The following is a 144,179-nucleotide window of genomic DNA, read 5'->3' as shown; positions in this document are numbered from 1 at the left end:
GAAGATAATACAGTCGTGAAGATTTGTTTTCTCCTCCAAATCACTCGGGAATAAACCTATTTCGTCGGAAGCGGGTTTTTTTCCCCAAAGCCCTCTCAGTGTTGAACGACTTCTCAGTGTTCTCATTTCAGTACTGGATCAATGGGAGAAGAAGGGTGTAGCCTGAGAAATGCGTGGGGACTGTACTACGTCCCTTGGACTCCACCCGTTCGTGAAGCATTAAAGGACGAAGAAGCTAAAACTACCACATGGGCCTACCGGGGCATTCATTCCAGTCTGAGAATACAGCAGTGAAGACTTTGCGCTCCCCTGCATCATTCAGGAATTGTATGAAGTCGTGCCAAAAGTGTTTTCCACAAAAGCCACCCACACTATTTGACGTGTTATCGATGTTCTCATTTCAGTAGGAGAGGAAAGCAGTGGTGTCTCACATAGTGCGTACTCTTGTCAGCATCCTGTCGAAGTACCTTGCTGCAATAGAGGATCTCTGGCTCGTGTCATAGCCCAAGAGCTACTGAAATGATTTCTCGTCAGCAAAGGAGGGAATGCTAGCATAGCACTTTGTGATCCTTGAAGGGGAATGAGCTTCTACAGTAGAGTTTTCTCCTAGGTACTTTTTCCATCAGAAAAGCGTAGTCCCAGGAAGAAGAGAAGCAACAGCCTACTACCTCACTTGGACCCTACAGTGTTTTCAACGTAGCAATGCCTGTGCAGCTAGCAGTCCCCTTACTCTATTCGAGTGAATTTCTCTGACACAGCACAGGAGTGAACGGTGTGAAAGCTGCCAAGTACACGGGAATGAACATGTTCCTGAGAAGTGGCTTTAAGCATGAACGCAGCACCACATCACTATGTTCGTATCAGTTGAATTGGAAATGAGTGACTTGCTCCATATCACATAACCTCTTCAGAACTTATGATCAGCTTTTTGCTCTCTTCTCATTTACCTTGCTGTGGTTTGAGTGCAACGATCTACAGAATGACTTTCTCGTCATGAACGGACTCAATGAAGGTACAGCACAATGAGAGCTATGAATTGCACTATCGTCTACGACACAGTTTCCTCGACATGCGGCCATCATCTACCTTTAGCCCTAGCCCTAAACCTACATGTAACATTAACCCAAACCACAATCCTAACCCTAACCCTAACCCTAACCCTCACCCTATCCCTATCCCTGAACCTAACCCTAACCCTAACTCTAACCCTAACCCTAATAATAAAACTACTCCTAACCGTAACCCTAGTGCTAGCCCTAACCCTAACTCTATCTTTAAAGAGAAGTCGTCTCAAATGTGAGAGCTGTGGGTTGTGTCCTAACCAAAATGCTTCTGAAATCATTTTCCATCCGTACTGAATGAACTGGAGCATAGCAGTAGCTGAACTTTGCAGGACAATGAGCTGCGAGTGTGGGCTTTTCGCCCCTCTATTTTTTCCTTCAACCAATCGGAGTCCGAAGATTTCCTGCAGGTACTGACTACTATGTCCTGTGGACACAAGTGTTTCTCGAACGTAGATATGCACATGGAGCTCACAGTCCACTGACTCTATTCGACTGAATTTCCTTCTGAGAGAACAGCAAGGAATTCATGGAAAGCTTCCAAACAACTAGGCAATCAGGATGTTTCACACAAGTGCCTTATTAGCAACTTTCATCTCCAGCGGGTAACACTAGGTCAATGGACTCGTTTCAGTAGAGTGCGAAATGTATGGGGTGCCGATGTAACCGACCGATTTAGAACGTCATTTCAATTGGTTTTCTGTATGATCACCTAGGCGGTAACTTTGCTAGCCAAAGAGTTCCGTAATCACGTTCCCCCAAACAAATGAGAGAACCCTAGTTGGCACAGGACTATGCCAAGTGTGAACGAGAGGAAGCTGGGCTACCACTGTTTTCGCCAAATTCTGCGTTCCGGGAGGAAAGCGTGTCCGGACGTTGCAAGGCCGCTAGGCCATGCTACGTGACTTGGACTCCAAGTCTCTGAAGATCTACGGGAATGTGAATCTCAGAGTAGCCTGAGGGGCTCCCAGTGGAAGATAATACAGTCGTGAAGATTTGTTTTCTCCTCCAAATCACTCGGGAATAAACCTATTTCGTCGGAAGCGGGTTTTTTTCCCCAAAGCCCTCTCAGTGTTGAACGACTTCTCAGTGTTCTCATTTCAGTACTGGACCAATGGGAGAAGAAGGGTGTAGCCTGAGAAATGCGTGGGGACTGTACTACGTCCCTTGGACTCCACCCGTTCGTGAAGCATTAAAGGACGAAGAAGCTAAAACTACCACATGGGCCTACCGGGGCATTCATTCCAGTCTGAGAATACAGCAGTGAAGACTTTGCGCTCCCCTGCATCATTCAGGAATTGTATGAAGTCGTGCCAAAAGTGTTTTCCACAAAAGCCACCCACACTATTTGACGTGTTATCGATGTTCTCATTTCAGTAGGAGAGGAAAGCAGTGGTGTCTCACATAGTGCGTACTCTTGTCAGCATCCTGTCGAAGTACCTTGCTGCAATAGAGGATCTCTGGCTCGTGTCATAGCCCAAGAGCTACTGAAATGATTTCTCGTCAGCAAAGGAGGGAATGCTAGCATAGCACTTTGTGATCCTTGAAGGGGAATGAGCTTCTACAGTAGAGTTTTCTCCTAGGTACTTTTTCCATCAGAAAAGCGTAGTCCCAGGAAGAAGAGAAGCAACAGCCTACTACCTCACTTGGACCCTACAGTGTTTTCAACGTAGCAATGCCTGTGCAGCTAGCAGTCCCCTTACTCTATTCGAGTGAATTTCTCTGACACAGCACAGGAGTGAACGGTGTGAAAGCTGCCAAGTACACGGGAATGAACATGTTCCTGAGAAGTGGCTTTAAGCATGAACGCAGCACCACATCACTATGTTCGTATCAGTTGAATTGGAAATGAGTGACTTGCTCCATATCACATAACCTCTTCAGAACTTATGATCAGCTTTTTGCTCTGTTCTCATTTACCTTGCTGTGTTTGAGTGCAACGATCTACAGAATGACTTTCTCGTCATGAACGGACTCAATGAAGGTACAGCACAATGAGAGCTATGAATTGCACTATCGTCTACGACACAGTTTCCTCGACATGCGGCCATCATCTACCTTTAGCCCTAGCCCTAAACCTACATGTAACATTAACCCAAACCACAATCCTAACCCTAACCCTAACCCTAACCCTCACCCTATCCCTATCCCTGAACCTCACCCTAACCCTAACTCTAACCCTAACCCTAATAATAAAACTACTCCTAACCGTAACCCTAGTGCTAGCCCTAACCCTAACTCTATCTTTAAAGAGAAGTCGTCTCAAATGTGAGAGCTGTGGGTTGTGTCCTAACCAAAATGCTTCTGAAATCATTTTCCATCCGTACTGAATGAACTGGAGCATAGCAGTAGCTGAACTTTGCAGGACAATGAGCTGCGAGTGTGGGCTTTTCGCCCCTCTATTTTTTCCTTCAACCAATCGGAGTCCGAAGATTTCCTGCAGGTACTGACTACTATGTCCTGTGGACACAAGTGTTTCTCGAACGTAGATATGCACATGGAGCTCACAGTCCACTGACTCTATTCGACTGAATTTCCTTCTGAGAGAACAGCAAGGAATTCATGGAAAGCTTCCAAACAACTAGGCAATCAGGATGTTTCACACAAGTGCCTTATTAGCAACTTTCATCTCCAGCGGGTAACACTAGGTCAATGGACTCGTTTCAGTAGAGTGCGAAATGTATGGGGTGCCGATGTAACCGACCGATTTAGAACGTCATTTCAATTGGTTTTCTGTATGATCACCTAGGCGGTAACTTTGCTAGCCAAAGAGTTCCGTAATCACGTTCCCCCAAACAAATGAGAGAACCCTAGTTGGCACAGGACTATGCCAAGTGTGAACGAGAGGAAGCTGGGCTACCACTGTTTTCGCCAAATTCTGCGTTCCGGGAGGAAAGCGTGTCCGGACGTTGCAAGGCCGCTAGGCCATGCTACGTGACTTGGACTCCAAGTCTCTGAAGATCTACGGGAATGTGAATCTCAGAGTAGCCTGTGGGGCTCCCAGTGGAAGATAATACAGTCGTGAAGATTTGTTTTCTCCTCCAAATCACTCGGGAATAAACCTATTTCGTCGGAAGCGGGTTTTTTTCCCCAAAGCCCTCTCAGTGTTGAACGACTTCTCAGTGTTCTCATTTCAGTACTGGATCAATGGGAGAAGAAGGGTGTAGCCTGAGAAATGCGTGGGGACTGTACTACGTCCCTTGGACTCCACCCGTTCGTGAAGCATTAAAGGACGAAGAAGCTAAAACTACCACATGGGCCTACCGGGGCATTCATTCCAGTCTGAGAATACAGCAGTGAAGACTTTGCGCTCCCCTGCATCATTCAGGAATTGTATGAAGTCGTGCCAAAAGTGTTTTCCACAAAAGCCACCCACACTATTTGACGTGTTATCGATGTTCTCATTTCAGTAGGAGAGGAAAGCAGTGGTGTCTCACATAGTGCGTACTCTTGTCAGCATCCTGTCGAAGTACCTTGCTGCAATAGAGGATCTCTGGCTCGTGTCATAGCCCAAGAGCTACTGAAATGATTTCTCGTCAGCAAAGGAGGGAATGCTAGCATAGCACTTTGTGATCCTTGAAGGGGAATGAGCTTCTACAGTAGAGTTTTCTCCTAGGTACTTTTTCCATCAGAAAAGCGTAGTCCCAGGAAGAAGAGAAGCAACAGCCTACTACCTCACTTGGACCCTACAGTGTTTTCAACGTAGCAATGCCTGTGCAGCTAGCAGTCCCCTTACTCTATTCGAGTGAATTTCTCTGACACAGCACAGGAGTGAACGGTGTGAAAGCTGCCAAGTACACGGGAATGAACATGTTCCTGAGAAGTGGCTTTAAGCATGAACGCAGCACCACATCACTATGTTCGTATCAGTTGAATTGGAAATGAGTGACTTGCTCCATATCACATAACCTCTTCAGAACTTATGATCAGCTTTTTGCTCTCTTCTCATTTACCTTGCTGTGTTTGAGTGCAACGATCTACAGAATGACTTTCTCGTCATGAACGGACTCAATGAAGGTACAGCACAATGAGAGCTATGAATTGCACTATCGTCTACGACACAGTTTCCTCGACATGCGGCCATCATCTACCTTTAGCCCTAGCCCTAAACCTACATGTAACATTAACCCAAACCACAATCCTAACCCTAACCCTAACCCTAACCCTCACCCTATCCCTATCCCTGAACCTAACCCTAACCCTAACTCTAACCCTAACCCTAATAATAAAACTACTCCTAACCGTAACCCTAGTGCTAGCCCTAACCCTAACTCTATCTTTAAAGAGAAGTCGTCTCAAATGTGAGAGCTGTGGGTTGTGTCCTAACCAAAATGCTTCTGAAATCATTTTCCATCCGTACTGAATGAACTGGAGCATAGCAGTAGCTGAACTTTGCAGGACAATGAGCTGCGAGTGTGGGCTTTTCGCCCCTCTATTTTTTCCTTCAACCAATCGGAGTCCGAAGATTTCCTGCAGGTACTGACTACTATGTCCTGTGGACACAAGTGTTTCTCGAACGTAGATATGCACATGGAGCTCACAGTCCACTGACTCTATTCGACTGAATTTCCTTCTGAGAGAACAGCAAGGAATTCATGGAAAGCTTCCAAACAACTAGGCAATCAGGATGTTTCACACAAGTGCCTTATTAGCAACTTTCATCTCCAGCGGGTAACACTAGGTCAATGGACTCGTTTCAGTAGAGTGCGAAATGTATGGGGTGCCGATGTAACCGACCGATTTAGAACGTCATTTCAATTGGTTTTCTGTATGATCACCTAGGCGGTAACTTTGCTAGCCAAAGAGTTCCGTAATCACGTTCCCCCAAACAAATGAGAGAACCCTAGTTGGCACAGGACTATGCCAAGTGTGAACGAGAGGAAGCTGGGCTACCACTGTTTTCGCCAAATTCTGCGTTCCGGGAGGAAAGCGTGTCCGGACGTTGCAAGGCCGCTAGGCCATGCTACGTGACTTGGACTCCAAGTCTCTGAAGATCTACGGGAATGTGAATCTCAGAGTAGCCTGTGGGGCTCCCAGTGGAAGATAATACAGTCGTGAAGATTTGTTTTCTCCTCCAAATCACTCGGGAATAAACCTATTTCGTCGGAAGCGGGTTTTTTTCCCCAAAGCCCTCTCAGTGTTGAACGACTTCTCAGTGTTCTCATTTCAGTACTGGACCAATGGGAGAAGAAGGGTGTAGCCTGAGAAATGCGTGGGGACTGTACTACGTCCCTTGGACTCCACCCGTTCGTGAAGCATTAAAGGACGAAGAAGCTAAAACTACCACATGGGCCTACCGGGGCATTCATTCCAGTCTGAGAATACAGCAGTGAAGACTTTGCGCTCCCCTGCATCATTCAGGAATTGTATGAAGTCGTGCCAAAAGTGTTTTCCACAAAAGCCACCCACACTATTTGACGTGTTATCGATGTTCTCATTTCAGTAGGAGAGGAAAGCAGTGGTGTCTCACATAGTGCGTACTCTTGTCAGCATCCTGTCGAAGTACCTTGCTGCAATAGAGGATCTCTGGCTCGTGTCATAGCCCAAGAGCTACTGAAATGATTTCTCGTCAGCAAAGGAGGGAATGCTAGCATAGCACTTTGTGATCCTTGAAGGGGAATGAGCTTCTACAGTAGAGTTTTCTCCTAGGTACTTTTTCCATCAGAAAAGCGTAGTCCCAGGAAGAAGAGAAGCAACAGCCTACTACCTCACTTGGACCCTACAGTGTTTTCAACGTAGCAATGCCTGTGCAGCTAGCAGTCCCCTTACTCTATTCGAGTGAATTTCTCTGACACAGCACAGGAGTGAACGGTGTGAAAGCTGCCAAGTACACGGGAATGAACATGTTCCTGAGAAGTGGCTTTAAGCATGAACGCAGCACCACATCACTATGTTCGTATCAGTTGAATTGGAAATGAGTGACTTGCTCCATATCACATAACCTCTTCAGAACTTATGATCAGCTTTTTGCTCTCTTCTCATTTACCTTGCTGTGTTTGAGTGCAACGATCTACAGAATGACTTTCTCGTCATGAACGGACTCAATGAAGGTACAGCACAATGAGAGCTATGAATTGCACTATCGTCTACGACACAGTTTCCTCGACATGCGGCCATCATCTACCTTTAGCCCTAGCCCTAAACCTACATGTAACATTAACCCAAACCACAATCCTAACCCTAACCCTAACCCTAACCCTCACCCTATCCCTATCCCTGAACCTAACCCTAACCCTAACTCTAACCCTAACCCTAATAATAAAACTACTCCTAACCGTAACCCTAGTGCTAGCCCTAACCCTAACTCTATCTTTAAAGAGAAGTCGTCTCAAATGTGAGAGCTGTGGGTTGTGTCCTAACCAAAATGCTTCTGAAATCATTTTCCATCCGTACTGAATGAACTGGAGCATAGCAGTAGCTGAACTTTGCAGGACAATGAGCTGCGAGTGTGGGCTTTTCGCCCCTCTATTTTTTCCTTCAACCAATCGGAGTCCGAAGATTTCCTGCAGGTACTGACTACTATGTCTTGTGGACACAAGTGTTTCTCGAACGTAGATATGCACATGGAGCTCACAGTCCACTGACTCTATTCGACTGAATTTCCTTCTGAGAGAACAGCAAGGAATTCATGGAAAGCTTCCAAACAACTAGGCAATCAGGATGTTTCACACAAGTGCCTTATTAGCAACTTTCATCTCCAGCGGGTAACACTAGGTCAATGGACTCGTTTCAGTAGAGTGCGAAATGTATGGGGTGCCGATATAACCGACCGATTTAGAACGTCATTTCAATTGGTTTTCTGTATGATCACCTAGGCGGTAACTTTGCTAGCCAAAGAGTTCCGTAATCACGTTCCCCCAAACAAATGAGAGAACCCTAGTTGGCACAGGACTATGCCAAGTGTGAACGAGAGGCAGCTGGGCTACCACTGTTTTCGCCAAATTCTGCATTCCGGGAGGAAAGCGTGTCCGGACGTTGCAAGGCCGCTAGGCCATGCTACGTGACTTGGACTCCAAGTCTCTGAAGATCTACGGGAATGTGAATCTCAGAGTAGCCTGAGGGGCTCCCAGTGGAAGATAATACAGTCGTGAAGATTTGTTTTCTCCTCCAAATCACTCGGGAATAAACCTATTTCGTCGGAAGCGGGTTTTTTTCCCCAAAGCCCTCTCAGTGTTGAACGACTTCTCAGTGTTCTCATTTCAGTACTGGACCAATGGGAGAAGAAGGGTGTAGCCTGAGAAATGCGTGGGGACTGTACTACGTCCCTTGGACTCCACCCGTTCCTGAAGCATTAAAGGACGAAGAAGCTAAAACTACCACATGGGCCTACCGGGGCATTCATTCCAGTCTGAGAATACAGCAGTGAAGACTTTGCGCTCCCCTGCATCATTCAGGAATTGTATGAAGTCGTGCCAAAAGTGTTTTCCACAAAAGCCACCCACACTATTTGACGTGTTATCGATGTTCTCATTTCAGTAGGAGAGGAAAGCAGTGGTGTCTCACATAGTGCGTACTCTTGTCAGCATCCTGTCGAAGTACCTTGCTGCAATAGAGGATCTCTGGCTCGTGTCATAGCCCAAGAGCTACTGAAATGATTTCTCGTCAGCAAAGGAGGGAATGCTAGCATAGCACTTTGTGATCCTTGAAGGGGAATGAGCTTCTACAGTAGAGTTTTCTCCTAGGTACTTTTTCCATCAGAAAAGCGTAGTCCCAGGAAGAAGAGAAGCAACAGCCTACTACCTCACTTGGACCCTACAGTGTTTTCAACGTAGCAATGCCTGTGCAGCTAGCAGTCCCCTTACTCTATTCGAGTGAATTTCTCTGACACAGCACAGGAGTGAACGGTGTGAAAGCTGCCAAGTACACGGGAATGAACATGTTCCTGAGAAGTGGCTTTAAGCATGAACGCAGCACCACATCACTATGTTCGTATCAGTTGAATTGGAAATGAGTGACTTGCTCCATATCACATAACCTCTTCAGAACTTATGATCAGCTTTTTGCTCTCTTCTCATTTACCTTGCTGTGTTTGAGTGCAACGATCTACAGAATGACTTTCTCGTCATGAACGGACTCAATGAAGGTACAGCACAATGAGAGCTATGAATTGCACTATCGTCTACGACACAGTTTCCTCGACATGCGGCCATCATCTACCTTTAGCCCTAGCCCTAAACCTACATGTAACATTAACCCAAACCACAATCCTAACCCTAACCCTAACCCTAACCCTCACCCTATCCCTATCCCTGAACCTAACCCTAACCCTAACTCTAACCCTAACCCTAATAATAAAACTACTCCTAACCGTAACCCTAGTGCTAGCCCTAACCCTAACTCTATCTTTAAAGAGAAGTCGTCTCAAATGTGAGAGCTGTGGGTTGTGTCCTAACCAAAATGCTTCTGAAATCATTTTCCATCCGTACTGAATGAACTGGAGCATAGCAGTAGCTGAACTTTGCAGGACAATGAGCTGCGAGTGTGGGCTTTTCGCCCCTCTATTTTTTCCTTCAACCAATCGGAGTCCGAAGATTTCCTGCAGGTACTGACTACTATGTCTTGTGGACACAAGTGTTTCTCGAACGTAGATATGCACATGGAGCTCACAGTCCACTGACTCTATTCGACTGAATTTCCTTCTGAGAGAACAGCAAGGAATTCATGGAAAGCTTCCAAACAACTAGGCAATCAGGATGTTTCACACAAGTGCCTTATTAGCAACTTTCATCTCCAGCGGGTAACACTAGGTCAATGGACTCGTTTCAGTAGAGTGCGAAATGTATGGGGTGCCGATATAACCGACCGATTTAGAACGTCATTTCAATTGGTTTTCTGTATGATCACCTAGGCGGTAACTTTGCTAGCCAAAGAGTTCCGTAATCACGTTCCCCCAAACAAATGAGAGAACCCTAGTTGGCACAGGACTATGCCAAGTGTGAACGAGAGGAAGCTGGGCTACCACTGTTTTCGCCAAATTCTGCGTTCCGGGAGGAAAGCGTGTCCGGACGTTGCAAGGCCGCTAGGCCATGCTACGTGACTTGGACTCCAAGTCTCTGAAGATCTACGGGAATGTGAATCTCAGAGTAGCCTGTGGGGCTCCCAGTGGAAGATAATACAGTCGTGAAGATTTGTTTTCTGCTCCAAATCACTCGGGAATAAACCAATTTCGTCGGAAGCGGGTTTTTTTCCCCAAAGCCCTCTCAGTGTTGAACGACTTCTCAGTGTTCTCATTTCAGTACTGGACCAATGGGAGAAGAAGGGTGTAGCCTGAGAAATGCGTGGGGACTGTACTACGTCCCTTGGACTCCACCCGTTCCTGAAGCATTAAAGGACGAAGAAGCTAAAACTACCACATGGGCCTACCGGGGCATTCATTCCAGTCTGAGAATACAGCAGTGAAGACTTTGCGCTCCCCTGCATCATTCAGGAATTGTATGAAGTCGTGCCAAAAGTGTTTTCCACAAAAGCCACCCACACTATTTGACGTGTTATCGATGTTCTCATTTCAGTAGGAGAGGAAAGCAGTGGTGTCTCACATAGTGCGTACTCTTGTCAGCATCCTGTCGAAGTACCTTGCTGCAATAGAGGATCTCTGGCTCGTGTCATAGCCCAAGAGCTACTGAAATGATTTCTCGTCAGCAAAGGAGGGAATGCTAGCATAGCACTTTGTGATCCTTGAAGGGGAATGAGCTTCTACAGTAGAGTTTTCTCCTAGGTACTTTTTCCATCAGAAAAGCGTAGTCCCAGGAAGAAGAGAAGCAACAGCCTACTACCTCACTTGGACCCTACAGTGTTTTCAACGTAGCAATGCCTGTGCAGCTAGCAGTCCCCTTACTCTATTCGAGTGAATTTCTCTGACACAGCACAGGAGTGAACGGTGTGAAAGCTGCCAAGTACACGGGAATGAACATGTTCCTGAGAAGTGGCTTTAAGCATGAACGCAGCACCACATCACTATGTTCGTATCAGTTGAATTGGAAATGAGTGACTTGCTCCATATCACATAACCTCTTCAGAACTTATGATCAGCTTTTTGCTCTCTTCTCATTTACCTTGCTGTGTTTGAGTGCAACGATCTACAGAATGACTTTCTCGTCATGAACGGACTCAATGAAGGTACAGCACAATGAGAGCTATGAATTGCACTATCGTCTACGACACAGTTTCCTCGACATGCGGCCATCATCTACCTTTAGCCCTAGCCCTAAACCTACATGTAACATTAACCCAAACCACAATCCTAACCCTAACCCTAACCCTAACCCTCACCCTATCCCTATCCCTGAACCTAACCCTAACCCTAACTCTAACCCTAACCCTAATAATAAAACTACTCCTAACCGTAACCCTAGTGCTAGCCCTAACCCTAACTCTATCTTTAAAGAGAAGTCGTCTCAAATGTGAGAGCTGTGGGTTGTGTCCTAACCAAAATGCTTCTGAAATCATTTTCCATCCGTACTGAATGAACTGGAGCATAGCAGTAGCTGAACTTTGCAGGACAATGAGCTGCGAGTGTGGGCTTTTCGCCCCTCTATTTTTTCCTTCAACCAATCGGAGTCCGAAGATTTCCTGCAGGTACTGACTACTATGTCTTGTGGACACAAGTGTTTCTCGAACGTAGATATGCACATGGAGCTCACAGTCCACTGACTCTATTCGACTGAATTTCCTTCTGAGAGAACAGCAAGGAATTCATGGAAAGCTTCCAAACAACTAGGCAATCAGGATGTTTCACACAAGTGCCTTATTAGCAACTTTCATCTCCAGCGGGTAACACTAGGTCAATGGACTCGTTTCAGTAGAGTGCGAAATGTATGGGGTGCCGATGTAACCGACCGATTTAGAACGTCATTTCAATTGGTTTTCTGTATGATCACCTAGGCGGTAACTTTGCTAGCCAAAGAGTTCCGTAATCACGTTCCCCCAAACAAATGAGAGAACCCTAGTTGGCACAGGACTATGCCAAGTGTGAACGAGAGGCAGCTGGGCTACCACTGTTTTCGCCAAATTCTGCATTCCGGGAGGAAAGCGTGTCCGGACGTTGCAAGGCCGCTAGGCCATGCTACGTGACTTGGACTCCAAGTCTCTGAAGATCTACGGGAATGTGAATCTCAGAGTAGCCTGAGGGGCTCCCAGTGGAAGATAATACAGTCGTGAAGATTTGTTTTCTCCTCCAAATCACTCGGGAATAAACCTATTTCGTCGGAAGCGGGTTTTTTTCCCCAAAGCCCTCTCAGTGTTGAACGACTTCTCAGTGTTCTCATTTCAGTACTGGACCAATGGGAGAAGAAGGGTGTAGCCTGAGAAATGCGTGGGGACTGTACTACGTCCCTTGGACTCCACCCGTTCCTGAAGCATTAAAGGACGAAGAAGCTAAAACTACCACATGGGCCTACCGGGGCATTCATTCCAGTCTGAGAATACAGCAGTGAAGACTTTGCGCTCCCCTGCATCATTCAGGAATTGTATGAAGTCGTGCCAAAAGTGTTTTCCACAAAAGCCACCCACACTATTTGACGTGTTATCGATGTTCTCATTTCAGTAGGAGAGGAAAGCAGTGGTGTCTCACATAGTGCGTACTCTTGTCAGCATCCTGTCGAAGTACCTTGCTGCAATAGAGGATCTCTGGCTCGTGTCATAGCCCAAGAGCTACTGAAATGATTTCTCGTCAGCAAAGGAGGGAATGCTAGCATAGCACTTTGTGATCCTTGAAGGGGAATGAGCTTCTACAGTAGAGTTTTCTCCTAGGTACTTTTTCCATCAGAAAAGCGTAGTCCCAGGAAGAAGAGAAGCAACAGCCTACTACCTCACTTGGACCCTACAGTGTTTTCAACGTAGCAATGCCTGTGCAGCTAGCAGTCCCCTTACTCTATTCGAGTGAATTTCTCTGACACAGCACAGGAGTGAACGGTGTGAAAGCTGCCAAGTACACGGGAATGAACATGTTCCTGAGAAGTGGCTTTAAGCATGAACGCAGCACCACATCACTATGTTCGTATCAGTTGAATTGGAAATGAGTGACTTGCTCCATATCACATAACCTCTTCAGAACTTATGATCAGCTTTTTGCTCTCTTCTCATTTACCTTGCTGTGTTTGAGTGCAACGATCTACAGAATGACTTTCTCGTCATGAACGGACTCAATGAAGGTACAGCACAATGAGAGCTATGAATTGCACTATCGTCTACGACACAGTTTCCTCGACATGCGGCCATCATCTACCTTTAGCCCTAGCCCTAAACCTACATGTAACATTAACCCAAACCACAATCCTAACCCTAACCCTAACCCTAACCCTCACCCTATCCCTATCCCTGAACCTAACCCTAACCCTAACTCTAACCCTAACCCTAATAATAAAACTACTCCTAACCGTAACCCTAGTGCTAGCCCTAACCCTAACTCTATCTTTAAAGAGAAGTCGTCTCAAATGTGAGAGCTGTGGGTTGTGTCCTAACCAAAATGCTTCTGAAATCATTTTCCATCCGTACTGAATGAACTGGAGCATAGCAGTAGCTGAACTTTGCAGGACAATGAGCTGCGAGTGTGGGCTTTTCGCCCCTCTATTTTTTCCTTCAACCAATCGGAGTCCGAAGATTTCCTGCAGGTACTGACTACTATGTCCTGTGGACACAAGTGTTTCTCGAACGTAGATATGCACATGGAGCTCACAGTCCACTGACTCTATTCGACTGAATTTCCTTCTGAGAGAACAGCAAGGAATTCATGGAAAGCTTCCAAACAACTAGGCAATCAGGATGTTTCACACAAGTGCCTTATTAGCAACTTTCATCTCCAGCGGGTAACACTAGGTCAATGGACTCGTTTCAGTAGAGTGCGAAATGTATGGGGTGCCGATGTAACCGACCGATTTAGAACGTCATTTCAATTGGTTTTCTGTATGATCACCTAGGCGGTAACTTTGCTAGCCAAAGAGTTCCGTAATCACGTTCCCCCAAACAAATGAGAGAACCCTAGTTGGCACAGGACTATGCCAAGTGTGAACGAGAGGAAGCTGGGCTACCACTGTTTTCGCCAAATTCTGCGTTCCGGGAGGAAAGCGTGTCCGGACGTTGCAAGGCCGCTAGGCCATGCTACGTGACTTGGACTCCAAGTCTCTGAAGATCTACGGGAATGTGAATCTCAGAGTAGCCTGTGGGGCTCCCAGTGGAAGATAATACAGTCGTGAAGATTTGTTTTCTCCTCCAAATCACTCGGGAATAAACCTATTTCGTCGGAAGCGGGTTTTTTTCCCCAAAGCCCTCTCAGTGTTGAACGACTTCTCAGTGTTCTCATTTCAGTACTGGACCAATGGGAGAAGAAGGGTGTAGCCTGAGAAATGCGTGGGGACTGTACTACGTCCCTTGGACTCCACCCGTTCGTGAAGCATTAAAGGACGAAGAAGCTAAAACTACCACATGGGCCTACCGGGGCATTCATTCCAGTCTGAGAATACAGCAGTGAAGACTTTGCGCTCCCCTGCATCATTCAGGAATTGTATGAAGTCGTGCCAAAAGTGTTTTCCACAAAAGCCACCCACACTATTTGACGTGTTATCGATGTTCTCATTTCAGTAGGAGAGGAAAGCAGTGGTGTCTCACATAGTGCGTACTCTTGTCAGCATCCTGTCGAAGTACCTTGCTGCAATAGAGGATCTCTGGCTCGTGTCATAGCCCAAGAGCTACTGAAATGATTTCTCGTCAGCAAAGGAGGGAATGCTAGCATAGCACTTTGTGATCCTTGAAGGGGAATGAGCTTCTACAGTAGAGTTTTCTCCTAGGTACTTTTTCCATCAGAAAAGCGTAGTCCCAGGAAGAAGAGAAGCAACAGCCTACTACCTCACTTGGACCCTACAGTGTTTTCAACGTAGCAATGCCTGTGCAGCTAGCAGTCCCCTTACTCTATTCGAGTGAATTTCTCTGACACAGCACAGGAGTGAACGGTGTGAAAGCTGCCAAGTACACGGGAATGAACATGTTCCTGAGAAGTGGCTTTAAGCATGAACGCAGCACCACATCACTATGTTCGTATCAGTTGAATTGGAAATGAGTGACTTGCTCCATATCACATAACCTCTTCAGAACTTATGATCAGCTTTTTGCTCTCTTCTCATTTACCTTGCTGTGTTTGAGTGCAACGATCTACAGAATGACTTTCTCGTCATGAACGGACTCAATGAAGGTACAGCACAATGAGAGCTATGAATTGCACTATCGTCTACGACACAGTTTCCTCGACATGCGGCCATCATCTACCTTTAGCCCTAGCCCTAAACCTACATGTAACATTAACCCAAACCACAATCCTAACCCTAACCCTAACCCTAACCCTCACCCTATCCCTATCCCTGAACCTAACCCTAACCCTAACTCTAACCCTAACCCTAATAATAAAACTACTCCTAACCGTAACCCTAGTGCTAGCCCTAACCCTAACTCTATCTTTAAAGAGAAGTCGTCTCAAATGTGAGAGCTGTGGGTTGTGTCCTAACCAAAATGCTTCTGAAATCATTTTCCATCCGTACTGAATGAACTGGAGCATAGCAGTAGCTGAACTTTGCAGGACAATGAGCTGCGAGTGTGGGCTTTTCGCCCCTCTATTTTTTCCTTCAACCAATCGGAGTCCGAAGATTTCCTGCAGGTACTGACTACTATGTCTTGTGGACACAAGTGTTTCTCGAACGTAGATATGCACATGGAGCTCACAGTCCACTGACTCTATTCGACTGAATTTCCTTCTGAGAGAACAGCAAGGAATTCATGGAAAGCTTCCAAACAACTAGGCAATCAGGATGTTTCACACAAGTGCCTTATTAGCAACTTTCATCTCCAGCGGGTAACACTAGGTCAATGGACTCGTTTCAGTAGAGTGCGAAATGTATGGGGTGCCGATGTAACCGACCGATTTAGAACGTCATTTCAATTGGTTTTCTGTATGATCACCTAGGCGGTAACTTTGCTAGCCAAAGAGTTCCGTAATCACGTTCCCCCAAACAAATGAGAGAACCCTAGTTGGCACAGGACTATGCCAAGTGTGAACGAGAGGCAGCTGGGCTACCACTGTTTTCGCCAAATTCTGCATTCCGGGAGGAAAGCGTGTCCGGACGTTGCAAGGCCGCTAGGCCATGCTACGTGACTTGGACTCCAAGTCTCTGAAGATCTACGGGAATGTGAATCTCAGAGTAGCCTGAGGGGCTCCCAGTGGAAGATAATACAGTCGTGAAGATTTGTTTTCTCCTCCAAATCACTCGGGAATAAACCTATTTCGTCGGAAGCGGGTTTTTTTCCCCAAAGCCCTCTCAGTGTTGAACGACTTCTCAGTGTTCTCATTTCAGTACTGGACCAATGGGAGAAGAAGGGTGTAGCCTGAGAAATGCGTGGGGACTGTACTACGTCCCTTGGACTCCACCCGTTCGTGAAGCATTAAAGGACGAAGAAGCTAAAACTACCACATGGGCCTACCGGGGCATTCATTCCAGTCTGAGAATACAGCAGTGAAGACTTTGCGCTCCCCTGCATCATTCAGGAATTGTATGAAGTCGTGCCAAAAGTGTTTTCCACAAAAGCCACCCACACTATTTGACGTGTTATCGATGTTCTCATTTCAGTAGGAGAGGAAAGCAGTGGTGTCTCACATAGTGCGTACTCTTGTCAGCATCCTGTCGAAGTACCTTGCTGCAATAGAGGATCTCTGGCTCGTGTCATAGCCCAAGAGCTACTGAAATGATTTCTCGTCAGCAAAGGAGGGAATGCTAGCATAGCACTTTGTGATCCTTGAAGGGGAATGAGCTTCTACAGTAGAGTTTTCTCCTAGGTACTTTTTCCATCAGAAAAGCGTAGTCCCAGGAAGAAGAGAAGCAACAGCCTACTACCTCACTTGGACCCTACAGTGTTTTCAACGTAGCAATGCCTGTGCAGCTAGCAGTCCCCTTACTCTATTCGAGTGAATTTCTCTGACACAGCACAGGAGTGAACGGTGTGAAAGCTGCCAAGTACACGGGAATGAACATGTTCCTGAGAAGTGGCTTTAAGCATGAACGCAGCACCACATCACTATGTTCGTATCAGTTGAATTGGAAATGAGTGACTTGCTCCATATCACATAACCTCTTCAGAACTTATGATCAGCTTTTTGCTCTGTTCTCATTTACCTTGCTGTGTTTGAGTGCAACGATCTACAGAATGACTTTCTCGTCATGAACGGACTCAATGAAGGTACAGCACAATGAGAGCTATGAATTGCACTATCGTCTACGACACAGTTTCCTCGACATGCGGCCATCATCTACCTTTAGCCCTAGCCCTAAACCTACATGTAACATTAACCCAAACCACAATCCTAACCCTAACCCTAACCCTAACCCTCACCCTATCCCTATCCCTGAACCTCACCCTAACCCTAACTCTAACCCTAACCCTAATAATAAAACTACTCCTAACCGTAACCCTAGTGCTAGCCCTAACCCTAACTCTATCTTTAAAGAGAAGTCGTCTCAAATGTGAGAGCTGTGGGTTGTGTCCTAACCAAAATGCTTCTGAAATCATTTTCCATCCGTACTGAATGAACTGGAGCATAGCAGTAGCTGAACTTTGCAGGACAATGAGCTGCGAGTGTGGGCTTTTCGCCCCTCTATTTTTTCCTTCAACCAATCGGAGTCCGAAGATTTCCTGCAGGTACTGACTACTATGTCCTGTGGACACAAGTGTTTCTCGAACGTAGATATGCACATGGAGCTCACAGTCCACTGACTCTATTCGACTGAATTTCCTTCTGAGAGAACAGCAAGGAATTCATGGAAAGCTTCCAAACAACTAGGCAATCAGGATGTTTCACACAAGTGCCTTATTAGCAACTTTCATCTCCAGCGGGTAACACTAGGTCAATGGACTCGTTTCAGTAGAGTGCGAAATGTATGGGGTGCCGATGTAACCGACCGATTTAGAACGTCATTTCAATTGGTTTTCTGTATGATCACCTAGGCGGTAACTTTGCTAGCCAAAGAGTTCCGTAATCACGTTCCCCCAAACAAATGAGAGAACCCTAGTTGGCACAGGACTATGCCAAGTGTGAACGAGAGGAAGCTGGGCTACCACTGTTTTCGCCAAATTCTGCGTTCCGGGAGGAAAGCGTGTCCGGACGTTGCAAGGCCGCTAGGCCATGCTACGTGACTTGGACTCCAAGTCTCTGAAGATCTACGGGAATGTGAATCTCAGAGTAGCCTGTGGGGCTCCCAGTGGAAGATAATACAGTCGTGAAGATTTGTTTTCTCCTCCAAATCACTCGGGAATAAACCTATTTCGTCGGAAGCGGGTTTTTTTCCCCAAAGCCCTCTCAGTGTTGAACGACTTCTCAGTGTTCTCATTTCAGTACTGGATCAATGGGAGAAGAAGGGTGTAGCCTGAGAAATGCGTGGGGACTGTACTACGTCCCTTGGACTCCACCCGTTCCTGAAGCATTAAAGGACGAAGAAGCTAAAACTACCACATGGGCCTACCGGGGCATTCATTCCAGTCTGAGAATACAGCAGTGAAGACTTTGCGCTCCCCTGCATCATTCAGGAATTGTATGAAGTCGTGCCAAAAGTGTTTTCCACAAAAGCCACCCACACTATTTGACGTGTTATCGATGTTCTCATTTCAGTAGGAGAGGAAAGCAGTGGTGTCTCACATAGTGCGTACTCTTGTCAGCATCCTGTCGAAGTACCTTGCTGCAATAGAGGATCTCTGGCTCGTGTCATAGCCCAAGAGCTACTGAAATGATTTCTCGTCAGCAAAGGAGGGAATGCTAGCATAGCACTTTGTGATCCTTGAAGGGGAATGAGCTTCTACAGTAGAGTTTTCTCCTAGGTACTTTTTCCATCAGAAAAGCGTAGTCCCAGGAAGAAGAGAAGCAACAGCCTACTACCTCACTTGGACCCTACAGTGTTTTCAACGTAGCAATGCCTGTGCAGCTAGCAGTCCCCTTACTCTATTCGAGTGAATTTCTCTGACACAGCACAGGAGTGAACGGTGTGAAAGCTGCCAAGTACACGGGAATGAACATGTTCCTGAGAAGTGGCTTTAAGCATGAACGCAGCACCACATCACTATGTTCGTATCAGTTGAATTGGAAATGAGTGACTTGCTCCATATCACATAACCTCTTCAGAACTTATGATCAGCTTTTTGCTCTCTTCTCATTTACCTTGCTGTGTTTGAGTGCAACGATCTACAGAATGACTTTCTCGTCATGAACGGACTCAATGAAGGTACAGCACAATGAGAGCTATGAATTGCACTATCGTCTACGACACAGTTTCCTCGACATGCGGCCATCATCTACCTTTAGCCCTAGCCCTAAACCTACATGTAACATTAACCCAAACCACAATCCTAACCCTAACCCTAACCCTAACCCTCACCCTATCCCTATCCCTGAACCTAACCCTAACCCTAACTCTAACCCTAACCCTAATAATAAAACTACTCCTAACCGTAACCCTAGTGCTAGCCCTAACCCTAACTCTATCTTTAAAGAGAAGTCGTCTCAAATGTGAGAGCTGTGGGTTGTGTCCTAACCAAAATGCTTCTGAAATCATTTTCCATCCGTACTGAATGAACTGGAGCATAGCAGTAGCTGAACTTTGCAGGACAATGAGCTGCGAGTGTGGGCTTTTCGCCCCTCTATTTTTTCCTTCAACCAATCGGAGTCCGAAGATTTCCTGCAGGTACTGACTACTATGTCCTGTGGACACAAGTGTTTCTCGAACGTAGATATGCACATGGAGCTCACAGTCCACTGACTCTATTCGACTGAATTTCCTTCTGAGAGAACAGCAAGGAATTCATGGAAAGCTTCCAAACAACTAGGCAATCAGGATGTTTCACACAAGTGCCTTATTAGCAACTTTCATCTCCAGCGGGTAACACTAGGTCAATGGACTCGTTTCAGTAGAGTGCGAAATGTATGGGGTGCCGATGTAACCGACCGATTTAGAACGTCATTTCAATTGGTTTTCTGTATGATCACCTAGGCGGTAACTTTGCTAGCCAAAGAGTTCCGTAATCACGTTCCCCCAAACAAATGAGAGAACCCTAGTTGGCACAGGACTATGCCAAGTGTGAACGAGAGGCAGCTGGGCTACCACTGTTTTCGCCAAATTCTGCATTCCGGGAGGAAAGCGTGTCCGGACGTTGCAAGGCCGCTAGGCCATGCTACGTGACTTGGACTCCAAGTCTCTGAAGATCTACGGGAATGTGAATCTCAGAGTAGCCTGAGGGGCTCCCAGTGGAAGATAATACAGTCGTGAAGATTTGTTTTCTCCTCCAAATCACTCGGGAATAAACCTATTTCGTCGGAAGCGGGTTTTTTTCCCCAAAGCCCTCTCAGTGTTGAACGACTTCTCAGTGTTCTCATTTCAGTACTGGACCAATGGGAGAAGAAGGGTGTAGCCTGAGAAATGCGTGGGGACTGTACTACGTCCCTTGGACTCCACCCGTTCGTGAAGCATTAAAGGACGAAGAAGCTAAAACTACCACATGGGCCTACCGGGGCATTCATTCCAGTCTGAGAATACAGCAGTGAAGACTTTGCGCTCCCCTGCATCATTCAGGAATTGTATGAAGTCGTGCCAAAAGTGTTTTCCACAAAAGCCACCCACACTATTTGACGTGTTATCGATGTTCTCATTTCAGTAGGAGAGGAAAGCAGTGGTGTCTCACATAGTGCGTACTCTTGTCAGCATCCTGTCGAAGTACCTTGCTGCAATAGAGGATCTCTGGCTCGTGTCATAGCCCAAGAGCTACTGAAATGATTTCTCGTCAGCAAAGGAGGGAATGCTAGCATAGCACTTTGTGATCCTTGAAGGGGAATGAGCTTCTACAGTAGAGTTTTCTCCTAGGTACTTTTTCCATCAGAAAAGCGTAGTCCCAGGAAGAAGAGAAGCAACAGCCTACTACCTCACTTGGACCCTACAGTGTTTTCAACGTAGCAATGCCTGTGCAGCTAGCAGTCCCCTTACTCTATTCGAGTGAATTTCTCTGACACAGCACAGGAGTGAACGGTGTGAAAGCTGCCAAGTACACGGGAATGAACATGTTCCTGAGAAGTGGCTTTAAGCATGAACGCAGCACCACATCACTATGTTCGTATCAGTTGAATTGGAAATGAGTGACTTGCTCCATATCACATAACCTCTTCAGAACTTATGATCAGCTTTTTGCTCTGTTCTCATTTACCTTGCTGTGTTTGAGTGCAACGATCTACAGAATGACTTTCTCGTCATGAACGGACTCAATGAAGGTACAGCACAATGAGAGCTATGAATTGCACTATCGTCTACGACACAGTTTCCTCGACATGCGGCCATCATCTACCTTTAGCCCTAGCCCTAAACCTACATGTAACATTAACCCAAACCACAATTCTAACCCTAACCCTAACCCTAACCCTCACCCTATCCCTATCCCTGAACCTCACCCTAACCCTAACTCTAACCCTAACCCTAATAATAAAACTACTCCTAACCGTAACCCTAGTGCTAGCCCTAACCCTAACTCTATCTTTAAAGAGAAGTCGTCTCAAATGTGAGAGCTGTGGGTTGTGTCCTAACCAAAATGCTTCTGAAATCATTTTCCATCCGTACTGAATGAACTGGAGCATAGCAGTAGCTGAACTTTGCAGGACAATGAGCTGCGAGTGTGGGCTTTTCGCCCCTCTATTTTTTCCTTCAACCAATCGGAGTCCGAAGATTTCCTGCAGGTACTGACTACTATGTCCTGTGGACACAAGTGTTTCTCGAACGTAGATATGCACATGGAGCTCACAGTCCACTGACTCTATTCGACTGAATTTCCTTCTGAGAGAACAGCAAGGAATTCATGGAAAGCTTCCAAACAACTAGGCAATCAGGATGTTTCACACAAGTGCCTTATTAGCAACTTTCATCTCCAGCGGGTAACACTAGGTCAATGGACTCGTTTCAGTAGAGTGCGAAATGTATGGGGTGCCGATGTAACCGACCGATTTAGAACGTCATTTCAATTGGTTTTCTGTATGATCACCTAGGCGGTAACTTTGCTAGCCAAAGAGTTCCGTAATCACGTTCCCCCAAACAAATGAGAGAACCCTAGTTGGCACAGGACTATGCCAAGTGTGAACGAGAGGAAGCTGGGCTACCACTGTTTTCGCCAAATTCTGCGTTCCGGGAGGAAAGCGTGTCCGGACGTTGCAAGGCCGCTAGGCCATGCTACGTGACTTGGACTCCAAGTCTCTGAAGATCTACGGGAATGTGAATCTCAGAGTAGCCTGTGGGGCTCCCAGTGGAAGATAATACAGTCGTGAAGATTTGTTTTCTCCTCCAAATCACTCGGGAATAAACCTATTTCGTCGGAAGCGGGTTTTTTTCCCCAAAGCCCTCTCAGTGTTGAACGACTTCTCAGTGTTCTCATTTCAGTACTGGATCAATGGGAGAAGAAGGGTGTAGCCTGAGAAATGCGTGGGGACTGTACTACGTCCCTTGGACTCCACCCGTTCCTGAAGCATTAAAGGACGAAGAAGCTAAAACTACCACATGGGCCTACCGGGGCATTCATTCCAGTCTGAGAATACAGCAGTGAAGACTTTGCGCTCCCCTGCATCATTCAGGAATTGTATGAAGTCGTGCCAAAAGTGTTTTCCACAAAAGCCACCCACACTATTTGACGTGTTATCGATGTTCTCATTTCAGTAGGAGAGGAAAGCAGTGGTGTCTCACATAGTGCGTACTCTTGTCAGCATCCTGTCGAAGTACCTTGCTGCAATAGAGGATCTCTGGCTCGTGTCATAGCCCAAGAGCTACTGAAATGATTTCTCGTCAGCAAAGGAGGGAATGCTAGCATAGCACTTTGTGATCCTTGAAGGGGAATGAGCTTCTACAGTAGAGTTTTCTCCTAGGTACTTTTTCCATCAGAAAAGCGTAGTCCCAGGAAGAAGAGAAGCAACAGCCTACTACCTCACTTGGACCCTACAGTGTTTTCAACGTAGCAATGCCTGTGCAGCTAGCAGTCCCCTTACTCTATTCGAGTGAATTTCTCTGACACAGCACAGGAGTGAACGGTGTGAAAGCTGCCAAGTACACGGGAATGAACATGTTCCTGAGAAGTGGCTTTAAGCATGAACGCAGCACCACATCACTATGTTCGTATCAGTTGAATTGGAAATGAGTGACTTGCTCCATATCACATAACCTCTTCAGAACTTATGATCAGCTTTTTGCTCTCTTCTCATTTACCTTGCTGTGTTTGAGTGCAACGATCTACAGAATGACTTTCTCGTCATGAACGGACTCAATGAAGGTACAGCACAATGAGAGCTATGAATTGCACTATCGTCTACGACACAGTTTCCTCGACATGCGGCCATCATCTACCTTTAGCCCTAGCCCTAAACCTACATGTAACATTAACCCAAACCACAATCCTAACCCTAACCCTAACCCTAACCCTCACCCTATCCCTATCCCTGAACCTAACCCTAACCCTAACTCTAACCCTAACCCTAATAATAAAACTACTCCTAACCGTAACCCTAGTGCTAGCCCTAACCCTAACTCTATCTTTAAAGAGAAGTCGTCTCAAATGTGAGAGCTGTGGGTTGTGTCCTAACCAAAATGCTTCTGAAATCATTTTCCATCCGTACTGAATGAACTGGAGCATAGCAGTAGCTGAACTTTGCAGGACAATGAGCTGCGAGTGTGGGCTTTTCGCCCCTCTATTTTTTCCTTCAACCAATCGGAGTCCGAAGATTTCCTGCAGGTACTGACTACTATGTCCTGTGGACACAAGTGTTTCTCGAACGTAGATATGCACATGGAGCTCACAGTCCACTGACTCTATTCGACTGAATTTCCTTCTGAGAGAACAGCAAGGAATTCATGGAAAGCTTCCAAACAACTAGGCAATCAGGATGTTTCACACAAGTGCCTTATTAGCAACTTTCATCTCCAGCGGGTAACACTAGGTCAATGGACTCGTTTCAGTAGAGTGCGAAATGTATGGGGTGCCGATGTAACCGACCGATTTAGAACGTCATTTCAATTGGTTTTCTGTATGATCACCTAGGCGGTAACTTTGCTAGCCAAAGAGTTCCGTAATCACGTTCCCCCAAACAAATGAGAGAACCCTAGTTGGCACAGGACTATGCCAAGTGTGAACGAGAGGAAGCTGGGCTACCACTGTTTTCGCCAAATTCTGCGTTCCGGGAGGAAAGCGTGTCCGGACGTTGCAAGGCCGCTAGGCCATGCTACGTGACTTGGACTCCAAGTCTCTGAAGATCTACGGGAATGTGAATCTCAGAGTAGCCTGTGGGGCTCCCAGTGGAAGATAATACAGTCGTGAAGATTTGTTTTCTCCTCCAAATCACTCGGGAATAAACCTATTTCGTCGGAAGCGGGTTTGTTTCCCCAAAGCCGTCTCAGTGTTGAACGATTTCTCAGTGTTCTCATTTCAGTACTGGATCAATGGGAGAGGAAGGGTGTAGCCTGAGAAATGCGTGGAGACTGTACTACGTCCCTTGGACTCCACCCGTTCGTGAAGCGTTAAAGGACGAAGAAGCTAAAACTACCACATGGGCCTACCGGGGCATTCATTCCACTCTGAGAATACAGCAGTGAAGACTTTGCGCTCCCCTGCATCATTCAGGAATTGTATGAAGTCGTGCCAAAAGTGTTTTCCACAAAAGCCACCCACACTATTTGACGTGTTATCGATGTTCTCATTTCAGTAGGAGAGGAAAGCAGTGGTGTCTCACATAGTGCGTACTCTTGTCAGCATCCTGTCGAAGTACCTTGCTGCAATAGAGGATCTCTGGCTCGTGTCATAGCCCAAGAGCTACTGAAATGATTTCTCGTCAGCAAAGGAGGGAATGCTAGCATAGCACTTTGTGATCCTTGAAGGGGAATGAGCTTCTACAGTAGAGTTTTCTCCTAGGTACTTTTTCCATCAGAAAAGCGTAGTCCCAGGAAGAAGAGAAGCAACAGCCTACTACCTCACTTGGACCCTACAGTGTTTTCAACGTAGCAGTGCCTGTGCAGCTAGCAGTCCCCTTACTCTATTCGAGTGAATTTCTCTGACACAGCACAGGAGTGAACGGTGTGAAAGCTGCCAAGTACACGGGAATGAACATGTTCCTGAGAAGTGGCTTTAAGCATGAACGCAGCACCACATCACTATGTTCGTATCAGTTGAATTGGAAATGAGTGACTTGCTCCATATCACATAACCTCTTCAGAACTTATGATCAGCTTTTTGCTCTCTTCTCATTTACCTTGCTGTGTTTGAGTGCAACGATCTACAGAATGACTTTCTCGTCATGAACGGACTCAATGAAGGTACAGCACAATGAGAGCTATGAATTGCACTATCGTCTACGACACAGTTTCCTCGACATGCGGCCATCATCTACCTTTAGCCCTAGCCCTAAACCTACATGTAACATTAACCCAAACCACAATCCTAACCCTAACCCTAACCCTAACCCTCACCCTATCCCTATCCCTGAACCTAACCCTAACCCTAACTCTAACCCTAACACTAATAATAAAACTACTCCTAACCGTAACCCTAGTGCTAGCCCTAACCCTAACTCTATCTTTAAAGAGAAGTCGCCTAAAATGTGAGAGCTGTGGGTTGTGTCCTAACCAAAATGCTTCTGAAATAATTTTCCATCCGTACTGAATGAACTGGAGCATAGCAGTAGCTGTACATTGCATGACAATGAGCTGCGAGTGTGGTCTTTTCGCCCCTCTAGTTTTTCCTTCTACCAATCGGAGTCCAAAGATTTCCTGCAGGTACTGACTACTATGTCCTGTGGACACAAGTGTTTCTCGAACGTAGATATGCACATGGAGCTCACAGTCCACTGACTCTATTCGACTGAATTTCCTTCTGAGAGAACAGCAAGGAATTCATGGAAAGCTTCCAAACAACTAGGCAATCAGGATGTTTCACACAAGTGCCTTATTAGCAACTTTCATCTCCAGCGGGTAACACTAGGTCAATGGACTCGTTTCAGTAGAGTGCGAAATGTATGGGGTGCCGATGTAACCGACCGATTTAGAACGTCATTTCAATTGGTTTTCTGTATGATCACCTAGGCGGTAACTTTGCTAGCCAAAGAGTTCCGTAATCACGTTCCCCCAAACAAATGAGAGAACCCTAGTTGGCACAGGACTATGCCAAGTGTGAACGAGAGGAAGCTGGGCTACCACTGTTTTCGCCAAATTCTGCGTTCCGGGAGGAAAGCGTGTCCGGACGTTGCAAGGCCGCTAGGCCATGCTACGTGACTTGGACTCCAAGTCTCTGAAGATCTACGGGAATGTGAATCTCAGAGTAGCCTGTGGGGCTCCCAGTGGAAGATAATACAGTCGTGAAGATTTGTTTTCTCCTCCAAATCACTCGGGAATAAACCTATTTCGTCGGAAGCGGGTTTTTTTCCCCAAAGCCCTCTCAGTGTTGAACGACTTCTCAGTGTTCTCATTTCAGTACTGGACCAATGGGAGAAGAAGGGTGTAGCCTGAGAAATGCGTGGGGACTGTACTACGTCCCTTGGACTCCACCCGTTCGTGAAGCATTAAAGGACGAAGAAGCTAAAACTACCACATGGGCCTACCGGGGCATTCATTCCAGTCTGAGAATACAGCAGTGAAGACTTTGCGCTCCCCTGCATCATTCAGGAATTGTATGAAGTCGTGCCAAAAGTGTTTTCCACAAAAGCCACCCACACTATTTGACGTGTTATCGATGTTCTCATTTCAGTAGGAGAGGAAAGCAGTGGTGTCTCACATAGTGCGTACTCTTGTCAGCATCCTGTCGAAGTACCTTGCTGCAATAGAGGATCTCTGGCTCGTGTCATAGCCCAAGAGCTACTGAAATGATTTCTCGTCAGCAAAGGAGGGAATGCTAGCATAGCACTTTGTGATCCTTGAAGGGGAATGAGCTTCTACAGTAGAGTTTTCTCCTAGGTACTTTTTCCATCAGAAAAGCGTAGTCCCAGGAAGAAGAGAAGCAACAGCCTACTACCTCACTTGGACCCTACAGTGTTTTCAACGTAGCAGTGCCTGTGCAGCTAGCAGTCCCCTTACTCTATTCGAGTGAATTTCTCTGACACAGCACAGGAGTGAACGGTGTGAAAGCTGCCAAGTACACGGGAATGAACATGTTCCTGAGAAGTGGCTTTAAGCATGAACGCAGCACCACATCACTATGTTCGTATCAGTTGAATTGGAAATGAGTGACTTGCTCCATATCACATAACCTCTTCAGAACTTATGATCAGCTTTTTGCTCTCTTCTCATTTACCTTGCTGTGTTTGAGTGCAACGATCTACAGAATGACTTTCTCGTCATGAACGGACTCAATGAAGGTACAGCACAATGAGAGCTATGAATTGCACTATCGTCTACGACACAGTTTCCTCGACATGCGGCCATCATCTACCTTTAGCCCTAGCCCTAAACCTACATGTAACATTAACCCAAACCACAATCCTAACCCTAACCCTAACCCTAACCCTCACCCTATCCCTATCCCTGAACCTAACCCTAACCCTAACTCTAACCCTAACACTAATAATAAAACTACTCCTAACCGTAACCCTAGTGCTAGCCCTAACCCTAACTCTATCTTTAAAGAGAAGTCGCCTAAAATGTGAGAGCTGTGGGTTGTGTCCTAACCAAAATGCTTCTGAAATCATTTTCCATCCGTACTGAATGAACTGGAGCATAGCAGTAGCTGTACTTTGCATGACAATGAGCTGCGAGTGTGGTCTTTTCGCCCCTCTAGTTTTTCCTTCTACCAATCGGAGTCCAAAGATTTCCTGCAGGTACTGACTACTATGTCCTGTGGACACAAGTGTTTCTCGAACGTAGATATGCACATGGAGCTCACAGTCCACTGACTCTATTCGACTGAATTTCCTTCTGAGAGAACAGCAAGGAATTCATGGAAAGCTTCCAAACAACTAGGCAATCAGGATGTTTCACACAAGTGCCTTATTAGCAACTTTCATCTCCAGCGGGTAACACTAGGTCAATGGACTCGTTTCAGTAGAGTGCGAAATGTATGGGGTGCCGATGTAACCGACCGATTTAGAACGTCATTTCAATTGGTTTTCTGTATGATCACCTAGGCGGTAACTTTGCTAGCCAAAGAGTTCCGTAATCACGTTCCCCCAAACAAATGAGAGAACCCTAGTTGGCACAGGACTATGCCAAGTGTGAACGAGAGGAAGCTGGGCTACCACTGTTTTCGCCAAATTCTGCGTTCCGGGAGGAAAGCGTGTCCGGACGTTGCAAGGCCGCTAGGCCATGCTACGTGACTTGGACTCCAAGTCTCTGAAGATCTACGGGAATGTGAATCTCAGAGTAGCCTGTGGGGCTCCCAGTGGAAGATAATACAGTCGTGAAGATTTGTTTTCTCCTCCAAATCACTCGGGAATAAACCTATTTCGTCGGAAGCGGGTTTTTTTCCCCAAAGCCCTCTCAGTGTTGAACGACTTCTCAGTGTTCTCATTTCAGTACTGGACCAATGGGAGAAGAAGGGTGTAGCCTGAGAAATGCGTGGGGACTGTACTACGTCCCTTGGACTCCACCCGTTCGTGAAGCATTAAAGGACGAAGAAGCTAAAACTACCACATGGGCCTACCGGGGCATTCATTCCAGTCTGAGAATACAGCAGTGAAGACTTTGCGCTCCCCTGCATCATTCAGGAATTGTATGAAGTCGTGCCAAAAGTGTTTTCCACAAAAGCCACCCACACTATTTGACGTGTTATCGATGTTCTCATTTCAGTAGGAGAGGAAAGCAGTGGTGTCTCACATAGTGCGTACTCTTGTCAGCATCCTGTCGAAGTACCTTGCTGCAATAGAGGATCTCTGGCTCGTGTCATAGCCCAAGAGCTACTGAAATGATTTCTCGTCAGCAAAGGAGGGAATGCTAGCATAGCACTTTGTGATCCTTGAAGGGGAATGAGCTTCTACAGTAGAGTTTTCTCCTAGGTACTTTTTCCATCAGAAAAGCGTAGTCCCAGGAAGAAGAGAAGCAACAGCCTACTACCTCACTTGGACCCTACAGTGTTTTCAACGTAGCAATGCCTGTGCAGCTAGCAGTCCCCTTACTCTATTCGAGTGAATTTCTCTGACACAGCACAGGAGTGAACGGTGTGAAAGCTGCCAAGTACACGGGAATGAACATGTTCCTGAGAAGTGGCTTTAAGCATGAACGCAGCACCACATCACTATGTTCGTATCAGTTGAATTGGAAATGAGTGACTTGCTCCATATCACATAACCTCTTCAGAACTTATGATCAGCTTTTTGCTCTGTTCTCATTTACCTTGCTGTGTTTGAGTGCAACGATCTACAGAATGACTTTCTCGTCATGAACGGACTCAATGAAGGTACAGCACAATGAGAGCTATGAATTGCACTATCGTCTACGACACAGTTTCCTCGACATGCGGCCATCATCTACCTTTAGCCCTAGCCCTAAACCTACATGTAACATTAACCCAAACCACAATCCTAACCCTAACCCTAACCCTAACCCTCACCCTATCCCTATCCCTGAACCTAACCCTAACCCTAACTCTAACCCTAACCCTAATAATAAAACTACTCCTAACCGTAACCCTAGTGCTAGCCCTAACCCTAACTCTATCTTTAAAGAGAAGTCGTCTCAAATGTGAGAGCTGTGGGTTGTGTCCTAACCAAAATGCTTCTGAAATCATTTTCCATCCGTACTGAATGAACTGGAGCATAGCAGTAGCTGAACTTTGCAGGACAATGAGCTGCGAGTGTGGGCTTTTCGCCCCTCTATTTTTTCCTTCAACCAATCGGAGTCCGAAGATTTCCTGCAGGTACTGACTACTATGTCCTGTGGACACAAGTGTTTCTCGAACGTAGATATGCACATGGAGCTCACAGTCCACTGACTCTATTCGACTGAATTTCCTTCTGAGAGAACAGCAAGGAATTCATGGAAAGCTTCCAAACAACTAGGCAATCAGGATGTTTCACACAAGTGCCTTATTAGCAACTTTCATCTCCAGCGGGTAACACTAGGTCAATGGACTCGTTTCAGTAGAGTGCGAAATGTATGGGGTGCCGATGTAACCGACCGATTTAGAACGTCATTTCAATTGGTTTTCTGTATGATCACCTAGGCGGTAACTTTGCTAGCCAAAGAGTTCCGTAATCACGTTCCCCCAAACAAATGAGAGAACCCTAGTTGGCACAGGACTATGCCAAGTGTGAACGAGAGGAAGCTGGGCTACCACTGTTTTCGCCAAATTCTGCGTTCCGGGAGGAAAGCGTGTCCGGACGTTGCAAGGCCGCTAGGCCATGCTACGTGACTTGGACTCCAAGTCTCTGAAGATCTACGGGAATGTGAATCTCAGAGTAGCCTGTGGGGCTCCCAGTGGAAGATAATACAGTCGTGAAGATTTGTTTTCTCCTCCAAATCACTCGGGAATAAACCTATTTCGTCGGAAGCGGGTTTTTTTCCCCAAAGCCGTCTCAGTGTTGAACGACTTCTCAGTGTTCTCATTTCAGTACTGGACCAATGGGAGAGGAAGGGTGTAGCCTGCGAAATGCGTGGAGACTCTACTACGTCCCTTGGACTCCACCCGTTCGTGAAGCGTTAAAGGACGAAGAAGCTAAAACTACCACATGGGCCTACCGGGGCATTCATTCCACTCTGAGAATACAGCAGTGAAGACTTTGCGCTCCCCTGCATCATTCAGGAATTGTATGAAGTCGTGCCAAAAGTGTTTTCCACAAAAGCCACCCACACTATTTGACGTGTTATCGATGTTCTCATTTCAGTAGGAGAGGAAAGCAGTGGTGTCTCACATAGTGCGTACTCTTGTCAGCATCCTGTCGAAGTACCTTGCTGCAATAGAGGATCTCTGGCTCGTGTCATAGCCCAAGAGCTACTGAAATGATTTCTCGTCAGCAAAGGAGGGAATGCTAGCATAGCACTTTGTGATCCTTGAAGGGGAATGAGCTTCTACAGTAGAGTTTTCTCCTAGGTACTTTTGCCATCAGAAAAGCGTAGTCCCAGGAAGAAGAGAAGCAACAGCCTACTACCTCACTTGGACCCTACAGTGTTTTCAACGTAGCAGTGCCTGTTCAGCTAGCAGTCCCCTTACTCTATTCGAGTGAATTTCTCTGACACAGCACAGGAGTGAACGGTGTGAAAGCTGCCAAGTACACGGGAATGAACATGTTCCTGAGAAGTGGCTTTAAGCATGAACGCAGCACCACATCACTATGCTCGTATCAGTTGAATTGGAAATGAGTGACTTGCTCCATATCACATAACCTCTTCAGAACTTATGATCAGCTTTTTGCTCTCTTCTCATTTACCTTGCTGTGTTTGAGTGCAACGATCTACAGAATGACTTTCTCGTCATGAACGGACTCAATGAAGGTACAGCACAATGAGAGCTATGAATTGCACTATCGTCTACGACACAGTTTCCTCGACATGCGGCCATCATCTACCTTTAGCCCTAGCCCTAAACCTACATGTAACATTAACCCAAACCACAATCCTAACCCTAACCCTATCCCTAACCCTAACCCTAACCCTATCCCTAACCCTATCCGTAACCCTAACTCTAACCCTAACCCTAATAATAAAACTACTCCTAAACGTAACCCTAGTGCTAGCCCTAACCCTAACTCTATCTTTAAAGAGAAGTCGTCTCAAATGTGAGAGCTGTGGGTTGTGTCCTAACCAAAATGCTTCTGAAATCATTTTCCATCCGTACTGAATGAACTGGAGCATAGCAGTAGCTGAACTTTGCAGGACAATGAGCTGCGAGTGTGGGCTTTTCGCCCCTCTATTTTTTCCTTCAACCAATCGGACTCCGAAGATTTCCTGCAGGTACCGACTACTATGTCTTGTGGACAAAAGTGTTTCTCGAACGTAGATATGCACATGGAGCTCACAGTCCACTGACTCTATTCGACTGAATTTCCTTCTGAGAGAACAGCAAGGAATTCATGGAAAGCTTCCAAACAACTAGGCAATCAGGATGTTTCACACAAGTGCCTTATTAGCAACTTTCATCTCCAGCGGGTAACACTAGGTCAATGGACTCGTTTCAGTAGAGTGCGAAATGTATGGGGTGCCGATGTAACCGACCGATTTAGAACGTCATTTCAATTGGTTTTCTGTATGATCACCTAGGCGGTAACTTTGCTAGTCAAAGAGTTGCGTAATCACGTTCCCCCAAACAAATGAGAGAACCCTAGTTGGCACAGGACTATGCCAAGTGTGAACGAGAGGAAGCTGGGCTACCACTGTTTTCGCCAAATTCTGCGTTCCGGGAGGAAAGCGTGTCCGGACGTTGCAAGGCCGCTAGGCCATGCTACGTGACTTGGACTCCAAGTCTCTGAAGATCTACGGGAATGTGAATCTCAGAGTAGCCTGTGGGGCTCCCAGTGGAAGATAATACAGTCGTGAAGATTTGTTTTCTCCTCCAAATCACTCGGGAATAAACCTATTTCGTCGGAAGCGTGTTTTTTCCCCAAAGCCGTCTCAGTGTTGAACGACTTCTCAGTGTTCTCATTTCAGTACTGGACCAATGGGAGAGGAAGGGTGTAGCCTGAGAAATGCGTGGGGACTGTACTACGTCCCTTGGACTCCACTCGTTCGTGAAGCATTAAAGGACGAAGAAGCTTAAACTACCACATGGGCCTACCGGGGCATTCATTCCACTCTGAGAATACAGCAGTGAAGACTTTGCGCTCCCCTGCATCATTGAGGAACTATATGAAGTCGTGCCAAAAGTGTTTTCCACAAAAGCCACCCACACTATTTGACGTGTTATCGATGTTCTCATTTCAGTAGGAGAGGAAAGCAGTGGTGTCTCACATAGTGCGTACTCTTGTCAGCATCCTGTCGAAGTACCTTGCTGCAATAGAGCATCTCTGGCTCGTGTCATAGCCCAAGAGCTACTGAAATGATTTCTCGTCAGCAAAGGAGGGAATGCTAGCATAGCACTTTGTGATCCTTGAAGGGGAATGAGCTTCTACAGTAGAGTTTTCTCCTAGGTACTTTTTCCATCAGAAAAGCGTAGTCCCAGGAAGAAGAGAAGCAACAGCCTACTACCTCACTTGGACCCTACAGTGTTTTCAACGTAGCAATGCCTGTGCAGCTAGCAGTCCCCTTACTCTATTCGAGTGAATTTCTCTGACACAGCACAGGAGTGAACGGTGTGAAAGCTGCCAAGTACACGGGAATGAACATGTTCCTGAGCAGTGGCTTTAAGCATGAACGCAGCACCACATCACTATGCTCGTATCAGTTGAATTGGAAATGAGTGACTTGCTCCATATCACATAACCTCTTCAGGACTTATGATCAGCTTTTTGCTCTCTTCTCATTTACCTTGCTGTGTTTGAGTGCAACGATCTACAGAATGACTTTCTCGTCATGAACGGACTCAATGAAGGTACAGCACAATGAGAGCTATGAATTGCACTATCGTCTACGACACAGTTTCCTTGACATGCGGCCATCATCTACCTTTAGCCCTAGCCCTAAACCTACATGTAACATTAACCCAAACCACAATCCTAACCCTAACCCTATCCCTAACCCTAACCCTAACCCTATCCCTAACCCTATCCGTAACCCTAACTCTAACCCTAACCCTAATAATAAAACTACTCCTAACCGTAACCCTAGTGCTAGCCCTAACCCTAACTCTATCTTTAAAGAGAAGTCGTCTCAAATGTGAGAGCTGTGGGTTGTGTCCTAACCAAAATGCTTCTGAAATCATTTTCCATCCGTACTGAATGAACTGGAGCATAGCAGTAGCTGAACTTTGCAGGACAATGAGCTGCGAGTGTGGGCTTTTCGCCCCTCTATTTTTTCCTTCAACCAATCGGAGTCCGAAGATTTCCTGCAGGTACTGACTACTATGTCTTGTGGACAAAAGTGTTTCTCGAACGTAGATATGCACATGGAGCTCACAGTCCACTGACTCTATTCGACTGAATTTCCTTCTGAGAGAACAGCAAGGAATTCATGGAAAGCTTCCAAACAACGAGGCAATCAGGATGTTTCACACAAGTGGCTTATTAGCAACTTTCATCTCCAGCGGGTAACACTAGGTCAATGGACTCGTTTCAGTAGAGTGCGAAATGTATGGGGTGCCGATATAACCGACCGATTTAGAACGTCATTTCAATTGGTTTTCTGTACGATCACCTAGGCGGTAACTTTGCTAGCCAAAGAGTTCCGTAATCACGTTCCCCCAAACAAATGAGAGAACCCTAGTTGGCACAGGACTATGCCAAGTGTGAACGAGAGGAAGCTTGGCTACCACTGTTTTCGCCAAATTCTGCGTTCCGGGAGGAAAGCGTATCCGGACGTTGGAAGGCCGCTAGGCCATGCTACCTGACTTGGACTCCAAGTCTCTGAAGATCTACGGGAATGTGAATCTCAGAGTAGCCTGTGGGCCTCCCAGTGGAAGATAATACAGTCGTGAAGATTTGTTTTCTCCTCCAAATCACTCGGGAATAAACCTATTTCGTCGGAAGCGGGTTTTTTTCCCCAAAGCCGTCTCAGTGTTGAACGACTTCTCAGTGTTCTCATTTCAGTACTGGATCAATGGGAGAGGAAGGGTATAGCCTGAGAAATGCGTGGGGACTGTACTATGTCCCTTGGACTCCACCCGTTCGTGAAGCATTAAAGGACGAAGAAGCTAAAACTACCACATGGGCCTACCGGGGCATTCATTCCACTCTGAGAATACAGCAGTGAAGACTTTGCGCTCCCCTGCATCATTCAGGAATTATATGAAGTCGTGCCAAAAGTGTTTTCCACAAAAGCCACCCACACTATTTGATGTGTTATCGATGTTCTCATTTCAGTAGGAGATGAAAGCAGTGGTGTCTCACATAGTGCGTACTCTTGTCAGCATCCTGTCGAAGTACCTTGCTGCAATAGAGGATCTCTGGCTCGTGTCATAGCCCAAGAGCTACTGAAATGTTTTCTCGTCAGCAAAGGAGGGAATGCTAGCATAGCACTTTGTGATCCTTGAAGGGGAATGAGGTTCTACAGTAGAGTTTTCTCCTAGGTACTTTTTCCATCAGAAAAGCGTAGTCCCAGGAAGAAGAGAAGCAACAGCCTACTACCTCACTTTGACCCTACAGTGTTTTCAACGTAGCAATGCGTGTGCTGCTAGCAGTCCCCTCACTCTATTCGAGTGAATTTCTCTGACACAGCACAGGAGTGAACGGTTTGAAAGCTGCCAAGTACATGGGAATGAACATGTTCCTCAGAAGTGGCTTTAAGCATGAACGCAGCACTAGATCAATGTGCTCATATCAGTTGAATTGGAAATTAGTTCCTTGTACCATATCACATACTTTCTTCAGAATTTATGATCAGCTATTTTGGTATGTTATCATTTGCCTTGCTGTGTTGGAGTTCAGCGATGTACAGAATCAGTTTCTTGTCATGAAAGGACTCAATTAACGCACCGGACTGTGACAGCTGCGAAAGGCACTATCTTCTATGACCCACTTTCCTCTAACTGCAGCCATCATCAAGCTTTAGCCCTAGCCCTAAACCTCATGTAACATTAACCCTAACCCTAACCCTAACCCTATCCCTATCCATAATCCTAACCCTACCACTAACAATAGCCCTAACCCTAAATCTAAACTTAGCCCTATCCCTCTTACTAACCCTAAAATAGCCCTATCCTAACCCTATCGACCTAATTGTAACTCTAGGACTAACTCTAATCCTATCACTTACCCTAACACTAACCCTAGCGTTAAACCTAACCATAACTGTAATCCTAGCCTTTACCCCTTACATAGCCCTTATCCTAACACTAACCTTCTCCCTAACCCTAACCCTAGCCCTAAAACTCCCCCTAACCCTAATCATAATCCCAGCCATAAACCTAACTTTGGCCCTACCACTAACCCTATCACTAACCCTAACCTTAACCCTAGCCCTATTCCTAACCCCAACTTTAACCCAAGACCTAACCCTTACCTTAGCCCTACCCATATCCATAACACTAACCCTAAGCCTAACCCTAACCCTTATCCTAAAACTGTCCTTATCCCTAAAAAAAAACCTAGCCTTACCCTAACCCAAGCACTAAACCTAACCCTATCCCTAAACAGAACCCTAGCCCTAGCCGAATTCCTAACCCTAAACCTAACCCTAAACCTATCCCTAACCCGAGCCATAACCCTACCCCTATCACTAACCCTAACCCTAAGCCTAAAACTAACCCTACCCTGAACCCTAACCCTTATCCTAGACCTGACCTTATCCCTAACCCTAACCCTAGACCTAACCGTAAACCTAACCAAAACCCCAGTCCTAAATCTAACACTAGCCCTAAAACTAACCCTATCCCTAACCCTAACCATAGCCCTATAGCTAACCCTAAACCTAGCCCTAACCGAATTCCTAGCCCTAACCCTAACCCTACACCTATCCCTAAGCCTAACTCTAGGCGTAAACTTAACGCTAACCCTAACCCTAACCCTATTCCTAACCCTAACCATAACCCTAACTCTACCCCTAACCCTAACACTAACCCTATTCCTAACCCTAACCCTAACCCTAACCATCACCCTAACCCTAGCCCTAACCCTAACCAAGCCCTAACCTTAACCCTAACCCTAACTAGCCCTAAACCTAACCCTAACCCTAACCCTATCCCTTATCCTAACCCTAACATTAACCTTAACCCTACACCTAGCCCTAACCCTAGGCTTAACCGTAACACAAGCACTAAACCAAACCCTACCCCTAACCATACCTTATCTCTAACGCTAACCCTAACCTTAGCCCTTATCCTAACTCTAATTTATCCCTAACCCTAACCCTAGCCCTAATCCTACTCCTACCCCTAACTTGATTCCCAACCCTAACACTAGGCCTAACCTAACACTAACCCTATACGTTACCCTAAAACTAAACTTATCCCTAAACCTAATCCTACCCCTAACCCTAACCCTATGCCTAACCCTAACACTAAACCTTGTCCTAAACCTCATCACACCCCAATCCCTAAACTTAACCCTACACCAAAGCCTAAACCTAACCCTATCCCTAACTATAACCCTAGGCCTAAACTGAACCCTAACCCTAACCCTAGGCCTTACCCTAAACCTAAATTTATCCCTAAATGTAACCCTAGCCCTAACCCAATCCCTAGCTCAAAACCGAACCCTATTTCTAACCCTAACCCTAAACTTAGCCTAAACCTAAACCTAAACCAAACACTAACCCTAAACCTAACACTAGCCCTAAACCTAACCCTATCCCTTACTCTACACTATCCCTAATCCTGGCACTAATCCGAACCATAGGCCAAACCCTAACCCTATTCCGAAACCTGACACTAATCCTAACCCTAACCCTAACCCTACCCCAACACTAAAACTAGCCCTAACTGTAACCCTATCCCTAAACCGAAACCTAGCCCTAACCCTAACCCTAACACTAGCCCTAACCGTAACCCTATACTTAACCCTAATCCCATCACTAACCCTAAACCTAACCGTAGCACTAAACCTAACCCTAACCCTAGACATTACCCTAAAACTAAATTTATACCTAACCCTAAACACACCCCTAACACTAACCCTAGGCCTAACACAAACCCTAACACTAGCCCTCACCCTAACTTTTTCTGTAACTCTGACCCTAACATCTGCACTTATCCTAACCCTAATTTATCCCTAAACCTAACCCTAGCCCTATCCCTGCCCCTAGCCCTAACCCTAGCCCTCGCCCTAACACCAGCCTTAACAGTAACACTATCTCTAACCCTATCCTTAACCGTAGACATATTCCTAACCCTAACCCTAACCCTAACCGTAACCCTAACCCTAGACCTAAACTTAAACCTAACGCTCACTCTAAACCTATCCCTTAAACTAAAAATAAATTTATCCCTAACACTAACCCTAATCCTAATCCTAACCCTAACCCTAATCCTAGGCCTAACCCTAACCCTATACCTAACCCTAACCCTAACCCTTCCCCTAACGCTAAACCTAGCTCTAAGCCTAATTTTGCTCTAACCCTAACCCTAAACCTAGCCATAACCTTAACCCTAGCCCCAAAACCAAAACCTATCCTTAACCCTAACTCTAACCTTAGCCCTAACCCTAACCCTAACCCTAACCCTAACACTAGCCCTAACCATAACACTAGCCCTAAACCTAAAGGTATCCCTAACGCTAGCACTACCCATAACCATAGGCCTAAACCTAACCCTATCTCTAACACTAACCCTAACCCTAACCCTAACCCTAACCCTAATCCTAGCCCTAACCCTAACTTTTGCCCTAACCCTAACCCTAACCCTGGCACTAATCCTCACCCTAAATACATCCCTAACCCTACCCCCAGCGCTACCGCTACCCTTACCCCTAGCCCTACCCGTAGCCCTAGGCCTAACCCTAGCCCTAACAGGAGCACTATCCCTAACCCTAACCTAAAACTAGACATATTCCTAACCTTAACCCTAACCGTAACCCTAAACCTGACCGTAACACTAACCCCAGACCTTAACCTAAAACTAAACTTATCCCTAACCTTAACCCGACCCAGAAACCTAACTCTAGGCCTAACCCTAACCATATCCCTACACCTAACCCTAACACTATCCCTAACCCTAACCGTAGGCCTAAACCTAACCCTACCCAACCCTAAACTTAACCCTTGCCCAAACTCTAACCCTATCCCTAACGGTAGCCCTAACACTAACTCCAACACTAACATCTCCTTAAACCAACCCCTAACCCTAATCCTAACCCTATCTCTAAACCTAACCCTAAACGGATCCCTAACACTTACAGTAGTCCTAACTCTAACCCTAACCTTAACTCTAGCCCTACACCTAATCCTGTTCCTAACCCTACCTGAACACTACACCTAACCCTAGCCATAACCCTATCCCTAACTCTAACCCTAGGCCAAATATTAACCCTAAACCTAACCTTATTCCTAACCCTAACCCAGCCCTAACCCCACTCCATGCCTAACCCTAACCCTAATATTAGCCGGAACCATAAAACTAGTGCTAACCCTAACCCTATCCCTAACACTGACCCTAACACTAGCCATATTTTTAATCCTAAACCTAACCCTAAGCCTAGCCTTAAACCTAAACCTAGCCATAACCCTAAACCTAACCCTAACCCTAGCCCTTAACCTAAACCTGACCTTATCCCTAAACCCAACCCTAGCTTTAATCCTAACTCTAGCCCTAACCCTACCCCTAAATCTAACCCTAACCCTAACCCTAGCCCTAGGCCTAAACTTAAACCTAACACTAACTCTAACCCTAGCCCTTACCCGTAAAACAAACTTATCCCTAACCCTAACCCGAGTCCTAACCCTAAACCTAACCCTAACCCTAACTCTAACCTAGGCCTAACCCTAACCCTATCCTTAACCCTAACCCTAACCGTTCCCCAAACACTAACCCTAGCTCTAAGCCTAATTTTAATTGAACCCTAAACCTAAACCTAACCTTATCCTAAACCCTAAACCCAGCCCTAACCCTAACCCTAGCCCTAAACCAAAGCCAATCCCTAACCGTAACTCTAATCTTAGCCCTAACCCTAACCCTAACCCTAACACTAGACCTAACCGTAACACTAGCCCTAAACCTAACCCTATCCCTAACCCTAGCACTACCCATAACCACAGGCTTAAACCTAACCATATCTCTAACACTCACCCTAACCCTAACCATAATCCTAGCCCTAACCCTAACTTTTGCCCTAACCCTAACCCTAACCCTAAACATAGCCCTAACCTTAGCCCTAACAGTAACACTATCCCTAAACCTAACCTTAAACCTAGACGTATTCCTAACCCAAACCCTAACCTTAACCCTAAACCTGACCCTATTCCCAACCCTAACCTTAGGCCTAACCTAACCCTAATCATAACCCTAACCCTAGACCTTACCCTAAAACTAAACTTATCCCTAACCCTAACCCTACACCGAACCCTACGCCTAGGCTAACCCTTACCATATCTAAACCTAACCCTAACACTTACCCTAACCCTAACTGTAGGCCTAAGTCTAACCCTACCCTAAAGTTAACTCTTGCCCAAACTCTAACCCTACCCCTAACGGTAGCCCTAACACTAACTCCAACACCATCCCTAACCTTAAACCCACACCTAACGCTAAACCTAACCCTATCTCTAAACCTAACCCTAAACGTATCCCTAATACTTACACTAGTCCTAAACCTAACCCTAACCTTAACCCTAGCCCTACACCTAATCCTAGTTCTAACCCTACCCTAACACTACCCCTAACCCTACCCCTAACCCTATCCCTAACTCTAACACTAGGCCTAAAATTAACCCTAAACCTAACCCTTGACCTTACCCTAAACCTAACCTTATTCCTAACCCTAACCCAGCCCTAACCCCAAACCGATCCCTAGCCCTAACCCTAATCCTAGCACAAACCATAAAACTAGCCGTAACCATAACCCTATCCCTAACACTAACCCAATCACTCGCCCTATTGTTAATCCTAAACCTAACCCTAAAACTAAACCTAGCCATAACCCTAACCCTATCCCTAACACTAACCATAAGCCTAACCCTAACCCTAATCCTAGCCCTTAACTAAACCTGATCTTATCCCTAAACCTAACCCTAACCCTAACCCTAACCCTAGCCCTTAACCTAATCCTAACACTTAGTTTCTCGCTAACCCTAACTCTAGCCCTAACCCCACCTCTAATTGAAACCCTAACCCTAACCGTAACACTAAACTAGCCCTACACTGACCCTGTCCCTACCCCTAATATTAACTCTAGATGTATTCCTTACCCTAACTCTAACCCTAACCCTAACCCGATTCCAAACAATAAACCTAGGCCGAAACTTAAACCTAACGCTAACAATAACCCTAGCCCTTACCCTAAAACAAAACTTAACCCTAACCCTAACCCTATCCCTAACCCTACCCCTATCCCTGTCCCTAACCCAAACCTAGCTCTAAGCCTAACTTTTGCCCTATCCCTAACCCTAACCCTAGCCCTTATCCTAATCTTAAAATTATCCCTAACCCTAACCCTAGCCCTAAACCTACCCCTAAACCTAACCCTAGCCCTAACAATAAACCTAACCTAACACTAACCCTGTCCCTAACTCTAACCTTAACCCTAGACGTATTCCTATCCCTAAGCCTAAGACTAACCCTAACCCTATTCCCAACCCTAACCCTAGGCCTAAACCTAACCCCAATCCTAGACCTCACCATAAAACTAAACTTATACCGAATGCTAACCCTACCTCTACCACTACCCCTACGGCTAAACCTAACCCTAACCCTAACGCTTACCCTAAAAATAAACTTATACGTAACCCTAACCCTAACCCTAACCCTAACCCTAGTGTAACCCTAACACTAAACCTTGCACTAAATACCATCGCAGCCCAATCCCTAACCTTAACCCTAACCTTAACCCTAACCCTAACCCTAATCATAGCCCTTATGATAAACCGAACCTTCCCCCTAAAACTTACCGCAGCCCAACCCTACCCCGACCCTTAGCCCTAATCCTATCCCTATCCCTAACCCTAACCCTAACGCTAACCCTAACCTTAGCCACAGACTTATTCCTAACCCTAACCCTAACCCTCACCCTAACACTATTCCAAACCTAAACCTGGGCCTAAACCTAACACTAAACCTAACCCTAACCCTAGCCCTTAACCTAAACCTAACCTTATCCCTAACACTAACCCTAGCCCTAACGCTAATCCTATCCCTAAACCTAACCCTAACCCTAGATGTAACACTAACCCTATTCCTAACACTAACCCTAACATTGGCCCTAAACCTCACCTTATCCCTAACCCTAACCCTAACCCTAAGCCTAGCCTCAAATCTAAACTAGCCATAACCTAAACCTAGCCCTAACCCTAGCCCTAACCCTAACACTAGGCCTAACCCTAACAAGAGCCCTAAACCTAACCCTATCCCTAACACTAACCCTAACTCTAACCCTAGCACTATACCTAACACTAACACTAGCCCTAACCGAAACCTTAGCCCTAACCCTAACCCTAACCATAAACATAACAATAGCCGTAAATCTAACCATATCCCTATCCCTACGCCTAACCCTAATCCTAACCATAGCCTTAACCCTCACCCTACCCCTAACCCTAACCCTATTCCTAACCTTAACACTAGGCCTAAACCTAACCCTAACCCTAGGCCTAACCCTAACCCAATGCCTAACCCTAACACTAGCCCTAAACCTAACACTAGGACTAACCCTAACACTAACACTACCCCTAAACCTAACCCTAACCGTAAATCTAACCCTATCCCTAATCCTAATTCTAGTCCTAACCTGAACCCTAATCCTAGTTGTAACCCTAAACCTACCCCTAACCTTCTCTCTTAATCTAACCCTAACCCTATATGTAACCTTAACCCTATCCCTTACAGTAAACCTAACCCTAACACTACCCCTAACCCTAATCCTAGCCCTAAACCGACCCTATACCTAACCCTAAACTCAATCCTAGCCCTATTCCTAACCCTAACACTAACACTAATCCTAACCATAGCCCTAACCTGAATCCTAGGCCTAACCCTAACCCTATCCCTAACCCTAACACTAAGCCTAACTGTGACCCTAGACCTATCCCTAATCCTATCACTATCCCTACTCCTAACCCTTGCCCTCACCCTAACACTAACCCTAATCCTAGCCCTAACCCTAAACCTAACCCTAATCCTAGCCCTAAACATCACACTATCCCTAAACCTAACTTAACCCTGAACCTAAACCTAACCCTAACCCTAACCCTAACACTAGCCCTATTCCTAACCCTAACTCTAACCCAAACCCTAACTCTAACCCTAAACCCTAACCCTAACTCTAATGATATTACCAACCGTAACCCTAGGCCTAAACCTCAACCTAACCTTCAACCTAGCCCTAGCCCTTACGCTAAACCTAACATTATCCCTAATCCTAACCTTAGTCCTAAACCTAAACTTTGGCCTAACCCTAAATCTATTCCTAAGGCTAACCCTAACCCTATCGCTAACCCTAATGCTAGGCCTAAACCTAACCCTAAACCTGAACTTAACCCTAGCCCTTACCCTAAAACTAATCTTCTCCCTAACCCCAACCTTAGCCCTATCCCTAACCCTAGCCCTAACCCTAACTCTAATACTATCCCTCATCCTAAACCTAGCCCTAACCCTAACACTAACGCTAATTTCAAACCTAAACCCATCCCTATCTCTACACCTATCCCTACACCTATCCCTACCACTAACACTAGCCCTAGCCCTAACCCTAAACCTAACCCTAGCCCTGAACCTAATCCTAGCCAATGCCCTAACCCTAACCCTATCCCTAACTCTAATCCTAAGCCCAAACCTAAACCTAACCCTAACCCTAACACTATCCTGAACCCTAACCCTATACCTAACCCTAACCCTAGGCCTAAACTTAACCCTAACCCTATTTCTAAAACTAAACCTAACCATAGCCCTAACCCTAAACCTAACCCTAAATGTAGCCCTAACCATCACACTAGCCCTAAACCTAAACTTATCCCTGAACCTAACCCTAACCCTAACCCTAAACCTAACCCTAGCCCTAACCGTAACCCTAGCCCTACCCTAACCCTATCCCTAACCCTAACCCTAACACTAGCCCTATTCCTAACCCTAACCCTAACTCTAACCCTAACTCTAATGATATTCCCAACCGTAACCCTAGGCCTAAACCTTACCCTAACCCTAAACCTAGCCCTAGACCTTACTCTATACCTAACCTTATTCCTAACCTTAACCTTAGCCCGAAATCTAAACTTAGGCCTAACCCTAAATCTATCCCTAACCCTAACCCTATTGCTAACCCTGACGCTGGGCCTAAACCTAACCCAACCATAAACTTAACCCTTGCCCTAAATCTAAGCCTATCCCTCACCATAACCCCAAACCTAACTCTAACAATACCACTAAATCTAAACCTAGCCCTACCCTAAAACTAACGCTAATTCTAAATCTAACCATAACCCTATCCCTATGTCTAAACCTATCTCTAAACCTATCCCTAACACTAACACTAGCCCTAACCCTAACCCTAACCCTAATACTAGCCCTAAACCTAACTCTAGACCTAGCCCTAACCCGAACCCTATCCTTAACCCTAACCCTAGGCCTAAACTTAAATTGAAATCTAACCCTAGCCCTTACTCTAAACCTGACCTTATCTCTAAACCTAACCATAGCCTTAACGCTAATCATAGCTCTAAACCTAACCCTATCCCAAACCCTAACCCTACCACTAGCCCTAACCCAAATCTAGCCCTAACCGTAACACTAGCCGAAAACCTAACCCAATCCCTAACCTTAATGCTAGCACTATACCTATCCCTAACCCTAACCCTTACCCTAAACCTAACCGTATCCCTGATCCTAACCCTAACCCTACCCGTAACCAAAACGCTAGGTGTAACTCTAACCCTATCCCTAACCTTAACCGAACCCTAGCCCTAAACCTAACGCTAGCCCTAACCCTAACCATATCCCTACCCATAACCCTAACACTAGCTCTATTCCTAACCCTACCCCTAATACTATCCCTAACCCTAACACTACCTCTAACCCTAACCCTGACCATAGTAGTAAAGCTAAACCTAACCATATCCCTAATCTGAGCCCTAATCATAACCCTAATGCTAGCCATAACCCTAAACCTAACCCTATGCCCAGCCTTATCTCTAAATCTAACCCTAACCCTTACCTTAGCCCAAACCCTAACACCAAACCTCTCCTAACCCTAACCCTAACCTTAACCCTAGCCTAGTCCTTTCCCTAAACCTAACCTTATTCGTAATCCTAACACTAGCCCTACCCCTACCCGTAGCCCTAAATCTAACCCTATCCCTAACCCTAACTTTAGCCCTAACCCTAATCTTAGCCCTAACCCTAACCCTATTCCGAACCCTAACCGTAGGCCTAAACCTAACCCTAACCCTATCCTTAACCCCAGCCCTAACTCTAATCCTATCCCTAACCCTAGCCCTAACCATAAACCTAACCCTAGCCCTAACCCTAACCCTATCCCTAACCCTAGCCCTAACCCTAATTCTAAATGTAACCCTAACCCTAACCCTATCTCTAAACCTAACCCTAACCCTAAACCTATTCCTAAGCCTAGCCCTAGCCCTAACCCTAAGCATAAGCCTAACCCTAACCCTAATCATAATAGTAAACCTAATCCTAACCCTAACTCAAATCCTAGCCCCAACCATAACCCTAAAGCTAGCCCTAACCCTAATTCTATCTTTAAATATAAATCGTCTCATATACAAGCTGTGGGTTGTGTCCTAACCAAAATGCTTCTGAAATCATTTTCCATCAATAGTGAATGAACAGGAGCATAAGACTATCTCAACTTTGCAGGACAATGAGCTTCGAGTGTGGGGTTTCTGCTGCTCTATTTTTGCCAGCATAAAAGCGTAGTCCGAAGATCTCCTGCAGCTACTGACTACTATGTCTTGTGGACAAAACTGTTTCTCGAACGTAGATATGCACATGAAGCTCACAGTCCACTGACTCTATTCGACTGAATTTCCTTCTGCTAGAACAGCAAGGAATTCTTTGAAACCTTCCAACCAACTAGGGAATCAGGATGTTTCAAACAAGCGCATTATGAGCATTTTTCATCTCCAGTGTGTTGCACTAGGTCAATGGACTCGTTTCAGGAGAGTGAGAAATGAATGGGATGCCGATATAACTGACCGATTTAGAACGTCATTTCAATTGGTTTACTGTATTATCACCTTGGCAGTAACTTTGCTAGCCAAATAGTTCCTGAATCACGTTCCCCAATACAAATGAGTGAACGGAAGCACAGGCCTATACCAACTATGAAATAGAGTAAGCTTGTCTACCACTGTTTTTGCAAAATTATGCTTTCTGGGAGAGAAGCATATCCAGACATTGAAAGGCCACTAGGCCATACTATGTGACTTGGACTCCAAGTCTGTGAAGATCTAAGGGAATGTGAATCTCAGAGTAGCCTGTGGGGCTCCCAGTGGAAGATAATACATTAGTGAAGATTTTGTTCTGAAAATCACTCAAGAGCAAACCCATTTCATAGGAAGTGGATTTTTATCCAAAGCCATTTAGTGTGGAACGTCTTCTCAATGTTCTCATTTCAGTAGTAGATGTAATGGGAGGATAAGAGTGTAGTCTAAGAAATGAATGTAGAGTGTACTACGTCCCTTGGACTCCACACGTTAGGGAAGGGTTAAAGGAGGAAGAAGGTAAAGGTACCACATGGGGCTACAAGTGCATTCATTCCACTGTTATAATACAGCAGTGAAGAGTTTGCGCTCCCCTACATCACCCAGGAATTAAATTAAGTCGTGTGAAAAGTGTTTTTAACATAAGCCATCCAGACTATTTGACGTGATATCAATGTACTCATTTCAGTAGAAGATGAAAGGAGTGGTAACTCACATAGTACATACTCTAGTCAGCATTCTGTCAAAGTACCTTCCTGAAATATAGGATCCCTGGCTCGTGTCACAGCCAAAGAACTACTGAAATTATTTCCCATCAGCAAATGAGTGAATACTAGCATGGCACTTTGTGATCCTTGAAGGTCAGTGAGCTTCCACACTAAAGTTTTGTCCTAAGTACTTTTTCAATCAGAAATGTGTAGCCCCAGTAAGATGAGTAACCACAGCCTACTACCTCACTTTGACCATACAGTGTTTTCAATGTAGAAATGCATGTGCAACTAGCAGTCCCCTTACTCTATTCCAGTGAATTTATCCCTGACAGCACAGTAATGATCTGTTTGAAAGCTGCCAAATCACTCAGGAATGAACATGTTCCTTAGAAGTGGCTTTAACACCACTGAATCTGCATTAACACAGCACTAGATCAATGTGCTATATCAGTTGAATTTGAAATATCATATACTCTCATATCATATGTACCATATCATATACTCTCTCCACAACTTATGATCAACAATTGTTCTCTGTTACATTTTCGTTGTTAAATTTGAGTGCAACGAGCTACAGAATTACTTTCCATCATCAACGGACTCAACAAAAACACAGGAGTATGTCCACTATAAAATGAAATATTCTTCTATGAAATACTTTCCTCTACCACTAGCCATATCCTACTCTAGCCCTACCCTATCCCTTCCCCTAACATTAATCTTATCCCTAACCCTAACTCTATCACTAAGGCTAACCCTACCGATACCCCTAATCCTTAATGTTAACGCTAACCCTAACCCGAACCGGAACCCCATCACTAACTCTAACCTTAATCTTAACCCTAACCCTAACCCTAAACCTATCCCTATCTCTCACCCTAACCCTAGCCCTAACTCTAACCCTAATTCTAGCCATAACCCTAACCCTAACCCTCGCCCTGGCCCTAAACCTAACCCTAAATCTCACCTTAATGCTATCCATAACACTAACCCTAACCTTAACCCTAACCCTAACCCTAGCCCTAACCCTAACCCTAATTCTAAAACTAACCGTAGCCCTAACACTAACCTTAAATCTAGCCTTAACTCTAACCGTAACCCTAGCCCTGGCCCTAAACCTAACCATAACCATAACCCTAACCCTATATCTAATGCTAACCCTAACCTTAACCATAACCCTAAACCTAAACCTATCCTTATCCCTAACCCTAGCCCTATTCTTACCCTAACCCTAATTCTAAATGTAACCTTAGCCTTAACCCTAACCCTAATTCTAGCCTTAACCCTAACCCTAACCCTGGCCCTAACCTTAACTCTAACCCTAACCCTAACCCTAACCCTATCCCTAACTCTAAACCTAACCCTACGCCTACACGTAACGTAAACCCTAACCCTAGCCCTTACCCTATCCCTACGCTAATCTTAACCTTAACCATAAACCCTAAACCTAAACCTATACCTATCTCTAACCCTAACCCTAACCTTAGCCCTAATTCTAAACCTAACCCTAGCCTAACCCTGGATCCGTGTATCTTTTTTTTTTTTTTAAGTTTGAGTGCAACGAGCTACAGAATCACTTTCCATCATCAACAGACTCAACAAAAGCACAGGAGTATGTCCACTATGAAATTCACTATTCTTCTATGAAACACTGTCCTTTCCCACTAGCCATATCCTAGCTCTAGCCCTGGCCATACCTCTACCCCTTACATTAATCCTAGCCCTAAACCTAACTCTATCCCTAATGTTACCCTAACCTTAACCCTAACCATAATCCTACACTTATCCCTATCCCTAACCCTAACCCTAGCCCTAATCCTAACCCTAATTCTAGCCTTAACCCTAACCCTAGGCCTAGCCCTAACCCTATCTGTAACCCTAACCCCAGCCCTGCCTTAACCCTAACCCTAACCCTAACCCTAATTCTAAGTTAACCCTAGCCCCAACCCTAACCCTAACCCTAAGCCTAATCCAGCCCTAACCCTAAACCTAATGCTTACCCTAACCCTAACTCTATCCTTAAATGTAAATCATCTCAAATATTGGAGCTGTTCATTGTGTCCTAGCCTAAAGGCTACTAAAATTATATTCCATCAATAATGAGTGAACGGTAATCAGATTACGGCATAGCAGTAATCTGAACTTTGCAGGACAATGAGCTTCGAGAGTGGAGTTTTCTCCTCTCTATTTTTTCCAGCAAAAAAGCGTAGTCCGAAGATGACGTGAAGGTACTGACTACTACCTCTTGTGGACAGAACAGTTTTCCAAACGTAGATATGCACATGAAGCTCACTGTCCACTTACTCTATACGTCTGAATTTCTCTGTGATAGAACAGCAATGAATTGTTTGAAAGCTTCCAAACCACTAGGGAATCAGGATGTTGCATACATGCACGTTTTCAGCAAATTCCATCTACAGCATGTAGCACTAGGTCAATGGACTTATTTCAGTAGAGTGAGAAATGAATGGGGTGTCTGATATAACCAACTGATTTAGAAAGTCATTTCCACTGGTTTTCTGTATGATCACCTTGGTGGTAACTTTGCTAGCCAGAGTTCCTGAATCACGTTCCCCGAAACAAATGAGTGAATGAAAGCACAGGAGTATGCCATCTATGAAATAGAGTAAGCTTCTCTACCACAGTTTTCACCAAATTATGCTTTCTGGGAGAAAAGCATATCCAGACGTTGAAAGGTGGCTAGACCGTATTACGTGACTTGGACTCCAAGTTTCTGAAGATCTAAGGGAATATGAATCTCAGAGTACCATGTGGGGCTCCCAGTGTACGATAATACATTAGTGAAGATTTTGCTCTCGAAATCTTTCGGGAGCAATCCTATTTCGTAGGAAGTGGATTTTTATCCAAAGCCGTCTTAGTGTGGAACGTCTTCTCAATGTTCTTATTTCAGTAGTAGATATAATGGGAGGATAAGAGTGTAGCCTAAGAAATGCATATAGAGTGTACTACGTCCCTTGGACTCCACAAGTTCGTGAACGATTAAAGGAGGAACAAGCTAAAGGTACCATATGGGGCTACAACTGCATTCCACTCTGAGAATACAGCAGTGGAGAGTTTGTCTCCTCTACATCACTCAGGAAATAAATTATGTCGTGGGAAAAGTGTCTTCAACAAAAGCCATCTACACTGATACATTATCAATGTACCTGTTTCAGTAGAAGATGAAAGGAGTGGTGTCTCACATAGGATGTACTCTTTTCAGCATTCTGTTGAAGTACCTTCATGAAAGATCAACATCGCAGTGTGTGTGGTAGTGAAAGAGCTACTCAATGCATTTTCTGACAGCCAATGGGTGAACGCATGCATGGGACTCTGTCATCTACGAAGTAGAGTGAGCTCCTTCAACACAGTTTTCTGCAAAGTATTATTTCTAGGAGAAAAGTGTAGCCTAAATTCGGAATGTCTGTAGTGTGAGCTACATGACTTGGACACCAGACATTTGTGAAGGCCTCAGGACATATGAAGCTAAAATGACCCTTTGGGTCTCCAAGTGCTTTCCACTTCGATAACTGAGTGGTGAAGAGCTTGGGCTCCTCCAAAACACTGACAAATGAAACTAGTTCATAGGAACCGGCTTTTCAACTAAAGCTGTCAACAGGGTTGAACATCTTAACAAAGTTCCCATTAGAGTCGACGACGTAATGAATGGTGTCTCAGATACTGAGTACTGTTTCCAGCCATATGTGGCAGTACCTTCCTGAAGTATAGGATCCCTGGTTTGTGTCATAGCCAAAGAGCTACTGAGGTTATTTCCTGTCAGCAAATGAGTGAATGCTAGAATAGCACTATGGCATCCCTGAAGGGGAATGAGTTCCACTGTAGAGTATTCTCCTATATACTTTTTCCGTCCGAAAAGCATAGCCCCAGTAAGAAGTGCAGCAACAGCCTACTACCTCACATTGACAATACAGTGTTTTCAACATAGAAACGCATGTGAAGCTAGCAGTCCCTTTCTCTCTTCGAGTGCATTTCCTTCTGATAGCACAGTAATGAATTGTTAGAAAGCTTCCAAATCACTCGGGAATGAACATGTTCCTTAGAAGTGGACTTAAGCACACTGAATCTGCATGTACCCAGCACTAGATCAAAATGCTAAAATCAGTTGCATTTGTAATGAGTGCCGTGCACTATATCACATACTCTCTTTACTATGTATGGTCAACTATTCCTCTGTGTTATCATTTTCGGTGTAAGTTTGAATGTAACGAGCTACAAAATCACTTTCCTGTCATCAAAGGACTGAAGGAAAGCACAAGAGAATGTCAACTATGAAATGCACTATTCTTCTATGAAACACTTTCTTCTACCCCAGCCATATCCTATCCATAACCCTAGCCCGAGACGTAACACTAACCCTAATCTTAACCCTAGCCATAACCCTAAACCAAACCTAACCCTATTCCTAACCCTAACCACAGCCCTAACCCTAGACACAACCCTAACCCTAACGCTTTTTCTGAACCTGGCCCTAAACCTAACCATAACCCTAGCCCTATCCCTAGACCCAGACCTAACCCTAACCCTAAACCTAATGCTAACCCTAGCCCTATCTCTAACCCTAATCCTAACCATAGCCCTAACCCTAACCCTAACCCTAGGCCTAACCCTAACTCTAACCCTAACTCTAGTCCTAGCCCTAACCCTAACACTAACCGTAGCACTAACCATAAGTGTAGGGCTAACCATAAACCTAACTGAAGCCCAAACCCTAGACCTAACCCTAACCATAACCCACTCCATAATACTAACCCTAACCCTAATCCTAACCCTACCCCTACCCCTAACCCTAACTCCTAATCCTAGCCCTAACCCTAGACCTAACCATAACCCTAACTTTCTCCCTAATCCTAGCCCTAACCCTAGACCTAACCATAACCCTAACTTTCTCCCTAATCCTAGACCTAACCCTAACCCTAGCCCTAACCCTAGCCCTAACCTTAACCATAGTCCCAACCCTAATGCTAACCCTACCATAACAGTAGACCTAGCCCTAACCCTAACCTTACCCCTAACCCTAACGTTAGACCTAGCCCTAACCCTAACGTTAGACCTAGCCCTAACCCTAACCCTAACCCTTAACCCTAATGCTAACCCTAACCCTATCTCTATCCTTAAAAGGAAAATGTCTCAAATATCAGATCTGTGGGTTGTGTCCTAGCCAAAAGGCTACTAAAATTATGTTCCATCGATAATGCGTGAACAGTAGCATAGCATTAATTGACCTTTGCAGGACAATGAGTGGCGAGAATGGAGTTTTCTCCTATTTTTTCAGACCCAAAAGCATAGACCAAGGATGAAGTACAGGTACAGACTACAACCTCGTGTGGACAAAACATTTTTTTGAACGTCGATATGCACATGAAGCTCACAGTCCACTTACTCTATGCGACTGAGTTTCTCTCAGATACACCAGCAATGAATTCTTTGAAGGCTTCCAAATCACTCGGGAATGAATATGATTCTTAGAAGTGGATTTAAGTACACTGAGTCTGCCTGAACTCAGCACTAGATCAATGTGCTAATATCAGTTTCCTTTAAATAAGTGTCGAGTACCATATCACATGCTCTCTTTACGACTTCTGGTCAAGTAGTCCTCTGTGTTATCATTTTGTTGTAAGTTTGAGTGCAATGAGCTACAAAATCACTTTCCTGTCATCAAAGGACTGAAGGAAATCACAGGAGAATGTCAAATATGAAATGCACGATTCTTCTATGAAACACTTTCCTCTAATGCCAGCCATATCCTATCCATAACCCTAGCCCGAGACGTAACCCTAACCCTAACCTTAACCCAAGCCCTAACCACAAACCTAGCCCTAACCCAAGAACAAGTCCTAACCCTAACCATAGACCTAACCCTAACCCTAGCCCTAATCCTAACCCTAACCATTGCCCTAATGCTAGACCTATCCCAAACCCTAAATTTCTCCCTACCCCTACCCCTAACCCTAACCGTAGACCTAACCCTATTCTTAACCTTAACCGTAGTCCTAACCCTAACCCTAATCCTATCCTAACACTAGACCCAGCCCTAATCCTAACCCTGACCCTAATCATAGACCTAACACTAACCTTAATCCTTACCCTACCCCTAAAGTTAGACCCAGCCTTAACCCTAATCATATCCCTAAACCCTAATGCTAACCCTAACCCTAACTTTATCCTTAAAAGTCAAATCTCTCAAATATCAGATATGTGGGTTGTGTCCTTCCAAAAGGCTACTAACATTATTTTCCATTGATAATGAGTGAACAGTCATAGCAGTATGTGACCTTTGCAGGACAATTGGCTACAAGAGTGGAGTTTTCAACCCTCTATTTTGTCCAGCCCAAAAGCGAAGCCCGAGGATGACGTGCAGGGATAGACTACCACCTCATGTGCACAAAACAGTTTTTGAAAAGTAGATATGCACAGGAAGCTCACAGTCCACTTACTCTATGTGACTGAAAGTCTCTCGGACTTATGTCCGAGCAATGAATTGTTTGAAACCTGCCAAATTACACGGGAATGAACATGTTCCTTAGAAGTGGATTTAACTACACTGAATCTGCATGAACTCAGCACTATATCAATTTGCTCATAACAGTAGCATTTGTAATGAGTACCGTGTACTATATCACATACTCTCTTTACGACGTATGGTTAACTCTTCCTCTGTGTTATCATTTTCGGTGTAAGTTGCAATGCAACGAGCTACAAAATCACTTTCCTGTCATCAAAGGACTGAAGGAAAGCACAGGAGAATGTCAACTATGAAATGCAGTATTCTTCTATGAAACACTTTCCTCTAATCCCAGCCTTATCCTAGCCATAACCCTAGCTCAAGACGTAACACTAACCCTAACCCTATTCCTAACCCTAACTGTAGGCCTACCCCTTACCGTAACCATAGCCCTAACCCTAGACCTAACCCTAACCCTAACGCCCTCCCTAAACCCGGCTCTAAACCTAACCGTAACCCTGGCCCTAACCATAGACCTAGTCCTAACCCTAACCCTATCCCTATCCCTAACCCTAACCCTAACCCTAACCCTAACCCTATCCCTAACCCTAATCCTAAGCCTAGCCGTAGCAATAACCCTAACGCTCACCCTAGCCATACTGCTAACCCCAACTCTAACCTTAAGTCTAACCCTAGCCCTAACCTTAACCCTAACCCTAAGCCGAGCCATAACCCAACCTCTAGCCATAACACTAACGAAAACCCTAGCCCTAAACCTAACCCATAAAACTAACCCTAACCCTAGCTCTAACCTGAGGCGGATGTGCCAGATGACACAGATCCCAGCCCGCAGGATCTGCTGTTGTGGCCATAATATACAAATACACACGGACTACAGAAATCATGTGGAGGAAAAGGGACAGCATGGCCACTCTCTCAAGAGGAGAGTGCCTCTGAGCACCTCAGCCACTCCCTCAAGAAGAGAGCATCCCGACCCTTGCCTTGACAGGCTTTTATTGTTTTTTTAGGCCCCTTACATCAAAGATGGTCCTCTTTTACTATGCATAGGTTTGTTTTGGGTGGTTATGTTTTGCAGACAAAGGAGAGGATGTCACTGAATACATCAAAGAAGGATATTTGCAATGTAAAATGAGAAATGGTCAAAATGGCTATGTTCCATAACAGGAAGGTCTAGCTCAGATTTTGGGAAGATAAAGATAGTAAAAATTTGCTGCCTCAGGGTGAGGGAGTTTTAGCAAGAGCAAGTCTCATAGTAGTCTAGGTACAATGCAGGCCTGATTTCCCACTGGAGAACCTATCCATGGACGTGGGTCCTGCCCGCCAACCTCTCTCCCCACTGGCTTTTCCGAGTGGGGGCTGAGCCACATTTCCTGTGCATGGAACACTTCCCTACATCTCCCCCCTTGTTTTTAGTTAGGACCGCTATAGATCCCACAAAGCTTGCTACTTGCTGGTCTCTCACACGACCCTGGAAAAATAATTTGCAAATGCAGCGAAATACACAGAGCATTAATATAATAAGTAAGCAACCAGAGGTTCCAAAGACCCACATTCTGGATTAAGTTCATCAAACAAGTTTTTTGGGTTTAGCCAGCCGAGATTATCATGAGGGTTTGAAAAACCTGTTGCATAATCAAGCATTGAATGTCCTGCAGCTGCTAATGCAATTCTAGCTGCAATTTAAATTGATAGAAAAAGTCCACCTAGGTGATGTTGAATATCACTCCAGCAGTACTGGATGGAATTGCACTTCAGGGTGGGTGATGTACAGCTTGGAGAATCCTGGATCGGAAGAGTCCAATGGAGTGGAGGTGGGTCGCTGCCAGGGAAGCCTTTTCTCATATGGCTTCACCCTCTTTGATGCAGCTCCAAAGGTCCTTCTGGAAAGAAAAAACAAGCATACCCTCTTCCCCAAGTTAATAGTGCAACTGGGCCTTCCCATTTTCCTTCCCCTAATGGGTCTTTGTATAAGACCAAGGGGTGTGGGACTGCCGGCAGTTTTGCCAAAAGTGTTTGTCTATGGGTGATTTTAAATTATCATCACAATTCAAAAAATTGTACGTATTTATTGACAGCATGGTTAAAATCCTGGGGGGTAGTGAGTAACTTCTGTTTGACAAATTATTTGAGGTTGCAAACCTCTGGGGTTAGCACAGAGAGCGGGGTGATGTGCATTCCCGAGTGAGGAGGTCCCTGCCCCAGGAATTAAGTGGGGTGGGGAGGAAGTAAGGCTGAATTCGTCCAACTTGCCCATTTGGACCAAAACATTTAAGAGACTACACACCTTTCCAGGGTTGAGAAAGTCCCCATTCTAGTTATATAAATGTAAAACGTTATAGAAATCCCTTTTTCAAAAACTAAGCACATTGGGGTCTCCCCTTGGAGACGTGCAGTCTGCGCCAGTTTTAAGTTTGCTGCTAGGCTCCCACGGAGGCTGGGTGCTGTGGGGAACTGCAGCCCCCTGGCGCCCGGCAAGTCAGGATCATGCTGGTGCTGGGTGCAGGGAAAGGAGGCAAGGGGACCAATGTCTCCTCCACCCCCACCCGTCCTTGGTAGAAAAACCTGGCCCAGATGCACTGGGAGCGTGCACGCACTGGCGCCACGGCTGTGTTGTGAGCGTGCGCGCACACCCGAGCCCCGGCTGAGCTCACCCAGCAGGGCGGTGTTGCTTGCTGCAGCTGGAGCGAACTGCGGAAAGGGCTTAGCTGGCGCGCATCGGCCCCTTCCTCTTCTTGTCCAAGATTTTCCCGACTATGAGGGCTGCTGCGCCCTGCTTTTCCCCATATTCCAAATGTAAAGATCCCTTATCTGGGAGATATTCAGTAGCCTTAAAAAGCTACTGAATGAGCTGAAAACATCGCTCCTGTTCCTTAGAGAGCCTGTTCCCCATGGTAGAGGACTCATAGAAACTTTTAAAGAAAAACTTCCAGTAAATAAAAGAACCTTTTCTGAAATTCCTCCCGCCGAAAGCACGGCGATTGTAAAACCAGTTTCAGTCTTGCTTTTGATTCTTCCTGCTCCTTTAAATACTACTTCTTGCTAGTGAGGAGAGTGTAGTGGGTTGAAATGTGCTGTTGGTGAAAGACCGTCAGGGAGAGGGGCACCTGACTTTCCTAGTACCCTAACCCTGCTTATGGGTCTTGGGTCCTCACCAGGCCTTTAGAAACCCGAGGATGGGGCTGGAAGCGCTAGGCGACCAGCCTTTATATCACGCTTCCCCGGATGAGCCAGAAGTTAGATTAGGTGATGTTGGAAGTCCCTGTAAGGCCCCTGCACGTCTTGGGAATTGATCCCAGACACCCTGGCAAGGTTCCCACTCGTGTAGGAAAACCTGATTTCTCTGGCCAAGGGGAGGAAGTGCCTTTTGTCTTCGGAGCTTGGGGAATGCCAAAAGCTCTCATACAAAACCTGTGACTAACACTAAATTCTTCTGGAAAGTGATCTTCGGAGTCCGGTCAAGGGGGAAGGTAGAGATGGGGGAGGGAGGTGGGACTGGCTGGCGTGGGGTGGAGGGAAGGGGAGAAAATGCAGGCAATTGTAACTGAATAAAAATAAATTAATTAATTCAAAAAATAAAAACAAAACAAAAAAACCCCAAAACACTCATTTACTATCTGCTTTTCCTGCAGGCAGACAGAGGGAAAAGTCAAAATCGAAAGGACTGCAAAAGGTAGCTTCAAATAATTTACTGAGATGCTTGTAAAATAGCCTTGTAACTTGCAGTTTTAAAGCTGATTAAAGGGAAAATCTTTGCTCTTACTCCCAAGCCTAGACCTATTTGGGGGTTGTGCCGTGGGGATGGGCTTGTGAGTGTTTTTACAGTGTGCCTCTCATTGCATGGACTTTTGCTTGTGGCTGTCAGGAAACCTAGTGTTCTGGCCTGGTCCACATCCAGCTAATACTCTCACAGGAGTCTTTATTGCGGCAAGCGCCCTTGTGGCTCTTAACTGCTTGACCTGTGCCTGCAAGATTGTGGCATATACTTGGGAGAGAGAGCAAGGCTCCTGCTTACAGTTGCAAAGGGGTCACAAGAGAGGTCAACCTAGGAAGAAAACCCTTTTCCTCTGAAATCCAACACACCCTACGACCTAACGGAAAAGCACTTGGTGTCATCGGCCCTTACTTGGGCTTATGCGCGTATTCCAACCAAGTTGGTGTTGTCCACAACGATGGCTCGAAGCCCTGGGTCTCTGTTCGGGCACCAGCTGATGCGGGTACTGGCCTGCAGTGTCTCCAGTGTTATGGCCGAGAATAAGTCTACCAAGACATGATCTGCTTGGGGAGGAAAGGTGGCCTCTCAAACTCTCAAAGGAGAAGGGCCAGGAACCTGCTCCTCAATGGACTTTTATTGGGCTTATCTGCATAGGAATACAGGGCATATACATACAGCTCATCAATCATTGTTAGGCAGTAATGATCAAACAATAGATAACATTCAGAGGACTATGAGGGCTTATTTAGAGTCAGGGTCAGATAGCTAAAGAGCCATAAAACTTTGGGGAGACAAACTCATTTCATGCTTGGACCCTTAAATTGAGGGTATTAGCAAAACAGGTTTCACAGGATTTTATGCATTCTTCCTCAGGCCTGATTGCCCCAGGGAACCCGCCCTTTCCAGCACAGGGCTGCACCCACCTCTGGCATTGTTTCAGGTTTAAGTCAGGTAGGGGAAGTAAGGCAGCCAAGAGATTAGGAGACCTCTTGCAGACAGAAGGCTATGTCTCGACTTGACTCAGGCTATGTCAAAGCCCAGGGGTGAGGGTCCATCACCCCCTTTTCTATAGCCCCCCAAGTCCTTCCCTGAGGGACCCCTCATGACCATGCCTGTCTTAGGTTGTCCCTCCCTTGAGGAATCTCACCCATCATTGGCTAACTGGTCATGCACTGGGGTCCAGGCAGGGTGAAGTAAAGTGGGCAGAGGTGGTGCTCCTGCCAAGGAGTTAAGGTTTGTCTCCTTAGTGGCTTAGAGTCCCAAGGTCTCTCACTGTCTAAGCGAAACACGTTGGAACTGTAAGTTTAAATACACCCACCTGCAAGACATGGAAAGTGTCCTCAAGAAAAATACAATCCGGCCCACAATGTGATGTCAAAATTCGAGCCTCCAGAACTGTACTTAATAAAAAAAAAAAAAAGCTGTTTATACCCATCAACATGGCACTACATTTTGACAGCACAAGCAAACAAATATTACTTATCAACAGATAATTTAGATGTTTTGGGCAGAACTGCTGACATGGCATTTCAAGGGAACAAAGTCCTGGTCTAGTGGCATTTTTAGATTGTGACCCTATGAAAAATGATCTCTCTTGTGGGAATTCATAAAAATAAGTGAGGTTGCACCTTCTGAACTTGGGGGTCTAGGTTTGTTATGTGACAAGTGGCACAAAAACTGCTGGGAAAGCTTAATCACATCTGCCATTTTGTGTATAAATGATGTTGTTAACTGTGATAGTGGGTAAGTGTCTGAGAAGGTCTGAAGGAACATTGGAGCTGACAGCTACACAAACACCTTTCCTTAGGAGAGCTCCACAAAAAGTGTAGCCAACTGCAAGATTGCTGTGAATTTAATGACATACCGTTTTCTCAAATATTCCAACAAATATGTGAGGACTGACTTCCTACACTTTTATTTAGCAGCTGGTGGTGTAGAGAATGGAGGCTCAGATTCTGTTGGGAGTGGGACAGAGTGATGCATAGTATGAGACTCTGGGAGGGTCCCATGGATTTCACACACTAGAGTTTGTTATATGGGCTTGCCCTTGTCTATATAGATCTTCTGTGCCCACTCTACCTCTGACAGGTTTTGACTATTGTTGTTTCAGTGTATGCCCCATGTGTAAGGCTACAGAGACTTTGTACCTAATGGCTTGTCCATGAGTTTCTGTGTGGAGCTTTGTAAATAGGTTGTCTGGTATTCAGTCAGGCAACATAGGGGACTGCCTGGGCATCGCTGTAGAGTAGAACACCATCAGAATTTTAAAAAATTTATTCTGATCATGTACAGAGGAAACACTACATATACCTTAAACCTTAAAACAAACCACATGACACCTCAGTAGCTCACGATTATAAGAACATAGAGTAGCTTGTTCTCTAGCACTCCCTTCTTATTCTGTAAGCCATGACCTGAAAGACCCAGCAGGGTTCCAATACCTAACAAACTACTTCTGACCAGGAAAGCTACCCTCTTCTCCTGACATTTTCCCCACAACACAACACAACACAACAATTTGTCAATGGCTGAATTGCTACCCACATGGGATCACAGTAATAGCTGAAGTTACCTGAGAATACTCAGAGCTGAATGAACAGAGTTGTTAGAGAGAAAGCCAGATTCACTCTTCATCTTGAGTGAATTTTGGGTGAAGTAAAATTCTCCCCCTCCCACTCCTCTGCTGATAACTGTCTATGTAATCTCCATTTCTGGGGTTCTGTTCCTGTTCTAGTTGTTTGATTAGTTTGCTTTTGTTTTTGTTTTAGCTGTGGTGGTTAATAACTGTGAGTTCGCTGTCATTTTACTGTTCATATTTTTTATCTTCTTTTTCTTAGATAAATCCCTTTAACATTTCATATAATAAGGGTTTGGTGATGATGAACTCTTTGAACTTGACCTTATCTGAGAAGCACTTTATCTGCCCTTCCATTCTAAATGAAAGCTTTGCTGGATAGAGCAATCTTGGATGTGGGTCTTTGCCTTTCATAACTTAGAATACTTCTTTCCAGCCTCTTGTTGCCTGTAAGGTCTCTTTTGAGAAATCAGCTGACAGTCTTATGGGAACTCCCTTGTAGGTAACTGTGTCCTTTTCTCTTGCTGCTTCTAAGATTCTCTCCTTCTGTTTAAATCTTGGGTAATGTAATTACGATGTGCCTTAGTGTGTTCCTCCTTGGGTCCAGCTTCTTTGGGACTCTCTGAGCTTCCTGGTCTTCCTGGAAGTCTATTTCCTTTGCCAGATTGGGAAAGTTCTCCTTCATTATTTGTTCAAATAAGTTTTCAATTCCTTTCTGTTGTTCTTCTCCTTCTGGCACCCCTATAATTTGGATGTTTGGATGTTTAAAGATGTCCTGGAGGTTCCTAAGCCACTCCTCATTTTTTTGAATTCTTTGTTTTTCATTCTTTTCTGGTTGGATATTTCTTCCTTCCTTCTGGTCCACACCGTTGATTTGAGTTCCTGCTTCCCACACCACCCCCCATCACTATTGGTTCCCTGTACATTTTCCTTTATTTCACTTAGCATAGCCTTCATTTTTCATCTAATTTGTGACCAAATCCAACCAGTTCTGTGAGCTTCCTCACAGAACACTGTGATTACCAGTGTTTTGAACTGTGCATCTGATAGGCTGCCTATCTCTTCATTGCTTAGTTGTATTTTTTCTGGAGCTTTGATCTTTCGTTTGGGCCTCTTTTTTTTTTTTTTTTTTTTGGTCTTGGTGCACTTGTTATGTAAAGGGGTGGGGCCTTAGGTATTCCCCAGGGTGGGGCAACCCACCGCGCTGTGCTGTGACGCTATATGTGGGGGACGGATCTGAGAGGGAGCAATGGTGCTTGCTCCTCCCTCTGCCAGATTTCAGTCACTTCCCTCTGCTGCCCACAATCAAATTGGGTCTTTCTGGTGCTGCTTCCCAGTGTGTAGGTTTGTGTACATTCTAGGACCCTGTGGGTCTCTCCAATGAACTCTCCTGTGAGGCTGGGAGTTTCTCCTGCTGCAACCTCAACCTGCCCAGGTGTTTTTAATCAGTGGTTTAAGGCTTAATTTCCCCGAGCTGGAGCCCTGGGTGCATGGCCTGTTGCCAGCTCCGCCAGCTGCTGCCTTGCCAGCCAGTTGCAGTCTTGTCAGCCCCACTCCACCGCCTCACTGTGTCCACCAGCCACTGTCTTGCCCACCCCAGACCTCCAGCCACTGCCTTGACACCAGTCCTCTCCGCCTGGCTGCCCATCTCCACCCCTCCTACCAGTCTGGATGAATGTGTCTTTTTAACTCCTTGGTTGTTGGACTTTCATACAGTTCAATTTTCTGTCAGCTCTGGTTGTTTTTAAATTCTTGTTGTCCTTCTTTTGGTTGTGCAAGGAGGCACAGTGTGTCTACATCTTGGCCAGAAGCTCAGTAAAGTAAATTTGATAAGGACCTGTCACCAGAATGTGGGTGTCTTAACTATCAGATTCCTTCTGTTTTGTTCTCTCAATGAGGAAGTGAACTAACTTTTTAAAAGTTGCATTACCTGGGTGCTGTTTTCTAATTAGACTTTCCTGAAAGCTTGTCAAGGCTCTTGAATGTTCATCCATGACATCTCCATTAATATAAAAATGCATCAAGTGCAGCTTTTCCTGCATATTCCTGGGAATGCAACAAATGTCCCAGGTTTCAGAAGGAAGAGCTGAGTTCAAACACTTGTTTTCTGAACACATTAGTGCCATTGTGTTTCTTTGGAGCCTCCAGTGACCCAAGTGGCTCACTGGGGATGAGGACAGGGACTACTTTCTAATGACGTTGTCATAGGTGTATGACATACAACCTAAAACACTGTGTGCTGGTGTTACATGTGTTTGGTGGAAAACCTCAGACATGGCAAAATTACCCCCCCCCAAAAGTAAAATGTAGTTGGAAATATTAATTAAATCTGGCCTGAGATTCATCAATATGAGTTTGGGAAAATCATACTACTCTGGACAACATTTTTTGGTACTCATATTTATGGGGTTAACATTAAGAAAACATCTAAATGTTATTATTTCTGCCATATAACTTTCTGTGGACTCCTGTTATACTTTGAATCAGACCTTGTGCTCATATTGGCCTATGTGGTGAGCAGCCTCCACAATAGTTTCTTATGGGTGCTATCTGCCAATATGAACATCTTTGTGTCAACCCTAAGTGGTTTTGAACAGCACCACAATAAAGTCAAAGTGATGAGAAGTCACATACATATTCCAAGGAAAAATGTAATCCTGGTCAGGTGGCTCAGTTGGTTGCAGCATCATCCCATTCACAGAAATATTGCTGTTTTAGTCCCAAGACAGCACACCTAACTAGGTTGTGGGTTCAATCTCTGATAAGGGAGGATATACAAAAAGCAAGTGATCAATGTTACTCTCTCACATCACTGTTTTCTCTCTGTCTATTTCTCTCTTCCTCCCTCTCTGATAAATACATAAAATATATTTTTGTGTGAAAATTTTTAAATGTATTTTTTAAAATGCCACTTTTCACTCATTTACTTCTTTGAATATTATATTTCTCTACCTTTGTTTTAACCTTACTCTTTCCTTTTCTGACTCTCTCTCTTTTACATATATTTTAGGGGACTGAGGTACTATAGGCATGTATTGGTTGTGGACAAAGGCTACCAAATATCCTACCATGCAAAAGGCATCACCCAAAACACAACTGACTTGTCCTAACATGTCAATGGTTAACACATGACAAGAGCCCCAACAATGATGCACATGAAGTACTTACTGTGTGTTAGTTTTCATATTCTTTATATATGGTGTGTGGTTGGAAGCACTGAAGGCTGTTTATGTGGCCTCTCTGTTGTATCAGATATGTCTTCTTCATGACTTAGATGGTAAAAAGTCTGAGGTGCTAAATTTTGTCATGTTAATTCCAGTCAATATTGCATGAGGAAGATATGAAGTTCAGAAAAACAGAAATGTTTGGAGCAGGGTTTGGAGACCAGTAACCTGAGAGAAAGTGGCTGTCTCAGTTGTAAAGCTGCAAAATCATCTGAGGAGGTGTCACCTGAGCAAGGTCAGTCATCAGCCACAATGAAAGTCTGCAGACACAGATGTTCTTACACACTCCTGTTCTCAGGTTCTGAGCTGTTGAAGGAAAAGGAGCTGGGTGAAAGATAATTATAGTGAGAGGGCCAGCACTGAAAATGAGGAGCAAAACTGGCATAAATTAAAAAAGGAGACTTAACCATGCCTGACATCAATTGGAAAGCAGGGAATATAGGCAGGAGGAGTTGGTCAGAAGGCAAAGAGAGTTGGGTGGTTAGAATTATCTGTGAGGGAGGGATTGGTGAGGTGCTGACTTCATTGGGAAGGCAGAGAAAGGTGGGTAAGAGAGAAGCAGGGCTAATATCAGTTGAAAATATTGAAGAGGTGGGCAGAGCTAGTATCCATTTAAATTTGTTTTTGTATATGATGCAAGAATGTAGACAAGTTTTATTGCATAAATAAATTTTGTTTTTCCAAGACCAGGTTTTGAAAAGTCTGTCAACTCTTCAGTGTATAGATTTACCTTGTCTCTCATAGATTAGTTGTTCATGTAAGAGGGTTTAATTCTGGGCTCTCTATACTCTTTCATTGATTTAGGCATCTGATTTGTGAAAACACCTTTGTGTTTTGATTATTATACTTTTATAGTATAGTTTGAGGAAAGGAGTGTGATATCTCTGACATTGTTTTTTTTCTTCTCTAAATATATTTGGCTACTTAAGATATTTGTGGTTCCATATAAATTTTAAGGTTTAATTTTTCTTCTGAGAAGTAGTTTGATAAGGTCTGAATGGAACTAATAACTTTGGGAAGTATTGTAATTATAACATTTTACTCTTACCATTAAATAGGAATGATTTACCCTTCCATTTTTTGTGTGTTCTTTTCACATTTTCTCTTAAATATCCTTTAATTTTGAGAGTACAGTTCCTTCATATCTTAGTTTATACCAATTCATAAGCATTTATTTCTTTTCCAGGGAATTGTAAATGAGATTACTTTCTTTACTTCTTTCATTGTTTATTAGTACTATGAATGTGACAGGTTTCTGTACATTCAGTTGCATTTTGTTTCTTAATGAATTGTTTTATTAATTTATTAATTTTGTTGAATTCTTTAGAAATTCTATATAGAGTATCATGTCATCTGCATATGCTGACAGTTTTCTTTTTTATTTAGATGAATTTTATTTACTTTTCTTTTTTTGAATGCTATGTCTAAATATTCCATTATTATTTTTAATAATAGTAATGCCAGTAGACACTCTTGACATGTTTTTGATCTTAAAATTTTTAAACTATATCATAATTGAGTATTATGTTAGCTGTGAATTTGTCATACATAGCTTTTATCAAGCTGAGATCTTTCTATCAGCATTATTTTGTAGTATTTTTATTAGTATTGCATATTTAGTTCTTCAAAGGCTTTTCTTGTATCTCTCTAATAATCATATGATTCTTGTTTTTGGTTTTTGATGTAATGAATCGCATTGATTGTTTGCTGGATGTTGAACCATTCTTGCATCATTGGTAAAATCCAAACTTGATCAGGTTGTATAGTCATTTAAAAAATTTTATTAAATTTGGTTTGTTTTGTTGAGAATTTCGGCCTGAACATTTATGAAGAATATAAGCCTGTAAGTCTCTCTTTGTCTCTTTATCTCTCTGCAGTGAATTTTTAGTATTGGAATCAGAGTAATGCTGGCCTTGTAAATTAAATTTGAAAGTGGGAAAATGCAGACAATTGTAACTGAATAAAAATAAATAAATAAATTTAAAAAACGTGCAAAAAATAAATTTGAAAGTGTACTTCTTCAATTTATTAATTATTTTAAAATAAGTGTTAGAATTCCCCTGTAAATCTATCTGGTCCTGGGCTTTTGTTCCTTGGGTATTGTGATTACTGCTTCAAATTTGTTCCTGGTAATTCTTTTCTTAAGCTTATGTAATTCTTACTGGTTTAGCCTTCAAAGGGTGAAATTTCTAAAAATTTCCCATTTTGTGAACTGGAGAGCATTATGCTAAGTGAAATAAGCCAAGCGGTGAGGGACAAATACCATATGATCTCACCTTTAACTGGAACATAATCAATAGAAGAAAAAAACAAACAAAATATAACCAGAGACATTGAAGTTAAGAACAATCTAATAATAGCCAGGGGGGAGTGGGGTGAGGACAGTGGGAAGAGGGGATTACAGGAACTACTATAAAGGACACATGGACAAAATCAAGGGGGAGGGTGGAGGTGGGGGAGGGAGGTGGGTTCAGCTGGGGTGGGGTGGAGGGATGGGGAGAAAAGGCATACAACTATAATTGAATAACAATAAAAATTAAAAAAATAATTTCCCATTTTGTTAAATTGTCAAATTATTTGTATGTAATTGTAATTGTTGATGGTATTTCTCAATAATTCTTTGTGCTTTTGTGTTGTCAGTGGTAGTTTGTCCATTTTTCTCAGTTTATCTATTTATGTTTTCTCTATTTACTGCTTGATGGGTCTTACTAGAGACTTTTCAAATTCATTTATCATTTCAAATAAGGAGCAATAAGTTTTATTAGGCTTTCCTATTATTTTTCTACTTTATTTATTATGGCAGTGATCTTTGTTTTGTATTACTTCAATTTACTTTTTGTTTTATTACTTTGTTTTTAATGTATTTAGAAATAAATTTAAATGATTTATTGAATTTTTTCTACTCTTTAGTTAGAATTGTATAGTTATAATGTTTCTTGTTATAACATCTTTTGCTAAATCCAGGTTTCCTAAGACTTTGTTTGAATTTTTATATCTTTCAATATAGGTGTTGTTTTTCTGTTTTCATTTTTGATTTTTTGGGGGTGTTTGGTAGCCTGTTTTGTAATCTCCATATATTTGTTGGGTTTTCTTCCCCTATATTTGATTTCTAGAATCTTTCTATTGTGGTCAGAAAATATGGTGCCTATAACTTTAAATAGTTAAAATTTGAGGATTCTGTTTTCTCCTAGTACAAGAACTATCTTGGAAAGTTTTGCATGTAACTAGAGAAAAATTTGTATCCCACTGTTTTAAATGCAATGCTCTACAAATATCTATCAATCAAGTAAATGTGGTCTAATATTGCAGTTGAGTCAATTTTTATTTTGTTTATTAAAACAGAGTGTTTTAAAATAAGATTATTGTTCATAATTTTTGAGGACTGCTTGGTGTGGTTTCAGAGATTGCAGACATGGGACAGCAGACTCTAAAAGGGACTACTAGTAAGTCTCCCTGGAAAACCAGGTAACACAGGTGGCAGACATGACCAAACTCTAACACTGAGGGTTCCCATGGGAATCAGGCCTGACAAATACAATGTATTCTTTGAAGCTTGCTCTGCTTTTCTTTGTATTACTCTGTTGTTATAAATCAGACGTTTAAGTTCAAGGAATAAGGAGTAAGCTCCTTATCTCATGAAACACATCTTAAAGACCCTCTGGTGTCAGCGTGACTAACAAACCCAGACCTATGACAGATCTCTGTGTTCCTTCAATTGTGATCTATAGATAGTTCCTGTTTTTGAATGACTATAGCTTTTTGACATTGATTGATGAGCTATGCATGTATGCTGTATACACCTACACATACCATTCCCAATAAAAGCCATTTGGGAGAAGGGCTCTGGGTATTCCCCACTAGAGGGAGTCACCACCTCCTTTCCCTCTGGAACAACAAGATTGCATCTGGGATGACTTATTTCACATCTGCAGTAGCTGGGAGGAGCTCTGCAGGATGGAGTTCTTCCCACATGTAATCCTGTTATACCACACATAATTTTTAAAAGGACCCTTTGAAATAAATGATTATTCATCTCAGCATTACAGATAGGAAAGTAAAAGGCATTATATCCATTTTAAAGTCACAAAAGTTATTTGTGTCATTTCCAGTTTTTTAATGTGGAACAATCTATTTCCCCAGCCATCCCTTGAAGGGTACAGAAAGGACATTTAAAAAGATTCAGGAGAAAGTAGAAAAGAGAAGGGGCTCTCACTGGTGTCTGTATAACTGACTCTGTGGGTCTGAACTACATAAAGTCTAGCTCCATGTTCTCTGTAGGCACAGGATAAAGATGGTATAGTTAATGGTGAAAATGCATGAGCAAAACACCATCAGTTAAAGAAAATAAAACAAAGTGGCAACAGTTTTAGAAAGTCTCTTCAATAAGTGGTCTTCAAAAATCAGAAAATAATATATGCCAAAAATAAATCTGGGCAACTCCATAAGAACATTAACAAGAAAAAAATTAAGCTAATGTCAGGCCTGCCTCCTCTCCCAGAATTTCAACTGATTGAAATTCCATGCACCTTACTTTTATTTCTGATTCATTCTAGCCCTGTCCAATTTCCATTTCTTCAAACTGACAGCAGCACCATACCTCTCCCTGCCTTCCAACTGATACTATTCTTGCCCACCTGCCTTTGCCTTCAAACTGACACCAAGTCCACACAACTTTTTCAGGAGTTCAACTACTCCAGCCCTGCATACTTCTCCCTGTCTTCCAACTGAATCCAGTCTCACCCATGTCTCCCTACCTTCCAACTTCTGACAGTCCCTCCTGTGTATGCTTAACTTCTGACTAACAAGAGCCCTGTTCATTTGATCCTTACCATCCCTGTTTCTATAAATTTTTCACTCACCTCCTTTTCTTCAAAAGCACAGAACCTGATGCAGAAGTATTTTTTTTTTTGAAGAAGTCCCATTTATTTATTCTTTCCTTTATGAGCCTTGCTGTAGGGGACATATCAGTGAAAATATTGCTGCATGGAATATCTGAGATTTTCCTGCTTATGTTCTCCTCTAGGACTTTTATGGTGTTGTGACTTAGTTGAGTCTTTTATCCATATGGAGTTTCTTTTTGTATATGGCATAATTTGGTGTTTGAGTTTCATTTTTTTGCATGTAGCATTGCAGATCTCCCAACACCATTTCTTGAATAGGCTATTTTGACTACATTTTAAGTTCTGCCTCTTTAGTCAAATATTAATTCACTGCAAAAGCTTGAGTTTATTTCTGGGCTCCCTATTCTGTTCCATTGATCTATGTGTCTGTTCTTATGCCAGTACCAGACTGTTTTGATCACAGTGGCCTTGCAATATAGTTTGACATCAGGTATTGTGATCCCTCCTACTTTGTTCTTATTTCTCAAAATTGCTGACAGTATTTGGGGTCATTTATGGTTCTATATAGTTTTTTGAAATGTTTCTACTATATCTGTGAAATATGTCACTGGTATTTTAATAAGCATTGCGTTGAATCCATAAGCTGCTTTGGGTAGTATGGGCATTTTGGTAATGTTAAAATAACATGCTTCTAAACACTTAGTATACCAAAGAGGAAAACAAATAGAAAACTAATTCTACTTTGAGACTCCCAGAAATTGCAAAACAATCTAATAAAATCTAGAATGATGAAAAAACAGTTAAAGGAGAAAACAGTATAGCTATGTAGGGCTACCAAGAGATCAGGAAAATAACCCAAAAATCTACTAAATTTATCCCCGAAGAAACCAGAGAAATAAAAACACACAAACAAATAAGTAAGAGAAAATCTATAACAAAGATCTGAGTATAAATATGTCAAATAAAAATATAAGATAAAGACTAATAAAGTGAAGCCTGATTCATTGAAAAATAAATAGAATGGGCATGCCAATAATATGACTCATGAAATAGGGAACAAAAATGAATAGAATTGAAAATGAAAATGAAAATCTCAACTGATGCCACAAGTTTAAATAATCTTTAAAAATGTTATGAACCATTGCATACCAACACATTGGACAATCTAGATAAAATGGATTTTGCAGAAAAACACACAGCTCCCCAAGGCTCAACTCGAAAGAAAAAGATAATCCCTATAGATCAAATCCTAGCAATGAAATTGAAGCAGTAATAAAAATTCCCAACAAAACACAAACTCCCAGGACCACATGACTTACAGGTGAAGTCTATCAAATATTTAAATAATAATTAGTACATTTTCTCTTCAAACTATTTTAAAAACCATAAAATAACACTTCCAAATTCATATTCTGAGGCCTGTATTAACCTGATAAGAAAACCAAACACAGACAAAACAAAGGAAGGGCTTATAGGCCAATATGCCTAACAAACACAGGTGCCACAATTATTAAGAGAATAATAGCAAACTGAATTCATCAGTATGTTCAAAGAATTATACATTATAATCATGTAGGAATTACACCAAAACTACATTTCTGCATCAACATCTTTTAAACATTAAAATGACTTATCAAATCAACAAAATCAAGAATTATAGTCATGTTATCATCAAAATGTTGCAGAAAAAGCATTTGGCAATATTTAATGTCTATTTATGATTAAAAAACACACAAAGATGAATATACTTTTTTGGAAGATGGCGGTGAGATAGTTGGGAGCAGAGTCCACTTCTCCTTGGCACCAGTGAAACACCTAGCTGATCTGAGGAACAGAGCGAACAGCCAATGGTATTCCAGCATATATGAAGATCTGAGACCAAAGATAGAGGACGTTGAAAGATCTGACGGTAAGAAGAGTACTTAAGGACAATAAGGTCCCTGGGACCAGCACGGGGACCATGGCGGCTGAAGCCCCTGGCCTGGGCGCAGGGTCTGCTGCAGGATTCATGGGAGAGAGCCAGGCTGGGCTGTGTGAGGGGCCAGGTGCTTGTTTGGACCTGGGGGGCTTGAATAGGAAGAATTGCTCAAAAAGAAAAAGAGAAAATAGAGGCACTCAGCAGCTAGTTAGAGAACTCTCCACAGCAGCCGTGGCCTCTGGCACCCCTCCCCCTCAACCCCTGGACTGTGAACCAGGGATAAGTAGCCCCAGCACTCACCTGAAGCCCAGCTGGCGCAAACCCAGACCAGCGGACTGGGCGCCCACAACTGAAACTCTGAGAGAGCGGGTGCCCTGATAAGCGGCCCGGCTGCCTGGGAGCCAGACCAAAGTGCCCCAGTGGGCACATACCCCAATCAGTGGCCTGGGGCCCACACCTGAAACCCCGGGTGGGCACTTGCTCTGATAAGCGGCCCGGCTGCCTGGGTGCACAGACACAAAGCGCCTGGGTGGGCACCCACACCTGAAACCCCGGCTAGGAGCCCACACCTGAAACCTCCAGTGGGTGGGCAACCAACCAGATCAGTGGCTGGCTGCCCCTGTGCACAGACACAAAGCAGTGAATCTGTAGCTCAACCAAGGCCCAAAGCCGGGATGGACCATGTAACCTGATCAACGCCCTGGATACCTGCAGGCGACCACACCTAAAAGCACCAGTTCTGAACAACTCCTACCTAGCCCCTGTGCACAGAGCCCTGCAGGGCCTACTGGCTCTCTAGGAGGAAGGCAGAACGTCCAGCAGAGGGGAGCTGCAGGGCTAGGGGAGACTGCATTCCCCGGAAAGACACAACCCAGTAGGGGGCTGAACTACCCCATAGCAGCACTGAGAGCCGCTAGCATCTAAGAAAGCAAAGAGCAAGAAGGGGGAGTGTGAGTTGCCCCTAATTGGTGCAACTCAAGGACAGCACAACTGGTGAACTAAAGCCCTAGTGGGGAGCAGAAGGACCCTGAGGAACAGGACTGCAGGCTGAACAACAGTGAAGAGTGTGGCTCAGGAAGGGAGAAAAGTGAAACCAATCCTTCCAGCCACCCCCTCCCGTTCCACAGACAGGAAGACGAGCAGAACTAACCTGACGGATTTAAAGCCAGCAGAAGATATTTTTTTTCCTCCCCTCCTTTCCCCCTAAATTCATTCTTCCTTTCTGTCCTTCTTTCTTTTTTTATTCTTTCTTCCCGCCTTCTTCTATTTACTTTTTGTTTTAATTTTTGTTAAAATCCCTTCTCCTTATCTTTCATCCAATCTTTTTTATTCCTTCTTCCTTCCATCCTTCCCTTTTCTATTCCCTTTATCCCTTCTTCTTTTTTTCCCCCCTTCATTCTCTTTTTCCCACAGGTGAGACAATAAAACCTGGAACTCTGAAAACACCAGAGTTAGACCATGTTAGACCCATAAACATCAGCTCAAGACCAGTGAGCACAGGAGATTAAGGAGACAGCACCACTGAATCCCATTGGCATTCTACCATAGAAGTTCATAACATAAACCCAGGGAATCAGAACAGATCAATTTAAGAAGCAGAGGATAACAGGAAGAGTCTCACAAAGAATGGGAAGACAAAGAAGCAATCCCAAATGAAAGGAAAGGAGGAAGCCTCAGAAAGAATGCTAACTGAAACAGAGACAAGTCAACTATCAGACACTGAGTACAAAGCAATGGTTATCAGGAAGCTCACTGAGCTCACTGAGCTCACAGAGAACTACCAGAAACTACAGGGAAACTACAATGAACTCACTGCAAACTATATCAACATGAAAAAAGAAATAGAAACTATCAACAAGAGCCAAGAGGAAATGAAGAATACAATTTTGGAACTGAAGAACACAGTAGAAGGAATGAAAATCAGACTTGATGAAGCAGAGGATCAGATCAGTGAGCTGGAGGACAAAGTAGAAAAAAACACCCAGAAAGAGCAAGAAAAGGAAAAGAGGCTCAGAAAGAATGAAGAGAGGTTAAGGGAAACGCAGGACAACATGAAATGTAATAATATCTGTATAATAGGGATACCAGAAGCAGAAGAAGAAGAGCAAGGGATACAAAACCTGTTTGAAAAAGTAATGGTGGAAAATTTCCCTAATCTGATGAGAGAAAAAGTCACACAACTCCAGGACACACAGGGAGTCCCAAGCAAGAGGAACCCAAAGAACCCACTGCAAGACACATCATAAAGTTAAAATGGCAAAATTCAAAGACAAAGAGAGGATCTTAAAGGCAGCAAGGGAGAAACAGGAAGTAACATACAAGGGAGCCCAAATAAGGTTAGCAACTGACTTCTCAATGGAAACACTCCAAGCCAGAAGAGAATGGCAAAAAATATTCCAAGTACTGAGAACCAGAGGCCTGCAACCAAGACTACTTTACCCAGCAAAGCTCTCAATCAAGATAGAAGGCCTAATAAAGAGTTTCCCAGACAAAATAAGTCTAAAAGAATATACTTCCACCAAACCGGCTCTGCAAGAGATGCTAAAGGGACTGCTTTAAAGAAAGGAAGGAAAAGAGAAAGACAGAGGAAAACAGGAAAAAATGGCGATGAATAACTACCTATGGATAATAACCTTAAACGTAAATGGATTAAATGCTCCAATCAAAAGACATAGAACAGCTGAATGGATAAGAAAACATGACCCACACATATGCTGCCTACAAGAGACCCATCTCAGGACAAAAGACTTACACAGACTGAAAGTGAAGGGCTGGAAACAAATTTTCCAAGCAAACGGACAGGAAAAAAAACAGGGGTAGCAATACTCATATCAGACAAAATAGACTTCCAAAGAAGGGCCATAAAGAGAGACCCAGAAGGTCACTTCATAATACTCAAAGGAAGAATCCACCAAGAAGACATAAACATTGTAAATATATATGCTCCCAACATAGGAGCAGGCAAATACATAAAGAAAATCTTGGAGGACTTCAAGAAAGATATTGACAGCAACACAACTATAGTAGGGGACTTTAACACCCCACTGTCAAAAATGGACAGGTCTTCCAAACAAAATATCAACAAGGATATTGTGTCACTTAACAATACCCTAGAGGAAATGGACTTAACTGATATATATATAGAGAGCTTTTCATCCCAAAGAAGCAAAATACACATTCTTTTCAAGTGTCCATGGAACTTTCTCAAAGATAGACCACATGATAGGACACAAAGCAAACCTCAACAAATTCAAGAAAATTGAAATCATATCAAGCATTTTCTCTGACCACAAGGGACTGAAACTAGAAACCATCCCCAAAGGAAAAAACCCAAAACACTCAAAATCATGAAGACTGAATAGCATGGTATTATACAATGAATAGGTCAAGAACAAGATTAGGGAACAAATCAAAAACTTTCTGGAAACAAATGAAAATGAACTCACAACAACCCAAAACCTATGGGACACAGCAAAGGCAGTCCTGAGAGGGAAGTTCATAGCAATACAGGCCTACCTTAAAAAGATGGAAACATTTCAAACAAACAACCTAACCTTACACCTACAAGAAGTGGAGGAACAACAACAAAGGCAGCCCAAAGCAAGTAGAAGGAAGGAAATAACCAAGATCAGAGCAGAGTTAAATGACATAGAGACTAAATGCACAACTCTAAGGATCAATGAATCCAGGAGCTGGTTCTTTGAAAAGACAAACAAAATCGACAAGCCTTTAAGTGGGCTCATCAAGAAAAAAAGAGAGAGGATCCAAATAAACACAATTAGAAATGAAAGAGAAGAGATTACAACGGATACCACAGAAATACAAAGGATTGTAAGAAATGACTATGAAGAACTGTATGCCAAGACATTTGAAAACCTAGGTGAAATGGACACATTTCTAGAAAAATATAATCTTCCAAAACTGAATGAAGAAGAAGCAGAAAGCCTGAATAGACTGATAACAGCAGACGAAACTGAAGCAGTCATCAAAAAACTCCCAACACACAAAAGCCCTGGACCATATGGTTTCACAGGAGAATTCTACAAAGCATTTAAGGAAGAGCTAACCCTTATCCTTCATGGACTATTTGAAAAAATCCAAACTGAAGGAAGACTCCCAAACTCTTTTTATGAAGCCATCATCATCCTAATCCCAAAACCAGATAAAGACACAATGAAGAAAGAAAACTTCAGGCCAATATCGCTGATGAACATACATGCTAAGACTCTCAAGAAAATATTGCAAACCGCATCCAGCAATACATTAAAAATATCAAACACCATGACCAAGTGGGATTCATCCCAGGGATGCAAGGATGGTACAATATTGGCAAATCAATAAACATAATGTACCACACAAACAACAGCAAAGACAAAAATCACATGATCATATTAATAGATGTGGAAAAAACATTTGATAAGATACAGCACCCATTTCTGATAAAAACCCTCAGCAAAGTGGGAGTAGTGGGAGCATTCCTCAAAATAATAAAGGCCATATATGAGAGACCTACAGCCAACATCATACTCAATGGACAAAAACTTAGAGCTTTCCCACTAAGTTCAGGAACAAGACAAGGATGCCCTCTCTCACCACTCCTATTCAACATAGGATTGGAAGTCCTAGCACAGCAATCAGAGAAGAAAGAGAAATAAAAGGTATCCAAATTGGAAAGGAGGAAATGAAACTGTCACTGTCTGCAGATGACATGATAGTGTACATGGAAAACCCTATAGACTCCACCAAAAAACTACTCGACCTAATAAATGAATTGGGCAAAACAGCTGGATACAAAGTCAATACTGAGAAATCAAAGGCATAAAATGGAGCAAAAACAGTCTCTTCAACAAATGGTGTTGGGAGATCTGGACAGCTACATGCAAAAAAGTGAAGCTTGATCACCAACTTACACCGTACACCAAAATGAACTCAAGATGGATAAAATACTTAAATATAAATCGTAACACCATAAAAGTCCTCGAGGAAAACATTGGCAGGAAAATCTCAGACATTCCACACAGCAGCATCCTTACAGACACATCCCCTAAAGCAAGGGACATAAAGGAAAGAATAAACAAATGGGACCTCATCAAAATAAAAAGCTTCTGCGTGGCTAAAGAAAACAACATTAAAATGAAAAGAGAACCAACAGTATGGGAAAACATATTTTCCAATGATACCTGAGACAAGGGCCTGATCCCCAAAATATATAAAGAACTCACACGACTGCACTCCAGGAAGACAAACAACCCAATGAAAAACTTGGCAAAGGACTTGAAGAGACACTTCTCCAAGGAAGACATACAGAGGGCCCAGAGAGGTATGAAAAGGTGCTCAGCGTCTCTAGCCGTCAGAGAGATGCAAGTTAAAACCACAATGATTTACCATCTCACGCCGGTTAGAGTGGCCAACATAAACAAATTCACAAACAAATGTTGGAGAGGATGCGGAAAAAAGGGAACCCTAGTGTACTGTTGGTGGGAATGCAGATTGATGTGACCACTGTGGAAAACAGTATGGAATTTCCTCAGAAAACAAAAATGGAACTGCCCTTTGACCCAGCAATTCCGCTGATGGGATTATACCCTAAGAACCCTGAAACACCAATGCAAAGGAACCTGTGCACCCCAATGTTCATAGCAGCACAATTTACAATAGCCAAGTACTGGAAGCAACCTAAGTGCCCATCATCAAATGAGTGGATCCAAAAACTATGGTATATTTACACAATGGAATTCTACGCAGCAGAGAGAAAGAAGGAGCTTATACCCTTTGCAACAGCATGGATGGAACTGGAGAGCATTATGTTAAACGAAATAAGCCAAATGGTGAGGGACAAATACCGTATGATCTCACCTTTAACTGTAACATAATCAATAGAAGAAAAAACAAACAAAATATAACCAGAGACATTGAAGTTAAGAACAATCTAATAATAGCCAGGGGGGAGTGGGGTGAGGACAGTGGGTAGAGGGTATTACAGGAACTACTATAAAGGACACATGGACAAAATCAAGGTGGAGGGTGGAGGTGGGGGAGGGAGTGGGTTCAGCTGGGGTGGGGTGGAGGGATGGGGAGAAAAGGCACACAACTGGAATTGAATAACAATACAAAATTAAAATTAAAAATAAAGAAATGGTTTCAATATGTTTTCCACACCTGTGTTAAGAAATGGGGAATAAAAATCTGTTTAAGGCATGAAAGCATCCCTGGAAGAGTGTTCCAGGGTTTTGAACTTTCAGCTTTCATTAAATTTGTCTGAGTTGAAGGTTTCCAGTATAGCGTAGATTGAGTATGATGTAGACTTATGTTAGAGTACTAGGACTCAAGACCTGTTTTTGCTACTTGCCAGTTCTTTGACTTAAAAAAAGATAATAAACCTACCTGACCCTCAGTTTTCCTCATTTGGCTGTGGGAGATTTTGGATGGAGTGGACCACTGGTTTTCTTCCCGGCAGTTTCCCCTGGAGACACAGGGGATATGTGCTTTACTTCCCAGGAGAGAACAGCATCATTTTCAGTAACAATTTTCCATCCACTGAAAAAACTTGTGAGAGATCATTGGAATTGGGGAGCTCTTGACATTCACACCTGCTGCATCCCCCTCAGCTCATAGACCTGCCTGGGCTGGGGGCTCATGCATTCAGGCTCTTTCAGCACAAGACCCCAGAGCACACAAGCCTGTTCGTGTCAGACCTCAATTCTCTTTGAGCCAGTTTTATAGAATGACCATGGGTGGGAAAGTTAGTGTGGCCATTCCTCGATTATCTTCAATTCAGGAGAGAGGGACAAAAAAATGCAATTTTTGTATCAGGTGGAAACTAAATTTGCCAACCAAATTTAATAAAGTAGATGCCTTGACTCCTATTTGGAAACTTGTGATTGTTGTAAGGAGTAAATGTGTTAACAGATGTTAAAGCATGTAGATAGTACTTGGCACATGGATAAATGCTATTTAGGTGCTAGCTATGATTGTTATGATTATTATTGCTATTATTATTATCTTCAATTGGTTAAATTGCAGAATGTTATGACTAGTATTCCCAAACTTCAAACATGATTTGGTACTATTACCTGAATCACAAGATTGTCCTGAGCATTAATTTAAACGTATATATCAATGTGCTGTGCAAGCTATGAAGTACATTAGATAACAGTGATGATGATGTAGTATTTATGGTCTTCATGTGACTCCATGGAGTGCTATTCATTGCCCAGTTCTCTTGTCTCTCTTTAGTTTTCCAGGACCATTTCAATATCTTGGTCAAATAACAGCTGAATTAGTAAGTATTTTGTTGACTTCCCAGCATGAATAATTCATGGTAAAGATATTTTACAAACAGGCCATCTCTTAGCTCTCTATTGAAACAAAGCTGTTGTGGTTCTGGGCTTATGCCTGTTGTGCTATTTTAAAAGACTTCAGAACATCTATGTAAGAACCCAAGATGGTGAATAGAATTTGGACCGATTTCAATAGAGTGTTTTAGTGTTTACCCAAACCTGGATTGAACTTTGCTTTAAATACTTTGCTGGTTCTCTTTCTAAGACAAAGTACATTCAATGAATGGCCAGGGTCATTTCTTGGTTTTATATTGTCTTACAGTCCTCACCAATGTTGTACCAACTTATTAGATTAATAGATATTTAGTGATTCACACTTAGTGCCAGTTACTGTTCCATTCATTGAGGAGATGGTGTAAGTGAAACAGTTTAAAACTGTGACTTCCGCAAGTTTATATCCTATTACTAGAAAATTTATTTAAAAAGAAATATTAATTATGATTTCATTAGAGACAGACTTGAAAATTCATTTTGTGTAATTCCTAGAATACTATAAATTATGGGAAATGACTTAAATACCTGCATACACATATACCCCTTTATTCTTTATATGGATATGTTCCACAAAACTTTAGAATGTTTCTTGACTTATTAATTTATTTAAGCAGGTTAACCTAACAGCATTATTTGCATATTTATTACTACAGTTCACCCCTGAACAACATGGGTTTGAATTGCATGGATCCACTTATATTGTGTGGATATCTTTCAAAAAATACCGTAGATATATTTTCTCTTATGATTTTCTTAAGAACATTTTCTTTTCTCCAGCTTACTTTATTATAAGAATACAGTGTATAAGTTCTTTTGGATTGGTGTTTCAGGGTTCTTAGGGTATAATCCCAGCAGTGGAATTGCTGAATCAGTATAGTGGGGAGAGGGGTCTACAGGAGCTACTATAAAGGACACAAGGACAAAATCAAGGGGGAGGGTAGAGGTGGGGGAGGGAGGTGGGATTGGCTGGGGTGGGGTGGAGGGATGGGAAGAAAATATAGACAATTGTAACTGAATAACAATAAAATATTAATAAAAAATAAAAAAACAAAAACAAAAAATACAGTGTATAATACATATAACATACAAAACATTTGTTACTCCATTGTTTATGTTATCAGTAAGGCTCTGGCTAACAGTTTATTAAATTTTGGAGGAGTCAAAAGCTCCCAACTCCTGCGTTATTCAAGGCTCAGCTGCAATCTCCTACTAAGACAAAAATAGATCATTGTTTTCAACATGAATAATACCACTGATGTGCCTGATTCAATACTTATAAGTAAGAGCTTTAAATTTTCTTCAAAATAATTCAGTCGCTAAAACCTCCTATCCTAGAAATTGAGGTATAGATATATATTTTGAAAGATTATCTTTAAAGTTTGACCAGAAGAGCCTAGTAACAGTGATATGTATGTTCCTAATTTAGCAACTCTCAAATTGATATTTTGTAGAAATTAATTATATCTTAAGAAACAATTTTCTTTCTAGGTTTTGCTAAATTCAATTGAGACAGCAAAGAGTTACATGTTAAGTTAGATCTGAAAATGGTTCTCTGTGTTATAAATTGTAAATGACTCAAGTTGAGGAAAGGTGAAATGGAAGGAATTCTTACTAATAGTTTAAGATAGTCAAACCTAGATTATTCATGAAAAACAAAAGATGAATTTCCATCATTTTGTAAATAAAGATTTTATTTATTTACTTTTAGAGAGAAGGGAAGGGAGGGAGAAAGAGAAGGAAAGAAACATTAATGTGTGAGAGAACTATTGGTCGCCTCTCACATGCCCCCAACTGAGGACCTGGCCTACAATCCAGACAGGTGCCCTGACTGGGAATCAAACTGGCGATGTTTCAGTTTGCAGACTGGTGCTCAATACACTGAGCCACACCAGCCAGGGCTCCAGAATTTCTTTTTTATTTTTTCTTTAAGATTTTATTTATTTATTTTTAGAGAGCAGGGAAAGGAAAGGAGAAAGAGAGGGAAGGAAATATCAATGTGTGGTTGCTTCTTGTGTGCCCTCTACTGGGGGCCTGGCCCACTACCCAGGCATATGCTCTGACTGGGAATTGAACTGGCAACCCTTTGGCTCATAGGCCCATGCTCAATCCACTGAGCTACACCAGCCAGGGCTCCATCATTTCTTTTACATATTAAAAATGTTTCTGAATTTGCAATGCATTCTGATATCCTCATTCAAGCTTCTCTTATGTGGCACCTCTCTCTGTCTTTCTCTCTCTCCCTCTCCTTTTTCTTAATCACATAATACAGAATTCACTCTAAAAAGTTTAGGGTGTGAAAATTGCTAAGTAGAATATAATTAAGTTATGTGGCCTAATAATGAATCAGTAATATGCTATATTCCACATAGATTTGACTGGCTTTCATTCCCCAATTTCATTCTATTATTTTTAGAACTTTCATATTTCATAATCTTTCTTTGTTCCATTTGGTTTCCCAGGAGAGAAAGATACTGATCTTTGAAATTCTGCATAGTCAGATTCCACACTAGTCTTTAGGACCTTAAACACTGGAAGCAGAAGAGGCAATTAAACTGAAGACACAAATTAGGTCCACCAGTTGGACAGGATGTAGTGCATCCTGTGCTGTTCATCCCAGACCCTTCTCTAGGGCTGACCCATCCCTGGGTGGGTCTTCCCGCCCTCAGTCCTTTCCTCACTTCATTGCATGTGAATCTCCTGAGAGGTCTCCCGAACCAGCCTTCTGCACACAGTTCTCCACTTCAGTCTGTTTCCAGGAGACCCAGTGTAAGACAGAAGGAGAGTAGTCTAGGATGGTGCCTCTAATCTTTCTTTTTTCTTAAAGATCAGTAAAGGTGTACAATATTCTAAAACACATTTAGAAGGTAGATGTTTCCTGGAGAGAACGTGAAGTAGGGAATTGGTTATTTGGACAATGGGTTGATAATGGTGAAAGGAGAGAAGAGGTAGATACTTATGGGGAAAATGTCTATGATTAAGAATAAGAGAGAAAAGAAATAGAGCTTTTAATGCCTAAAGACAAGCTTCTTCGAGGTGTCAGTTGCCCCTGTTACAGAGCTGAGCATGCTGACATTTGAGGCCAAACCCAGCCAGTTCTCATTCCTGATGGAGTGGTGGGTGGTAGAAGGACATGTGGAAAGGCTCTGAGTGCTGAGGCATTGCTCAAGGGAGAAAGCAAAGTTAGGTGGAAAGCTCCAGTTTCTACGAAAAGCAAAGGGAGTGTTTGACATGTAATGGATATGTCTGACAGATGTTGCTGGTGACACTGGTGCAACAAGAATGAAGGCATCATCTTTAGAATCTTAGGTTGAAATCCTGTCTCTATCACTTACTAGCTATGAATACAGTGTGCAGTGGATATTAAATATGTAGGTAATTATTCATTTATACCATGCAGTAATGTTGCACAAGTACCCATGTGACAGTTCACATGGAATATTTCAGCCTCAGAAGTGGCTGAGTAACACCTTTGTTCTAAGACACTGAAGACAATACTAAGGATATTAAGGAGCGTTTCTTCAATGCAGCTGAATTACAAAGTTCAGATATACTCTAGGGCATAAATTATTATCCTCATTCCTCATAGCTTTGTGGAGTCATTACTTAGGCATGTAAATATTTACCTGTGAAATGGTAAACATAATTTATGCAATTTAGGAAAATGCCAAGATTCATGAGAGGCTATAGTGTTAGACTCTCAGAGTCACTGGGGATCTGCTGCATTTAAATGTCATCTGCTTGTTTCTTTATCTACCTTTTACATTAAAATAGTGGTTAGCATTCTCTACATTGTCTGAAAAAAAAGCCCTCTCAAACTAAAGCGACCAATAAGCAACAAAACTGATGGTTTTTATTAGGCATGACAATAAGGGACATGCATGAGAACTACAAGATGTGAAAGCTGGAAGTGACATTAGAGCCTTTGTTGCCTCATCCTCTTCTATGGAAATAAAAGAGAAGCTGGAGGGGTGAAGAGACTTGCAAGTGTCCTACAGTTCATGAATGAAAAGACAGATCATAACCTGTGCCTCCAGACATAACTCTAGAATGCTTTCCATTGTACCACACAACCTATAGCAGGTTGTGTGACGCAGACACAATAGTTATGGCATTTCAGATCACCTATATACATGGAATCTGCATTGATCAGTTCAGTAAATTATCTGTACACATCCACACATACTCACAGACACAATTTATGCTCATAGCAACTCAGAAGAGAAATGTGAATCCAATGTGTACTAGTATAGTTTGGAGATAAAATAAAAGCAAATTACCTTGTTTACACAAACACTTTGCTCTTGGACACTAACAAAATACTGCCAGGATCACAGAACCAGAAGAACATTTTTATGTGAGGGGAAAAGCCCAATTATTTTCAGATGTATTTCTTCAGGGATACTGAGAAGTCCTTGTAACTCTTGACTCTAACCCATAAAAGCATTTTTTCTCAGCGCTGCAAGGTTGGCCTGGATGTCTGCCTACAATTTCAGCTTTCAGACTAGAGCTTAGACATGGTTTGATTGACTAGGATACTTTTGGCTGCAAATTCAAAAGCCCAATTTAATGAAAATTTATATAGTAAAGAAGTTTATTATCTCACATAAGAGAGTACAGTAATAGTTAGGCCTAGCAAGTTGGTGACTCAATAATTCCATAATGTCATCATGGATACAAACTCTTCCCACAGTTTTGCTCTGCTTTTCTCAGTATAACAGTGTTGAATTCAGGCTGGCTTCTCTTAGGGTTGCAAGATACTTACCAGCACTCTTTAACCCTACACATATTCTTGTTCACACTCTAAAAAAGAGAGAAACCTTTCCCCCAAGTATGAGGCCACACAACTTCTCTATTTACAATAAGAGTGAGATCAATGCCATGTGCTGACTGCAGGAACAACTTGACAATGGGGTTGGTTTTCCCTCAGTCATTTGGGAAGGGGCATCCAAATAAAATCTAAAAGGATCTATTAGGAAGGAAGAAAGAGAAATGGATGTTAAGGCAATTAATGTTTTCTACTGATATTTCCAGTAGTATCTATAATGGCACCTGTAGGAAGCATGTAGAAAGATTTACTTTAGCTAAAAATATCTGTGAATTAAGTCAAACTATGAATGAACTGTCTATCAATTATGAGAATGGGTATTGTTTTTCCCTAAAACTTTTGCCTTTAGTTCTATTGTTTTTCAAGAACATTTCTGGAAATCCAGCAATATTAAGTGAAGTAGAGAAGAACATCATATTCTGTTATACTTTTTGAACCAAAGCTGTTAAAAAGGTAATGGTTTAACACCCTGACTTATTTTGCTTAGTATGGATGGTATTCTCAAAGTCCACCCATGTTGTTACAAATGGCAGTATTTCATATTTGGATTAAAGTCCTAAATATAAGATCTGAAACAATAAATTATATAGGATAAAACATAAGTACTAAACTTATGGACCTTGATCTTAGGATTTTATGAACGTGACCCCAAAGGCAAGGGGAGTAAAGGCAAAAACAAGTGAATGGGACTATATCATACTAAAAAGCTTCTGCACAGTAAAAAAAAAACTGCCCACATGAACACAACAAAACAGAAAGGCAACCAGATGGGAGAAGATATTTGCAAACAACAGCTCTGGCAAGGGGTTAATATCGAAAGTATATAAAGAACTCATACAACTAAACACCAAACAAACAAATTATCCAATTAAAAAATGGGCAGAGGTCCTGAACCAACACTTCTCCCAAGAAGCCATACAAAATGGCCAACAGATACAGGAAAAGATACTCCACTTCACTAGCTATTAGGGAAATGCAAAGAAAAAAACTACAATAAGATACCACCTCAGAACTGTTCGAATGGCTATTATCAACAAGACTAGTGATAACAAGTGTGGAGAGGTTGTGAAGAACACCCTCATTCACTATTGTTGGGAATGTAAATTGGTACAGTCACTGTGGAAAACAGTATGGAGGTACCTCAAAAAATTAAGAATAGAGTTACCATATGACCCAGAAATCTCTCTTCAGGGTACCTACCTGAAAAACTCAGAAACATTTATTCACAAAGATATGTGCACCCCCTGTTTGTTGCAGCATTATTCACGGTGGCCAAGACATGGAATCAACCAAAGTGTCCTTTGATAGATGATTGGATAAAGAAGATGTGGTACAGATATACAATGGAATACTACTCAGCCAAAAGAAAAGAGATTGTCTTTTTTGTTTGAAATACACACTAAAATATTTAGTGGTGGTAGGGCTAATGCTTGGCAACTTACTCTCAAATGGTTTAATATAAGTGTTCTTTGTATTCATTTGGCAACTTTTCCATTAGATTGTTTCAAAATAAAAAGCTTAGATACAAAAAGGTAGAAAGTCTATTTCCAGTTGTGGGCACAAGGAGGATTTTTATGGAGAAGAATGCATTTGAATGGAAGCTTGAAAGATGGGAGGATCTGACTGAGCAAAGATGAAGGGAAGATCATTCTAGGCAGAAGGCATATGGGATGTGTAAATTTGTTGCCTCTCCTGCTCAGTTACTTATACACACACATAAACACACATGGAGCCACTGTCTTGGTTCAGGCTTATCATTTCTCCCCCAGACTATTGTAAAAGTCTCTTAACAGGTCTTCCTGCCTTTGGGCAAGGAACATAGAATTTACTGTGAGTTTTAAGCAAAGGATTTAAAATGAGAAGGTGGATGTAGAATGGAACAGACTTGAAAGAGATGGATAGTATTACTCTCTAAAAGTAAATTCTCCTGAGCAGCAAGGGAATATCCAACCTTGCTAAAGAATGTCCGGGACTGACAAGATGGCGGCAACATAGGTGGGAGCGGAGTCCACTTCCCCTCAACGCCAGGGAAATACCTAGCTGATCTGAGGAGCAGAGCGAACAGCCAACAGTATTCCAGCATATACGAATATCAGAGACCAAAGATAGAGGACACTGAAAGATCTGACGGTAAGAAGAGTGCTCAAGGACAATAAGGTCCACGGGACCCGGGAACGCGCGGTACAAGGGCGGCAGAAGCGCCAGCCCTGGCGCAGGGGCTCCTGCAGGAGTCTTGGGAGAGGGCCAGGCTGCGCTGTGAGCAGCCAGGTGCTTGATTAGACCAGGGGGGCTTGAAAAGGAGGAATTTCTCAAAAAGAAAAAGAAAATAGAGACACTCAGGGGCTAATTAGAGAACTCTCGGTAGTAGCCGAGGCCCCTGGCGCCCCTCCCCCTCCACCCCTGGACTGCTACGCTCACCTGAGGTCCGGTCGCGCGCGCGAGCAGATTAGCGAACGGGACCCACACTTGAAACCCCGGAGGGGCGCCCACACCTGAAACCTCCGAGATAATTTGGAGCAGAGACTAGCTGCTCCACCCACAGGCCCAAAACGTCGGAACCCAGTGCCGCGTGATTCAGTCCCAGGGCGGCCCCGCCCGCCCGAGAGACTCAAGCCCAGGGCGGCTGGATCGGGCTCCCAAGCACAGAGCCTGTGGCTCAGCGGGCTGCGCGCGCTCACGAAGCACAGGGCCTGCTGGGTGCCTGTTTTCCAAATACAAAGCTGCTGGCGAGTGTCCTAACCCCAAGGCGGCTGAATCCGCCACCTGCGCGCCAGCGTTCCAAGCCCTGGCGGCTCGATTGGTCCGCCGGCTGCGCGCTCAGGGCACAAAATAACGTCACAGACCCAAAGCGGCTGGATTCCCCTGCTGCGCACGCACGCGTCACAAGCCAAAGCGGCTGGATTGGCTGATCAACGGACTGATTGACTGCCAGGGACCACACCTACAAAACAGCGAAGAGTGTGACCCAGGAAGAGAGAAAAGTGAAACCAATCCTTCCAACCACCCCCTCCCGTTGCACAGACAGGACACCAGCAGAAATAACCTGACCGGTTTAAAGCCAACAGAAGATTTTTTTTTTTTATCCTTTTTCTTTTTTTTCCTTTCCCCCTGAATTCCTTCTTCCTCTCTCTTTTTTTCTTTTTTTTCATTCCTTCTTCCTCCCATCCTTTACCATTTTTATGTCTTCTTCCTGCCTTCTTTTATCTATTTCTATGTTTTAATTTTTGCTAAAATTCCTTCTTATCTTGCCTCCGATCTTTCTTTATTCCTTCTTCCCTCCTTCCTTCCTTTCCTCCTTTCCTATTTCCTTTTTCCCTCCTTCCCATCTTTGTTTTGGTTTGATTTGTGTGTGTGTGTGTGTTTTTTTTTCTTTTCTTTTGCCCCCCCTTTCTCTTTTTCCCACAGGTGAGACAACAAAACCTGGAGTGCTGAAAAGACTAGAGTTAGACCGTGTTAAACACATAAACGTCAGCTCAAGACCAGTGAGCACAGGAGAGTAAGGAGACAGCACCACCGAATCCCATTGGCATTCTACCATAGAAGTTCATATCATAAATCCAGGGAGTCAGAACAAAGCAATTTAAGACGCAGAGGCCAACAAGAAGAGCCTCACAAACAATGGGAAGACAAAGAAACAATTCCCAAATGAAAGGAAAGGAGGAAGTCTCAGAAAGAATACTAACCGAAAAAGAGGCAAGTCAACTATCAGATACTGAGTTCAAAGCAATGGTCATCAGGAAGCTCACTGAGCTCTCTGAGCTCAAAGAGAACTACCAGAAACTACAAGGAAACTACAATGAACTCACTGCAAACTATATCAACATGAAAAAGGAAATAGAAAATATCAACAAGAGCCAAGAGGAAATGAAGAATACAATTTCTGAATTGAAGAACACAGTAGAAGGAATTAAAAGCAGACTTGACGAAGCAGAGGATCGGATCAGCGAGCTGGAGGACAAAGTAGAAAAAAACACCCAGAAGGAGCAAGAAAAGGAAAAGAGGCTCAGAAAGAATGAAGAGGCAATAAGGGAAATGCAGGACAACATGAAATGTAACAATATCCGTATAATAGGAATACCAGAAGGAGAAGAAGAAGAGCAAGGGATAGAAAACCTGTTTGAAAAAGTAATGATGGAAAATTTCCCTAATCTGAGAAGAGAAAAAGTCACCCAAATCCAGGAATCACAGAGAGTCCCAAACAAGAGGAACCCAAAGAGACCCACTGCAAGACACATCATAATTAAAATGGCAAATTTCCAAGACAAAGAGAGGATCTTAAAGGCAGCAAGGGAGAAAAAGGAAGTAACATACAAGGGAGCCCCAATAAGGTTAGCAACTGACTTCTCAATGGAAACGCTCCAAGCCAGAAGAGAATGGCAAAAAATATTCCAAGTACTGAGAACCAGAGGCCTGCAACCAAGACTACTTTACCCAGCAAGGCTCTCAATCAAGATAGAAGACCAAATAAAGAGTTTCCCAGACAAAAGAAGTCTAAAAGAATACAGCTCCACCAAACCAGCTCTGCAAGAGATGCTAAAGGGACTGCTTTAAGGAAAGGAAGGAAAAGAGAAAGACAGAGGAACCCAGGTAGGAAATAATGGCAATGAATAACTACCTATCGATAATAACCTTAAACGTAAATGGATTAAATGCTCCAATCAAAAGACATAGAACAGCTGAATGGATAAGAAAACATGACCCACACATATGCTGCCTACAAGAAACCCATCTCAGGACAAAAGACTTACACAGACTGAAAGTGAAGGGCTGGAAACAAATCTTCCAAGCAAACGGACAGGAAAAAAAAGCAGGGGTAGCAATACTCATATCTGACATAATAGACTTCCAAAGAAGGGCCATAAAGAGAGACCCAGAAGGTCACTTCATAATACTCAAAGGAAGAATCCACCAAGAAGACATAAACATTGTAAATATATATGCACCCAACATAGGAGCACCCAAATACATAAAGAAAATCTTGGAGGATTTCAAGAAAGATATTGACAGCAACACAATTATAGTAGGGGATTTTAACACCCCACTATCAAAAATGGACAGGTCTTCCAAACAAAAGATCAACAAAGATATTGTGTCACTTAACAATACCTTAGAGGAAATGGACTTAACTGATATATACAGAGCTTTTCATCCCAAAGAAGCAAAATACACGTTCTTTTCAAGTGTCCATGGAACTTTTTCAAAGATAGACCACATGATAGGACACAAAGCAAGCCTCAACAAATTCAAGAAAATTGAAATCATATCAAGCATCTTCTCTGACCACAAGGGTCTGAAACTAGAAACCAACCCCAAGGGTAAAAACCCCAAACACTCAAAAGCATGGAGACTGAATAGCATGCTATTAAACAATGAATGGGTCAAGAACGAGATTAGGGAAGAAATCAAAAACTTCCTGGAAACAAATGAAAACGAACTCACAACAACCCAAAACCTATGGGACACAGCAAAGGCAGTCCTGAGAGGGAAGTTCATAGCAATACAGGCCTACCTTAAGAAGTTAGAAACAGTTCAAACAAACAACCTAACCCTACGCCTACAAGAACTGGAGGAACAACAACAAAGACAGCCCAGAGCAAGCAGAAGGAAGGAAATAACCAAGATCAGAGCAGAACTAAATGACATAGAGACTAAAAGCACAATTGTAAGGATCAATGAATCCAGGAGCTGGTACTTTGAAAAGATAAACAAAATCGACAAGCCTTTAAGTAGGCTCATCAAGAAAAAAAGAGAGAGGATCCAAATAAACAGAATTAGAAATGAAAGTGGAGAGATTACAACTGATACCACAGAAATACAAAGGATCGTAAGAAATTACTATGAAGACCTGTATGCTAAGAAATTTGAAAACCTAGATGAAATGGACACATTTCTAGAAAAATATAATCTTCCAAAACTGAATGAAGAAGAAGCAGAAAACCTGAACAGACCAATATCAGCAAAGGAAATTGAAGAAGTCATCAAGAAACTCCCATCACACAAAAGCCCTGGACCAGATGGTTTCACAGGAGATTTCTACAAAGCATTTAAGGAAGAACTAACCCCTATCCTTCACAGACTATTCGAAAAAATCCAAACTGATGGAAGACTCCCAAACTCTTTTTATGAAGCCAACATCATCCTAATCCCAAAACCAGATAAAGACACAACGAAGAAAGAAAACTTCAGGCCAATATCGCTGATGAACATAGACGCTAAAATTCTCAACAAAATATTAGCAAACCGCATCCAGCAATATATTAAAAAGATCATCCACCATGACCAAGTGGGATTCATCCCAGGGATGCAAGGATGGTACAATATTCGCAAATCAATAAACATAATACATCACATCAACAACAGCAAAGACAAAAATCACATGATCATATCAATAGATGCGGAAAAAGCATTTGATAAGATACAGCACCCATTTCTGATAAAAACACTCAGCAAAGTGGGAATAAAGGGAGCAGTCCTCAACATAATTAAGGCCATATATGAGAGACCTACAGCCAACATCACACTCAATGGACAAAAACTTAGAGCTTTCCCACTAAGATCAGGAACTAGACAAGGATGCCCTCTCTCACCACTCCTATTCAACATAGTATTGGAAGTCCTAGCCACAGCAATCAGACAAGAAAAAGAAATAAAAGGCATCCAAATTGGAAAGGAGGAAATGAAACTGTCACTGTTTGCAGACGACATGATAGTGTACATGGAAAACCCTATAGACTCCACTCAAAAACTACTCGACCTAATAAATGAATTTGGCAAAACAGCTGGATACAGAGTCAATACCCAGAAATCAAAGGCATTCCTGTACACCAGCAACGAAACTGCAGAAACAGAAATCAGGAAAAAAATCCCATTCGATATAGCAACAAGAAAAATAAAGTACCTAGGAATAAACCTAACCAAGGAGGTAAAAGACCTGTACTCAGAAAACTACACAACACTGAAGAAAGAAATTAAGGAAGATACAAACAAATGGAAGCATGTACCATGTTCATGGATTGGAAGAATCAACATTATCAAAATGGCTATACTACCCAAAGCAATTTATAGATTCAATGCAATCCCTATTAGAGTACCCATGACATATTTCACAGATATAGAACAAACATTGCAGAAATTCATATGGAACCATAAACGACCTCGAATAGCTGCAGCAATTTTGAGAAAGAAAAACAAAGCAGGAGGGATCACAATACCTGATATCAAACTGTATTACAAGGCCACTGTAATCAAAACAGCCTGGTACTGGCATAAAAACAGGCACATAGACCAATGGAACAGAATAGAGAGCCCAGAAATAAACTCAAGTCTATACGATCAATTAATATTTGACAAAGGAGGCAGGAGCATAAAATGGAGCAAAAACAGCCTCTTCAACAGATGGTGTTGGGAGATCTGGACAGCTACGTGCAAAAAAATGAAACTCGATCACCAACTTACGCCATACACGAAAATAAACTCAAGATGGATAAAAGACTTAAATATAAGCCGTAACACCATAAAAGTCCTTGAGGAAAACATTGGCAGGAAAATCTCAGACATTCCACGCAGCAACATCCTCACAGACACATTCCCTAAAGCAAGGGACATAAAGGAAAGAATAAACAAATGGGACCTCATCAGAATAAAAAGCTTCTGCATGGCTAAAGAAAACAGCACCAAATTACAAAGAGTACCAACAGTATGGGAAAACATATTTGCCAATGATACCTCAGACAAGGGCCTGATCTCCAAAATATATAAAGAACTCACTCGACTCCACTCCAGGAAGACAAACAACCCAATTAAAAAATGGGCAAAGGACTTGAACAGACACTTCTCCAAGGAAGACATACAGAGGGCCCAGAGACATATGAAAAGATGCTCAGCATCACTAGCCATCAGAGAGATGCAAATTAAAACCACAATGAGGTATCATCTCACACCAGTCAGAATGGCCAACATAAACAAATCCACAAACAAATGTTGGAGAGGATGTGGAGAAAAGGGAACCCTTGTGCACTGTTGGTGGGAATGCAGACTGGTGAGGCCACTGTGGAAAACAATATGGAATTTCCTCAGAAAACTAAAAATGGAACTGCCCTTTGACCCAGTAATTCCGCTGCTGGGATTATACCCTAAGAACACTGAAACACCAATCCAAAAGAATCTGTGCACCCCAATGTTCATAGCAGCACAATTTACAATAGCCAAGTACTGGAAGCAACCGAAGTGCCCATCAGCAAACGAGTGGATCCAAAAACTATGGTATATTTACACAATGGAATTCTACGCAGCAGAGAGAAAGAAGGAGCTTATACCCTTTGCAACAGCATGGATGAAACTGGAGAGCATTATGCTAAGTGAAATAAGCCAGGAAGTGAGGGACAAGTACCATATGATCTCACCTTTAACTGGAACATAAGCAATAGAAGAAAAAAGCAAACAAAATATAACCAGAGACATTGAAGTTAAGAACAATCTAACAATAGCCAGGGCGGGGGTGGGGGGTGGGGGCGGGGATAGTGGGAAGAGGGTATTACAGGAACTACTATAAAGGACACATGGACAAAACCAAGGGGGAGGGTGGAGAGGGGGGAGGGAGGTGGGTTCACCTGGGGTGGGGTAGAGGGATGGGGAGAAAAGGCATACAACTGTAATTGCATAACAATAAAAAAAAAAAAAAAAAAAAAAAAAGAATGTCCGCATCGCAGGCCATGCTGTGAAGTACAGCTATGACATGGAACTGGCTAATTAGAAACAGCACCTGTAAAATAAGCTCCAGTCATGAAGGCTCTTTTTAGATACCACCCTCTTGGAGGTGACTTCTTGTGACAAGAAGGCTGTTTACTTAATCTACCTGCCCTGGGAACCAGAATCTAGTTATAGAAATAACACTAATCCTTTTAAAAGATCTAATGCTTATTGCAGAAATCTGTGATGGTAGTAAGTTGAAAATGAGAATTGAAACTTATCCACAGTCCTAAAACTCTAACAATCACTGTGAAATTTCTACTATCCTCCCCCCTCCCTTACCCACAACACACACACTCTATACATACTCATATAGATATCTGGGATAATTCTTTGTGTATGTGTGTGTGTTTTAAACCTAATATGTATACGCATTTTGTCTGGCTATGAAATAATCTTTAAAAACATGACTTTTAAAATTACAAATATGCCATTATTGTTATAAATTTAGATTTTTCCTTAAAAGAAATAGCACTGCAATTACACATCCTTTTTTCTGCCTTTAATTATTTTCTTAAGATAGGTTCTCAAAATGTAATTTAGTCAAATCTTAAATATTTCAGTGATTTTTATATAAATTAGAAAACTACCCTCTAGAAATAATGTGCAACTACTAGTCCCCATGTAAAGCGTAGCAGAGGCTTGTAAAAGTGGGTCACTTCACCTAGTATATCTTTGAATATTCTCCTTGGCCTTCAAACCCTGCATAGTAGAGAATATAAAGGGTGGGAAAATGCATGGCAAACTTTTAATACCTTTTACTAACTATTTATTTATTTATTTTAAAAGATTTTATTTATTTATTTTTAGAGAGAGGAAAGGGAGGGAGAAAGAGAGGGAAAGAAAAAATCAATGTGTGGTTACTCTCTTGCACCCTTCACTGGAGACCTGGCCTGCAACCCAGGCATGTGCCCTGACTGGGAATTGAACCAGTGACCCTTTGGTTCACAGGCTGGCACTCAATCCACTGAGTCATACCAACCAGGGCTAAAACCTTTTATTAACAATTTAAACAGTAATACTTATGAAGAGAATGAATAATGCTTTTAGTCATCACACTATTTTAAGAATATGTCAATTAAACATGAGATTATTCAAGTGGTATAAAATTTTACAGTTAATGAAATTTCCACTAACTAAAGTAGGTAAGATTGTTCTTAATTATTGCAAAATAAAAAATTATAACGCTCAAGCCTTAACAAATTCAAGAAAACTGAAATCATATCAAGCATCTTCTTGGATCACAAAGACTTGGAACTAGAAACCAATGTCAAGAAAAAAACTGGAAAACATTCAAATACAGGCTGAATAATATGTTATTAAATAATGAATGGGTTAAATATGAGATCAAAGAACTAATCAAAAGTATCTGCAAACAAATGAAAATGAACTCACCACAACCTGAATCTTATGGGACACAATGATGGCAATCCTGAGGGGGAAGTTCATAACAATACAGGCATACCTAAAGAAGATAGAAAATTTCAAATAAACAACCTAACCCTATATTTAACAGAACTAGAGGAACAACAAAGTCCAGAGTGAGTAGAAGGAAGGAAGTAATGAAGATCAGAGCAGAATTAAATGACATAGAGACCAAAACCAAACAAACAAAAACAAAAAATTCAAAGGATCAATGAATCCAGGAGCTGTTTTTTTGAGAAGATAAACAATATTGACAAACCTTTAACCAGACTCATCAAGAAAAAAAAGAGAGGACCCAGATAAATAAAATCAGAAATGAAAGAGGAGAAGTAACAACTGATACCACAGAAATACAAAGGATTGTAAGAAATTACTACAAACAACTATATGCCAAGACAACCTGGGCAAAATGGATAAATTTGTAGAAACATACAATCTTCCAAAACTGAATCAAGAAGTAGAAAACCTGAATAGACCGATTCACTGAATAGACAGTGAAACTGAAGCAGTAATAAAAAATCTCCTGACACCAAAAGCCCTGGACCAGATGGCTTCACAGGCGAATTTTACCAAACATTCAAGAAAGAAGTAACACCTATCCTTCTCAGACTATTCCAAAAAATTCAAGATGAGGGAAGATTCCCAAACTCTTTTCACAAGGACAGTATTATCCTAATTCCAAAACCAGGTAAAGTCATAACAAAGAAAATCACAGGCCAATTTCTCTGATAAACACAGATGCTAAAATCCTCAACAAAACATTGGCAAACCGGATACAGCAATACTTTGAATAGATCATACACCATGATCAAATGGGATTCATTCCAGGAATGGAAGGATGGTATGTATTCACAAATCAATAAACATTGTACATCACATAAACAAAATGAAGGACAAAAACCACATGATCATATAAATAGGTCCTTAAAAAAGCATTGGATAAAATCCAGCACCCATTTATGATAAAAAAAAAAACACTCAGCAAAGTGAGTATAGAGGGAACATACCTAAACATAATAAAGGTCATATACAAGAAACCTAATGTCAACATCATACTCAATGGGCAAAACCTAAAAATGTTTCCCTTACTATCAGGAAAAGGACAAGAGTGTCTGCTTTTACCACTCTTATTCAACCTAGTATTAGAGGTTCTAGCCACAATGATCAGACGAGCAAAAGAAATAAAGGCATCCAAATTGGAAAGGTGGAAGTAAAATTGTTATTATTTGCAGATGATGTGATAGTGCACATAGAAAACCCTATAGACTCCACCCAAAACTACTTGATCTAATAAATGAATGAGGCAAAGTAGCAGGATACAAAGCCAATATTCAGAAATTTATGATTTTTTTTTGATAGTTTTATCTTCTAATTTATTCTTTTTTTTTAATTGTTATTTAATTACAGTTGTATGCCTTTTCTCCCCATCCCTTCACCCCACCCCAGGTGAACCCACTTCCCTCCCCCCTCTCCACCCTCCCCCTTGGATTTGTTCATGTGTCCTTTATAGTAGTTCCTGTAATCCCCTCTACCCACTGTCCCCGCCCCCACCCCCCACCCCCGCCCTTGCTATTGTTACATTGTTCTTAACTTCAATGTCTCTGGTTATATTTTGTTTGCTTTTTCCTTCTATTGCTTATGTTCCAGTTAAAGGTGAGATCATATGGTATTTGTCCCTCACTTCCTGGCTTATTTCACTTAGCATAATGCTCTCCAGTTTCATCCATGCTGTTGCAAAGGGTATAAGCTCCTTCTTTCTCTCTGCTGCGTAGAATTCCATTGTGTAAATCTGTGCACCCCAATGTTCATAGCAGCACAATTTACAATAGCCAAGTACTGGAAGCAACCAAAGTGCCCATCAGCAAACGAGTGGATCCAAAAATTTATGATATTTTTGTACAGCAACAATGAAGTATCATACAGAGAAATTAAGAAAAAAATCCCATTTACCATAGCAAAAACAGCAACAACAACAAAATAAAGTATCTAGGAATAAATTTAACCAAGAAGGTAAAAGATCTATACTGGAAAACTATAGAACACTGAAGAAAGAAACTGAGGAAGATACAAATAAATGGAAACATATACTGTGTTCATGGATTGGAATAATTAGCATCATTAAAATGCCTGTACTACTCAAAGCAATCTATAGATTTAATGCAATTCCTATTAAAATACAGATCTAGAACAAATACTACAATCATTTATATGAAACCAAAAAAATTCCTGAATGACCTCAGCAATCTTGAGAAAGAAGAACAAAGTAGGAGGGATCACAATGCCTGATATCAAACTGTACTACAAGTCCACTGTATTCAAAACAAGCTAGTACTGGCATAAGAACAGACACATAGATCAATGGAACAGAATAGAGAGCCCAGAAATAAACCCATGTCTCTATAATCAATTAATATTTGACAAAGGGGGAAGAAGCATAAAATGGAGTAAAAATAGCCTCTTCAATAAGTGGTGTTGGGAGAACTGGACTGGTACATACAAAAAAAAAAAAAAAGAAACTAGATCACCAACTTAAACCATACACCAGAATAAACTCAAAATGGGTAAAAGGCTTAAGTGTAAGTCATGGTATCATAAAAATCCTAGGGAAAAACATAGACAGTAAAATTTCAGATCTCACATAGCAATATTTTCCTGATATATCTCCCAGGGCAAGGGAAATAAAGGAATGATAAACAAATAGGACTACATCAAATTAAAAAGTTTCTGCACAGCTAAAGAACTATCATCAAAATGAAAAGGGAACTGACTGTATGGGAGACCATATTTGCTGATAATGCATTGGACAAAGGTTCAATCTCCAAAAATGTGTAAAGAACTCATATGACTCAACACCAGGAAGACAAACAATCCAATAAAAAAAATGGGCAAAGGATCTGAATAGACACTTCTCCAAGGAGGACATACATATGGCTCATAGACATAGGAAAAAATGCTCAATATCAACAGCCACCAGAGAGATACAAATTAAAACCACAATGAGATACCACTTCACACCAGCCAAACTGGCTATCATTAAAAAATCAACAAACAACAAGTGCTGGTGAGGATGAGGAGGAAAGGGAATCTTAGTGCACTCTTGGTGGGAATGCAGACTGATGCAGCCACTGTGGAAAACAATATGGAATTTCCTCAAAAAATTAAAAATGGAATTACCTTTTAACCCAGTGTTTCCACTGCTGGGTTTATAACGTAAGGATTTGAAACACCAATTCAAAAGTATTTATGGCCCCCTATGTTCATAGCAGCACTTTTTACAATAGACAAGAGTTGGAAACAGCCTAAGTGCCCATCAGTAGAAGAGTGGATTAAAGAACTGGTACATTTACACAATGGAATACTACCCAGCAAAAAGAAAGAATTCCTTTCTTTTTGTGATAGCATGGTTGGAACTATAGACTATTATGCTAAGTGAAGTAAGCCAGTTGGTGAAAGACAAACACTGTATGATCTCACTTATAAGAAGAATCTAATGAACAAAATAAACTAAGGAGCACACTAGAACCAGAGGCACTGACAGTGATAAGGGGAAGAGGGTGGGGGCACTTCTTGAAAGAAGGTGAAGGAATTCGTCAAGGAAAATATATGAAGGACTCACAGACATGTACAACAGGGTTGGGATTGACTGTGGAAGTGGGGGGTGTACTGGATGGAGGGGTCAAAGTGGGAAATAATTGGAACAATTGTAAAACATAAAAATTTAAAAAATTATGCTATATTAAAATCATAATGATGCAGTAGAATAAAAATATTTCTTATACTCACTGGCATTAATCACTGTGCTTCATGAATTAAATGCTTTGAGGATTATGTGAAGTAAAATTTTGAAACATTTAAAAATGGTTTCTGTCCCTCTCCAGCACAATGATTATCCTCTTTATTACCCAATCGACATGCTCAGACAAGCCACACTCATTTTTGGTGCCACTGTAGGTAAAATGCAATTAGTAAGGAAAATTTACTGCTGAACACATCACAGAACAAGGTCCCCAAGCACATTTAAATAACTGTATCCACTACTTTGCATTCTCTCATTAGCAGAGACAATTGGAAGTGAAATAAAAATGTAACTTCATTTGTAGAAATCAAAGGAAACTCTCATAACCACGATGACTTCCTTTCAGAGTTGAAGGAGTTCTATGTGGTTTTTTATAATCCCTAAATATTCTGAAGAGCAGGAGAAAAGGGATAACATAATCAGCTTTAAGAATAAGTATTGTTATGTGTAATCATGATGATTGATGATGATGATGATGATGATGATGATGTGTGTATGTTCCAATAAAGCTTTATTTACAAAAACAGGCAGCTGGCCAGATTTGGCCTATAGGCTGTAATTTGGCATTCACTAGCCTCCATGATACTCAGGAGATGACCTAGCAGCCAGAGGGAACTATGGGTCACTCTGCTCTCTGTGACACGGAAACCACTCAAGACCCTGGCATTGTGCTGGGAGTTGTACCTGTGGTAGGAACAAGGCACCAAGTTGGGAAGTTTCTGACTAAGTGATGTTTGCAGGAACCAGAGTGTGAGGGCTGTCTTGGAATAGGCTGCCTTCCTCTTGAGAAGCACCAGTTGCTTTATTCCAGATCAGGCCCAACTGGCCTAATTCCACAAACATGTGGTCCCTGGGCAGACAGTGTACTCTCTGAGTCCCTAGGAGCCCTTGTGCTTTGGCTTGACCACCAGCTGCTCTCTGGTGATGGTCTATTTGCTGCTCTTTGGGGAGTCTGATGCTTCTTCTATCAGTGGCTCCAGGACTCTCAGGTGAGGAAGTTTTTCTCGGTTTATTGCTGCTCCAGCTCCCTCACCTCCTGCCACAGCTTGTGCCGAATCTCTGCTTGGTTCCAGGCTGTCAGATCCCAGTGCTCAGAGCATCCTCCAGGGCACCCGTGCTTGAACTCCAGGCTGGCAGTACTGCCAGTGACACTAGGTCAGCACAGAGAACTCCACATGATCCACTGTGGGTGGGTCCCCATATGGTAACTTGGCTTTCCAGTAGTGGGGGGCCAGTGGCTGGCATGAGGGATGTGCCTCCAGGCCCTATTTATCATCATTTTTATATTAACTATATTAAGGTATTATAGTTACCATTTCATAGACGAGAAAAATAAGATTTTTGACCCAGATGAGTCCTGAATTTAAATCCAGACTCTGCTATCAGCTAGCTCAGTGATCTTTTGCAAGCAGAATACCAATACATGGAAGCAATTGTTATTTTAGGATCTAAAAGAACTTTGTCAGATTGTTTATTCCTTTTGTCTTGTATATTTATTCAATGATGCTGTGCTCCTGGCATGGTGTTAGTAATACAATAGCATTAAGACACAGTTTCTGCCCTTAAGAAGCTTAACCTTAGGAGTTTTGAGAAGTTGCCCTTGGGAGTGACAGAAAATCCAATTTAAAGTGACTTTAATGAAAAAAAAAAAAACAGAGAATTTGTTAGCTCACATAACATTAAACAGTCAAGGGAAAGATTGGTTTCAGATTTGACTTAGGGCTTAAAGTCATGTTCTCTGTCTCTCCATTCCTTAGTCCGTTTCTTCATTTTTGGTCCCTTCTGCATCCTTGTGTTGTAAGATGATTTCTGTGTGAGTTTTCATTCACCATCCCCAGCCTAAGTTTCACTGTGTCCTATTAGCTGTCCTAGGGCACACACCATTCCTGAACTAATTATTGGGGCTCAGAGAGTGATTGGTCCTAAGTGTTTTTGCTCTAAATCTTGTGTGGGACCTCTGGGTGGAGTCAACAGCACCAGCAACACAGAGGCTTATTGTAAGAGAAAGAGCTGCCTCCCAAGAGAAACTTAGTTACCAGGAGAAAGAGGAATAGAAGCTGGGAGTGTAGGAAAATGTCCACAACAGAGGTGGAAGCATTAAGAGACCAAACTATTAGCCTCTATACCATACAGAATCCTGCAGAGACACAGAAAAAGAGTTCTTTGCTCAGTCTTGGCCAGGTCAGGGAAGTACACCCAAGGGAATAATGCTTAGGCTGAAACCTAAAGACAAGTAAGAGGTAATCTGTCCTGGGCTGGAGAGGTAAACAGAGGCCAGATCACAGAGGTGTAGAAGTTCACATGATGGAATTTGAACTTGATCCTGAGAGCAAATGGAATAGGTCTCTTCCCATCCCCTTTAAAGCATTATTAAAGCATCATTTGCATTATTAAAGCATTTGTTTTGGAATATTTCCTATGTTTTCCCTCATATTTTTTATCTTGACTTTTCTCTGTTTCTATTTGCTGTCTTAATTCCAGCAAAGTCCTCTGCCCATTTCCTCCATTACTTTTTCTGTGTTCCTGCCACACATATCCACTTGGGGTCAGTAGGTTGTATCTAGCTAGCATCAGCTCTGGTGAATTGACCCAGTGGAATTTCTAGATCCCTAAACCGAGTAATGGCTTTAACAAGATACTACTTTCTATAAGGGAATGTAATGACAGAGGTGGCATTTCATATTGAGGGGCAAAGGTGAATTATTCATGAATGGAGTTGGGACCACTTAGTAACCATCAAGAAAAACAAAACAAAACAAAAACAAAGTTAGATGCTTACCTCACACTAAATGAATACCAAATAGATTAATAATTTACAAATAAAAATCATAGTACCAAATTAAAATGAGGGAGTTTCTTTTAGAAATAATCTTGTTTTGAGTGGATCCAAAAACTATGGTATATTTACACAATGGAATTCTATGCAGCAGAGAAAAAGAAGGAGCTTATACCCTTTGCAACAGCATGGATGGAACTGGAGAGCATTATGCTAAGTGAAATAAGCCAGGCGGTGAGGGACAAATACCATATGATCTCACCCTTAACTGGAACATAATCAATAGAAGAAAAAGGCAAACAAAATACAACAAGAGACATTGAGGTTGGGAACAGTCTAGCAGTGGCCAGGGGGGAGTGGGGTGGGGACAGTGGGAAGAGGGGATTTCAGCAACTATTATGAAGGACACATGGACAAAATTGGGGGGGATGGTGGGGTGGGGGAGGGAGGTGGGTTCAGCTGGGGTGGGGGGGGAGGGAAGGGGAGAAAAGGCATACAACTGTAATTGAATAACAATAAAAATTAAAAAAAAAGAAGAGACAAGAAAAAAAAAGAAATAATCTTGTTTTAATAAAGGCCTTTATAAATATGAAACAAAACCTGAGTAATTAATTCATTACTTTATTAAAACTAGACAATTCTATAAGGCAAAAATATCATTAACAAAGACAAAAGACATACTAAGAAAATATGTGTATATACAGTTCAGATTATCTACTAAGTACTAATTTCATTAATATTTAAAGAGTTTCCCAAAATCAATCAGAAAAAGAACAAACCACTCCAAAAGAAAAACTGAGAGAGGGTATAAACAGAGTTGACATAAAAAAAAATACTGATATTTTTTAAACTATGAAAAAATGTCCAGTCTCATAATTAAAAGGAAGGCAAATGAAACTACCATGAGATCCTATTTTTCACTTACCAGTTTATCAAACATCAAGAATTTAAAAAACACATTGCATTAGTAATGGTGGGAAAATAGGTACTCCAATCTCAATCAATGTAGATTTTCCGGAAGGGAATTTGGCATCAGCTATCAAAATGACCAATTCATATACACTTTGGCTCATCAATTCCAATTATGGGAAATTATGTTCTACATATACACTTGCAGAGTTGTTTCTACAAGGCTATTTATTGAATCATTGTAATAGCAGAAGTTTACAAAAACAAAGAAACAGACAACAAAAATAACCCCTAAATATCCTTTGAGAGAAGGCTAGTTAAATAAACTATGGTATATTTATACCTGAAATATAATACAATCATTAAAAATAATAATGTGGGCCCTGGCTGGGTGGCTCAGTTGGTTTGAGTGTTGTCACATACACTGAAAGGTTTCAGGTTCCATTCCTGGATAGGGCACATACCTAGGTTTCAGGTACCATCCCCAGTCAGGGTGCATACAGGAAGCAATCAACTGATGTTTCTCTTTTACATCAATGTTTCCCTTTCTCTCTCTCTCTTTCTCTCCCTTCTTCTCTCTCTAAAGTCAATAAATATATTCTTGGGTGAGGAATAAATAATAATAATGATGATGTGGCATGAAATAATCTCCAAAGTATGTCATAAGAGAAAGAAGTGGAGTACACAACAATGCATAAAGTATGATACCGCATGTGTAAATTGTAGCTAGTGTGTGAATTTGATATCTCTGGAAGGATACACAAGAAACTGGTTACAGCCACTACCTCCAAGGAGGCAAACCAGTGGCCGAAATCAATGACACAGGTGGAAGGGGCCATTACTTTTGCATATATTGCCTATCTGAAAAATCTCTCTCCTCCCTCAAAGTACAGCTTCCCTTTGATGCTCTGACAGGCTAGCTGACCCCTCCAACTTTTTTTGCATTCTCTTGAAATAAAATTACCTCTCCTTAACATTCACATCTTCCAGAGACTATATACTAAGTTATCTAAGGAGATATGTATATAAAACCCTTTGTAAAGTATAAAACACTGAACATAAGGAATAACTGTTACTAGTATTAGTTTAGTATCTTGAATTATGTTAATTTGACAAGAGCAGCAAGGACAAATTGGAGTAAAAAAATAAATTTCCCTGATCCTACATAGATTTAAGCTTTCTTCTCTACTGTATATTTAATCTTTGCTTGTCAAAGAAGGAACCATTCCTATCCAAAGTTGAATACAGTGCTTAGCTCACTGTGGATGTTTAACGAAGGTTAAGTACTAGTAATAATAGCTATTTGTAGATCACTACACCACTTGATAATACTTTTCCTCTATTGAATCACACATTTTAGCAAGCCATTTAAAAAATGTATTCCTAACTAAATGAAGGTGCAATAACTCACAGTGGAAATTTATATTTATATAAGAAAGAGAACTGGCAGAAAACCAATGATTTAAACAGCAACTTTCTAGTTCCTCCTTGGTGGCACTAATAATGGTGCCCTTTTGAAATGTCTTCTCTTCTTCCAAATACCTTATTATAATTCTGATAGGCTAGCTAGAGAGTATAGTCTTCCCATTTGTTGTTTTTTTCCTTCCCTTTGCTTTTATATTTTGTGATACGCCATGGGGGAAGGGCATCAAAGGGAATAATCATCTAATTTTAACCTTTTTTTAAAGCATCCTTATCTTATTCTTTTTTTATTAAACATTTTTTATTGCTGTTCAATTACAGTTGTCTGCATTTTCTCCCCTCCCTTCCACCCCACCCCAGACAAACCCACCTTCCTCCCCCACCTTCTTTTTTAATTGTTCTTGCTCTTTAATTATGATCCTGGTTTCGCAGTCTTCCTGCTCATTATGCCGTGTCACCCCTCAGCTCTGGCACATGCGTACAAGAGGCCTGAGTTTAATGATCTCTGAGGGCCCTCAAAGATGCTCTATGAGTTCAGATGCTCTATGTTTCTCTAAAAAGAGGTACATTTTATGTGCCTTTGGGTATTAGGAATTATGCCTGTTCATTAAACTTGAATACAATATTAATCCTTTAAAAGGATAAAACTTATCTAAGTCCTTTAAGAATATGTTTATGAAACTGAGTTTCAGAAATCCTGGTGTGATGAAAATGTGCGTTCATATCTCCAAAGCTTCACATATACTGTAGTCCCCCCTTATCCACGGGGGACATATTCCAGGATCCCCAATGGACACCTGAAACTGTAGATAGTACTGAGTCCCACATATACTATGTGTTTTCCTATATGTACATACCTATGATAAAGTATGTTTTATAAATTAGGCACATTAGGAGATTAACAACAATAACTAATAATAAAATAGAAAAATTATAGCAATATACTGTAATATAAGTTATATGAATGTGGTCTCTCTCTTTTTCTCTCTCTCAAAATGTCTTACTGTACTGTGCTCACCTTTTCATTTAAAGGAAGCACCTTATGGCTTCTCTTGGGCATATCTGAATTACCAGCATCACATTCTTGCAATCTGGGGATGTTATTAAGTAAATAAGGGTTTATTTGAACACAAGCACTGTGGTACTGCAACAATCGATCTGATAACTGAGACGTTACCGAATGCCTAATGGGCAGGCAGTATGTACAGTGTGGATACCTTGGACAAATGGATGATTTATGTCCTGGGTGGGATGGAGCAAGTCATGAGAGATTTCATCATGCTTCACAGAACGGTGTGTGATTTCAAACTTACAATTTTTTTCTGAAAATTTCCATTTAATATTTTCAGACAGCAATGGGCTATCAGTAGGACAACCCAGAAAGCAAAACTGGAGATAATGGGAAATTCCGTATTGATCATTTTACTGGGAATGCCCTTCTCTCTGACTGGCAAACTCCTACTCAGCATTCAAACCTCAGCACAAACGTCACCTCCTTTCTGAGTCCCCAAGAAAGAAGAGTAGGCAGCTCCCCACTCTGCTCCCATACCCCCTGGCAATGCTGAAGCACTTCTCTCACTCTCTGTATTTATCTGCTTTTGTGATGGTATCTCCCATTAGACTGTGAGTTCCTCACCAGTAAGAGTGTTTCCTATTCATCTTCATATCCCCAATGGCTGGAACATAGAAAACTCTCGACAAATATTTCATGAAGGAATAAATGAATAAATTATTGGAAGTAAAGAGTCTTGGGCTTTAGTTCCAGCTCTGCTGCTAATATTGTGTGATCCTGAGCAACTTCAGCAACTTTTCCAGTTTTCACTTTCCTCAAGTACAAAATGAAGGGATATTTTAGAAACTCTCTTAGGTCTGTTTAATGATTTTATTTTCTTAATTATTATTAAGATTATTAACTCTTTTTGGTGGGGATTCTATCTTCTGTATCACTGTGCACAGCATGCTGTTTAATAAATATTAAATTGCTCAGAAAAACATAAATCTGAAAAGTAACACATAATAGAGTCATGGGGCAAATGACTGGTATCACCGCAAACCAAAGGGCTGGTCCTTGTGCACAGTTAGTTTTGAAAGAGAATCCATCACACAGAGCTTTTTGTTCACTTTCTCATGCATCTTTAAATTTGAAGGGCAGAGGCCAGGCCTTAAATAGTTAATGGAAATGAATGATAGTCATTATCATGAATTGATATCATTTAATGAGCACTTATTTTGTGCCAGGTAAATTACACATATTATTTACTATTGTCAACATAACCATAAAAAGGAGTGTACTGAACCAAAACTTTGGATGAACCACTAGATCAAGCCTTGGAAAATTATGAATTTGCTATTCCAACTATTGTGATGTAACAAACCCCTCTAAACATAATGTATAAAACAACAACTATTTTATTATACTCCAGTAGTCTGTGGGCTAGGAATTCAGCTGGGAACACTTGAAGCTGGGAATGCCTGCAAGTTGGGGGCTACAGTCACTTAAAGGCTCATTCTAGAAGTTGATGGTGGTGGTGAGCTGGGACCTCAGCTGGAGCTGTTGGGCCTCTAAACACGCATGGTCTCTCACTTCCTCACATCATGGTGACCAGGATCCAAGAGGGAACATCCCCAGAGAGATTTTCCTGAGAACATCTGTATGGCTTCTCATTACATCATTTCAGAAGTTATGTAGTGTCATGTCCACTGTGGTCATAGGTCCACCCAGATTCAAGGGATGGGGAAGATCTCTTATTAGAAAATTTAATGCCATATCGTAAGAAGAACATAAGACATAAGAGATCTTGTTGTGGGCATCTTGGAAAATCTGCCACAATTGCCCAAGGTTTCAGAGCTAGAAAGAGGACAGATTTAGTCTGTCCATTTTAGCTCAAGAATTCTATACTTTTCATTACACCCCAGTCTCAGTCATTTGATGATACTAATAACTGGGTGGAGATTTCCTGTATTTGTAAGTCTGTTAATGTAGGTAAGATTAACTTTCCTTAAAACTTCAATTATTCCCTCCTTACTTTTCTCTCTTTCCTCATTTCATCTCTTTTTTTCCTTGGACTCAGTGACTTCACTTGACTTTGGTTTTTAGCTCTGTTTTTTCTCCTCTTCTTGGTAATATCATTTTTCTCCATGTCAGATTCCACATAGCCCAGATATTTCCTTTAATTTTTTTTGAGTCTGAAAATCTATAAAACAATCTTATCCTTTTATTCCTTAGTATCATCCAAGTAAGACTGTTATCAGTTAGAACTACTTAATTATAGAGAAAGACCACTTATTTGTTATCATTCCTTGAGTTACTTACATATAGAAACCCCTGGATGGCCTGGCCTGGCTGCTGGCATTGCCTTGGACAGTGAGACTGGTATTATTTGTGGAGCCCACTAGGACAGTGGTCCTCAACCCTGGCTGCACATTAGCACCACCTGGGAAACTTCTACAAATGCTGATGACTGTAATCTGTCCCAGAACCATTAAATCAGAATCTATGTGGCTAGAGCCAGACACTGGTATTGAATAAAAAGCAACAAAAAACTTCCCAGGTGAATAAAATATGCAGTCAAGTTTGACAACCACATTACATTGAAGAATTCTAATGTTTTCATTTGAGAATCAATGACAGTCCTTGAACTGGAACTCAGAAGGTGAGGAGAGTGGGATAGATTCAATGCCTCATTATCAGGAAGGGACCATTAACTGTAGAGGGTGAGGAGAAGGAGAATTGCCTAGCGTCAGGGGTTAGCTCTGGTCATGCTTTGTATCACAGCAGCAGTGAACATGCTCCAGGATTGATGAAGGGGCCCCTCAGACAGCTCTGCTGCAAGGGGTAGGAAGTTCAAAGGGCTGAGTCCCTTAAGTGGGGATTGGTCTGAAAGGCTGCATGTGTGTAGGGCAGGGAGTGGGTGCACTGATGGGGAAATTGGCCTATAGAAGCAACAGGAACAAGGCAGAAGGTGATATTGATTGAGCAGATTTTGTTCTAAAGCAACAATCTGAACAACACAATCTGGAGGTGGATGAAACACAGTAAATTCAGAAAATACATCTCTAATGATCTTCCTTTTAATTTCTTTAGTGGTACCATATTGTTTCCTTTATTAATTTAAATGTTCAATTGTAATTTTATGTGAAAGTTATCATTTCTGCAAACGAGTAATTCTTCATAATTGCAGAGCATTAAAAATCAAAGGACACTAAAATTAATATTATTTCTTAAGTTTTATTTTATTGCTGTATTATTTACTTCTTCATTACTGTGAATCACTATTTTAAGAGAATTTGTTAAGCTGTTTCAAAGATATTTGTTCAAACTGTAACTCATTATTGTTCTAAAGAGAAGTCAAAGTAATACAGTGTAATCACATCATGCGCTCATTTAACTTAGACAAATCTAACTACCCTTGCTTGAAAAAAAATAAAGGTCGAGGTAGGAAGAAATAATTTAACCCCTGCAAACAATTCTGCTATGTCATTAAACAAGTGTATGACCCCCATCACATTTTCCTTGTGTCTCTCACACTAAGAGCATCCTGCTATGCTGAGTGTGAGTCTTGTGTTTATTGCTTACACCATATATTTATGCATATTTGTCGGGGGGCTTTAACGCAGCCCCCCGGTTCCGCCATGGATGAAGAAAAAGACTACCAAGACATGATCTGCTTGGGGAGGAAAGGTGGCCATTTCTCTCAAGGGGAGAAGGGCCCCGAGCCTCTCTCTCCAGGGGCTTTTATTAGGTTCATTCGCATAGGAATATGGATAAAGCTCATCAATCATTGTCAGCCAGTAAGGGTTAAACAATACAAGATTTACAGAGAACTCTGAGGGCTTATTCTGAGTTACAGCCAATTAGTTAGAGGGCCATAAAACTTTAGGCGCCAGACTCATCTCAGGTCTGAACCCTTATCTCTTAAACTGAGGGTACAAATTAAGTAGGTTTCACAGGAATGTATGTATTTTTGTTAGGCCTGATTCCCCAGGGAATCCGCCCCTCCCAGCACAGGACTGCACTGCCCTCTGTTATTGCTTCAGGCTTAAGTCAGGCAAGGGAAGTAAGGCAGCCAAGAGATTAGGAGACTTCTTGCAGGCAGAATGAGGACTCAGGCTATTTCAAAGCAGAGGGGCGAGGGTCCATCACCCTCTTTTTCCACAGCCCCCTGAGTCCTTCCCTGCGAGTTTATTCCTGGTGACCAGAGCCTGTCTTAGGTTGATCCTCCCTTGAGGATTCTTACCCGTCATTGGCTAACTGGCCAAGCTCAGGGCCAAGCAGGGTGAAGTGGGCAAAGGTGGCACACCTGCCAGGGAGACAAGCTTTGTCTCCTTAGTGGCTTATGGTCCCAACTCTGACTCAGCCTTAACCATGAGGGGTTACAGCCTCTGAAACCAGGCAGGGCGGTTCCCAACACATATTTACTACTGAATATAGTTATAACATAAAACTGCATATATTCACGTACACAGTAGTTTATGGGCAACAGCATGACTTCTACAAATAGTTGTAAGTTATAAATTGATTTTTGTTTTGTGTGCTAATAGTGCACCACTCCCAGATACGATTCTAATACATATTATTTTATTTTTACAGATGAATTTATCAGCTTTCTTCACCATTACATGATGATTTAGTTTTTAGAACTGGAGGGCTGGATGTTGTCAGAAAGCCATCCCTAGCATGCATTGCCCAGAGAAGGTGCCTCCCTCTGTACTCCATGGCACTCAGTGCACACTTCTCTTCCAGAATTTTCTGGAATTATATCATGAACCGGACAGCAATTTTTGCTTGTGTATTTGTCTTACCCCTAAGACTAAGAGAACCTTGACAAGAGAGTCTATTCATTGTGCTTCCAGTGCTGGGCATAGGGTTTAGCATATAATAGGTGCTCATCGAGTATCTATAGGTTAAAAGATTACATCAATCTCTTCATGTCTATGTCCAACCAAGTTCACAGTGAGATAAGATAATTTGTATTCCATTCCTGTGCTTTCAGACCCAAGCGACTTTAGACAAATAGTATTTTTTTACTTTATGTGCTCCAGGTTGGCAGACCACACAATCACATTTTATAAACTGTTCCATTTTTATCACTAAGAACTTCTTAATGTGCAAACAAAATTTCAACTCCTTTATACCCCCTTCTTTGCTTATCCTTTGTGAACAAGTAAAAGGTACATGGAAAAAATGCTCCCAGGAAAACAGTTCTTACTTAGAAGATTAGCCTTGGAAATTAAAGACAAAATAGAAGCATAGAGCATGGGTTCCCGATTTATTCTTTTGTGATTGATGTTAACCTCCATACATTTTTTTGTGGTGGTAGTCCCCTTCCACATGGATGTACTCATGTTTATGCATCTGTTTTCCCATGTGTTTTTAGTATTGTCAGACACTCGGTGTATGGGACTGAGGCACGTACCCAGAACACCTTAGGGAAGGAGTCAAGAAGCCTCCTGAGGACTTCTGTGGACCAGGGACATGTTCACACATCTTCCACAGATAGGTGTCCTTCACCCCATTTTATATTTAGTGTGTCTCCAACCTTAATTCCAGGCACTGACATCATCTTCTTCATTTTTTTAGCAGGTCCGCATTTCCTTCAATGCCAGTCATGACCATGTTTGCCTGGGGCCTGATCTTGTACCACAACAACAGAGGCACATAAGTAGCTCAGTGTTAAAGGAATTTGGGTTAATTAGAGGGCTCTGATTTAAAAGGGATTACTCAGATGAAGCTCTGCCAAAGAGCTGAATTTAGACTCGTTAAAATATGTGGAATATGCCCTCATCTCCACTCGCCACTCTTTACTGACATAAGAATGCATACAATGATGCATGTGTGTGTGTGTGTGTGTGTGTACATTACAAAACCCAAGGGCAAAATAAAGGGGGCGGTTGCTGCTCAAAGCCATGACCTCATCCCCCTTCTGCTCAGTACACTGCTTATTTCTTCATCCAAGGTCATAGCTTCTTAACAGCCATGGAGACACCTCTGGCTAACAATCCGGTTCTGACGCACTTGGCAAAAGCAGGGCATGGAAGTGAATTATTAAATCCTCTGATAAGGAGGTGAAAATTAATTGGAATAACCAGATGCTCAGGAAAAGAGTAATAAAACTTTACCTTGAGTTTGGGCAAATTAAACTCATATAATTGATTTTAGTCACACTTTAGTTGCATTCAAGTGGGATGTGAAAGAATGGGAAGGTGTTAAAGTCTGGTAGAAAAATAAACTTAGAAAAAGCGCTCTCTTTTATTTTACATGTGATCTCACATTCACTCATTTAGCATTATAATTAGGTATTACTTTTAATTGTAAAGGCATGAAGAGAAATTTTTAAAACAGATGCAGAAACCCAGTCAACCTTCATAGCAACAAGAGATTTTCTGAACAACTGAGCAACAAAAATATTAAAAGAGAAAAACCAACCTCTTGGGTATTGGAAACTTATTTGAAATCAAACTATTAAAGAATGTAGTAGGACTTGGAAATATAATCAGGTTCTGTTGACAGTTTCTAGCTTCATTTTTTTCACTGGCACAGTTTTATTTTCTACTTGTAATTGGATAAACATACATTTTATGTAATTGTTTATTGTAATTGTAATTGTAATTGCTATGTGTCAAACAATTCAGAGCCTATATTCTGACTCACCATTGTGGGAAAATAAATACTTTAAAATATGGATTTTTTAATTACTTAAGTGGTAGAAAAAAAATCAACAACAGCAGTAGCAGATATTTGAAGACACACAGGATTAGCTTTAGGCATGAAGAGAGGGGCTTAAGGCCTTTATGGCCAGTCGAGTGTCTGAGATTAGATATCCCATGAAATTGTAGGCCTGGGAGAGAATCAGTGAGGAAACTGAGGCTTGAAGGTTAAGTGACTTGTCCCAAATTACCAGAGAGGTGGTAAACCTATTAGAATTCTGTTCCCTTAATGCCCAGTCCAGCCTTTAAAAAAAATTATTGGTCAATTCCAGCCTCTCTTTCATAACCCTCCACTTTCTCAGAGTGGTTGCCCCTGATCAACTCCTCTTTCCACCTGCATCTCAACAGAGATGGACAGAACACCTGTGATAACAGAACATCTGCTTGAGTTGAGGCAAAAAGAGAATCTAACTGCTGAAAGTCACCAGCTGGAATAATGTAAACTCAAAATATAGCTTTTCAAACTTGTCTGCTAAATCTTATTCTGATTTATTTGGACAACATTTTCGGTGTGCCACTTTAGTTCACTTGTTTAGACAGTCTACATTTCAATTTCCTGACCAGTAAATTGGGTAATATTGGTACTCAAGAATATAGTGTGACACTGGGAAGAGTGTCACTACAGATGAAGCTGGGGATTCAGAGCTACTGGGTCTCTGCCAACAGTTTATCTTGGCTCATGGCTGAGATGAGACTGGAAAGTGAGGGCTCCCACTGCTGAACTTGGCTCTACCACCTGATTTTCTTTCTGATCATTGCATACGAGGGTTAAAAGAGATTCAATATCTGTCAGGCATTTACATAAAAGTTGCCCCTTCTTCCTCACACATGCCCTCGGTCCTGCTTATGATGGCTAACTTGACTAGGCCATGCTAGTCTAGATGTTTCTGTGAAGGTATTTTTTTAGATCAGTTAACATTTAAATCAGAAGACATTGAGTAAAGCAGATCACCCTCTAGAGTGACTGTGGGCCTCATTCAATCAGTTGAAGACTTTAAGAGAAACAAGACTGTCTTCTGAGGAAGAGGGCACTCTGTAAGCAGACTGCTTTTAGGCTCGAGCTGCAACATCAACCCTTCCCTGGGTCTCCAGCCTGCAGGCCTATCCTGCAGAGTCTGAATTTATCAGTCCCCACTATAGAGTGAGCCAATTCCTTAAAATAAGTCCCTATCTTCTTTCTCTATCTATCTATCTATCTATCTATCTATCTATCTATCTATCTATCTATCTATCATCTATCTATCATCATCTACCTATACCTATCTATCTATCATCTATCTATCTATCTATCTATCTATCTATCTATCTATCTATCTATCTATCTATCTAATCTATCTATCATCTATCCATCCCATCCATCCATCCATCCATCCATCCATCCATCCATCCTGCTGATTCTGTTTCTCTGGAGATCCTAATTAACACACTACATCATACTTTTTGGGAGCCAGGTCAACTTGTAGTTCATAGGCACTTATTTCTCTTTCAGAGTCTGTGACTGCTAGAATCTGCCATTGGGCAAATTTTCTCTGGGGCTCTTGAAACTAGTGTGTCTAACAAAGAAGAGATGTATACTCTGGAAGCAGGCGTAAAACTTGGACAAACAGATACATTTCCTTGCAGCTTCTGTCCCTTTGGAGTTGTGCAGCTGAGAACAATTGTACAAGGGCAAACAGGCATCTGTTTCATTCATTCGAACATTTATTGACTCCATGCCAGGTACTTTTCTAGACACTGAAGAATTGAAATTGAACAAGATTGAGTTTTTGCCATTACAAAGCCTGCATTCTAGTTGGGGGAGAGGCCAATAAACAATAAGCACCTATACAAGTGAATTTTGGATTGTGGCAAGTGTTTTGAGGGGGGAAAAGGGAAGCAAGCAGACACAGACAAAGGAAGAGAGGACACTTTAGATAGAATTGTTAAGAAATATTATTTCAAGGAGTTGACAAGTACTTCTACTAATCAAGGACTACATGTCTTTTTTTTCCCAGTTAAAACCAACTTAAAAAAATTAAATAATGTGTGAATATAGCCTAAATGTAAAAATGTAAATATAGAACTATACATAACTAAGAATGACAGGTCCTTTCCACTTTCACATTCTATTCCCCCCTTCCATGGGTCACCAGCATGCATCTTGCAGACCTTCGCCATACATTTCCATGCAAATGAAATGTTGCTATGCATATTTGCCTTCATTCCATCACATGCTTTTTTCCCCATTTAATAATATATCTTTGAAATCTTTCCATGCAAATACATGTAAATCCTTCTTTTTTCCACACTGGGAAAATACTTTATTTTTCTAAGAAACTAAAACAAGTGGAAAGTTGACTTGGGACATATCTGAGGTCTCTACAGAGTCCTTCTAGTGTTAATAAGTGAGAGGAATAGTGACAGCATAAGGGAAAGCTCATCTTGAATCCTGGAATTTAACTGTGACAGTGTTTCACAAAAACACAGAGGGTCTTGGCCAGCATCTGTCATAAAAAGAAAGTTACAAATTTCCTAATAAATAGAAGTTATTCTACACAGCTATTTAAGAGGGGGAAAATAATTTCTTTTCTTACCTTTTTAAAAAGGTTAAAATGGAAAATTGTTCTTAGATTAAGATTATTTGAAATATATTGCTCAAGTAGTCACCTTAAAAGGTAAGAAATAATTAGCTTTGAACCGTGTTGAATTTTTGTTTCTGAAAAGTCCCAGATTCCAGATCCACTTAAGCAAAAATTACCCATGGGTTGGTGCCCAAAGTTGTTTGAAATTGTTCCAAAACACCTGCTTCCAAGGCTTCTTAAATTTTGTTAGGTAGGTTTTACTAAGCTGTCTCAGTGCACAGGCTTGTTGGGTGTCCGAAGACTGGCTCTTTCAGCAATGCTACAAATCCCTCATTGTTTTATGTACTGAAAGACAAGTTTGGCATGTTATGGAACACAGCCATTGAACCTAGTGAAGACCAAAAAAGAATCAAACAAACCAATAAGCAGAAACCAAATTTTATAGTCTTCTAACATGATCAAATAATGGGTTAAGCATATTCACATACTTTAACCATTTATTCTCATACACTATGAGGTTGGTGGAGTTATTCTTATTTTCACAAAGATAAAAAAGAGAACAGAAAATGTATACAATGTATACAAGGCCACAGGGCAAGCAAGTAGTGTCCCAGCTATTTATAACTATAAAAATACTTAAAAATATATTTAGTGTTTTAATGTGTTTCATTTTTCTCTCTCTCACACACATTCTCTCACTCAAATCTATGCACACACAATAAACTACCATGGATTTAGCAGCCTAAAGACATACATGTTTATTATCTTATAGTTTCTCTGATCAGGAGTCTGAGCATGACTTTGCTGAGTTCTTTGCTTAGAGTTCTTAAGACTGCAATTGAGGTGCCCATCAGGACTGGGTTCTCATCATGGACTCAAATGCAGGAAGACCCACTTTCAAACTTCCTCAAGTTACTGGCAAAATTAATTTCCTCAAAGCTATAGGATTCATGGTAGCCTGCTTCTTTAAAGCCCACAATGAAGAGAGACTCTAGATGATCAGTTTTCCGTTGGGTTGGGGTTTTTTTCCTGACTCTTGGCCAGAGGCTGCACTCAGTTCCTAGAAGCCACCCCAGTTCTCTGCCATGTGCTCACTCTGTAGTTCACAACATAGCTGTTTGCTTCTTCAAGTCCAGCAGGAGAGTGAGAGTATGTCAGCTAGCAAGACTCAGGCTTATCTAATGTAAGGGAGTGGCAATCTTCATCTTTGTTGTATTTTATTGCTTAGAATTAAGTCAGAGAACCCACTCACATTCCAGGGGAGGAGAGTACACAAAGGTGTTAGTACCAGAAGGCAGAATCATAAGGAATCACCTTAAGGTCTGTCCACCACAAATACTTTTCCAAGTCTTTAAATTGTGAGATACTGGGCTTGATGGACCCTCCTCCCCTTACCACATACAAGTACCAATTGCAGAAGGAGTGGCTATTGTATAAAACCCAGTTGAAAAGTTATCACACTTATATTAGTGCTTAAATAGACAGACCAATGGAACAGAAGAAAAGCTCCCCAAAGAGCCTCAAGTGCAAATGGAAATGTTGATTATCTTAAAAGTACCATCTAAAATCACTGGGAAGCCCTGGCTGATTCAATTCCCATTCAGGGCACATGTTTGGGTTGTGAGCCAAGTCTTTGGTTGGGGGCATAAAGAGGCAGCCATTCAATGATGTTTCTCTTGCACATTGATGTTTCCTTCCTTCTCATTCTAGCTCCCTTAGCTTCTATCTAAAAAATAAATTAACAATTTAAAAATAATAATAAAAATTAAATCACTGGGAAAATGATGGATTTATAAATAAATTATGTTGGGACAACTGGAGAGAAATTTGAAAAAAAGGTAAAATTAGATCCATACCAGAATTCCAGATTAATCAGAGTTCTAAATTTAAAACTGTATTTATACAAGAACAAAAGAAAATATAGGTCAATTCCTTGAGAACCTAGGGAAAAGCCTTTATAATGCCTCAGAATGTAGATGCAACAAAAGAAAATACTAATAAACTTGACTATATTAAAAATGTTACATGGTAAAACACAGACACACATACAAACACACAGGAAAAATATTTGAGGCATGTATTGAAGATAGAGGTCTATTCTATAAAATATAAAAAGGACTCTTAAAATTAAGTGAGAAAGATCCAAGCCCAATATAAAAAATGGGCAAAGATATGACTTGACAGTTTATAGAAAAGATATATAGATGACCTTTAACTATGTGCGAATATGTTAAAATTCGCTCATAAGTAGAGAAATGTAAAAAAAAAATAAAGCTACATTGAAATATCATTTCTCACCTAGCAGACTGGAGAAATTTTAAAAATTGACCACATACTCTTTTGGGCAAGGTTTAGAGAAAACATCACTCTCCTACACTGCTGAAAGGGCAGTTAGACAATATCTAACAAATCTACACATATATTTACATTTTGACTTAGCAATCTTATTTCTAGGAATTCACTATACAAGTATGTTTAACTTTTTTATTAGTAATCTTATATGAATTTACCTCTAAAATTTTTTTACCTCTAAGAAACCCAACATTAAGCACTGCAAAATTATTTTAAAAGTAAAATACTAAAAACAATTTTAAAACTCTTGTATGTGCCACTGGGTGAATAAGCAATGGTTCATCCACAAAACTAAGTATTATATAGTCATGAAAAATAATCAAGAAAAAGATCTCTTTGAACTGACATGGAGCTATTTCCAAGATATACCGATAAGCAAAAAAAAAAAAAAAAGGCATGGTATAAAAGTATATCATATATGCTACTTTTTGGATAAGACAAAAGGCAAAAGTTTACAAAAAGAAACACAACAGAGATAAACCAGAACTAATGCAAATGGTTACCCATGGAGAGTGAGAATGAGGGAGGTAAGAAGAATGGGAATACTTACTTCTCTAAGTATACTTTTTAAGAATATATTCTGACTATAGAACTTTGTAAATATTTTATGTGTTCAAAAAATAATGAATGAGACTTCGGGCCAAGATGGAGGTGCAAGTAGATATTCTCTGCCTCCTCACACAACCAAAAGAAGGACAAAAACAAATTTAAAAACAAAAAATAATGAGAACTGCCAGAAAATTGAACTGTGTAAAAGTCCGACAAACAAGGAATTAAAGAAGAATCATTCATCCAGACTGGTAGGAGGGACAGAGATGGGCAGCTGGGCAGAGACAACTCCCTATAAAGAGGCAGCTGGAAGACTGAGTGGGTGAGGCAGTGGCTCTTGGACCACCATGGGCAAGGTGGTGGCTGGCAGACCAGATGGTCCCACATTTGTGTGCAGATAACTGGGAGAAACAACTGGGGAGCAAGATAGACAGCACAACCCAGGATTTGAGAATGGGGAAATAAAGCCTCAAAACCCTCTGGCTAAAACCTGTGGGGGTTGTGGCAACGGGAGAAACTCCCAGCCTCAGGAGAGTCCATTGGAGAGACTCACAGGGTCCTAGACCATACACAAACCCACCCACCCAGGGAATCAGCACCAGCAGGGCCCAGTTTTCTTGTGGGTAATGGGGGAAGTGACTGAAAGCTGGCCCAGAGCTGAGCAAGCAGCACTGTTCCCGTTCCCGCCCATCCCCCCCATACAGCACCGCAACACAGCAACATGGATTGCCCTGCTGTGGCTAATACCTAAGGTTCCACCCCTTAAATTGTAAAAGGTGGGCTGAGACACAGAAACATGGCCCAAATGAAAGAACAGATCAAAGCTCCAAAAATAGAACCGAGGGATGAAGAGATAGTCAACATATCAGATACAGAGTTCAAAACACTGGTAATCAGGATGCTTACAGAAATGGTTGAGTATGGTCAAAAAATGGAGGAAAAGTGAAAGCTACAGAAAGTGAAATAAAAGAAAATATACAGGGAACCAACAGTGAAGTGAAGGAAACTGGGACTCAAATCAGTTATTTGGAACAGAAGGAAGAAATAAACATTCAACTGGAACAGAACGAAAAAACAAGAATTCAGAAAAAGGAGGAGAGGCTTAAGAACCCCTGGGAAAACTTTAAACATTCCAACATCTGAAATGTAGGGGTGCCAGAAGGAGAATAGGATGAGCAAGAAATTGAAAACTTAACTGAACAAATAATGAAGGAGAACTTCCCTAACCTGGCAAAGGAAATAGACTTGCAGGAAGTCCAGGAAGCTCAGAGAGTCCCAAAGAAGTTGGACCCAAGGAAGCACACACCAATGCATGTCATAATTACATTACCAAAGATGAAAGATAAGGAGAGAATCTTAATAGCAGCAAGAAAAAAGGAGACAGTATGTACAAAGGAGTTCTCATAAGACTATCTGATTTCTCAAAAGAAACCTTGCAGGCAAGAAGGGGCTGGAAAGCAGTATTTGAAGTCATAAAAGGCAAGGACCTACAGCCAAGATTATTCTATCCAGGAAAGCTATCATTTAGAATAGAAGGGCAGATAAAGTGCTTCCCAGATAAGGTCAAGTTAAAGGAGTTCATCATCACCAAGCCCTTATTATATGAAAGGTTAAAGGGACTTATCTAAGAAAAAGAATATGATCAAAAATAGGAACAGTAAAATGACAACAAACTCACAACTATCAAGAACTGATGCTAAAAACAAAAACAAAAACAAACTAAGTGAACAACTAGAATAGGAACAGAATCACAGAAATGGAGATCACATGGAGGGTTATCAGCAGGGAAGGGGAAGGGGGAGAATGGGGAAAAAGGTACAGGGAATAAGAAGCTTAAATGATAGGTACAAAATAGTCAGAGGGAGGTTAAGAATAGTATAGGATATGTAGAAGCCAAAGAACTTATATATGTGACCCATGGACATGAACTAAGGGTGGGAGGGGGGGAAATGTGGCTGGGAAGGGGGGTGCAGGGCAGAGGGGAATAAAGGGAGGGGAATGGGACAACTATAATAGCATAATCAATAAAATATATTAAAAAATAATGAATGAAAAAAACAATGGAAAAAAGCAAATTATAAAATGGGCCATAAATAGAAACAAATGTTTCTAATCAAGCTGATAATACTATTGTATTATATGGGAAATAGATATTGTATTATGTAGAAAATAATACAATAATTAATAAATAATAGTATAAGATTAAACTCTGTTTTGTGTACTCACAACTGTAAACCTACTTTTGCTCCACCCTGTATAGTGACGTATACTTTATAATACTAAATGATATACATTCTAAGGAAAAAATAGGAAAGCAAAGAAATCTTGACCTTACTCAAAAGCTTTATTGTTAGCAGTAGTATTGGTACACTAATTCTGAGTCTATTTTGTGTGTACTGCAGGATAGAACACTTGAGTAAATACACTAATGTAATTGGAAACAAGAGTTCTCAGTGTGAAAGAAGGGTGATAAAGTACGAATGGGATGGTGAGAAAGAACCCTGGGGTGCCAGATTTGAATTGGAAACATTAATATAAGCTCACAATTTAAAATTATTTTCCTAGTTCTGTTCACTGAGAAGGTCTAGAAGCAATGAAACTTTAGTAACAAGTATATCTAGAACTCAGGTTGTGGTTTCTAAGTATCATTCACCATCAGAAGAAACCAGTACTCCTTGGAGAAATGGATGATTCTATATTGGTGTAGAGAAAGTCCAAAATGAGCCTAGAATATATTGTGACTTCAAATAGTTCAACCTATACATATATGTGTACCTGTACACTCATAGACATATATGAATATGCATAATATATTTTGTTAATTTTGGATGTGTGTGTTTGTATATGGAGAGTCAGAAGGCAAATAAATGTGAAAAAATGTTAATGACTGTTGACTAGAAGAATATACCCAAGCTCATGTTACTAGTCTTTCAATTTTTCTGCAGACTTGAAACTCATTAAAGTAAAATGTAGGAGTAGGGGAAAATTTTCAAGTGTAAAAATTAAAAATAACAGAAAAATGTACTACATCCAGAACATAAATTGAATGTTGGGTGTTTAGCATTTTACAATTTTGAGTCTGCTTGACATTTGGAAGTAATTTCAAGGATGGGAAAGCATCATCTGTTGAAGAGAAGTTCAAAGGAAATCAGAGGAAATAATAATGATAAATGTAGGAGAAAATTATGGAAGAGAGATCAGAAAGTAAGTGGGGCAAAGGGCTTCTAAACTAGAACAGTGTGACAAGTCATCACTGAACCCACTGGCAGACTTTCTGGATGCTTTTCCTGGGAGAACCAAATTTTAAGTTCTTATGCCTTCCAACCTTCTTCTGATGGACTTATTCAAATGTTTGTACCTGAAGAGTAAAGCTAAGAGGAAAAGCTTCCGAGATACTGCAAGAAGCAGCAGCAAACCAGGGTGGCAGAGCAAAAATTTTACCTGTGGTCATCTACATTTCCAAGGTGGGATTTTTACTTCTGTACTAGGACACTGGGTATAAAATGACCTGTCACAACTGAGCTCACTACCAAGTGTCCTGTGAGAGAAGTTCCACTTCTTTACATGCATGGGACATCCTACTGTTTCTAAGGTGCTACCACTATAGACACCCATCTCATTTGATCTTGATAACCAACATATGGAGTACCAGCAAGAGCAGATTATTTTAAATCTAGATTTTGCAGGTGACAAGCTGATAGGAGGCTCTGCTTGAGGTTACATGATTGGCCAGTGCAGATGGGAAGATGATCTGCATGGAGCCCATGTTCCTTCTCAATTGCTCTGTAGAAATAATAAGTGGTGGTGCCAGTAAGAGATGGAAGTTGTCCCAAAAACAGTGTTGGGGAGGCTGATTCTTTGCTGGACCTCCACAAGCTATAGGAAAGTGTGGCGAAGCTGTAAGACATAGGCTCAGGGAAGTGCCCAAGAATCAAGCTTATTATCAGGAAGCAGATAGCCCATTTGCTTTGGTTTATGTGACACTCATTTTCCAGCTGCAACCTGGGATGGTGCTCTGGAATATTTCTTTCATTGGGGATGTTCCCAACATAGGCGAAAACATCAAATTTGACTTCCATTAAATATTGTTTACAAACTGTCTAATAGAACAGAGGGTTTTTTACAGGTACTTCAGGTTCAGAAGGAATAAAAGAAAATGACAACCTTGTTTTCAATTTTTGTTGCGCTTGCCTGCTACTGTCTTGGTAATAGAGTACTTACTTGTCTTTTTCACACAGGCAGGCTTTGCCATTACACACTGTGATAGAGAGTCCCTCTGGGAAGGATTCCACAACATCCCCTTCCACAGGGTGACCTTTCAGCAACCAGCAAGTGAGGATACCTTGTCTAATATCCTGGATGTTGAGAACCACATGGCCCACCTACTTCCTTTCACTAGCTGACAGCCTGCCAACTCCAGAAATGTGAAAACATAATAGATCATCATGCTTATAACTGACCTGCCAGCTGTGTGCAGAGCAATCTCAGCAGAGACCAGCTAGGCTGCACCAGAGCAGAAAAATTACCCAGCTAATCTCCAAAACTGAGTTAAATAAAGGATGCTGTTTTATATCGTTAAGTTTGGGGGTCATTTGTTATTCAGTAAAAGCTAACTGATACATCCTTTTACCCTTCTGATAAATTCCTCACAATATATGTTTCCCCTAAACTAACTTGAAGTATGTGGCTTTGTGTTTGTGTATGTTTTTACTTGTAACCCAAGAATCTTGACTAAGAGAGAAACTGTATCAATAGAGAAGGCTATAATTAACAGAGCTACAGAGAGAGTGTGGAACTCATGGGCTGTCACTCCTGGTGGTGTATAGACAGAACACCTTCCTTTGCATCATGTTATGATAAAACAGCTAATTAAGCAAGGAATTCACACACCCCGATACCATTGGATGCTCACAAAATTTGTTGTTTATCCTATTTTTGCCTTGTAATTCTTGTCTTCTGGAATGCAATATATTTTTCTGCTCTGGTAGCCAATCTATGGTGTTGCAGAATAGATTTTTTGCCTTTTGTAGTTCCAAGATGGCAGAGGAGTAAGTGGAAGCTACACTAATTTCCTCCCAAGACCAATCTGGAATTACAAGTAAATTGTAGAGAAATCATCCTGAATAACCAACTGGACACTAGCTGGAGAGAAGCCTTATAACCAAGGATAGACAGAAGAAATGACTTCACTACAATGAGACTCGTAGGGAGTGAGGAGAAGGTGCAAGGGGGCTGGCTAGGCTCCCAGGGTGGCAGCTGAAGTTCCAGAGGGATATTTCAGCAGGCCAGGGGCGGGGGTTCCCCTGAGAAATGTGGAGTCTAAACCTCAAGCTAGGTACCCCAGCCCATGGCACCAATGCTGGAAAGAAGCACAGATAACATGCAGCTGTGAAAAGCAGCAGGGTTTCTGTATGCCAGGGAGAGATGGCTAGAGAAACAGAGAGCCTCTTAAAAGGCCAATGCACAAAATTTTGTTTGTAGATACTTACCCTGAGCTCTGGCAGAGGGAGGGCAGAGTGGACTAGAGATACTTGAGGAGAGTCTGGGTATGGTGGTTCTGGGAAGGGAACTGAAGGAACAGCTGCCAGGATTCCTGTGCTGAGTCATCCCCCATACTGCAGAAGCATCTTTCTCAGGCAGAGCACTCCTTTCCAAATGTCATCAGCATGAAGGGAAGCAATAGCCCTGCCCACAGGAATCACTCTGCCCCACTCTGTGGTGCTTAAACCAGGCTGCTGATTACAGATGGAGGCTATATCACCAATCAGTTTAACAACTAAGGTGGTTAGTTGTTACAAACTAACAAAGAATACAAAGAATGCAAAGAATACGAAGAATACAAAGAAGCAGCCAAAATGGGAAGACAAAGAAAAAGACCCCATATGAAAGAATAAGAAAATTCTCCAGAAGAACTAGATGGAATGGAGGGAAGCAATTTATCAGATAGAGAGTTTAGAGTAATGATTATAAGGATACTCAACATGCATGAAAAAAGTCACAGAAGCCATAAAAAAGGACCAGTCAGAAATAAAGAACACAATACTGAAGTAAATAATACAGTGGAAGGAATAAACAGTAGGTTAGATGAAGCAGAGGATCGAATCAGACGATTTGGAAGACAAGGTAGAAAAAAACACCCAGGCAGAGCAGCAAAAGGAAAAAAGAATTTTAAAAGATGACGGGAGCTTAAGAAACATTATGGACAACATGAAGCATAACAACATCCACATCATGGGATCACCATAAGGAGAAGAGAGTGAGCAAGGGATTGAGAACCTATTTGAAGAAATAATGACTGAAAACTTCCCTAATCTGGTGAAGGAAAAAGACACACAAGTCCAGGAAGCTTAGAGAATCCTAAACAAGTTGGACCCAAACACCTACACCAAGACACATCCTAATTAAAATTATAAGGCTTAAAGACAAGGAGGGAATCCTAAAAGCTACAAGAGAAAAGCAGATAGTTATATACAAAGGAACACTAATTAGACTGCCATCTGATTTCTCAAGAGAAATATTTCAGGCCAGAAGGCAGTGGTGTGAAATATTCAAGGTGATGAAAAGCAAGGACCTGAAGCCAAGGCTACTTTACCCAGCAAGGCTATCATATAAAATCAAAGGAGAAATAAGGAGCTTTCCAGACAAGAAAAAGCTTAAGGAGGTTGTTAGCACCAAACCAGTAGTACAGCAACAAATGTTAAAGGGCTTGGAAGAAAAAAGAAAGAAGAAAGAAAGGAAAAAGAAAGAGGAAAGAAGAAAGAAGAAGAAGGAGGAGGAGGAGAGAGAGGGGGAGGGGAGTGGGAGGGGGAGAAAAAAACCCAGAAGAGAACAGTTTAACAATAAATGGCACTACATATGTATATATCAATACTCACCTTAAAGTTAAATGGCTTAAATGCCCAACCAAAAGACAGAGGGTAGCTGAATGGATAAGAAAACAAGACCCATATATTTGCTGTCTCCAAGACACACAACTCAGTTTGAAAGATACACACAGACTGAAAATAAAGGGATGGGAAAAGATATACTGCAAATGGAAAAGAAAAAAAAGTTGGGGTTGCAGTACTTATATTCAACAAAATAGACTTTAAAATCAAGGCTATAGTAAGAGACAAAGAAGGAAACTACATATTGATAAAGGGAACAATCCAAGAAGAGGATATAACCTTAGAAAAACATTTATACATCCAACATAGGAGCACCTAAATATGTAAAGCAAATCTTGATGAACATAAAGGTTGAGATCGACAGAAATGCAGTCATAGTTGGGGATTTTAATACCTAATTAACTGCAATGGATTGATCTTCCAGGCAGAAAATCTACAAGGAGACAGGAGCCTTAAATGACACACTAGATCAAATGGATTTAATTGATATCTTCAGGGCATTTCATCCCAAAGCAGCAGAATATACATACTTTTCAAGTGCACATGGAATGCTTTTTAGATAGAACACATGTTAGAGCACAAAACAAATCTCAATAAGTTAAGAAGATTGGAATCATATCAAACATCTTCTCTGACCACAATGCTATGAAACTAGAAATCAATCACAAGAAGAGCACTGAAAAACAAACAAAGACATGGAAACTAAATAACATGTTATTAAACAATGAATGGGACAACAAAGAGGTCAAGGGAGAAATCAAAAGATACCTTAAGACAAATGAAAATCAGACAATTGACACAACAATCCAAAATCTGTGGGACACTGGGAAAGCAATCCTAAGAGGGAAATTCATAGCATTACAAGATTATCTCAGAAAATAAGAAAAGGCTCAATCTGAGGTTTAATCTGAGGTTAAACAATCTAACCTCACACTTAAAGGAACTTGAAAAAGAACAATAAACAAAGCCCAAAGTGAGTAGAAGGAAGGAAATAAAGATCAGTGCTGAAATAAATGAAATACATTTTTTAAAAGTACAAAAAAAAAAATCAATGAATGAAAGAGCTGGTACTTTGAAAAGATAAACAAGATTGACAAAACTTTAACCAGACTCATCAAGAAAAAAAAGAGAAAGGACCCAAATAAATAAAATCAGAAATGAGAGAGGAAGTAACAATGGACACTAAGGAAATAAAAGGATTGTTATAAAATATTATGAAGACCTATTGCAACAAACTGGACAACCTAGATGAAATGGATAAATTCCTGGAAACACTGGAAACATACAATCTTCCAAAACTAAATCAGGAAGAATCTCAGAATCTTAATAGACAGACTACACCTACTGAAATTGAAGCAGGAATAAAAAAACTCCCCAAAACTAAAGCCCTGGACCAGATGGCTTCACAGGTGAATTTTACCAAATATTCCAAAAGAAACTAATGCCTCTCCTTCTCAAACTATTTCATAAAATTCAAGAGGAGGGAAAGCTCCCAAACTCATTTTACAAGGCCAGCATTGTCCTAATTCTAAAAATCACATAAAGATGCTACAAAGAAAGAAAATTATAGGTATAGATGCTAAAATCTTCAACAAAATATTAGCAAACAGAATACAGCAATGCATCAAAGAGATCATATGCCATGATCAAGTGGGATTTATTTTGGGAATGCAAGGTTTGTACAACATTTGCAAATCAATAAATGTGATTTACCACATAAACAAAATGAAGGATAAAAACCACATGGTCATATCAATAGATGCAGAAAAAGCATTTGATAATATCCAGCACCCACTTATGATAAAACCTCTCAGCAAAGCGAGATTAGAGGAAACATACCTAAACATAGTAAAGGCCATATATGAGAAATCCACTGCCAGCATCGTACATAACTAGCAAAACCTGCAAGTGTTGCCCTTAAGATCAGGAACAAGACAGGGATGTCCTCTTTCACCTCCCTTATTCAACATAGTACTTGAAGTCCTAGACAGCAATCAGACAAGAAGAAGAAATAAAAGGCATCCAAACTGGAAAGGAAGAAGTAAAATGTCATTATTTGCAGATGACATGATACTGTACATAAAGAACCCCTAAGATTCCACCAAGAAACTACTAGAACTGATAAATGAATTCAGCAAAGTAGCAGGATACAAAATTAATATCCAGATAAGTTGCATTTTCATATACCAATAATGAACTAACAGAAAGGGAAATTAAGAAAACAATTCTATTTGCAATTGCTTCAAAAAGGACAAAATACCCAGGAATAAATCTAACCAAGGATGTAAAAGACCTATACCTAGAAAATTATAAGACACTAAAGAAAGAAATTGAAGATGGTGCAAATAGATGGAAGCACGTACTGTGTTGATGGATAGGAAGAATTAACATCATTAAAATGTTCATACTACCCAAAGCAATCTATAGATTCAATGCAATTCTGATCAAGATTCCAATGACATATTTCACAGAACTAGAACAAATATTTCAAAAATTTATATGGAATCACAAAAGGCCATGCATGGCAACAGCAATCCTGAGAAAGAAGAACAAACCTGGAGGAATCATGCTACCTAATATGAAACTATAGTACAAGGCCATAGTAATGAAAACAGCCTGGTACTGGCATAAAATCATACACAGAGGTCAATACAACAGAATAGAGATCCCAGAAATAAACCTACACTTTTATAGTTAATTAATATTCAAGAGAGGAAGCAAGCACATACAATGGGCTAAAGGTAGTCTATTAAATCGTGTTGGCAAAATTGGACAGATACGTGCAGATACATGCAGTGAAACTAGATCACCTTCTAATACCACATGCAAAAATAAATTCAAAAAGGATCAAAGACTGAAATGTTAGACCTGAAACCATAAAAATCATCGAAGAAAACATAGGCAGCAAAATCTTGGACATTGCTCATAGCAATACTTTATCGGATATATCTCCCCCCCAAACCAAAAAAACCCCAAATGGCACTATATCAAACTAAAAAGTTTTTGCACAGCAAGAGAAGACATCAACAAAATAAAAAGACAACCCACAGAACAGGAGAACATATTTGTCGATACATCTGATAAGGGATTAATATTCAAAATTTATAAAGAACTTACAAAACTCAACACCAAAAAACCCCCCAAAACAACAAAAAACCCAATTAAAAAATAGGCAAAGAACCTGAATAGACACTTCTCCAAGGAGGACCTATAGATGGCCAATACACACGAAAAGATGCTCAATGTCACTAATCATCAGAGAAATGCAAATTAGAACCACAATGAAATATCACCTCACACCTGTCAGAATGGCCACCATCAGTAAATCAACAAACAGCAAATGCTGGTGATAATGTGGAGAAAGGGGAACCCTTTTGCATTGTTTGTGGGAATGTAGGCTGGTGCAGCCACTGTGGAAAGCAGTATGGAGTTACCTCAAAAAATTAAAAATTGATCTGCTTTTTGACCCAGCAATCCTACTTCTGGGAATATATCTGAAGGACCCCAAAACACTAATTTGAAAGAACATAAGCACCCTTATGTTTATTGCAGCATTATTTACAATCATCAAGATATGGAAGCAGCTCAAGTGTCCATCAATTCGTGAGTGGATAAAACGACTATGGGACATTTATACAATGGAGTTCTACTTGGCTGTAAAAAAGGGGAAAATTTTACCCTTTGCCACAGTATAGATGCACCTGGAGAACATTATGCTACATGAAATAAACCAGTCAGAGAAAGACAAATACCATATTGTTTCATTTATATGTGGAATCTAATGAACAAACTCAACTGACAAGGAAATGGTGACAGACTCATAGATGGAGAGCAGGATGACAGCTAGTGGGGTGGGAGGTGAGGGGGTGGAGGGATTGGGCAAAAAAGAAAAAGGACTCATGGACATGGACAACATTGTGGTGATTGCTGTAAGGAGGATTGCTATAAAGAGACTGACTGATGGTAATGGAAAAATACAATAAATATTAAATAAAAAAAAAATAAAAGATTTTTGCTTTTTGCTTCTTTTCCGAAATGGGAATATTTGTGGTCCTGTTAGCTAAGTTTCCCACATAACCACTCCATTGCAGGATGGAAAAGAGTGTTGTATGAATAAAATGGAGTCTGATCTAGAGAAAAAATGGACTAATCTGGAAATCACTCACTTTGAGAAGAGGGATCCACTGATAACATTTTTGGTTTCAATTGCTAGATATGAGTGACTGGATTAGTTCCCTTTAGAAAGAGGATGGGTGAGTGTCATTTAATGTAACATGATTGAATCATGTATAACAGAGAGAGCTCTTAGTAAATGAAAAAAAAGGTAGGCGTGTGTGTGTGTGTGCCAGCCAAAAGAGAGAATAGACAACTTTGGGGCAGTATATCTACAATCCATATCCTTTTCTTCCCTGCACACTGTTCCCCCCCTGCTAGGATTAGATTCTCAGCAACTATGTTTGGGTTCCATATCTCACACCCTGGACATTATTGATAGGGCCAGGGGTAGACATCTAACTATATCAGTCTCTTTTCTGAAAATTTGAAACTGCGAGTAAGAGATGCTGAGTTGTTTGAATCTAGACATCTCAACTAAGGAGCTATAGAACACATGTATTTGGCCATGCACCTGCAGAAACACTGAAAGCTAATCCAGAGAGAAGAGGGGAATGGGGTGTGGAGAGGATGTATGGAAGAAAAGGGAGGAAAGAGAAAAGAGAGACATATACACATTAGGTTCCAGGTTCTTGATAATTGCCTAGCAGCTAGCTTGGGCTCCTGGGTTCCATCAAATGTCCTATCATCTTCTAATAAATTCCCTTCATGATTAGGTTAATTTTAAATGGGAATATGTTACTTATAATCAAGAGAGCCTCAAATAAGAAAAATTTATATCAATGAAAAGGCAGTTAGTATCAGTTTCTTCACAACCAAATAAAAGGATATTTGCCAATGCTTAGCTGTATCTAGTTACTATTTTACTTTCTGGTGTTGTCAATCTGAGGGCCAAAATATTGTGTGCCACTAAAATTCCATTTATGTTATTAGAAGAAAAACATTTTCCAGTCTCGTAGCATATATTTAAATAGATATACCTCTTGTATATTCTTCCACTGAACTGAATTTTGAATATATAACCTTTATCAATCTATAATCCATCATTTGAAAAGTGAGTATAAACATCAGTTAACACAAAAACACCTATTGTAAGAGGGACATTATTATCAGCTTAAAATGTGCTTAACAGCTAATGCTTCTCTAGCCAATCTTTTTCCATAGAGCTCATAAATCAATATAGCTATAGTTGTTCACATAGCAAATGACCTAGTTTTAAAAATCGCATCTTTTAAGGAAAAAATACTTATCAATTTAGATTTAATGATGATGTGTGGAAACATTCAGAGTCTAGGTTGAAAGTATGTTATTTAATTTTTTACTTTGGAGTTTAAGGAAAAAAATTAAAAGCTCTTTATGAAAAGAGAAACAAATACTTCAAAGGTTGTGTTGGTGAAGTACAAAGCTAAGGGCTAATAAGGAGATTTTCAGGTTAGTTTGATCAGTGTAGACAACTAGATAGTGCACCCAGCACTCACCCCACTAAACAATTGGGAGGGAAAAATCTGCATTAGCAATCCTCCTCATGAACCAGTTCATATTTGAGTTGGTTTCTTTTGTCTGTGTTGTCAGTGTCTTGAAGCCCTTTGGTTATGATAAGGCTTCATTACAGAATCTGAAATAATGTCAATAATGCTACTAAAGTCATCATGATCAGAGAACTTCTGAAGTGAACCATTGAACTTCCCCCATATAAGTGCTAAGAAGTCTGAGCACTGGATGGACGAAAAGTCATGAAGGATGAACCTTGCTGTTTTACCTGGGAGGATGATCAGCCTTGGAGAATGGATGCAGCTTGATTTCACTGTAAAACAACAGGTTTAAAAAAATGCTCACAGCTTTGACACTGTTACAGAGTTTTGGTTTACTCCAACACCTGTGGGCATTGTCATGACATTTTAAACCTGAAAGGTATTTTATACAGAATCTCATCCAATTAACTTGTAAAGATGACAAAACTCAGGCCCAGGAAATTTTGATAATTTTCCCATGGTTACAAAGATAATTAAGCAAAACTTTAGAACCAGTAACAAAGCAGCTCTCATTATTTTGCAAACTTTAGAACCAGTAAGTAACAAAGCAGCTCTCATTATTTTGCATACTTATTATGCAACAGGTGCTGTGCTAACAGCACTGTATGCATTTCTCACTTTGATTCCAACAATTCTTTGAGGTCTGTATTATTATCATCATTGCATGATATTATTACTACCATTTTTCAGATGTGGAAACTATGGCAGAAAGTAGATAAGTACCTTGCTTAGTGCCAGGCAGCCAAGACATGGCAGAGCTGTATTTAAACTCTGATCTGACTGTTCCAAAGCTCTAGGCCATGGATCTTCCCCACACACTATCATTCCACCAAGTCCTTCATTTCTAGTAGAACTCTACAAGGACTTATGGAAAGCTTTAATAACAGGCAATGTAGCTGCCTGAAAATATTTTTTAATAATAGAATTTAAAAGGCAGGCTAAGATTGAATAGTATGACATTAAATACTAGGTAACAGGTACTTTTTCAAGTAAGATAGCATGATTTTGTTATAATTGAAGGGAATGACCTGACTCTTTAACAATGACAAGGAATTTAAACATAATATTCTTATTTAGATAATGTTTTATTTACTGTGCATTTAGATAGTAGACTAATTCTCAGTGGAAAAGGCAGCTGTGTATTCATTTGCCATATGCCATGTTGTCTCTGAGCCAGACATAATGAAATCTGATTTCCATTTGGGAGAGACTAGCTGCCTCCCCCTAAAACATGTTCACCCAGTGCACAGTAGGTAATGGGAGATGACTAACTGAATGCTGAATGATTTAAGGATTCTACAAGAGCAACTGGTTTAGTGGGAAGGTATATTTTATTTAAAATAGGAAGCTGGGAAAGGTGCAAAGTATTTCTTTTTCAGTCACTTGTAATAACAGAAATTATAATAAAATGTGTTTTCATTCTAATTAAAAATAAATTTAACAATAAATTTAATTAAATTTAATATGATAAGGGACATTGTTACAAGTTATAACCTACAAACAGCTCTAACAATAGGGTCATATCTCTGCTAGCAACATAAACCTCCTTTGTGGGCTCTAGGTTTCCCTCAAGTGCTTTTGACAGAAATATTCAAATACATGGACAAAAACCCTCTCAAAACTTACTGCTTAACTGTCAATCATAAAGATGATGACATGGTTAAGTTTTAAAGAGGCTCAATGAGTGGAGAAGAAAGAAGACCTAAATTTGAATTTTAGCTTGCCCAATAAATCTCTGCATGAGCAAGATTTACCCTCCTGTGTTTCACTTTCTGCCTTCAAAACAACAGCAGTAGCAGCATGGACACACTGATACAGCACTCAGGAGGTGCAGGGCACTGCTCTAAACACTTTTCACATGTTAACTGATCTAACCCTTCAAAACTTCTATGAGGTAAGTATTAGCATTCTCCTCATTGTAGAGATAAAGAAACTGAGGTGGGAAAGGTCATGTAACATTAGTGATGGGGCTAGGGTTCGACTCCAGATGTGTCTTAACCACAACTCATAAATTTCTAAAGTATGTCCCTACAATATCTTAATCATAACTCATTTTCATCATTTGAGGGTGGGAGATCCCTGAATTAGTAATGATCCTTTCAAATACAAATGGCAGAAATCCTCTTAAATTGGTTTTTGGAAAAAAAGGGAATGTATTTGCTCAGGAAACTTCAATGTCCATGCTAGATTAGGCACTGGTGGGTCTAGAAACTCAAACAGTAAAATGAAGAATCTTTCTCCATCTTCTCTTTTCACCATGTAAGCTTTTATCTTTAGGAGGCTCTGCCCTTCTGCCAGGCCCCAGCAATCTTAGGCATACCTCCTCAAATCTCCAAAGCCACTATAAATACAGTGTCTTGATGGCACCTGTAAACCCCTGAACTGAGTTTCATTTATTCTGATTGGTCTTCCCTGGATCACTGGCCATCCCTGAATCAAACACAGGGGCTGCAAGGACAAGATGTTGTGACTGGTCTGGGTCACATGTAACTATTGGAGCAAACAGTATATTCAGTTTGACCTGAACCATACAGACTGAGAGTGAAGAGGTGTGGTTCCTCAGGGAAAGTCAGGGCACTGTTTCCACAGAAGGGAGATGGAGGCTGGGTAGGCAGAGAATGACAGCTGGCCACTCAATTAGATTGTTGCATTGGCAATTTCCAGCACTAAAATCCTGTAAATTTTTGCCCAAGGAAAGAAGGGAAGAGGAAAGAACAGGATTTGATGTATATATAAATTCCATTTGCACTTAAATTACCAAAACTCTTTGCCCTCCCAGTGACTTAAAGAACTTCTTTGTTACAGAACTTTTACTAAAATAATTGGACTAATGAGCAAAGATTTATGTAAAATTTTCTTTTGATACTATAATTTTTTTGCTTTAATTTCTTTTTAAAAATATATTTATTGTTTATGCTATTACCTAAAAGGGGGTCCCATTCCCCCCTTTCACTCCACTCCATCCTGCCCATCCCCTCCCTCCCACATCCCCCCCTCCCCCATAGTTCATGTCCATGGGTCATACTTATAAGTTCTTTGGCTTCTACATTTCCTATACTATTCTTACCCTCCCCCTGTCTATTTTCTACCTATCATTTGTGCTACTTATTCTCTGTACCTTCCCCCCCTCCCTCTCCCACTCCCCTATTGATAACCCTTCATGTGATCTCCATTTCTATGGTTCTGTTCCTGTTCTAGTTGTTTGCTTAGTTTGACACTACAATTTTATAATGCTGTATTTAAAAGAAAAAACTGGTGACAACCTAGAAGGGCAATAGTAGTAATTGGTTGAATAAATTATGGTATACCCTCACATTAGAATGTTATATAATTATTAGAAGTGATGTTTTTAAAGAATATTTATGTGAAAGTATGGAATATATAATGTTAATTGAAAAAAGTTAATTGTATAAAAATATATAGTATTCCAATTTTATTTAAAAAGAAACATCTGTTTTGGCCTATATAGGTGAACAGCACTGTGGAAGAGGGGACAGAGATACATCTAAGTATTGATAGTAGCTATCTCTTGGTGGGGAGGTTTTGAGTAATTTTAATTCTATTTTGTATACTTATCTGTATTTCCATATTTTCTACAATGAATATGTAATACATTTGTAATCAGGGAAAAAACCTTAAAGTAATTGAACAGAGGATTTTGAACTTTACTTGTTCTGTTAAATTTGTGTCAGAATAGAGTGAGAAAAGAAATGCAGATAAAACAAGAATCAAACATAAAACATTCTTTGAGATAATCAAGAGTTGATTACATTTCCCTACTTCAAAAGGCTGTTTTGTGAGCTCTTTCTTTAGTAACTATAAGGCTTGATTGTATGCTAAAAAATATTTATGCAGGTGTGCCCAATTCTAGAGCACTTGATATAATGTCAGAAAGTTCAAGCTAATTAAAGATAATGACTTATACTAGAAAAATACTAATTATATTACAACATCTCACATAAATTGTAAAATTCCATTAAATATATGGAAACCCTCTCTGTGCATTTGAATTATGGGTCAGTTTCCAAAAATTCTATTTGTATCCCCTTTTTAGGGCAGTATATCTGATGTGCAATGCAAGTAATATTAAGCCATATAAAATTACTGTGAAAATAGAGATTAGCAGAACTTGATGAAAATGTTTAAAAACATTAACTGATAAAAATCACATCTGTTTAGTTCAATTGTTAAAGGAACAAGAAGCAGTAGCTTTGAAATAAATAATTTTTTAATCATTTTTGCCACATTGACATCACCATCATTATAATCTAATTTTTTAAGTTTCAGCATAATTTTATGCATACTATCTCATTTTACCCTGGCCAGGCTGCTGCTATCAATGCTCTTATGAGAGAACTAAGGCATGGAACAGATACATGGTTTTTCCAAGGTCACACACAGAGAAGGTGTACAGTTCAGACCTTTTACTCCTGTATCTTCTTATATCACCACCTGCCCTTCTTCTTATCCTGCCACCTGCCATTTGGAACTAGATTGTCAATGTTAATAAAACTAATGAAATCTGGATTCTGCATGAAAATTTACATTTTACAAATTTCTTTTACCCAGATTATCTAATTGCAGTCTAAGAACAGTACTATGAGGTAATAACATCAGCACCTGATACTAAATTGAGTCCTGACTGCTTTTTGTATATTATCATATTGTGTTAGGCAGCCTTAAGATGGGCCTCAATAATCCCTGCCTTAATCTGTAAATAACAGTACAACCTGACCAGAATTTATAAGTTTATAACACTTTCCTTTCCTGCCCTTTTTTCTTTTCTCTTCCTTTTCTTTCATTCCCCACCCCCTGCCCCATTTTGCTTTCTGTCCATTGCACTGATCAGAACATTTAGACGAGTGTTAAATAGTGGTGGTGTTAGCATGCATCCTTGTCTCACCTTTATAGAGCTTTACCAATCAGCGTGATGTTAGCTATTGCTTCAGAAAGATATTCTTATTGCAAAAATCTGTTCTGTTTCTAGTTTATTAAGCAATTTATTTCTTCTATTTCTAGTTGGCTGGTTTTTAAAAAAATTATAAATATATATTAAATTTTGTAAACTTCTGGTAGTGTGGGAACATACTGTATTACCACTTGGGCTAGAGATGTGTCCTGGTGTTGTCTCTCCCTAAATACCACTTCTGAGAAATCCTATCTTGGTTATTTTCCTCCAATGGGTAGAAATTCATTTACATGACCTATGCTGACTAGGCATCAATAAAAGGAAATGGGGAGCAAATGTTTTGAATAGGCACCAAAATGGCTAACAAAGGTGATATTAGGGTGATTTTCAAGGGAGGCTGTGACTCATGTCTCAACACATGCCCAAGGGAAAGTGTGTCTAGGAGGATACCCAGGAGCTCTTGGTCTAGTAATACAACCCTGAGTAAAGTCACCATGGACAGGAGAAAAGAATGAAAACTTGAGTTTACTATGTTTGTGTTGTTGATTTCTGTAGAGTTTTAAACTTGCAGGCTAGATATAAATCATTTAGTAGATATAAATGATTAATTTGAATACTTTTTAATATAAAAATAATCAGTGGAGTCTTCATCTCTGAGTATCCTCATGAAAGGAATAATGACCACCTAAAGGAATATTTAGGCATGCATGTACCCAGACTCTGAGGACCAAGATGATGGCTAAACTATTTTTTGAGCTCCTTTCCAGCTCTATCATCACAAATCTATACAGAGATCTGTAGCAATTTTGGGGGCTTCAGGTGATGATGACATAATCGTAAAGTTCTATCAACAATGATGAATCAGGATTTGAAGGAGTTTCTCTGTATAGCTCTCTAGTGATGAAATGTCTGAGCAGAGGCACTTCTCCTACTTCTAGGCAGCAAAATGGTTACTTGTGGAGGTGCTATGCAATTTTAGAAATAAGCAACATACTTTGCTTTAAACATGATACAGAAATTGAGCTGAATTCCACTTACGTAGCCCACTTTATTTTCAGAGTTCTGTGGTCTGGGGTCTAAAGTTCTGAAGGGAGGCAAAAAGCAGGCAGCATATTTTCTGAAATTGCTAAGTGGACCTCAAATGCCTCTGCTCACTTACTTCTTGAAGACAAGGTCATGTCATTTAATTCAGCAGGAATACAAGTGCACCAGCAAGAGAAGAAAAGCTAGCTCCTAATCTCCTTTTTGTATTTTAAATATATATTTCAAAGGGATTTCAAATATGCTTCCCTTGGAAGAGGCAGCACAGGGACCCAGAGCAGGCCTCTACTTCCTGCCCCATGAACAGGGTTAACTCAGGAAAGTCCAGATTCACAAGTCCACGCTGGGTGTTTAAGGTCATGCATATTATGTCTGAATGTGTAACTATTGGCAAATACATATTCTGGAGCAATGTTAAGTTCAGACCAGGGGCATATACTGCTTGGAGCTGGGGGTAAAGTAAGAATGACAGGAGAATCCTGAATAATTTGAGAAAAACACCCCTACCCTAACCCATTTGTCCATCCGTCATTTTTTCCTGGACTCAGAGATTTGGTGCAGGAGGCAGGGAAGGACCATGAAAAAGGTTAAGAAGCAGCACCCTGGGACGCTGACACCCTCTGCCTCATCCTTCTAACCCAAGGACTAGAAGGGATGGGTTGAGTACGAGGTCCTCTCCAAAACTGGACACAGACAAAAACATACTAAGTATATACGTTTGAAAAATGCAAAACCATGTGTGATCCTGTGATAGCAGGAACCACTTCCATTTATCCTCTATTCCCTTTCATTTTCTCCACTAAGGGGGATGGGGAGAGCAGTCTCTCACCTTGCAGTATTTCCTCGAGTGGAAATAGCCTAAGACAAAATTTCCCTCCCTAACTTGCACTTCCAAGCTTCATTTTATATTTTCAGGAAACGAGTCATCCCCATCACCTCCCCACCAGGGGACTGAGCACATCATTATTTTGTGAGGGCTGGAGCAAATGCGCTATCCTTTTTAATCAAAGGTTTTTCAATCAGCGATGGCTTTGAACTCACCTCGTCCTCCAGCGGTCCCTGGAGCACATCCCTCTCCGCGTGATTTCTACCCAAGTTTTTCCTCCTAGAACCCCTTTGACATTTATTTAATCCTTAAGCCTCCTCAAATTATTTCTCAAGGAAGCAGGATAAAATTCATAAACTACAGTTATATGCAATGTTGACATTCAGGTTCACACAGTTGGGGGGATTGTTTGAGAAATGCGTTCCTTATTAAGATGTCCAGGATGCAGGTACCATACCCAGGCTACTACCCCCGTAGTCTCCCACCCCCTGCCCCAATTCCCCGCCGCCTTTGTGCCTCAGTGAAAGTAATAATCCCGTCCTCTATCTCTGGACCCCTGACAGACCCTGAGCCCCCGGCCCGGGGTGGAGATAAGCAGGAAAGCCGGTCCTCGGTGTTAGGGCTCACCTCTCACCTCGGTAGATGAAGCGTGCAGCCGCGTCGCCCTGGGCGATCTGGGGCGTCCCATTGGCTCCAGAAGTCTCACTCCTAATCCGCTCCTTTCCCCCACCCCCACTGGGCTTTATCAAAGCACCGCTTCTCCCAACACTCGGCTCTGGGCTATGCTGAGTCCCAGGGCACTGTACCTCTCTAGCGTCCTTTGCCCGCACCTGTGACCCTGGGCTGCGGTGAGATAGAGCCGGGAGCGAGGTGCACAGAGCGTCAGGCACAGCGCTTCACTAAGTCTGGGCGCCCCAACTGGAAGAGGAGGCGATAGCAGGCAATAGGAGGAGGAGCAGGAGCAGGGGCCAGTCTATTAAATCAACCGGCAGGTTGCAGCCATCCAGGATATCACTGAACGGAGAAGGGATGGGGGGGATGAACAGGTGAGCTGGAGTGGTGTTGGAGACTTGGCGGTGGGAGCTCCGAGGTGCTTCAACTCTTTCTTGCTTAGGCTGTAAAAGAAATTCTGCAGCTGATGGTGCTCTCAGGCCTTCCTATTGGAAACGCTGGAGGGCAGCGCTGTCCACTCTATAAATCTGGCCTATGGGCTTGGAGGTTTGGACACAGAGTCACACCTCTGGAGCCCACTGTTGGCTGTGGCCCAGGCAGAGAAGGGGCCAGTTAGTGCAAGGAGAGGCAGACTTCTTTCTTCTTTTCTGGGGCCAGCCTGGGTCAGAGAGAGAGAGAGAAAGAGAGTAAAGAGATGGCAGGTTTGAACCTGTGGCTCCTCCAGGCAAATTCTCTGCTTTCCTCGAGGGGAAAATTACAGTCAACCTCCACTGAGTGCTTTAAAGAGAGGAATGGGAATGACATGGGGAAGAAGGGGAAGAAAATTGGGGAGGAGAAAAGTAAAGGGGGCAGAGAGGTGGGGAGGATAGAAAGGTGGGGAAGGCAGAGAAGAAAAGGAGAAGAGTTAGGATGGGGTGGTTGGGACTGATACTTCAGGTTGGCTGAGGATTTTGCTTTGTTCCTGCTGTACCAGGAGTAATCCACTTGCTGCAAGGCCAGAGAAGGTAACTTGAGAAGAAATTTACAGAATCCTAGCACTGCTGACGGAAGCTTCCTGAGGGCTTCTGCCAGGAACTGAAACCCTGAAGCTTTACATAGATAGATTCCCCGATATTTTGGGGGGAGGAAACTCAGATCATTTGAACTACAACTCTGGCTGATGGGAGAGAAGAGATGGGGAGCCACAAAATGACATAGGAAATCTTTTTTAAAAAAATATATTTTATTCACATAGGAAATCTTATGCAGACAATATGACCTGTAGACAGCCTGTTACAAGCTTTGGGTCAAAAGGACCTCGGAGCCTCTGTATACAACCCATTTGTTCCTCTAAATTCCTGCCTCACACTTGCCTTTCTTGTGTGTAGCCTTATGGCTGAATTGAGAAGTGTCTGTCTGTCTGTCTGTCTCTGTCTCTCTCTCTCTCTTTGACAATTATAAAAGAAGTGATATCTTACTGGATTCAGGAAGTAAACATGTGTGCCCTTCTTACTTACTGCTGTCTGTAATGCCTCCCAATATCAGCAGGGGCTGGGTGATGAGTATGAAATGGAATTTTGCTGAGCAAGAGAAAGGAAGGTTGGCAAACTGTAGTCTTGAGTTATAATTTACTTCTCTTAATCCTATTACACTAAGAGAAAAGATTTAAGTGGACTAACACCTAATAGGAGAGTGGGATGGAAGGATGCTTTTTTTTTCCTACCAAAAAAGATGGTGCTTCCAAGTTATCATTTTGAAATGTGTTTGATGATCGACGTGTTATATAAAAATAAACAGAACAAGAATCATTCCTCATCTTTAAAAATAACCTTATAGGATCAAAGATTTTAGAGATCTCAGGAGCAAGTAACGGTAAGGGCAACTCTGGAGTCCTTCCAAAAGATGAAGGAAATTTGAGTTCATTCTGTTATTTTTATTTTTTTTGAAATCAACTTGCCCATTTTTTTGGTTATTGCAATGTAAGCAGCTATAGAAACACGTATTAGACTTGGAAATGCTCCTGAACATACCTCAGAATGCCCTACCTTCTCAAGCTATTTAACTTCCGGGATATATTTTACCACTATTAATGAAGAGTCAACATCTGCTTAATTAGGATCTAATAATTCAATTTGTAGCCTGTTCATTTGCATTTCCAAGGGACTCTATGAGAGCTTTAAGAATGTAGGTGGATGTAAATCACATGCCAATTTCATAATGAAGAATTTCATGTCAGTTAGAAAACATCTACAAGGCCAGGCAGTGAGGAACAAATACCAAATGATCTCACCTTTAACTGGAACATAATCAACAGAAGAAAAAAAGGAAACAAAATATAACCAGAGACATTGAAATTAAGACCATTGTAACAATAGCCAGAGGGGAGTGGGGAGGGGATAGTGGGGAGAGGGGTTTACAGGAGCTACTATAAAGGACACAAGGACAAAATCAAGGGGGAGGGTAGAGATGGGGGAGGAAGGTGGGACTGACTGGGGTGGGGTGGAGGGATGGGGAGAAAATGCAGACAATTGTAACTGAATAAAAATATATAAATAAATAAATAAATAAACATCCACAAGGATTGAGTGGAGCCCTAGGCATAACAAATTCATCAACTTGCAGTGAGAACTCAAAAATCATTAGGAAGAAATTAATTGATCAAATTTATTCATTCATTCAAATAATGTTGGTTAACACCCACCCTGTATCAACCATGAGTCAGCTTCTAGGAATACAATAAAGAAGATATAATTTCTTCTTTTGCACATCCTAATATCTAGTGGAAAGACTCATTTGTGAACTAGTAAATCCAATCCAAAGTAATGGTTGGGAGAATGGGGGAGTTCAGGATGCTGTGGGAGCAGAAAGGAGGGCAATCTAAACCAGCCTCGGGGGTCAGGGAATATCAGCTGGAGGTGGGGGCAGCTGTAGCATGTGTATAAGAGGAAGGGTGGTTGGTAGTGGTGGGTGTTGGGAAAAATGAACAATAGCTTGTACACAACCCCAAGACCCATCCTAATCACCACTGGGATGATGGAAACTATTATATGAAAAAGCCAGCATGCACATGGTGCATTTTTCTACGAGGAGTTAGACTAGAAGCTTCTTAAGGTAGGGACTGTGTATAACCTATTCATCTCACAGGATAGAAAATAGTCAAGATACTAGCAGACATTTGTTTGTGGTCTCTCATCTCCCTAGTGAGAGTGGGAATAAAATGGGAAGGGAAGGAATTGTGGTGGGAGGAGCCACACAATCCTAGGTAATCTCCATGTGTATTCCACCAAATAATCCCAATAACCCTATGACAGAGTTTTTATTTCTTTTACTGTTGCTTTTAAAGAATGAGCTTCAAATTTCATCCTTTGTCTGTGGTGTGACAAAGGCTAGAGGGTGAGTATGAAACTGTTACAGAACAGACCTGGGGGTGGGGAACAATATACTCTTACCGAATGGACCCACCCTTGTGCTCTGGGGTCCCCCATCCCGTACTAGGTTCTCCTTGCCTGCCACCAGGGAAAGACGTCTCTCAATGCCAGAGATTGTTGAAAAGGAAAGGGATTATTTAAAGAGTTATACAAATTTAAGAGTAATAACTTAATGTCTTCATTGAGAACCCAAAGTCCTTTAGAACACCCACAAACACACAGTCCTTTCTTCCCCCTCTGCCCAGTCCAGGATACCATATCTCAGAAAAAGAAATAGAAGTCATGGCTCTTCTCTGCCCAAGCTGCGTGGTCCCAAAAAGACGCCACATGGCTGCCGCGACTGGGTTTAAATCCCAGCGCCAATCTTCCTCTGCCGCACCATTTCCGACTCCTCCCACAACTGGCCACAGCTGCTAGCATTCCTGTATTTTCCAGCTTTCCTGGGCTGCCATAGAAAGTCAGGGCAGGTGTGGTCCTGTGGTGTGGAGCCAGTCATCTCCAAGCCCTTACGCAGGCTCTGTAACCAGGGGGGAGTTGCCTCCCAGTTACATCTAATATTTCCTAGATAACCCTGAGTTCTGGATCCCATTACAAATTCCCATTTTTATTCCTCCCAATTCCTCCCTGTTAAAATATCTATAGGTGGCTTTCTACGTTAGTCCACTTTCAGTAAGTTATGCTATGGTAACAAAGCGTAACTCTTAGATATCAGTAACTTATTATAACAAAGGTTTATATCTTGCTCACATTATGTATTAGCTATGGATTGGCTGTAGGTCTGGGCTGCATGGAAATGGGCCTGGGAGTGACAATATACTGTGAGCAAATTATTCAATTGACAACCGTTTTCAGTGAAGCTTTTGACATATTCTCTTTACAATATTTATTTATTGACTCCATTAGCTAATGGTGTTCACTAATCCCAGGATACAGGGAACAAAATAATGAATCTAGGTTGATTGACTTAATTGATTAGAACATGCCATCAGGGTCCATACACTGCAGCAACAGTTGTCCTTGCACTAAAGAAAAGCTCCATTCTATGGCCACAACCTGACTGTTTCTCCATGTTGGCACACATTAATATTTGTTCCCATAAGAAAATAAGTAAGAAAGACTAGGTGGATTGGGATAAACCTAACATGAACAAAACCTCAAGCTCTAGTCTGAACAGTGGCTTATCCTCAGCACTTTTCTTGAGAGCTTGTTTGGAGGTTTTAGCAGGACAGCACAGCTACTTGTGTATACCTCTCCTCTATGGGGGACAGTTGTCCTCTTTGACTGAGCCCACAGCAGTGAGGGAGGAAAGTGACACCAGCCAGCCAGATCAGCCCAATCAACCCTGGCAACCAATGGGTGACAGATGTCAGCCAGACCGCCCTCACATTCAACATACTTCATTGAAAGTGATTGTGAAAAACAGCTCACTCGGTGAAGAGTAGAAATACTTGACATGTTTTCAATAAACATTTCTTGAACACCTTCAACTTGGAGTTTGAAAGACGTGTACCCAGTCCCTGACCTCAAGGCACTCAAAGTCAAGGTAGGTGAAGGCACTTCAGCCAATTACTACATGAAAGTGCTGAAGGAAGAGGGGAACCCATGTGGAGGAATTGGAGCTAAAGTAGACTTGGAAAGATGTGTAGAGTATGACTGGGCTCTCTCGGTTAGGGCTAATCTTTTTGCCTGGTTGTCTGTCTTCTTGCCCTGAGAAAAAGGAGGACCTCAGGGGTAAATACTTTGCTTTCAGATGTATAGGCAGTATGTGGTAGAGGTGAGGTTTAGACTCATGACTGGCTCTAAAGCCTACTCTTGTTTATCCACTGCAGTGTGTTCCAGGAATGGAATGAGGGAGCTCCAAAGAAAGCTTGGTTACAGGACTGAGGGGGCTGTGGGACTCAGGTTCACCAAAGCAGGGGATTCCTGTGGGAATATTTGGTAGTGAGGGTATGTTTGTGTATGGGAGGGGGAAGCAGACTGGCGGTGGACCAATCACAGAGCCCCTTAAAATGTGTATATTATTATTATTATTATGTTATATTATTACTTTGTACAGAGACATAACTTTCAAAACACTTTCACTGTTTTCACCAAACCCAGCAACTTCAAATCATTTTTTCAAAGAATACAGTAACATAACATATTAGGTAACAATAACATCTTAACTTTATTTTATTTTTTAACATTATTTATTGTTGTTCAAGTACAGTTTTCTGCCTTTTCCCCTCCCCCCCACCCCAGCCCTTTCCACCTCCCTCCCCTGTTTCAACCCCCCCATTTGTTATTGTCCATGTGTCCTTTATAATTACTCCTGCAAACCCTTCACCCTTTTCCCTTGTAATCCCCTCCTCACTCCCCTGTGGTCACTGTCAGCCTGTTCTCAATTTCAGTGTCTTTGGTTATATTTTGCTTGCTTGTTCATTTTGTTGATTAGGTTCCTGTTAAAGGTGAGATCATACGGTATTTGTGTTTTACCACCTGGCTTATTTCACTTAGCATAATGCTTTCCAGTTCCATCCTTGCTATCCCAAAGGGTAGGAGCTCCTTCTTTCTTTCTGCTGTATAGAATTCCATTGTGTAAATGTAGCATAGGTTTTTGATCCATTCATTTACTGATGGGTACTTAGGTTGCTTCTAGCACTTGGCTATTGTGCATTGTGTTGCTGTGAACATTGGGGTGCATTTGGATTGATGTTTCAGGGTTCTTGGGATATAATCCCAGCAGTGGAATTGCTGGGTCAAGAGGCAGTTCCATTTTTAGTTTTTTGAGGAAATTCCATACTGTTTTCCATAGTGGTTGCACCAGTCTGCAATCCCACCAACAGTGCACTAGGATTCCCTTTTCTCCACAACCTCTCCAACACTTGTTGTTTGTTGCTTTGTTTATGATGGCCATTCTCAATGGATAACACCTTAACTTTATATTTACTTTTTTATTTTAATAGCTTTATTGAGGTATCATTTATATAACATAACATTCACCTGTTGTGAGTGCACAGTTCAATGGTCTCATTAAATTACAGAGTGGTGCAGCCATCACAACAATCTAGATGCAGAGAAGCTCCATTGCCCTAAAAAGCTCCCTCATGCCCATTTGCAACCAATTTCCCTGCTCCCACCCACCCCATGTCATAGGCAACAACTAGTCTGCTTTCTGTCTCTTTAAATTTGTAGTCTGGTGCACATAAGTATGCAATATTTTGTGCCTGGCTTCTTTTACTTAACAAAATATGTTTGGGTTCACCTGCATCTAGCATGTACCAGTACTTCCTATCAATTGGTGAATTGTTTTCCATTGTATGAATATGGCATATGTGGAAAATTAAGTCACCAAGTGCTGAACATTTCTGTAATTCCTTAACTTGAAATAGCACTTTTAAATTTACAAATCACTTCGACATACATTTTCCTGAATCGCAGGAAGAGGTAAAAACAGGTTGTTATTCTCATTTTATCATGATAGTAAGGATGATAATAGTAGCTGATATTTTTTGAGCTCTTACTATTTGCAGCACTGCTCAAAACATGCTGTGTGTGTTAATTCATTTAATCTTTGCAGCAACTCTTTGCTGGTATTCTCATCTTTTAGACTGATGGATTGGTTCAAAGAGGTTAAGTTCTGAAATTTTTGCAGCCAACGGGTGTGAAAATGGGAGTTTAAAACCAGGCAATCTGACGCAAGTAGTGAGGCCTAGGGAAGTGATGAGGTGATATGACTTATTCAAGGCCACTGCTAGTAAATGGAAGAGTTTTTCCCCTCTCAATATAAATATATTCGATATAAATTTATTTATCAGATCCCAGAGAATTTTAGGCACCTTAGATATTAACATATGCCATACTTCTCTTTTTGTGTAGATGAGGATACTGTCTGAGAAAAGTAAGATGTATATGATCTTTTCCAACATCGCATATCTGGCCTGGATTAGATCCCAGGTTTCCTAACTTCAAAGTTGTACTTTTGTAATTAGCTTCCTTCTTAGAGATTGATACAAAGCCTGATGTGATGGGGAAAGAGTGAGCTTGAATTGAGGAGGAAGATACTGAAATGGGCAGTAAAAGCATGGAGGAGACAATTGATTTTCTATAAGTTTGGGACACAAAGAATACATGCATGACAGAGCCCCTGACCTACTTCAGTTCTAGTGCCTTCTTGAATTCACAGGTGACTGGGCCAGCATGAGAACTCCAAGTGTCCCACATGTCTATACAGTGGGAGTTGGCCACAGTCATTTCAGAAAGGGTTGGTATTTTTTAAAAAAAGGTTTTTAAATTTAGATACATCAACCACTGGAAACTATTATCCACAAATGCTTTCAAAAGTGAGTCCTTGGAAGGAAAATAGATCTGGTTTTCTATGAGAACCTTTCTCAGATGCTCAGTTCTAGGAATTTCTTTTTTTTTTTTTCTCCTTGTATTTTTCTTTTTTTTCTTTTTTTTTAAATTTATTTTTTATTGTTATTCAATTACAGTTGTATGCCTTTTCTCCCCCTCCCTGCCCCCACCCCGGCTGAACCCACCTACCTCACCCACCCCCACCATCCCCCCCAATTTTGTCCATGTGTCCTTCATAATAGTTGCTGAAATCCCCTCTTCCCACTGTCCCCACCCCACTCCCCCCTGGACACTGCTAGACAGTTCCCCCACTCAGTGTCTCTGGTGGGGTCTCTATTTTGTTTGCTTTTTTCTTTTGTTGATTATGTTCCAGTTAAACGTGAGATCATATGGTATTTGTCCCTCACCACCTGGCTTATTTCACTTAGCATAATGCTCTCCAGTTTCATCCATGCTGTTGCAAAGGGTATAAGCTCCTTCTTTCTCTCTGCTGCGTAGAATTCCATTGTGTAAATATATCATAGTTTTTGGATCCACTCGTTTGCTGATGGGCACTTAGGTTGCTTCCAGTACTTGGCTATTGTAAATTGTGCTGCTATGAACATTGGGGTGCACAGGCTCTTTTGGATTGGTGTTTCAGGGTTCTTAGGCTATAATCCCAGCAGCGGAATTGCTGGGTCAAAGGGCAGTTCCATTTTTAGTTTCCTGAGGAAATTCCATACTGTTTTCCACACTGGCCTCACAAGTCTGCATTCCCAACAACAGTGCACTAGGGTTCCCTTTTCTCCGCATCCTCTCCAACATTTGTTTGTGGATTTGTTTATGCTGGCCACTCTGACTGGTGTGAGATGGTACCTCATTGTGGTTTTAATTTACATATCTCTGATGGCTAGTGATGCTGAGCATGTTTTCATATGTCTCTGGGCCCTCTGTATGTCTTCCTTGGAGAAGTGTCTGTTCAAGCCCTTTGCCCATTTTTTAATTGGGTTGTTTGTCTTCCTGGAGTGGAGTCGTGTGAGTTCTTTATATATTTTGGAGATCAGGTTCTTGTCTGAGGTATCATTGGCAAATATGTTTTCCCATACTGTTGGTTCTCTTTTCATTTTAATGCTCTTTTCTTAAGCCATACAGAAGCTTTTTATTTTGATGAGATCCCATTTGTTTATTCTTTCCTCTATGTCCCTTGCTTTAGGGGACATGTCTGTGAGGATGTTGCTGCGTGGAATGTCTGAGATTTTCCTGCCAATGTTTTCCTCGAGGACTTTTATGGTGTTACAGCTTATATTTAAGTCTTTTATCCATCTTGAGTTTATTTTTGTGTGGCATAAGTTGGTGATAAAGTTTCACTTTTTTGCACGTAGCTGTCCAGATCTCCCAACACCATCTGTTGAAGAGACTGTTTTTGCTCCATTTTATGCTCCTGCCTCCTTTGTCAAATATTAATTGCCCGTAAAGGCTTGAGTTTATTTCTGGGCTCTCTATTCTGTTCCATTGGTCTGTGTGCCTGTTTTTATGCCAGTACCAGGCTGTTTTGATTACAGTGGCCTTGTAATACAGTTTGATACCAGGTATTGTGATCCCTCGTGCTTCGTTCTTCTTCCTCAAAATTGCTGCAGCTATTCGGGGTCATTTATGGCTCCATATGAATTTCTGAACTGTTTCTTCTATATCTGTGAAATATGTCATGGGTACTCTAATAAGGATTGCATTGAATCTATAAATTGCTTTGAGTAGTATGGCCATTTTGATGATGTTAATTCTTCCAATCCATGAGCATGGTACATGCTTCCATTTGTTTGTGTCTTCCTTAATTTCTTTCTTCAGTGTTGTGTAGTTTTCTGAGTATAGGTCTTTTACCTCCTTGGTTAGGTTTATTCCTAGGTACTTTATTTTTCTTGTTGCTATATCAAATGGGATTTTTTTCCTGATTTCTGTTTCTGCAGGTTCGTTGTTGGTGTACAGGAATGCCTTTGATTTCTGGGTATTGACTCTGTATCCAGCTGTTTTGCCAAATTCATTTATTAGGTCGAGTAGTTTTTTGGTGGAGTCTATAGGATTTTCCATGTACACTATCATGTCGTCTGCAAACAGTGACAGTTTCGTTTCCTCCTTTCCAATTTGGATGCCTTTTATTGCTTTTTCTTGTCTGATTGCTGTGGCTAGGACTTCCAATACTATGTTGAATAGGAGTGGTGAGAGAGGGCATCCTTGTCTTGTTCCTGATCTTAGTGGGAAAGCTCTAAGTTTTTGTCCATTGAGTATGATGTTGGCTGTAGGTCTCTCATATATGGCCTTTATTATTTTGAGGAATGCTCCCTCTATTCAGACTTTGCTCAGTGTTTTTATCAGAAATGGGTGCTGTACCTTATCAAATGCTTTTTCCACATCTATTGATACGATCGTGTGATTTTTGTCTTTGCTGTTGTTGATGTGATGTATTATGTTTATTGATTTGCGAATATTGTACCATCCTTGCATCCCTGGGATGAATCCCACTTGGTCATGGTGTTTGATATTTTTAATGTATTGCTGGATGCGGTTTGCCAATATTGTGTTGAGAATTTTAGTGTCTATGTTCATCAGAGATATTGGCCTGAAGTTTTCTTTCTTTGTTGTGTCTTTATCTGGTTTTGGGATTAGGATGATGATGGCTTCATAAAAAGAGTTTGGGAGTCTTCCATCAGTTTG

The 144,179-nt window shown here is 41.5% G+C and overlaps 1 long non-coding RNA gene across 2 annotated transcripts; it reads right to left on the bottom strand.

The window, feature by feature from the left end:
• Positions 1-53,992: 53,992 nt before the first annotated feature.
• LOC123478898 (uncharacterized) lies at positions 53,993-134,038 on the bottom strand. Of its 2 annotated transcripts, none has more exons than XR_008425621.1 (5): positions 133,712-134,038; positions 75,750-75,828; positions 62,551-62,912; positions 58,126-58,207; positions 53,993-54,975 (listed from the first exon to the last, which is right to left on the bottom strand). It is a non-coding gene; the product is annotated as an uncharacterized lncRNA (long non-coding RNA). The 2 variants fall into 2 exon arrangements; XR_008425620.1 differs by lacking the exon at positions 53,993-54,975 and adding an exon at positions 55,403-57,453.
• Positions 134,039-144,179: the final 10,141 nt, after the last annotated feature.

This window comes from Desmodus rotundus, chromosome 11, assembly GCF_022682495.2.
Source record: "Desmodus rotundus isolate HL8 chromosome 11, HLdesRot8A.1, whole genome shotgun sequence".
In the NCBI taxonomy this organism is placed as follows: domain Eukaryota; kingdom Metazoa; phylum Chordata; class Mammalia; order Chiroptera; family Phyllostomidae; genus Desmodus; species Desmodus rotundus.
Note: the sequence above shows the minus strand (reverse complement) of the source record. Positions and strands in the feature narration are given on the sequence as shown.